Source organism: Staurois parvus, unplaced genomic scaffold (genome assembly GCF_062004578.1).
Source record: "Staurois parvus isolate SC_StPar_1 unplaced genomic scaffold, SC_StPar_1.0 ptg000710l, whole genome shotgun sequence".
Classification (NCBI taxonomy): Eukaryota; Metazoa; Chordata; class Amphibia; order Anura; family Ranidae; genus Staurois; species Staurois parvus.
This window is the reverse complement of record NW_028318506.1, coordinates 114,023-258,201: the sequence shown is the minus strand read 5'-3', so window position 1 is coordinate 258,201 and position 144,179 is coordinate 114,023. Positions and strand designations below refer to the sequence as shown.

The following is a 144,179-nucleotide window of genomic DNA, read 5'->3' as shown; positions in this document are numbered from 1 at the left end:
CATTGTATGTATTGTTATCTGTGGGTGGCTTGGTTTGGTTCGTTTGCACTGTGTTATGTTTTAGTATTGCACTGCGTTTATGTATTGTTAGTGTTAATAAATGATATTGTTTATAACATATCTGAAGCCTGCGTTTCCCTGCGTCAGTTCACATACCTCTGGTCATACCCGGAGCCCTGAAAGGTAGGTGTTCTAGGAGTTTTGTCAAAACTTACTGATTGCCTTACTGAGTCTGCTAGTCAATTAGTTGATGATTATGGGGTGGATCTTCTCCCCCCATCGTTAAAAAATTACAAAAAAAGGTGGCCTTGTGGGGCTCCACCCATACGGCTGTGTCACTCATTCACAGCCATCTGTGAATGAGAGACTACAAGTCCCGAGAGCCTTAGCGACTGTCAGCTTGTAGTCGTCAATGTACTACCATGGCGCTGTGAAGCACCGTGGTAGTTCATTCATTCCTCCTTTCAGTATATCTGCTTACATCCCATATGAGCAAGCAGATATACAGATCTGTAGGAGACCTGCATGGCACCAGCAATCTGCTGATCGCTGATGCAATGGTTTACAGTCTCCAGCAGACAAAAATAATAAATACACATTTATTTACCTAGAAAAAAATGTGCATTTTAAATTTTTTTCTAAAAGGCGAACTTATCCTTTAGGAACAAGCTGATGACGTCTCTCATATGGTTCCTGGATTCTCCAGGACCACATCCACCAGCTTCCGGAGGCCGAGTAGGAGGAGACTTAGGAGCATCCATTGCACTAGATGAAATCAGAAGCAACGATGATATCGTCACGTTTGTGTTCAGAGCTGTCCTTTCCTGACTGTTACAGCCAGGGAAGCATCTAACCGAGTGGATCTGCTAAAATGTATTAAAGAAAAACACAAAACATTGTCCTATACACGCCCACAAATGCAAAAGCTTGCACAGGGTATGTACATGTATGTAAACCACGATTACACCAGACATGTGAGGTATCGTTGCATATTTTGGAGTGAGAGTAATCATTTCTAGCATCGTAGCTTGAGGTTAAAGTATACTAAACCCACAACAGTAAAATCAGTCTGTATATGCAGTAAAGCCTTCTTGTTATACTCACTGTGGAACCTAAGTGGAACCTCTGCATTTTGTAAAAGGTCGTTTGATCCTGACTTCTCTACTCCTCCTCTTGTTCAAATGTGCACGTCTTATCTGCTGATAAGACAGACTGAACTGTAGCCATTCTGCACATGCTCAGTTTAATGTGTGTTGCTAGAGAGATTTTTTTTTTCTTGGGAGAGTGCATTTGATCAGCACAGGGCCAATCAGCACTGTCCAAACAGAGGTCAGGAGTTCTGCATCCTCCTGGAGCAGAAAGAAAACTCCTCCTACAAGCTTTAACCAGTGCTCTGCTGAACACTGATAGAAGTCACAAGACTGCTCTAACTGCTGATGAGAAAAGGTATTTAGCAGTTTATATTTACTAAAATAATTGTGTTTCCATGTTGTGTGTATTGTGGGAGACCAGACATAGTGAATGCAGGGTCCTGGGTTTAGTAACACTTTAACTATAAACTGATGAAGGCTGCAGGCTTTCTAAATTCGGTGCACTCAGTTTTAAGACTTGGTATCTCTTTACTCAACACATTCCCATCTTTTATATTTTACCAAGAAAATGGGTTATTATATTTTGTACTATGATTATTATATTTTTTCCTGAGGATAAGCATTTGGTAAATATTTGCACAAATATTGTGCAACATAAAAAATGCAACTACTATCTTTTTGTTCTACAGGGACTCTGATTTTCAGGCCCCTGACTTTATGGCCAAAAATGCAGATTTTACAACGTACAAAAAATGCTAAAATTGCTTTAGAGCATAAGGGGTTAAGTATCTCTTGTGAGCAGAGAACTCTGGGCTTTGGAGTAGTGTCACAAGACTGGTCTATCCTTCAGTGACGCACTTCCTTTGCAGAAAACAGTGACCTCACTTTCTGTTTGTGTGCGGTTTCCCCATTCATTCTCACTTCACTTACTGTGTGAACAGGAAATGAATGTCTTCTAGAAATGAAAGTGCATTAATGTATAACTAAAGGCAAAACTTTTTTTTTTTCAATTTTGAATAGAGTGGAGATGAATTACAGTTGTCAGGTTTTATTGCTGTCTGTTCCCCTGTTAGGGAGATTCACCTTCCATCTGTCCTGTTTACCATTATCATCCATAAAATGTTGGGTTGTCACCAGAATGGGAATAGAGGGGACACTAGTTCTGGTGACCCTGGTGTCATCCAAGGACTGCCTCACTTTTGAGGGATTTCCTCTCTTTTCCTGTTTTGGCTAAGGGACAGGAAGTGAAGGAAAATCTCCCCAATGGGACACAGATGGCAAAAAAAAAATGGCAGAGGTTATAACCTCATTTTAAAATAAAAAAACAAAAAACAAATGTTGCCTTTAGTTCTACTTAATTTTTTACAACTTCCTGGAGTTGAGCTTCAAACAGAAATACTTTTACAAAAATTATCTTTAACCACTTGCTCTCCTGAGGATTTACCCCCCTTTCTGACCAGGCCATTTTTTGCGATACAGCGCTGCGTTATTTTAAATGACAATTGCGCAGTCATGCAACGCTGCACCCAAATGAAATTTACATCCTTTTTTTTCCACAAATAGATCTATTTTTGGTGATATTTGATAGTGTTTTTTATTCTTTGCGCTATAAACAAAAAAAGACAGACAATATTGAGAAAAAAAACTATATTTTTTACTTTTTGCTATCAAACATGTCCAGTAAAAAAATTTTAAAAATCAAATTTCATCATAAATTTAGGCCAAAATGTATTCTGCTACATGTCTTTGCTAAAAAAAACAAATCCCAATAGGTGTAAATTAATTGGTGTCGGTGGAAGTTATAGCGCTTACAAATGGCGGTATAGATACTGGAATTTTTTTTTATTTACTAGTAATGGCAGCAATCAGCAACTTATAGTGCAGTGGTTCTCAACCTGTGGGTCGCAACCCCTTTGGGGGTCGAACGACCCTTTCACAGGGGTCCCCTAAGACCATCAGAAAACACATATTTCCGATGTGTAAAGAGCAGCTACTGTGTAGAAAGCAGCTGCTGTGTTGAAAGCAGCTACTCTGTTAAAAGCAGCTACTGTGTTGAAAGCAGCAGTATTGGAGGTAAAACGACACTTCATGAATTATAATTACTGGGTAAATAATTTTATGGTTGGGGGTCAACACAACATGAGGAACTGTATTAAAGGGTCACGGCATTAGGAAGGTTGAGAACCACTGTTATAGTGGCACTGCGGTGAGCATTCTGACACTGAGGGAAACTGACTTGGTGTCACTGACATCCCCAGTGCTAATAAAAAGCAGTGACACTGTACTAATGGCACTGGTCAGGAAGGGGTTAACATGTGGGGTGATTAAAGGGTTAACTGTGTGCTGTTTTACAGTAAGCTGTGTGTGTGCTTTCCACTGTAAGCACATTGCTTTGTATGTCTCTGCTATGCAGAGTCATGCAAAGCAGTGTGCAGGAGCTGACAGGGGAGAGAACTGTATTGTTTACATACAGTTCTCTCCCCCATTGGTAATACTCAGCGATCACCAGCTGCGGTCACGAATTTCCTACCCGGGAAAGCAAAATCACACACACACATATATATATATATATACAGTGGGGATCGAAAGTTTGGGCACCCCAGCTAAAAATTTGTATTAATGTGCATAAAGAAGCCAAGGAAAGATGGAAAAATCTCCAAAAGGCATCAAATTACAGATTAGACATTCTTATAATATGTCAACAAAAGTTAGATTTTATTTCCATCATTTCAACTTTCAAAATAACAGAAAACAAAAAAAATGGCGTCTGCAAAAGTTTTGGCACCCTGCAGAATTTATAGCATGCACTGCCCCTTTTGCCAAGCTGAGACCTGCCAGTGTCATGGATTGTTCTCAATCATCGTCTGGGAAGACCAGATGATGTCAATCTCAAAGGTTTTAAATGCCCAGACTCATCTGACCTTGCCCCAACAATCAGCACCATGGGTTCTTCTAAGCAGTTGTCTAGAAAACTGAAACTGAAAATAGTTGACGCTCACAAAGCTGGAGAAGGCTATAAGAAGATAGCAAAGCGTTTTCAGATGTCAATATCCTCTGTTCGGAATGTAATTAAGAAATGGCAGTCATCAGGAACAGTGGAAGTTAAAGCAAGATCTGGAAGACCAAGAAAAATATCAGACAGAACAGCTCGCAGGATTGTGAGAAAAACAATTCAAAACCCACGTTTGACTGCACGATCCCTCCAGAAAGATCTGGCAGACACTGGAGTTGTGGTACACTATTCCACTATAAAGAGATACTTGTCCAAATATGGTCTTCATGGAAGAGTCATCAGAAGAAAAAGCTGAAGTTAAAGAGAGGATGGCTTCTACAAATGGATAATGATCCTAAACACACCTCGAAATCCACAGGGGATTACATCAAGAGGCGTAAACTGAAGGTTTTGCCATGGCCTTCACAATCTCCTGACCTCAACATAATTGAAAATCTATGGATAGACCTTAAAAGAGCAGTGCGTGACAGACAGCCCAGAAATCTCAAAGAACTGGAATTGTAAGGAAGAATGGGCAAAGATACCCCAAATAGAATTGAAAGACTCTTGGCTGGCTACAAAAAGCGTTTACAAGCTGTGATACTTGCCAAAGGGGGCATTACAAGATATTAACTCTGCAGGGTGCCCAAACGTTTGCAGATGCCATTTTTTTGTTTTCTGTTATTTTGAAAGTGTAAATGATGGAAATAAAATCTAACTTTTGTTGACATATTATAAGAATGTCTAATCTGTAATTTGATGCCTTTTGGAGATTTTTCCATCTTTCCTTGGCTTCTTTATGCACATTAATACAAATATTTAGCTGGGGTGCCCAAACTTTCGATCCCCACTGTATGTGTGTGTGTGTGTGATTTTGCGCACCCCTCCCCCCAAAAAATTGACAGTGGAGGGGGATAGGATGCCAGCAAGGGGAACTTCCCCTTAAACGCTGTGACAGCAGGCAGCCCAGCCCACACACACATATACAGAGAACTGAGCGATCCCCACACAGTGACAGATCGGACACAATACACCACCACCAACACTGACACAGATCACCAGGTCCAGCAGGCACTGGAAGAGCAGGCTGTGGGATCGTGATGATGTCATCATTCAATGACACACTGCACAGGTCACACTCACACAGACACGAGACATCAGACATTACCTTCCTCCACAGGTGCAGCTCCGTCTCTGCTGATGAATGGGAAGAGAAGAGCTGGAACTCCACAGTGATCATCAGCCGACAGCTGGCTTGCAGTAAGGGACTGAGTCTGAGAGGAACACTGCTACACTGGCCCCAGACACTGGGCATCTTCTTCTGTCCTTTTTTGCTTCCTGTGCCACACCTCCCCTCAGCTGCACGATCATTCCTGACGGGGTGGCGTCCCGCACAGAGAGTGATGGCCTGTGTTGTGCCCAGGTGCCCCTAGGTGGCAGTGCGCCCCCTAGGCGGCCGCCAAGTTTGCCTAGCGGAAGCACTGGCCATGCAGGCTCCATATTCTTTTAAAAATAGGTGTCCTTTATAAGGACTCTCATTTTATGGGATTTTTGGAAATGAAGCAAGTTATGTTGCTCTCTGCTTTATTGTAAGAATATTCTGTTCTCTTTTATTTGTTTAACATTGATATCTTGGAATATTAATGGTAGCAAGATTCGTTTTGCAAATTTACACAGTCTCTGTTTAGTGGCCCCTATATCTATGTTCACACTTTGGTGAGTTCAGGCTTTAGTTGACATGGAAAGTATGTGTGAAAATTAGGCCTGCCACTGGCTTTTTTTACTAGCCTGATTGGTAAAATTGGGACTGTTTCACTTTCACTTTCATGCAATGTTCTATGTTGTATTTCAATGTATCAGGTTATTGTTGTTTTGTAGTATGCTGACATCAAGTGGCAGCTTTGTGCCACTACAACTTGTTTACTATAGTTAGAGTCTGGCTGAAAAAAGACAAAAGTCCATCCAGTTCAAAAAAAAAAAAAAGGAAAAAAGTTATAATCCTACACCCACAGTTGATCCAGAGGAAGGCAAAAAACCCCAGCAAAGCATGATCCAATTTGCTCCTACAGGGGAAAAAATTCCTTTCTGATCCCCCAAGAAGCAATCGGATATTCCCTGGATCAACTATATAAATACTATATAATTTTGGTTTCTCCCTCTATCCTCCCCTCATGTTTAGTGCAAGTAAGTTCACTCCCAGCTAGACCCTCTCTGTTTCTTTCATGTTCCCTCAGTTAGTGTTAGTTTTTTTTCATAGATAGGGCTAAGGGAAGTCATTTTCCTCGTATACGTCAAAAGACTGGAAAAACATCCTCTATACTGCAGCTAAGTGAAGTAGAATTGCATTGGATTCAACTTATTTGTCTTATTGAGAGTTAGGCTGCCTGTGGATGGTGTTAAGTCAGCAGGTGACCATACTGTCAGGACAGACTGGGTTTAGGGAGATACAGTTGTGTTCAAAATAATAGCAGTGTGTTGAAAAAAGTGAATAAAGCTCAAAATCCTTCTAATAGCTTTTATTTCCATACACACAAACGCATTGGGAACACTACACATTCTATTCCAAATCAAAACATGAAGAAAAATATATCAAATTTGTGTTGTTCCTCTAAAAAAATTGAAGAAAAGTGAATATTACACTGTTCAAAAAATAGCAGTGTTTGTATTCTTTACAAACTCAAACATTCACTATATAAACTGAAAAATGTTTGAAGATTTTGCTTTCCTTTGAATCACTTAATGAATATTTAGTTGTATAAGCACTGTTTCTGAGAACTGCTGTACATCTGTGTTGCATGGAGTCAACCAACTTCTGGCACCTGTGAACAGGTATTCCAGCCCAGGATGATTGGACTACATTCCACAGTTCTTCTCTATTTCTTGGTTTTGCCTCAGAAACTGCATTTTTGATGTCACCCCACAAGTTTTCTATTGGATTAAGATCCGGGGATTGGGCTGGCCACTCCATAACGTCAATCTTGTTGGTCTGGAACCAAGATGTTGCACGTTTACTGGTGTGTTTGGGGTCGTTGTCTTGTTGGAACATCCATTTCAAGGGCATTTCCTCTTCAGCATAAGGCAGCATGACCTCTTCAAGTATTCTGATGTATGATCCCTGGTATGCGATAAATAAGCCCAACACTGTAGTATGAGAAACATCCCCATATCATGATGCTTGCGCAACCATGCTTCACTGTCTTCACAGTGTACTGTGGCTTGAATTCAGTGTTTGGGGGTCGTCTGACAAACTGTCTCCGGCCACTAGACCAAAAAAGAACAATCTTACTTTCATCAGTCCACAAAATGTTGCGCCATTTCTCTTTAGGCCAGTCAATGTGCTCTTTGGCAAATTGTAACCTCTTCAGCACATGTCTTTTTTTCAACAGTGGGACTTTGCGGGGGCTTCTTGCAGATAGCTTGGCTTCACATAGGCGTCTTCTAATTGTAACAGTACTCACAGGTAACGTTAGACCTTCTTTCATCTTCCTGGAGCTGATTGTTGACTGAGTCCTTGCCATTCTGGCTATTCTTCTATCCATTCGAATGGTAGTTTTTAACTTTCTTCCACATCTTTCAGGTTTTGGTTGCCATTTTAAAGCATTTGCGATCATTTTAGCTGAGCAGCCTATCATTTTCTGCACTTCTTTATATGTTTTCCCCTCTCCAATCAACTTTTTAATCAAGGTACGCTGTTCTTCTGAACAATGTCTGGAACGACCCATTTTCCTTAGAATTTCAGAAAGAAATGCACTGTAACCAGCATGTACAACATTTGCTGCCTTCCTTCCTAAAATAAGGGCAATAATTGCCACCTATTTTTCAAAGAATGAATGACGTCACTAATAGAACTCCACATTGCTATTATTTTGAACATCCCCCTTTCAATTAGTGATTCAATTACACAGAATCAGCAGCATGCATGTCATGACTGTTGGGTCTGTTGGATTTCTATTACTCTACTACACCTGCTAGTAAATTATTTGCCATGTAGAAATATCATTTCTACCAAAAACAGTGATTGATCAGGTTAGAGATGTCTGACTGCTATTATTTTGAACACAACTGTATGTCAATGCATAAAGCAGCATTTGAAACAGAGCAGGGACATGTTGACAATGTTATTATTGGGCAAAGATCCTAAGGACTGTCATTTTTTCCAGAAAGGAAGGCAACTCTGGTAAAGAGGAACCTCAAGTTCCCATTATTCTTTTTGTAAACAAAGTGTTTATTGAGAAGTTATTCTATTAACACATTTGTTTAGCCTAAATTCTAAATGTTTAGTGTTGTACGATGGCTGGAAGGGTTTCTTTTTAGTGATTTATTTGCTCTCTGTACCACTGGGGAGCTTCGTCCTCATTTTCTCTCTTGTTGAGCGGATGTCAGCAGAACAGGAAGTGATGAGATACCACTCTGATGAGGACAGAGACAGCAACAAAACGTAGTAGAGTGGAGAGGGGCTAGAATTGTCTGTTTTGCTTCCATCTGATCCCTCTGACTTCTTGTCATGGTGTCACTGGGACAGAAAGTATGGGGAAATCTCCCCATTAAGAACATACTGTATGTCTCAATAAAAGAAACTCACAGATGTTTTGACTCTTACCCAAGCTACCAAAAATATATTTGGTCTGAAGTTGTGCTCTAAGGGGGAACTCCAGTTAGGGTACAACTGAGCAGTAACAATACAAACTGTCAGGTTATGTTCACTTTCTGTTGTCGTTTATTTTATTGAGAGCTGTAGTGGTATGTAAAAATACAAAAAAAAGACAGGAATGGACTCTAGAAAAAAAAAATGACGTTCAGAAATTTGGCTAGTTGGTAACAAATATAAATGGAGAAAACAGAAATAGACTGTACAATTTTGGCAGTATTGTTTTATTCTGTTGGTGGGAAAATGCCAGAAATTCCATAATTTCCATACTTTTATATACACTCTACAGATGAATACATGGATGTGGGATGGACTCTAGCTCTTCACCAATAGTCACCACAGCAATAGTTTTTTCCCTTTTGGTATAAAGGTTTTACATGAATAAATAAAAAACGATCATTGTAAACACCCCTGTCAGTGGTAAATGATTTGTCTCAACACTCTAACTGCTACAATTGCAGGACAGCTTGTTCTGTGGAATTATTATAAATATTACTTGCTGGTCTCGATGTAAATATGGTATATTGTGTCTCTGTTTTTGCCTACTGTTAGCTGTAGTTAGGCTTTAAATATGTTCATGTTGCTTATGTAAATATGTAAAGTGTACATACTATATTTTTCTACTGTCTATTTATTTGTACATATTCCCCCAATGAAGTTTGTTCCCTTTTCGCCTCTTTTTCTGTATGGGAGGATGCCCTGCTCCTCAGGAGCCATTTTTGTTCCCAGTCAATGAGGGCATGGCTGTTTTGTAGTGGGGGTGGATGTAAAGCCCTCCAGGTTAGCTAGATAGCTGTTTGTTTTTTTTTTTTATCTTTTAAGACAGAGGCTGAGTAGCAGCCTGGGGATGAGTCAGCCTGTGAGTGAAACAGGAGTTCACCTCAGGACAGGCTGAAAGGCTCTAACAGGTCCTCCCACCTCCCAAGAAATCTGAGAGCTTTCTGGAGGAGGGGAGGAGGCCCAGATCTGCATGTTTGAGGGACCTTGGTCAATCCCCTGGCAGGAGGCTGGGTATGGTGTCCAGTCAAATGTGGCAGAGGATTGCAGTGTCGGGTGAAAGATGAACTGAGAGGAAGGCTGGAACGATGGGCCTGTGATGGGGCCCCAGGGAGGGGAGCCCGTCTGTTGGCAGGATTCTGGAAGGGAGGATCTACTCTGTCCCATCATCTCCTTGGGAGGATGTCCTGTGAAGTGCAAAAGGAGATAGCCCAACATAAGGCCTGAAGGCAGACACCAACCCACCAAGCAAACAGGGAAAGACGGTGTGAGTACTCCTACACTCCTTGGGCCAGATAACGGGCAAGGGCAGTAAGGTGCAATACCCAGTCTTCATCCGGGACTGTTCTAAATGTACAGCTCTTAGGCCCCCTTGCCCAGGGATACCCTCAGGCAGCTGGGAGAAGAGGAGGATTCATCTGGGGTCTGAGGAGGTACACCAAAGAGCTTTTAATGCTCTTAACGGAGAGACTGTTTCTATCTACTTTTAGTACATAGTTAGCAGAAAAGTTGTGCTCAAGTTTACAGTTCCTTGGGCATCCCGTATACCCCTAGACCCCATGCGAGTTCTTAACCCCTTAATAAAATCACAAAACCAAGCTCAATGACTGTTTACTGACTCTGAATGCAATGTGTGGAAAAATGCTTGTTGCCTGGCAGTGCAGAGCTTTAGGGGGACCCAAAACTCTGTGACTCCTAAGGGGTAGTGCTACAGTAGCCATATTGTATTTTACCGACATTTTTAGAGTAAAGTTGTCTAATTGGTTGACCATACAAAAGACTGCAACAATGAAGCAAACGCTTAAAAAATGCTTTATAAAAAAAAGTCACCTTTCTCAGTAGGCAATAGAGCCACCTAGTGGTGCAAATTTATAGATGTCATTGTTGAATCACATGGCAGCAACTTCATTTAGGCATCTAGACGTGGTAAAGACGACTTGCTGATGTTCAAACCGAGCATCAGAATGGGGAAGAAAGGGGATTTAAGCGATTTCGAACGTGGCACCAACTCCAGACGAGCTGGTCTGTGTACTTTAAAAACCCTGATCTACTGGTATTTTCACGCACAACCATCTCTAGGGTTTACAGAGAATGGTCCAAGAAAGAGAAAATATCCAGTGAGATGCAGTTGTGTGGATGAAAATGCCTTGCTGATGTCGGAGCTCAGTGGAGAACGGACAGACTGGTTTGAGATGATAGAAAGGCAACAGTAACTCAAATAACCACACGTTACAACCAAGGTATGCAGAATACCATCTCTGAATGCACAACACATTGAACCTTGAAGCAGATTGGCTACAGCAGCAGAATACCACACCGAGTGCCACTCCTGTCAGCTAAGAACAGGAAACGGAGGCTACAATTCGCACAGGCTCACAAAAATTGAACAATAGAAGATTGGAAAAATGTTGCCTGTCTGATGAGTCTCAATTTCAGCTGCGACATTCAGATGGTAGGGTCAGAATTTGGCATAAACAACATGAAAACATGGAACCATCCTGCCTTGTATCAACAGTTCAGGCTAGTGGTGGTGGTGTAAAGGTGTGGGGGATATTTTCTTGGCACACTTTGGGCCCCTTAGTACCAAATGAGTATCGTTTAAATGCCATGGCCTATTGCTGACCATGTCCATCCCTTTATGACTACAGTGTACTCATCTTCTGATGGCTCCTTCCAGCAGGACAAAGCACCATGTCACAAAGCTCAAATCATCTCAAACTGGTTTCTAGAACTTGACAATGAGTTCACTGTACTCCAATGGCCTCCACAGTCACCAGATCTCAATCCAATAGAGTACCTTTGGGATGTGGTGGAACGGGAGATTCGCATCAGGGATGTGCAGCCGACAAATCTGCAGCAACTGCGTGATGCTATCATGTGAATATGGACCAAAATGTCTGAGGAATGTTTCCAACACCCTGGTGAATCTATGCCAGGAAGAATGAAGGCAAAAGAGGTACTAGCAAGGCAAAAACCCGGTACTAGCAAGGTGTACATAAGAAAGTGGCTGGTGAGTGTGTATGTGTATATATATATATATATATATATGCACTATATTGCCAAAAGTATCAGGACACTCCTCCAAATCATTGGATTCAGGTGTTCCAATCACTTCCATGGCCACAGGTGTGTAAAATCAAGCACCTAGGCATGAAGACTGCTTCTACAAACATTTGTGAAAGAATGGGTCGCTCTCAGGAGCTCAGCACCGTGATTGGTTACTATTAGTAGTATTATAACAAAGTGGAAGCCACTGGGAACAACAGCAACTCAGTCATGAAGTGGTAGGCCACATAAAATGACAGAGCAGAGACAGTGCATGCTGATGCGCACAGTGCACAGAAGTCGCCAACTGTCTGCAGAGTCAATAGCTAAAGACCTCCTTTCTTCTCCGCAACCAGATCCTAGATCTCTTATGCTTCAAGCCATACACATTTATTTACCTAGAAAAAAATGTGCATTTTAAATTTTTTTCTAAAAGGCGAACTTATCCTTTAGGAACAAGCTGATGACATCCCTCATATGGTTCCTGGATTCTCCAGGACCACATCCACCAGCTTCCGGAGGCCGAGTAGGAGGAGACTTAGGAGCATCCATTGCACTAGATCAGGGGTGGGCAAACTGCGGCTCTCCAGCTGTTGCAGGATTACAAGTTCCATCATGCCTCTGCAAGTCATAGCTGTAACTGTCAGTTTTGTAATGTTGCAATGCCTCATGGGAAATGTAGTTCCACAACAGCTGGATAGTCGCAGTTTGCCTACCCCTGCACTAGATGAATAAAGCAGCAACGATGATATCGTCACGTTTGTGTTCAGAGCTGTCCTTTCCTGACTGTTACAGCCAGGGCAGCATCTAACCGAGTGGATCTGCTAAAATGTATTAAAGAAAAACACAAAACATTCTCCGCTACACGCCCACAAATGCAAAAGCTTGCACAGGGTATGCACGTGTGTGTAAGCCATGATTACACCAGACATGTGAGGTATCGTTGCATATTTTGGAGTGAGAGCAATCATTTCTAGCATCGTAGCTTGAAGTTAAAGTATTACTAAACCCACAACAGTAAAATCAGTCTGTATATGCAGTAAAGCCTTCTTGTTATACTCACTGTGGAACCTAAGAGGAACCTCTGCATTTTGTAAAAAGGTCGTTTGATCCTGACTTCTCTACTCCTCCTCTTGTTCAAATGTCCACGTCTTATCTCCTGATAAGACAGACTGAACTGTAACACTTTAACTATAAACTGATGAAGGCTGCAGGCTTTCTAAATTCGGTGCACTCAGTTTTAAGACTTGGTATCTCTTTACTCAACACATTCCCATCTTTTATATTTTACCAAGAAAATGGGTTATTATATTTTGTACTATGATTATTATATTTTTTCCTGAGGATAAGCATTTGGTAAATATTTGCACAAATATTGTGCAACATAAAAAATGCAACTACTATCTTTTTGTTCTACAGGGACTCTGATTTTCAGGCCCCTGACTTTATGGCCAAAAATGCAGATTTTACAACGTACAAAAAATGCTAAAATTGCTTTAGAGCATAAGGGGTTAAGTATCTCTTGTGAGCAGAGAACTCTGGGCTTTGGAGTAGTGTCACAAGACTGGTCTATCCTTCAGTGACGCACTTCCTTTGCAGAAAACAGTGACCTCACTTTCTGTTTGTGTGCGGTTTCCCCATTCATTCTCACTTCACTTACTGTGTGAACAGGAAATGAATGTCTTCTAGAAATGAAAGTGCTCTTACATTAATGTATAACTAAAGGCAAAACTTTTTTTTTTTCAATTTTGAATAGAGTGGAGATGAATTACAGTTGTCAGGTTTTATTGCTGTCTGTTCCCCTGTTAGGGAGATTCACCTTCCATCTGTCCTGTTTACCATTATCATCCATAAAATGTTGGGTTGTCACCAGAATGGGAATAGAGGGGACACTAGTTCTGGTGACCCTGGTGTCATCCAAGGACTGCCTCACTTTTGAGGGATTTCCTCTCATTTCCCGTTTTGGCTAAAGGACAGGAAGTGAAGGAAAATCTCCCCAATGGGACACAGATGGCAAAAAAAATGGCAGAGGTTATAACCTCATTTTAAAATAAAAAAAAAAACAAATGTTGCCTTTAGTTCTACTTAATTTTTTACAACTTCCTGGAGTTCAGCTTCAAACAGAAATACTTTTACTAAAAATTATCTTTAACTACTTGCTCTCCTGAGGATTTACCCCCCTTCCTGACCAGGCCATTTTTTGCGATACAGCGCTGCGTTATTTTAAATGACAATTGCGCAGTCATGCAACGCTGCACCCAAATTAAATTTACATCCTTTTTTTCCACAAATAGAGCTTTCTTTTGGTGATATTTGATAGTGTTTTTTATTTTTTGCGCTATAAACAAAAAAAGACAATATTGAGAAAACAAACTATATCTTTTACTTTTTGCTATCAAAAATGTCCAGTAAAAAAATTTTAAAAATCAAATTTCATCATAAATTTAGGCCAAAATGTATTCTGCTACATGTCTTTGCTAAAAAAAACAAATGCCAATACGTGTAAATTAATTGGTGTACGTGGAAGTTATAGCGTTTACAAATGGCGGTATAGATACTGGAATTTTATTTACTAGTAATGGCAGCAATCAGCAACTTATAGTGGCACTGCGGCGGGCAATCTGACACTGAGGGAAACTGACTTGGTGTCACTGACATCCCCAGTACTAATAAAAAGCAGTGACACTGTACTAATGGCACTGGTCAGGAAGGGGTTAACATGTGGGGTGATTAAAGGGTTAACTGTGTGCTGTTTTACAGTAAGCTGTGCCTGTGCTTTCCACTGTAAGCACACTGCTTTGTATGTCTCTGCTATACAATGCCATACAAAGCAGTGTGCAGGAGCTGACGGGAGAGAACTGTATTGTTTACATACAGTTCTCTCCCCCATCGGTAATACTCAGCGATTACCATCCACGGTCACGAATTTCCTACCCGGAAATGCAAAATCACACACACACACACACACACACACACATATATACAGTCATGGCCGAAATTGTTGGCACCCTTGATATTTCTCCAGGAAATCATGTATTTCTCACGAAACGTATTGCATTAACACATGTTTTGCTATACACATGTTTATTCCCTTTGTGTGTATTGGGACAAAACAAAAAAAGGGAGGAAAGAAAGCAAATTCGACATAATGTCACACAAACCTCCAAAAATGGGCTGGACAAAAGTATTGGCACCCTTTCACAACTGCGGATAAATAAGAATGTTACAAGCATGTGATGCTCCTGTAAACTCACCTGGGGCAAGTAACAGGTGTGGGCAATATAGAAATCACACCTGAAAGCAGATAAAAAGGAGAGACGTTCACTTAACCTTTGCATTGTGTGTCTGTCTGTGCCACACTAAGCATGGACAACAGAAAGAGGAGACGAGAACTGTCTGAGGACCTGAGAACCAAAATTGTGGCAAAATATCAACAATCTCAAGGTTACAAGTCCATCTCCAGAGAACTAGATTTGCCTTTGTCCACAGTGCGCAACATTATCAAGAAGTTTGCAACCCATGGCACTGTAGCTAATCTCCCTGGTCGTGGACGGATGAGGAAAATTGATGAAAGATTGCAACGCAGAATAGTCCGGATGGTGGATAAGCAGCCCCAAACATGTTCCAAAGACATTCAAGCTGTCCTGCAGGCTCAGGGAGCATCAGTGTCAGCGCGAACTATCCGTCGACATTTAAATGAAATGAAACGCTATGGCAGGAGACCCAGGAGGACCCCACTGCTGACACAGAGACATAAAAAAGCAAGACTACAGTTTGCCAAAATGTACTTGAGTAAGCCAAAAGCCTTCTGGGAAAACGTCTTGTGGACAGATGAGACCAAGATAGAGCTTTTCGGTAAAGCACATCATTCTACTGTTTACCGAAAACGGAATGAGGCCTACAAAGAACAAAACACAGTACCTACGGTAAAATATGGTGGAGGTTCAATGATGTTTTGGGGTTGTTTTGCTGCCTCTGGCACTGGGTGCCTTGACTGTGTGCAAGGCATCATGAAATCTGAGGATTACCAAAGGATTTTGGGTCGCACTGTAGGGCCCAGTGTCAGAAAGCTGGGTTTGCGTCCAAGATCCTGGGTCTTCCAGCAGGACAATGACCCCAAACATACGTCAAAAAGCACTCAGAAATGGATGGCAAAGAAGCGCTGGAGAGTTCTGAAGTGGCCAGCAATGAGCCCAGATCTAAATCCCATTGAACACCTGTGGAGAGATCTTAAAATTGCTGTTGGGAAAAGGTGTCCTTCCAATAAGAGAGACCTGGAGCTGTTTGCAAAGGAAGAGTGGTCCAAAATTCCGGGTGAGAGGTGTCAGAAGCTTATTGATGGTTATAGGAAGCGACTGATTTCAGTTATGTTTTCCAAAGGGTGTGCAACCAAATATTAAGTTAAGGGTGCCAATACTTTTGTCCAGCCCATTTTTGGGGTTTTGTGTGACATTATGTCATATTTGCTTTTCTGCCTCTGTTTTATATTTGTTCCAATACATACAAAGGGAATAAACATGTGTATAGCAAAACATGTGTTAATGCAATACCTTTTTTGTGTGAAATACTTGATTTTCAGGAAAAATATCAAGGGTGCCAACAATTTCGGCCATGACTGTATATATATATATGTGTGTGTGTGTGTGTGTGTGTGTGTGATTTTGCGCACCCCTCCCCCCAAAAAATTGACAGTGGAGGGGGATAAGATGCCAGCAAGGGGAACTTCCCCTTTTAGAAGGAGTTCCACTTTAAGTTTAGAGGTCTAACAATGTTAGTTGCCTGGCTGCATCTGGCTATATTATGAGTCACTGACCCAGAACCAATATGGAGCCAGAAAGATTGATCAGCATTCATGATTGGCATGGTTGTGTTGAGTCTGTGACTTACATTTTCAAATGTAGGTCAACAAGGACAATCTCCCAGGGCCGGTGCTAGACTATTTTGCGCCTTAGGCAAGACCATCTACTTTTGCCCCCCCCCCCCCCCCCAATAAATAAATACATTTAAAACAGTAAAAAATATTATATCAACAAAACATGAAACTGCTAAATTTCTTTAAATTTGCAAAAATAAGTGCCATAAGATGCCACCAGCACCAACACTAAATCAGTGTTAAGGACTGTATGGAGGATGATGGATCCACACTCTGACAGATCCCAGGCTGGAATTCCCCAGGCAATGGGGGGAGATTAAACGCTGTGACAGCAGGCAGCCCAGCCCACACACACATATACAGAGAACTGAGTGATCCCACACAGTGACAGATCGGACACAACACACCACCAACACATCACCAGGTCCAGCAGGCACTGGAAGAGCAGGCTGTGGGATCGTGATGATGTTATCATTCACTGACACACTGCACAGGTCACACTCACACAGACACGAGACATCAGACATTACCTTCCTCCACAGGCGCAGCTCCGTCTCTGCTGATGAATGGGAAGAGAAGAGTTGGAACGCCACAGTGATCATCAGCTGACAGCTGGCTTGCAGTAACGGACTGAGTCTGAGAGGAACACTGGAAGGAGCGGCAGCTCAGCTGCTACACTGGCCCCAGACACTGGGCATCTTCTTCTGTCCTTTCTTGCTCCCCTGTGCCACCCCTCCCCTCAGCTGCAGAATCATACATGATGGGGCGGCGTCCCACACAGAGAGTGATGGCCTGTGTTGTGCCCAGGTGCCCCTAGGTGGCAGTGCGCCCCCTAGGCGGCAGCCTAATTTGCCTGGCGGAAGCACTGGCCATGCAGGCTCCATATTCTTTTAAAAATAGGTGTCCTTTATAAGGACTCTTCTTTTATGGGATTTTTGGAAATGAAGCAAGTTATGTTGCTCTCTGCTTTATTGTAAGAATATTCTGTTCTCTTTTATTTGTTTAACATTGATATCTTGGAATATTAATGGTAGCAAGATTCGTTTTGCAAATTTACACAGTCTCTGTTTAGTGGCCCCTATATCTATGTTCACACTTTGGTGAGTTCAGGCTTTAGTTGACCTGGAAAGTATGTGTGAAAGGTAGGCCTGCCACTGGCTTTTTTACTAGCCTGATTGGTAAAATTGGGACTGTTTCACTTTCACTTTCATGCAATGTTCTATGTTGTATTTCAATGTATCAGGTTATTGTTGTTTTGTAGTATGCTGACATCAAGTGGCAGCTTTGTGCCACTACAACTTGTTTACTATAGTTAGAGTCTGGCTGAAAAAAGCCAAAAGTCCATCCAGTTCAACCAAAAAAAAAAGGAAAAAAGTTATAATCCTACACCCACAGTTGATCCAGAGGAAGGCAAAAAACCCCAGCAAAGCATGATCCAATTTGCTCCTACAGGGGAAAAAATTCCTTTCTGATCCCCCAAGAAGCAATCCAATATTCCCTGGATCAACTATATAATTACTATACAGTGGGGCACAAAAGTATTTAGTCAGCCACCAATTGTGCAAGTTCTCCCACTTAAAAAGATGAGAGAGGCCTGTAATTGGCATCATAGGTAGACCTCAACTATGAGAGACAAAATGAGAAACAAAATCCAGACAATCACATTGGCTGATTTGGAAAGAATTTATTTGCAAATTATGGTGGAAAATAAGTATTTGGTCAATATCAAAAGTTCATCTCAATACTTTGTTATATAACCTTTGTTGGCAATGACAGAGGTCAAACGTTTCCTGTAAGTCTTCACAAGGTTGGCACACACTGTTGCTGGTATGTTGGCCCATTCCTCCATGCAGATCTCCTCTAGAGCAGTGATGTTTTGGGGCTGTTGCTGGGCAACACGGACTTTCAACTCCCTCCAAAGGTTTTCTATGGGGTTGAGATCTGGAGACTGGCTAGGTCACTCCAGGACCTTGAAATGCTTCTTACGAAGCCACTCCTTCGTTGCCCGGGTGGTATGTTTGGGATCACTGTCATGTTGGAAGACCCAGCCACGTTTCATCTTCAATGCCCTTGCTGATGGAAGGAGGTTTGCACTCAAAATCTCACGATACATGGCCCCATTCATTCTGTCCTGTACATGGATCAGTCGTCCTGGTCCCTTTGCGGAGAAACAGCCCCAAAGCATGATGTTGCCACCCCCATGCTTCACAGTAGGTATGGTGTTCTTTGGATGTAACTCAGCATTCTCTCTCCTCCAAACACAACGAGTTGTGCTTCTACCAAACAGTTCTATTTTGGTTTCATCTGATCATATGACATTCTCCCAATCCTCTTCTGGATCATCCAAATGCTCTCTAGCAAACTTCAGACGGGCCCGGACATGTACTGGCTTAAGCAGGGGGACACGTCTGGCACTGCAGGATCTGAGTCCCTAGTGGCATAGTGTGTTACTGATGATAGCCTTTGTTACGTTGGTCCCAGCTCTCTGCAGGTCATTCACTAGGTCCCCCCGTGTGGTCCTGGGATTTTTGCTCACCGTTCTTGTGATCATTTTGACCCCACGGGGTGAGATCTTGCGTGGAGCCCCAGATCGAGGGAGATTATCAGTGGTCTTGTATGTAATAATAAAATGTTACAGTGAGCGCTCTCAGGAAGCAGCTGAACATTCAAGGAAACCAAATAAAACCTTGTGAAATAGTAAAAGAAGTAAAATGCAGCGCTGCCAAATAAAAAGGTACCAATAATGCAAGTATACAAACCAATGATGCCAATATGCAAACAATGTGGTAAAATAAAGATCAATGCAAATATATATAAAAAATAGCAATAAAATTCTATGAAGGTGCTCTCTGCATTTCCAGTGCATATGGTAGGAACTAACCAGAAGCGTATTTAAAATACGCGGTGTGTAAATAATCCTGAAGATCCCCCTCTTTCTGGTCAGAAAATGGACTGGAGCTGAAGAAAATGAAGAAGGAGCGCCCTCGTGTGGTGAAGATGGGATCCGGAAAAATCAGAGATCTCCTTCCAATAATGTAATGGGAAAACCTTGATGGTGAACACACTTTCCCCTTTCTGGAGCAGCCTATCATTTTCTGCACTTCTTTATGTTTTCCCCGCTCCAATCAACTTTTTAATCAAGGTACGCTGTTCTTCTGAACAATGTCTGGAACGACCCATTTTCCTTAAAATTTCAGAGAGAAATGCACTGTAACCAGCATGTACAACATTTGCTGCCTTCCTTCCTTAAATAAGGGCAATAATTGCCACCTATTTTTCAAATAATGAATGACCTCACTAATAGAACTCCACACTGCTATTATTTTGAACATCCCCCTTTCATTTAGTAATTCAATTACACAGAATCAGCAGCATGCATGTCATGACTGTTGGGTCTGTTGGATTTCCATTACTCTACTACACCTGCTAGTAAATTATTTGCCGTGTAGAAATATCATTTCTACCAAAAACAGTGATTGATCAGGTTAGAGATGTCTGACTGCTATTATTTTGAACACAACTGTATGTCAATGAATAAAGCAGCATTTGAAACAGAGCAGGGACATGTTGACAATGTTATTATTGGGCAAAGATCCTAAGGACTGTCATTTTTTCCAGAAAGGAAGGCAACTCTGGTAAAGAGGAACCTCAAGTTCCCATTATTCTTTTTGTAAACAAAGTGTTTATTGAGAAGTTATTCTATTAACACATTTGTTTAGCCTAAATTCTAAATGTTTAGTGTTGTACGATGGCTGGAAGGGTTTCTTTTTAGTGATTTATTTGCTCTCTGTACCACTGGGGAGCTTCGCCCTAATTTTCTCTCTTGTTGAGCCAGAACAGGAAGTGATGAGATACCACTCTGATGAGGACAGAGACAGCAACAAAACGTAGTAGAGTGGAGAGGGGCTAGAATTGTCTGTTTTGCTTCCATCTGATCCTTCTGACTTCTTGTCATGGTGTCACTGGGACAGAAAGTATGGGGAAATCTCCCCATTAAGAACATACTGTACGTCTCAATAAAAGAAACTCACAGATGTTTTGACTCTTACCCAAGCTACCAAAAATATATTTGGTCTGAAGTTGTGCTCTAAGGGGGAACTCCAGTTAGGGTACAACTGAGCAGTAACAATACAAACTGTCAGGTTATGTTCACTTTCTGTTGTCGTTTATTTTATTGAGAGCTGTAGCGGTATGTAAAAATACAAAAAAAAGACAGGAATGGACGCTAGAAAAAAAAAATGACGTTCAGAAATTTGGCTAGTTGGTAACAAATATAAATGGAGAAAACAGAAATAGACTGTACAATTTTGGCAGTATTGTTTTATTCCGTTGGTGGGAAAATGCCAGAAATTCCATAATTTCCATACTTTTATATACACTCTACAGATGAATACATGGATGTGGGATGGACTCTAGCTCTTCACCAATAGTCACCACAGCAATAGTTTTTTCCCTTTTGGTATAAAGGTTTTACATGAATAAATAAAAAACGATCATTGTAAACACCCCTGTCAGTGGTAAATGATTTGTCTCAACACTCTAACTGCTACAATTGCAGGACAGCTTGTTCTGTGGAATTACTATAAATATTACTTGCTGGTCTCGATGTAAATATGGTATATTGTGTCTCTGTTTTTGCCTACTGTTAGCTGTAGTTAGGCTTTAAATATGTTCATGTTGCTTATGTAAATATGTAAAGTGTACATACTATATTTTTCTACTGTCTATTTATTTGTACATATTCCCCCAATGAAGTTTGTTCCCTTTTCGCCTCCCTTTTTCTGTATGGGAGGATGCCCTGCTCCTCAGGAGCCATTTTTGTTCCCAGCCAATGAGGACATGGCTGTTTTGTAGTGGGGGTGGATGTAAAGCCCTCCAGGTTAGCTAGATAGCTGTTTGTTTGTTTTTTTATCTTTTAAGACAGAGGCTGAGTAGCAGCCTGGGGATGAGTCAGCCTGTGAGTGAAACAGGAGTTCACCTCAGGACAGGCTGAAAGGCTCTAACAGGTCCTCCCACCTCCCAAGAAATCTGAGAGCTTTCTGGAGGAGGCCCAGATCTGCATGTTTGAGGGACCTTGGTCAATCCCCTGGCAGGAGGCTGGGTATGGTGTCCAGTCAAATGTGGCAGAGGATTGCAGTGTCGGGTGAAAGATGAACTGAGAGGAAGGCTGGAACGATGGGCCTGTGAAGGGGCCCCAGGGAGGGGAGCCCGTCTGTTGGCAGGATTCTGGAAGGGAGGATCTACTCTGTCCCATCATCTCCTTGGGAGGATGTCCTGTGAAGTGCAAAAGGAGATAGCCCAACATAAGGCCTGAAGGCAGACACCAACCCACCAAGCAAACAGGGAAAGACGGTGTGAGTACTCCTACACTCCTTGGGCCAGATAACGGGCAAGGGCAGTAAGGTGCAATACCCAGTCTTCATCCGGGACTGTTCTAAATGTACAGCTCTTAGGCCCCCTTGCCCAGGGATACCCTCAGGCAGCTGGGAGAAGAGGAGGATTCATCTGGGGTCTGAGGAGGTACACCAAAGAGCTTTTAATGCTCTTAACGGAGAGACTGTTTCTATCTACTTTTAGTACATAGTTAGCAGAAAAGTTGTGCTCAAGTTTACAGTTCCTTGGGCATCCCGTATACCCCTAGACCCCATGCGAGTTCTTAACCCCTTAATAAAATCACAAAACCAAGCTCAATGACTGTTTACTGACTCTGAATGCAATGTGTGGAAAATGCTTGTTGCCTGGCAGTGCAGAGCTTTAGGGGGACCCAAAACTCTGTGACTCCTAAGGGGTAGTGCTACAGTAACCATATTGTATTTTACCGACATTTTTAGAGTAAAGTTGTCTAATTGGTTGACCATACAAAAGACTGCAACAATGAAGCAAACGCTTAAAAAATGCTTTATAAAAAAAGTCATCTTTCTCAGTAGGCAATAGAGCCACCTAGTGGTGCAAATTTATAGGAGATGTCATTGTTGAATCACATGGCAGCAACTCAATTCATTTAGGCATCTAGACATGGTAAAGACGACTTGCTGAAGTTCAAACCGAGCATCAGAATGGGGAAGAAAGGGGATTTAAGCGATTTCGAACGTGGCACCAACTCCAGACGGGCTGGTCTGAGTACTTTAAAAAACCCTGATCTACTGGTATTTTCACACACAACCATCTCTAGGGTTTACAGAGATTGGTCCAAAAGAGAGAAAATATCCAGTGAGATGCAGTTGTGTGGATGAAAATGCCTTGCTGATGTCGGAGCTCAGTGGAGAACGGACAGACTGGTTTGAGATGATAGAAAGGCAACAGTAACTCAAATAACCACTCGTTACAACCAAGATATGCAGAATACCATCTCTGAATGCACAACACATTGAACCTTGAAGCAGATTGGCTACAGCAGCAGAAGACCACACTGAGTGCCACTCCTGTCAGCTAAGAACAGGATACGGAGGCTACAATTCACACAGGCTAACCAAAATTGGACAATAGAAGATTGGAAAAATGTTTCCTGGTCTGATGAGTCTCAATTTCAGCTGCAATATTCAGATGGTAGGGTCAGAATTTGGCATAAACAACATGAAAGCATGGCTCCATCCTGCCTTGTATCAACAGTTCAGGCTAGTGGTGGTGGTGGTGTAATGGTGTGGGGGATATTTTCTTGGCACACTTTGGGCCCCTTAGTACCAAATGAGTATCGTTTAAATGCCATGGCCTATTGCTGACCATGTCCATCCCCTTTATGACTAGAGTATACTCATCTTCTGATGGCTCCTTCCAGCAGGACAAAGCACCATGTCACAAAGCTCAAATCATCTCAAACTGGTTTCTTGAACATGACAATGAGTTCACTGTACTCCAATGGCCTCCACAGTCACCAGATCTCAATCCAATAGAGTACCTTTGGGATGTGGTGGAACGGGAGATTCGCATCATGGATGTGCAGCCGACAAATCTGCAGCAACTGCGTGATGCTATCATGTCAATATGGACCAAAATGTCTGAAGAATGTTTCCAACACCCTGGTGAATCTATGCCATGAAGAATGAAGGCAAAAGAGGTACTAGCAAGGCAAAAACCCGGTACTAGCAAGGTGTACATAAGAAAATGGCTGGTGAGTGTGTATGTATATATATATATATATATATATATATATATATATATGCGCACTATATTGCCAAAAGTATCAGGACACTCCTCCAAATCATTGGATTCAGGTGTTCCAATCACTTCCATGGCCACAGGTATATAAAATCAAGCACCTAGGCATGAAGACTGCTTCTACAAACATTTGTGAAAGAATAGGTCACTCTCAGGAGCTCAGCACCGTGATTGGTTACTATTAGTAGTATTATAACAAAGTGGAAGCCACTGGGAACAACAGCAACTCAGTCATGAAGTGGTAGGCCACATAAAATGACAGAGCAGAGACAGTGCATGCTGATGCGCACAGTGCACAGAAGTCGCCAACTGTCTGCAGTGTCAATAGCTAAAGACCTCCTTTCTTCTTCGCAACCAGATCCTAGATCTCTTATGCTTCAAGCCAGCCTTTCAAACGTGCCGTCGAGTATTCTACGAATCAGGTGACAAGTGTGGCCATATCTTAGCTCGTTAATTACAAGCATAACGTCTAGCGACCTACATCCCTCACATTATACGCTCAGATGGCAGAAACGCTACTCTTCCATCACATATTGCTAAGACTTTTGGGGAATTTTAATCCACCTTGTATAATTTGGGACCTTCTACCTGCCCGAAGGACTCCTTACAAGAGTACTTGCAGGCCTTGGGTATACTTAGGCTGTCTTCACCAATTAGAAAGGAGCTTGAAGACCCTATCTCCGACTGAGGTGCAAAACGCATTAAGCTCTGCCAAATCTGGAAAAGCCCCAGGTCCTGACAGCCTAATGGTACAATATTACAAGACTTTACTCCCACACCTTGGACAGCACTTGGACATACTGTTTAACGCATTAGTAGATTCTGCCTCCCTTCCTTGCGATTTGTTGCTAGCTCATATCACTGTGATTCCCAAGGAGGGGAAAGACACCTCATCATGTGCTGGTTATAGACCAATATCTCTCCTAATTGTAGATCTTAAACTGTTCACCAAGGTAATTGCTACACGCCTTCAACAACATTTACCTTCCATCATCCATCAGGATCAGGTTGGCTTTATCCCATCCCGAGAGGCACGGGACAACACCATAAAAATTCAAAATTTAATTCAAATCGACAATTAGTCAGACACTGCCTGCGTATTCTTAGGAATGGACGCCAAAAAGGTTTTTGACCGAGTAGATTGAAAGTTTATGTTTGAGGTCCTGCGTCACATAGGATTGGGAGCTCATATGTGTCACCCCTACTGCCTCGGTAAAGGTGAACGGAGTCCTCTCTGATCCCTTTCCCATTTCTAATGGCACCTGGCAGGGATGCCCACTATCCCCCCTTCTTTTTTGCCCTCACATTAGAACCCTTCCTTTGTACAGTTAGACGGAACCCAGATATACAGGGTTTAGAGGCAGGCAGGACGTGGCACAATGTCTCAGCCTATGCTGGTGATATGTTCACATTAACCAATCCAATGGTCTATATTCCTAACCTTCTATGGGAATTTGAGTGCCCTGTCTAACCTTAAAATCAATTTTGCTAAATCGGAGGTGATGGGCAAAATGTTACCTCAATCTCTCCGAAATTCTCTGAAAACCAGTTTTAACTTTAAATGGTCTGATACAGCTCTGAAGTATTTGGGCACCCTGATCCCTCCACATCTGACATGAACTTTCTCCCTGAACCTCCCCCCACTTTTGGAAAGAGTCTGCTCTCTTTGGTCTACCTGGCATAAGGGCCTATTTTTCTGGTTTGGCTGGTGCAACATTGTGAAGATGTGCATCCTGCTTAAGTTTCTTTATCTCTTTGAAGCCCTACCCATTCGCATACTGTTACGGTTTTTCAAACAAGCTGATGCAGTGCTTTATAACTTCATCTGGGCGAAGAAAAAACCACGGACTCAATGTAAGCTCTTAACTGTACTCTTAACAATATGGAGGACTGGCAGTTCCAGACTTACGCAAATATTACCAAGCAGCCCATCTTGGGAGACTGATAGACTAGTGCCACCATGGTGACATTAAAATATGGCCCAACATTGAGCAGGCTCAAACTTTTTTCTTTGATGTACATTGGTTTTGGGAGCACAATTACACTGCTAGCAGGAACTCCCTTTAAGCACATAATATAACATGGTTTGGTTCATTTTTCATTTGATAGAGGTGCGGGATATTTTCACTCTTATTTTTTGTTAGCACATTCTGTGAATTAATCAACTACAAGTGCCGACATCCTTTGCAGTTGTCAGCTTGTAGTTCTCAATGAACTACCATGGAGCTGTTGAGCAGTCTAGTAGCTCATTGATTCTTGCTCAGTGTGAAACTGCCTGTCCATACGAGGTACAAGCCAACAGCTTACACTGACAGTCTGACAGCTGCAGGAGCTCTGCATGCCACCAGTAATCTGCTGATCACTGGTGCAATACTTTTCAGGCTAAAAAAAAATGTAAATGCAAATTTTTTACCTGTGAAAAAAATGTGCATTTTTATTTTTTTAAACTGAACGTATCCTATAAATTATGTTATTTTTAAAAACCCAGAGTTGTTCCTAATGCAGTGCAGAGTTTGGTTAGAGATGAAAATTCTTACACGTACCAGCAGTAGGATGATTGAGAGGCACGGGGAGGTCGGTGATCTCCACAGGGAACCGCAGACAGTTTGACCAGAGAGGAACTCTGGAAAGACTCTTTCCATCCTGGTCTGTCAGTACAAACGTAGCTCATTTTGTATTTGTATGCTTTATTTATTTCCTTATTGCTCCTCCTGTGTTAATAATTACTGAGACTTTTGCATACTGTTTCCCGTTTGACTTTGACGTGGATTACCTTCGTTGGCACGCTGTGATTTGTTTTAATGTTGAACATATTTTTAATTTTTCATTCTATAGTTTTCTTTAAAGGTTACAAACAGGAAAACATATAAAATAAGTACAGTTTACAGTGAATTCTGTGGTATCACATGCATCAAAGACCAAGGCCTTGCTCAAAATTGACATACAGTGAAGGAAATAAGTATTTGATCCCCTGCTGATTTTGAATGTTTGCCCACTCACAAAGAAATGATCAGTCTAAAAATCGAATGGTAGGTGTATTGTAACACTAAGAGACAGAATAACAACAAAAAATTCAAGTATTTAACCTTTTCAGCTTTGTCTTGCTGTTGATTGTTCTCCTTGTTACTTTGTATTATCTTAGTTTTTGTAAATATTTTATTTGCACCATTATGACCTTCTCATTATTAAACCCTATTTTGAAAAGTTTTGAAACAGTCTCTAAATGCGTGAATGCAAACTAAAATAATCCCTGTCTCTTGAAGAGCACTTCTGCAGTATAATCCTCTGAATATGCCTGTTTGTGGTGACTGTGTGTAAAGATGTTTATTCTAAAATCATAATGTTATTGCTAAGATTATGCGTTTCCTCCTTAGTAAAAAGGGGGTGGTGGTAGTTTATAGAATAATGTGTATGCTTGGATATACACAAAAAAAAGTCGCTGAAAATCTGTCAAAATGACAGGAGAAAATAGATATATTTTACATGTAATGGGGTTGATTTACTATAGGCAAATAGACTGTGCACTTTGCAAGTGCAGTTGCTTCTGAGCTTTGTAAATGAGGGGACGCTCAGCTGCATTCCATCATCCAATCATGTGCAATCAAAAATTCTGCTTGTTTTTTTTTAGGAGCCAATTAACCTTCCAGCATGTCTTTGGAGCGTGGGAGGAAACAAGATTCATTTCCTTTAGCGAATTGATTTTAACGCCGTTTTATGCGTTATGTACCAAGCGTTTTTAGGTAAATACCACACAAGAATTGACATTTTCATTATCTCATGAGATATTTAGGGAAAAATGTGTCAGATCACCTAAATACCTCACGCTTTAGTGAATTGAGTTTTAGTAAATCTCTCCCAATGAGTTGTGGGCTCAAAAATTGTAACAACTAAAAGGCTACATACATGGGTCTGAACCTGCAACCTCTGCTGAGTCTGGCGCTGTCACTTCTTGCTGAGCCACCTGGGATGCTGGACAGCTCTATTTACCATTATCAAAAGTGAAAGTAAAAGAAAATCCAAAATTTTGGGTTGACAGCATAACGGGAAAATCTTACAATGGGGACACTAATTCTGGTGACACCCCAGGATTCCCTCACTTTGTTGAGATTTCTTCTCGCTTCCTGTTTTGGCTTTGGGACAGGAAGTGAAATCTCCCCACTGAGACACAGATGGCAAAAAAACCCCGAAAGTGTTATAACCCTTACATCCAAATTGGAAAAAAAAAAGTTTTGCCTTTAGTTCTACTTTAAGAGGTGGCAGTTGGAGGGCAGTAAAAACTCAGCTAGCAATAATCACGTCAAATCTGGCAGGCTGGTTGTACCCAAGTTGACAAATTGATCAACTTGGGTATATTCAGCCTGCTTATATATGGTTGGAATCTCATACATATATGGTTCAGCAGGAACCAGCTGAGATTCGAACTGCCTCTGGCTGGCTTCAATGCAGATTTCTGGGAAAAGCAGTAAGGCAATCACACAAGCAGGAAATGACATATCTGGGGGTGTTCTGTACACCATCTGTGTAGAGAACACCTCCAGGGTGCCATAATGCATTGCATTCTACAGAAAACTACAGTGCGACAGTTTGAAAAAGTAATTTTTAATACAATCCACATACAATACAAATTTTTTATTTGCTATTATTTTAAATGGAGTTACCCTTTAAATTGATAGTTTTCTTTGGTCATCCAACACACACACACAAAATGACTACTGTACAACAATCAGCAGCATTTATTTTTTCCTTATTCCAATTATCAATACAAAATGCAAGTATTACAAATGGCTTTAATGAATAAAGAGATACAGTCAGTCTGCAAAACAATGTGCATGTAGCACTACTGACAAATGCCAGAACACAATGCCCTAATATGTGTTCATCCATTGTGGAGTGTCTGGCAGTATGTGTTTATTGATAATGAATCCTTCTAAGACATCAGGCTGCTAGCTGACAGCAGGCATTGTGGGATGTGAAGAAGGGGGGCAGATCAGACAGTTTAACGGTGGTGAGAAATATGAGTTTACAGCAATGATGCAGAAACCAACTGGAACCAAATTTCACCTTGATCATTAATTTGAAGAACAAAATAGGATTGATTATTTGTCGACCTGAGAAAGTGCACATTATGCATTTATACTCTGTGTTACCAAAAATTAAAGATGTTAACATTTTAATGTAATTTGAACCACTTGAAGACCAGACCAGCATGTTCACCCCCCTGCCTTTACAGTCCAGTGTTCAACACTGTGATACTTTGGCTAACAATTACTCAGTAATGAAACACTGTACCTAAATCTTTTCTGAGAAAGATAGAGCTTTCTTTTGGTGGTATCTTTCAAGGAAGACTTCCTGAAGACGTCGCCAGGCAAAACGTACGTCGACCAAACGTGATTCCGGCACATCCGGCCATAATAGAAGAGAGGCTTGGAGCGCACGTTGGCCATCTTAATTGATCATACAGGCAATACATGCCAGAGCCGGCTTCATAGGCACTTTAATAAGTGAGTGTACAGAGTTTGTTTACAATTTTGCTGTTGCCTCATTAAATACTACACTTAGAACGGTTTTCACTTCTCTGATTCCTTTGAGTGGTATGGCATAATCAGCAAGAAGTACCTGTCATAATCCCTTCATACAACTTTTGGCGAATATATTGGCAATTTTACATCAGTCTTCCTGGCTATACAATTATGAAGTGTGGGTGAAGGAGACCAAGTTTGGAAGAACCCTATAGAATATCTTGGCTTATTAAACACAATGCGATATATGACCGCCGGTATGGGGTCATATAGGTCTGGTGAGTGAGCTATTTGTTTGTCTTTGCACCGAGATGTGGACACATGAATCTTCTTGTCACCATTATTGAGTTTTCAAACAAGGACTGTTACACTTTATGTTTATTCAGCACATGGTGGAAGCACAAGGACTTTTTATGGCAATAGGATCATATGGTTATTGATTATGTTGTTTGAAGAATAGTTTACCAACAAGTTGTCCATCCACAGATAACCAATATCCAGCAATTATATTGGGTTCACTTGGGTGAACTCTTGTTCATTTTATGCACAGTGCCTACCTATTTACTATTAGTTCACATACAAGTATCAATTGCACTTTTTAGAGGCAGCTGCAAAACCCCCTGGGGGGGGTAAATATTCATTAAACACCAATTTATTTTTCATCATAAAATGTTTTATTTCACTTCTAGTATTTGGCGCCACAATAATTTATTATTTTTCAAATTTTATTTTAGACAGGAATGACAAGTGTTTCCACCAAGTTTCATTCTCATTGAAGAATATATTGTGGCTTACAGTCTTGTGTGGGAGAGGTTAAAGCCGTGTAAAAAAGGAAAGTTTATTTTATTACACAAAACTGTCAATTAATAAGATATTCCTAACACAAAATATGGGCATACTTAGAATTACACCCCAACTCACATTCTGCTACTCCTTCTTAGAATAGGGATACCACACATGTGAGACTATTTCAATGTTTGGACTGATTATCTACTGGACATTGTACCTTGTGTATCACAAAAATCAACCAATTGCATCCAAAACAGTGTACTGTAATGCTTGTTTTGGTAGAAGTAGTCAGAGAATATATAAAAAGGTAAAAAATATGCGAGCGCACTAAAAGAAGCAGCTATGCATGAAAGGTAACCAAATAAAAACCTTAATAAAACTAATAAATCACAGGGCAGCGCAAAAAAAAAATTTTCTTTGAAAGTGACTCAGAAATTAAATAGATAATGAAGTTCATAGATGGATAAATGATGAATAAATATAAAAAATTCAGAAGTTCAAAAGTGACAATTAGTGGTCTGAAGGTGCCTGCTTCAATGATAATCCGGTGCTTGTGCAAATGGGTGTAGTAAAATAGCGCACTAACCAGATGCGCATGTAAGTATATAGCCAGATGTCCTCTGAAAGAAATCAGGGTACACCAGGTAGTGGATTCCTGTATACCCAGGCAGCAATACCCACCCAACCCTTAAGGGGACCTCTAGCTAATTTGGATCAACGTAGTGTCCTGGAGTTATCTGCTGTGCCGCTCGCTCTTCAGAGGGAGGATAATCCACCACCTGGTCTACCCTGATCTCCTTAAGAGGACATCTGGCTATATATTTACATGCACATTTATGTTGCGCATCTGGTGAGTGAGCAATTTTACTACACCCATTTGCACAAGCACCGGATTATCATAGAAGCAGGCACCTTCAGAACACTAATTGTCACTTTTGAACTTCTGAATTTTTTATATTTATTCATCAATTACACTGTTCAACAAATTTTTATTTTTTGCCAGTTTTGGAAACAAAAGGATCCATTTCTTAATGAATTTCACATTCTGAGTTCAAATATAACAATGAAATTTGTCAATCGGCTCTAGTTTTTCTGTAAACGGAAAGTTTTCTACTATAGGCGTAATGACTACATAATGCACAATAATTATATAGATGTCTTTCCACAAATATAAAGCAAGTGATATTGACTACATAACAAAGCCTAAATGGCATAATATATTGCATAGGATTACCAAGAAAAATTATAGCCATAAGCTAAGTTGAATCATTTTAATACTTAGGATTCTCACTAGTTTTGTCTTCAGTTTGTGTCGGTTTTGCTTCTCTTGGCTTTTCTCTTGTATTCGAGGAAAGGGCTATCTCTTACAACTGCACGTGACTACACGCTTCAGGTTCTTCCTCACTTGACTCAACCACGAAGGATTCTGGTGCTTTAGGAATTGGTAGCCCCTCTCCATGAGGAACTGGACGTATTGCCGATGGAATATTTGGATAGTGCACAGATAACTTTTTCTTCTTATTTAGCCCTTTTACAATTGGAGGCACCATACAAAAGTAACAATTACTAACATGATCTGTTGGCTCTCTCCAAATCATTGGCACAGCGAAAGGCATAGATGCCTTTTTTCCATTCAACCATTGCTCCGGTGCCGTCCCACAAGAATTGCAGCATATATGTGGTGCCCAGCTCTTGTCCTGGTCTCCTATCTTGCAGCCAAAATACAAGTTGTAGGCTTTCTTAATCATTCCTGTTATCCTCCTTTTTTGTGAGATAAAAGTTATTTCACCGCAGATATAGCAGAAATTATCTGCTTTATTCACACAAGTTCCAGGCATTACTGAGTAGCCTATATAAGCATAAAACGAAATGTAAAGACGCTGTCGAACTACAATCAGCTACAGATACTGCAGCTTTTATGCAGTGAAGTGATGCAATTAAAGGCTAATATTGCATCATCTCAGTATACATGCAATTTTCTATTGGTCACCAGTATCAATTGCGCAATATGCAGCTGAAGTTGCATCATAATTTTGAATGGCTTACGTCATTAGATGGGTGAATATATCATGGAAACTAGAGCCAATCAACATTTTTTAGGGTCATTTTCGTTTTCAGCACCCCAAAATTATGTAAGATTAGCTAATTTTATGCCCAAAACTTTTTACCTGTTGAACAGTGTTATCCATCTATGAACTTCATTATCTACTTAATTGCTGAGTCACTTTCAAAGAACATATTTTTTTAGCGCTGCACTGTGATTTATTGGTCAGAGAATATAGCTTAGTGTAGTATCACATATAGCAGTCATTGTTCCTATAGGCCAGACAAGCCTAACCTACTGGTATGTTACTCCCCCCATGCATACTATGTTCACTGGCCAGGAAGTACAGGAACACGAAAAAAAGGTGAACAAAAAAGTTCCTGTGGTTCCAGGAGTGTAGGTGTCTGCAGAGGATGACAGATACTGGTGTCTCACAGGAACGTAATTAGTGTTACGTGCAGATCGGTCAGGCAGCAAACAGGCAACGCATCGGTTCAGGTGGCAAGCAGAGGCAACACTGCACTTGATGGGGCGGTGATAAGGAACACGGTTGCTCACTTACACTGGTCTGCTGCCACTGAAACTCATGTGGGAGAGATCAGGAACATTGTTGATAGCTGCACTTGTTTGATGTGGCGGTGATCTGGAACAACTGTAGCTGGTTGCACTAGTATCCCAACACTGGAATGGTATGGAAGTCATTAGGGACACTGTGGGTGGCTGTACTGGTAAAGCGACACTGTACTGGTGTGCTAGTGATCAGGGATGAAAGAAAAATGTTCATAGGGTGCTCTGCGTGGTGACCAAAAATGACATTTGGAAATTTCTGGTCCTAATAACACTTCAGGGAGTGGTGGGGGAAACCACTGCAGAAGTGATATTGGACAAATAATACTTACTTCATTCTTTTGCATGGTCATGTCAGAATACAGAATTTCCCTGATCATTACATTTTTACACTTCGTTCCACCCTCCTCGTAGCCACTGGTTGGCTGAGTGACACTGACTGGAGCCTACTACTGATGAGCCTGAATTCTATGATACTCTTGTAAGTGTTTTACATTGTGTCCTAATAAACTGCCTTTACTACTGCACATAGAAGCGTCTTTCCTGCTGTTTACCTAATGATCAGGGACATACAGTGTCACCAGCACAGCCGAGTCCCTGATCACTAGCAAGCCCAGTACAGTGTCACTGTACGGTTTAGTGATTTGGGACACTGGTTGGCTGCCTGATCACCTGATAGTGTCAAATAATGTAGGAAACAGAACACTGGTTAGAACATGCAGCCTTTGTTTACATATGTGATCACTTAGTGTGGTCGAATGGCTGAGCAGCAATCATGTTAAATGGCAGATTTAATTAACAACAGTATTTTCTGGCGTATAAGACTACTTTTTATACTTAAAAATATACCCCACAAATTGGGGGTCGTCTTATACGCGGGGTATAAAATGTGAACCTCGAGTTTGTTTGGGTCAAGCTGGCTGGATGTGTGGTAATACTGTACATACAGTATACCGTGCTGAGCCAAGCTGGATGTCAGCTTGGCTCAGCACGCTGTCAGCCCGCTGGATGTGCGGTATATACAGTATACTGCGCTGAGCCAACGTCCCTACTGTAATCAGCCCACTGGATGTGTGCATGTACAGTAGCTGCAGCTACATACAGTATACACTGGGCCAATCACGGCGAGTGATGTATTCTACTAATGAATACAAAGCCTGCTTGGATTGGCTGAGTCAGAGAGGTGGGCCGATGATGTCACAACCTCAGCCAATCCGAGCAGGCTTTGTATTCATTAGTAGAATACATCGCTTGCTGTGATTGGCCCAGTGTATACTGTATGCAGCCGCAGCTACCGCACATACACGCATCCAGCCGGCTGATTACAGTAGGGACATACCGGTACGTTTTGAAACAGCTTGGCTCAGTATACTGCATATACCACAGTGGTATATACTCATACTGCATATACCACACATCCAGCGGGCTGACAGATTAATCTGTCAAAGGGACATTTGTTTTGAGCCAGCTTGGCTCAGCGCAGTATACTGTATGTACATTACTGCACATCCAGCGGGCTGTATATATACAGTATACTGTATGTAGCCGAAGCTACCGTATTACCGCACATCCAGCGGTAACCATCTGATTTGGAATTTGATCCACATGACTGTCTTACAAATGTATCACAAGATGTCATTCATGAACTTATGATGTCAGAGGATGAGCATGAGGATTTTGAAGGATTTTAAGTACCAGTAAGTCATAACTATTTCAATTAAAAAATCTGATGTTTTTAAATGGTGTTGCCTCGGAAGGGGGGTAGTCTTATACGGCAAATATAGTCCAAAACCTATGTTTTAATTGGAAAATTAGGGGGTCGTCTTATACACACAGTCGCCTTATACGCCGGAAAATACGGTACCTACTGATCCTGCTATTAAGGCATTTAAAACAAACAATATAAACTTGAGCAATTCTGCGCTGGGACATCTGCTGGGAAACAAACTTGCTCCTCCTATTGGTCTTAGGGCAGACTATTGAGAGCCACAGGTTCCGGTAAGGTTCTGACCTAAAACCTAGTTCTATTGGATTTCTGGGTTTTTCTTCTGGTGTTTTGAAACACCTCCTGCACTCTTGTGGACTGATTTAAAGGACCTGAGCACTGATTGTTATTGGACTGATGTATATGTGTATTCAAAACATTGTTTCACATTTTCTTGTACAAAAACGCTACACACTATACATTGATATTAAGGTATTTGTTCAGGCACTTCTCGTTACGCAACGACAACATTCTCTATCCATGGCTTAGTGTCCCGTGTCTCCTGCATTGTCTTCCTATCACTTGCACTTTAGCTGAACACTATTACCAGCTCAATGTACAGGCATATTTTACCTTTGGTGCTATTAGAAAACCTATCCTGAGAATTTCCCTGCAGCCATCGTTGGAGTACACGGAGACAGAAGTAAGAACAAAAAAAAAAAAAAGAAAAAAAAAAAAAAAAAAAAAAAAAAAGGTAAAAACATTTTTTGAAAAGGCAGGAAAAAAAAAGTCTTTATGATACACAGCGCTAAAGCAAAAATGGCATGCAGTTAGGGTTTACATCTACTTTAGGTAATACTGTAAATACTGTGATGTAGGATAGCCTAAAGGTTATTTTGGTGGTCAGAGAACATTACAACAGCAGAATGACAGCCTGTATATAAATAACCTTCTGAGCCATTTCTTGTATAAGAACAGTCAATTTCACTATGAGGTGTATCATCTGGGCTCGGGGGTGGTCACTAGGGATATAAATACTGTGTCCGGGATGGAGCATCTGCAAAACAAGAACAAGGCAAAAATAATATTAAGAAGATACTCTTCCTTTACATCAAGACATCTTAAAATTGCATATAACTGTCTTGAGAAGAATGATCAACAATTGCTTTCCAGTATACAGCACTCTGTGAAACATGTTTCCTCTGTTAAAGCGGAACTAAAACCATCAATTTAATGGTTTACCAAAAAAAAGGTTACAATTAGGGCACACCATGCATGAGAAGTGTCACAGTTGCTTGTGCTCTCAGCTGAACTGTGAAGCCATCAAATAGCTGGTATCATAACTGATCACGTGTCTTTTTTTCTCAGAAAATAGGTGCAGGAACTCAACCATGACCCTCCAAAACACCCCTATCCCCCCCTCACACACACCATACAAATCACATCAATTAGTGGGTATGGCAAAAGTTCACTAACAGTGGGAGGGTCTTAAAGGGGCAATAAATATGAGGAGTGCATTACATACTGAATGCAGAGTTTGAGGGGGGTTACACAGAGTGCTGAGTTGTGCTACGTGTAGAGTTCGGGGGTGCACCATGTACATAATGCAGAGTTCATGGGTGCGCTACACACAGAGTGCAGATCACATCACTTTGCCACAGCTGCTTACCTCTGCATCTCCTATCCTCATCTCATTTTCACCCCTCCTGAGCTCTGACCTTTGCATGCAAGCCCCCTCCACGTCTTACTTTTGTTGCTGCAAAAGGGTGAAGCACCCAGTTGGCTTTAGTATCTTCCTGAGCCAAAGGTGGTGGAACTGAGTTTCACTAGTTCCAGCTGAAAGAAGCCCTGCATGTGCAACACCATAGAAACTGCAGATCAAACAGAGGCTACGATGGCAGCTTCCTTGGCTGCAAAAGGAAAGAAGGGTTTAGTTCTGCTTTAAATTGTATGTAAAATAGTTTTGTACGTATTTAGTCTTAAAAAAAAAATATATAGAAAAAATCTTAAATATAAAATATTGCATATTTTGTGTATTTTTATTTCCAGCCACCAGTTGGCGCTCTAGGCTCCTTTTCATGTCTTCCTGTCTCTCCTTATACAATTTCCTGCTCAAGGTAACTCAAGTGAACATACGGTATATCTACACAAAGAGAAATGACTCCCCCACAACACTCCTTTCCCTGTCTGCTTGGTCCAGAAGGCTCTGTTCACACAGGAGAGAGAGGGGGAGAGAGAGCGCGGAAGTATTGAAGCTAGAAACAGCCAGACAACAAGCATTTTCAGCCGGGCACAATCGTTATACAGAACATCCTATTTATAGAGGTGATAAATCCAGTAGTTCAAAAATCAGCATAAACATAATGCCTAACCAACAAGGAAGAAAACTGGCTGTACTTGACATAAAAAAAATAAGGAGAATGTACAGTCCCAAGCTAGAAAGGAGAGCCAATGCGGAGTGGAGGACCCAAAAATGATAAATTGTTGACAGATGAGTCAATGCTTGGGCTTCCACTGCTTGGCTCTTGGCTGCTGTATGGTGGAGACACTTATTAGATTTTGCACGCATTAGATTTCATGAATGTGCTGAAAGTGACTAGACATTTCTTCAGGTTGTCCAGCCACATTTGGGTTAATTGTAGTAAGTTGGAGCACTGAATCATAAATGTTCCTTGCATACAGCAACCTATTCCAGCTTACCAAGACAACAGACTCACCTTGGTTTTTCTCAGGGGAAAAAGTGAAAGGAGCTCTGCGACCAGTATATGTAATAGTATCTGGAGCTCTGCGACCAGCATTTGGAGCTCTGTGACCACCATATGGAAGAGTATCTGGAGTTTTGTGACCAGTGTATGCAAGATTATCTGGAGGTCTGCAATCAACGTATTGAAGAGAATACGGAGCTCTACAATCAGTGCATGGAAGAGGTACTGGAGCTAGCTCTGTGATCACCATATGGAAGAGTCTGGAGCCCTTTGATCAGCATATGAGAGAGTGTCTGGAGCTCCAGAAACATCTACAGCTCTCCTACTAATGTCAAAAGCTGAAACTAACAAATGTATAATAATATATTTATAAATATATTTACTTTCCATTAACAACAGTCAGAAACCCCAGCTAAAAAAAAAAAGGGTTTGGACTGGATGTAATCTCCAATTCAAAAGCTGGGAGTGATGTTACCTGGTAAGGCAAGTCACTCGACAGTTAAAAAGGTAAGCAAGTAGCGGGGCCTGGAGCGGCATGGCGTAGGGTGCACTAACTGGGAGCTCCGCTCAAGATTTATCCTGTTTCACTGATTCTGGGGACTATCTGCCCATAGTTCACCCACTTTTCCTTGGCTACATATCTTCACTCACTGCCCTGCAATGTCACTCTCCCAAGTAATCTACAAGAGCCAGTGGAAAGCTGGACAGGTTCCAACAGGAAAAGAGATGCGGCGGGGGAAGATGGAGTCGCCTCATCTGCTGAATCAGACTAGGCTGGCGGGGACACAGGTAGGGTCTTGCCAGCGATTTCCGCCTGTCAGAGTACCCTGACTTCCAAGATTTAGGAAGTGAAGGTGGATATTTCACTTATCCGCCAGGAGTTTCAAAAGCTGAGAGAGAGGGTCACCGAGAATGAACACCGAATCGGCCATGTGGAAGATGACATCCCATTTTAAAGGTCTCCACTGAAAGGCTACAGCAAAAGCTTCATTACCTCCAGCAAAAACAGGACGATATGGACAACAGACTCCGGCACTGCAATCTCCGGTTTGTGGGATTCCCTGAGGGTGCAGAAGGCATCAACCCTCCATCCTTTTTTGGAGAACCTACTCACTACCACCTATGGCAAAGAGACCATCTCTACTTCCTTCGTGGTGGAACAAGCCCATCGCCTGGCTGCAAGACCACCGCCTAATGGGGCTTCCCACTTTCATTGCCAAACTTCTGAACTTTAGACATCGAGACACCATTCTCCAGGCAATATCCCCTTCAGCAATGTTAAAGTGGTGGTGTTCCCTGACTTCTCTGCAGAGGTACAGAAGCACTGGGCTCAATTCACCGAAGCCAAGCAACAACTGCGGATAAAGCACATAACACACGTCATGCACTACCTGGCCAGGCAACGTGTAGTGGGAGATGACAAAGTAAACTTTTTTGAGGATCCTGAGGTGGTCTTTGAATGGCTGGAACGTTGAGGAACAGCAGGCCCTGCACCGGCTTGAAGCTTTTCCAGGTTATTAACAACGTAGCCTCGTGAGATCTATGGCCTTGGATTTCCTGACAACTCCTCTGAATGCCCATGCAGTAGTACTCCACACGGGGACTCAAGAGTTTTCCTCCCTCTCACCCTTCCCTGTTTTACCTTTTCCCCCCCCCGGACCACCTGCCTCTAGACTCCTCTGTGCAACTTTATTTCTGCTTCTTCATATTTCATAATGACTATGGCAATAGCCCTACTCACTGATTTAATGTCCCCAGCTTAAAATACCACCCTTCTCAATAGAGACTCTAAGGATCAATCAAATGGATGTCAATGACACCTTTATTTCCCTACCCTCCCCCCCCCCCATCTTTTTCTTTTCCTTCATTTTCATCCACTCTCCTAGATCTGGAGCACCCCACGCCCCTGTGCGCTCTTCAGCAAATATTTGCTCCCCCAGCAGCTGGAGTACTGCTGGAACTGTTTTTTCTTCTAGATTTTGTTAGTAACTCAAGATATGTTTCCCAAACCAGCCTATACTTCACTATTTGTAGAAGACAGCATTAGGTGTATCTTTTCCTGCTGGTCCAGAATCTTCAATGCACTGCTTTTTTATGTGTTTCTTTTTGTTTCTACTGGTTTAAGCTCTCTATACAGAGTGACCTTCCTAATGGAATCACTTCACTATGCCTGTGGGTTAATGCCTGGAACACTACTCTCCAGGCCACCCATACTTACAGAATTTCTTATTTTACAAATAGCTTACCCATGTGAATTACTAGATCTTACATTAATAATGTCATGTATGCAATGTCTGTATAATTGTTACATCTTGTGTTCAATGTTATACCTGTCGTTGCCTATCTAATCGCACCTATATTTTCTATTAGTATTATTTTGGCCCCTAATATATGCAATCTTGAACCACCTTAAATCACAACAGGCTGATGGGTCTGTTCTGGTGGAAACCCATCTTACCAGTCAAATGCAGCTTGCTCTTAAAAAACCCTTGATAGGCTGGCTATACCAGGCCCCTTATACATCACACTCTCGTACTGTACTGCTCCTTTGTATTGTATACATGTTTATCTCTTTTAATAAAGAGCTTCGATTAAAAAAATAAATAAATAAAAAAAGTCTGATACAAAAACAGATAAAAAAAATAGAAAAGTGGTGGAATTGTGAGAGAGAAAGATTTAAAAAGTTTGAGTCAGGGGTGCTCAACCTTTTGAAGAGCGAGGGCCATTTAAGTGATTTGGTAACCAGTCACAGGCCACAATGAAAAGGCTGAGAATTTCTAATTTTTTTTATTTTGAATAGCATAATGAACATATTCCTCCTGCAGCAGCCGAATGCTGGTGGGAGGAAGAGAAGGAGAAGCCAGCTTTCAGCAGTTGCAGGAGGAAAATAGTGAGGATCGCTTCCAGTATATGCCGCTCCTTCTGTCTAAATGTAATACAGAAGCTGAAGGGAGGCCACATGGGCCCCCTGGAGCATGAAGCAGGGTCACCACTGCGACCTCTGACACTGCACCATTGGTTGTGTGGTAAAAACACGTCTTACCTATGGGGTTTTACCGCCCCTAAACTGCAAATGTAAACAAGTCCTTACTGTCCTGTCCCTATAAGGCTGCTTTAACACTGATGCCCTGCAGTTTGCCATGGGTGCAGTGCACCGCACCTGCGGGTTAGCTGTGATTTGTCATAGACATCTATTATATCTTGTGGGTGTGATGTACTTTCTGAAAACACACCAAATCTACAGGATACAACAGAAATCTATGGCTCAGTGCAGCTAACCTGCAAGAAAGCTACAGGTGGACTGTGCTGAAACCGCTGATCAGTGTGAAAGCAGCCTAATAGTTGATAACCCTTTTATAGGTGCCAATATGCCCACTGCAAAAGCGCAGTGTATGTGTTGTTTAATACACTGACCTTCTTTTCCTCTTCCAGTTTCTGCTGGAATTGCTCTCCAGGCTGCTAGAAAGGTCCCAGGCGAAGTGCACTTGGTATCACTCCACCTAAAGCAGGAGATGGCACTACAGAGGAGGCATCGGGCTAGTCAGCTCCTGCTCCCTCCACAACCACCTGCTTCCTCCACTGCTGGCACAAGCTTAATGCACTCTGATACTCTAGGATGGAAGCGGGTTGCCGACTCCGGGCATGTGCTTCCCTGGTTTGAACTTGAGGGCCACATCAGAGGGCTCTGAGGGCCACGTTGCCACCGGGCACAGGTTTAGGACCCCTAATTTATGTGAAAAAGATGCAGGATAAAAATAGAGAAGAATGGAAGCTGATCCTAGGGGAGGTCAAAGCCCTATGATGGAAAAAGAACATTCACACCATTCCCTTGCTTGGTTCCTGGCTTCTTTACATGGGAAGTGCTGAATAACATCTCGGATTTCATGAATGTGCTAAACTGTGAGCCCCTTCCTAAAAGTGAGCACACTTTTATCGATATGATCATACAACCAACCATCTTACAATCAATCATTTAATGAAACTAAAATGATTGATCGGAATGAGAAATCAGTAACCAAAAATCCTCCATATGATCGATTTAGTGAGCTTTCAATTAATTTCAACTCTGCCAAGATAACTGAATGTGGTGAAATTTTGTAACTTCTGATTGATCGAACAAAAATATCTGTATTTCAGGAGAACTCAAATGCCATTCAGAGGAATTAAGTAATACATTTAAATAGATTTTTACCTTTGTGACTGATATTTTCAGTCGATCTCAAAATGTGGAACAATCTGACGTCATTTTAAATAATAATTGATGGAGCACAAGAGGGTAGATTTACTAAAACTGGATGTGTAAAATCTGGTGCAGCTCTGCATGGTAGCCAATCAGCTTCTAACTTCAGTTTGTTCAATTTAAACCTGGAAGCTGAATGGTTTCTATGCATTTTTGTTATCAATAGGTGAATGCACTACATTATAGATGTGTCTTATATGTAACAACCTGTACTTGGCTACCATGAAAAGAGACTTACCTCTGCTTCTTTTAGGTGAGTCAGCAATAGGAACCATGGGAACATCTGGAAGATCCACTTCTAATTGACTCTTGTTAAAAGCTGAAATTAACAGAGAATTGAGCGTATGAGAAAAGCAACAAAAAAAAGTTAGGAACTCCAAACAGACTTCCAGTCCACAAAGACATTTAAGTATTTACATATGAAAAAGTAGAAGGCGGGTTATAACCCATGTCATTTTGTGGTCCATCTGAGCCAAATGGGAGATTTTCCTTTATTTCCTGTCCCAAAGTCACAACAGGAAGTAAGAGGAAATCCCTCCAAAGTGATTGAAATCCCTGTTAGTTACCAGGTTAATGGAACCAGTGTCCTTATCAGAAGATTTCCACTCTACTCCTGTTCTAGTGACCACTCAAAATGTGTGATTTTCTTTCACTTTCATTGGCAAAGTTTTGCCTTCAGTTACAGTTGCAAGAAAAAGTATGTGAACCCCTTGGGATTACGTGGAGTTTTGCATGAATTGGGCATAAAATGTGCTCTGAACATCATCCAAGTCACAACAATAGAAGAACACAGTCTGCTGAACATAATACTACACAAGCATTAGATGTTGCCATGGTTTAATTGCACATAACATGTAAACATTCACAGTGCAGGGAGGAAAAAGTATGTGAGGCCCTAGCTTAATGACTTCTCCCAGAGCTAATTGGAGACAGGAGTGAGCCAACCTTGACTCTAATCAGTGTGATTATATTGGATGTGTTGCTGACAGCTGTCCTGCCCTTAAAAAACACACACCTGTTTTGGGTTTACTGGTTTCAAGAAGCACTGTCTGATGTGAACCATGCCTCGCAGAAAAGAGCTCTCAGAAGACCCACGATCAAGAATTGTTGACTTGCATGAAGCTGGAAAGGGTTACAAAAGTATCTCCAAAAGCCTTGATGTTCATGTGTCCACGGTAAGACAGACTGTCTACAAATGGAGAAACTTTAGCACTGTTGCTACTCTCCCTAGGCATGGTCGTCCTGTAAAAATGACTGCAAGAGCACAGCGCAGAATGCTGCATGAGGTAAAGAAGAATCCCAGAGTGTCAGCTAAAGACCTACAGAAATCTCTGGCACATGCTAACATTTTTGTTGACACATCTACAATAAGGAAAACATTAAACAAGAATGGAGTACATGGGAGGACACCACGGAGGAAGCCATTGCTGTCCAAAAAGAATATTGCAGCACATTTGAAGTTTGCAAAAGAGCACCTGGATGTTCCACAGCACTACTGGCAAACTATACTGTGGACAGATGACACCAAGATTGAGTTGTTTGGGAAGAACACACAACACTATGTGTGGAGAAAAAAAGGCACAGCACACCAACATCAAAACCTCATCCCCACTGTAAAACATGGCGGAGGGAGCATCATGGTTTGGGGCTGCTTTGCTGCCTCAGGGCCTGGACAGATTGCTGTCATTGATGGGAAAATGAATTCCAGAGTTTATCGAGACATTTTCCATCTGTCCGCCAACTGAAGCTCCGCAGAGGATAGGTGATGCAACAGGACAATGACCCAAAGCATACAAGTAATTCAACAAAACAATGGCTGCAACAGCATGGAATACGCCTTCTGGAGTGGCCCAGTCAGAGTCCTGACCTCAACCCGATTGAAATGCTGTGGCATGACCTTAAGAGAGCGCTTCACACCAGACATCCCAAGAATATTGCTACACTGAAACAGTTTTGTGAAGAGGAGTGGTCCAAAATTACTCCAGATCGTTGTGCAGGTCTGATCTGCAACTACAGGAAACGTTTGGTTGAGGTTATTGCTGCCAAAGGAGGGTCAACCAGTTATTAAGTCCAAAGGTTCACATACTTTTTCCTCCCTGCACTGTGAATGTTTACATGTTATGTGCAATTAAACCATGGCAACATCTAATGTTTGTGTAGTATTATGTTCAGCAGACTGTGTTCTTCTATTGTTGTGACTTAGATGACGTTCAGAGCACATTTTATGCCCAATTCATGCAAACCTCCATGTAATCCCAAGGGGTTCACATACTTTTTCTTGCAACTGTATATTTTAACAAGCAGTAAAAGGGCTTTAAAACTAAAAACAAGACTAACTAAACTTTCAAGCAGCAGGCACCCTGAAGGAATTCATCTTTGAAGACCGCACTCAGTCTGAATCCAGATTGCAGTTGGGTTCAGTTTACTCTTTGCTTGTCTTGCTGTTTGTTTACATTAAAGGTCCGGCAGACTGCCATGTATCTGCTGCTCCATAGAAATCATAGTTCCTTTCCTCTTATTAGAACTTTTTTTTGTGAAATTAGAAGATTAACTTTTCTGCAGTGCCTGCAGCTATAGGGGTTAGGGAGGATGCGTTTCAAAGTACAAGTTCACTATTGTAATAAAACCTTTTATGGATTCCCCCAGCCCTTTTAAATCCAGGGTGCCTCCACACAGATCTCAGATACAGTGCTGACCTGTCTTGGATCTATCATTTATCTCTATAGTACCTGTGGTCACACCCGCACACTGCATCATGGGTACCTAGTATGGCAAAAGTGAACCTGTAATTTAATGTTTATTATCTGGAAACAGGTGCATCTTACCAACTTACTTTACTAAAGTGCAGATGTGTGAAGAGGAAACTAGAAAATGGGTGCAAAATTTGCCATGAGTTTTTTTAGGACTTCTTTTGAAACTCAGCTCAAGACAAAAGTAAACAAGTGTGTGTATGAATAATAATGCATAGTCACCTCCATTATTCTGCACAGCAGGGAGCCTTTCTGGGGAGATGCCCCCCACTCGGAGTGGTCCAGTAGGGACATCGGGAAGGTCTGTATCATTTTCCTGGAGAATCTCGTTCAACTCTCTCTCCAGATCATCAGCATCCACATCTGCAAAGAGACAATATGTAAAGCATGAGAAGTGACAAACTGCTTCTGTAAAGGTATCTTAAAGAAATAAAAAAAAATTAATTTTTTTTTATATACCGTATATACTCGAGTATAAGCCGACCCGAATATAAGCCGAGGTACCTAATTTTACCACAAAAAACTGGGAAAAACTATTGACTCGAGTATAAGCCGAGGGTGGGAAATGAGGCACCTACTAGTCAATGTAAAAAATAAAGTGGGAGGAATAGTGCCCCATCATTAGTATCAGTGGGAGGAATAGTGCCCCATCATTGGTGTCAGTGGGAGGCATAGTGCCCCATCATTGGTATCAGTGGGAGGAATAGTGCCCCATCATTGGTGTCAGTGGGAGGAATAGTGCCCCATCATTGGTGTCAGTGGGAGGAATAATGCCCCATCATTAGTATCAGTGGGAGGAATAGTGCCCCATCATTGGTGTCAGTGGGAGGAATAGTGCCCCATCATTGGTATCAGTGGGAGGAATAGTGCCCCATCATTGGTGTCAGTGGGTGGAATAGTGCCCCATCATTGGTATCACTGGGAGGAATAGTGCCCCATCGTTGGTGTCAGTGGGAGGAATAATGCCCCATCATTAGTATCAGTGGGAGGAATAGTGCCCCATCGTTTGTGTCAGTGGGAGGAATAGTGCCACATCGTTGGTGTCAGTGGGAGGAATAATGCCCCATCATTAGTATCAGTGACTCCAATGATGCGGCACTATTCCTCCCACTGACACCAATGACACTTGCTGACCCCTGTTGCAGTATGGTGCTGCTGCAGCCAGCATATGTGGTTGCAGCAGCACCTCTGCACTGCACACTTACCGGCTTTTCCCTCACTCGATTTTCGCGGGTCCGCTCGGCTCCGCCTCCTCGCCCGTGATTGGCCGCCTGTGTACCTTTCCTGAGCTACAGTTCTGGCGGCCAATCACCGGTGAGGAGGCGGAGCCGAGCGGCAGGAGTGAGGGAGTGGCCAGAGTGACGGAAGGAGCAGCGCTTCCTGGATGGATCATCGTGGGAGCCAGGTAAGAGACAGCAGACGTTGACTCGAGTATAAGCCGAGGGGGCCGTTTTTCAGCACAAAAAATGTGCTGAAAAACTCGGCTTATACTCGAGTATATACGGTAGTTACCAGCCGAGTATTTACTTTCATATTGATTTTTGCTTGCTACGTGGACTTGACCCATCAAATTGAAGAGTTCATTTAAGGTTTAGAGCGTATTAAAGCGTCAAGCAGTATTAAAAAAAAAAAGAAAAGATATACAGTGCATCTATGCAACACATGCATCTTTCTCAATATCTCATCCCACATGTATAGAAAAAAACTGGTTGATCTGCCAGAAATGTACTCAAGTCCTACTGTGGGCTGACAATATGCAGCATTTTGTTGGCTGCGGATTGTCAGTCCTGCTACGTGCCTTTTGGTAAATTACTGAACCACTCCTACTTTCAGACCTCTATGACATTAGCTGCGAGCATTAATTGGAACAAAAATTGTCCAGAAGGAACCTTCATTGAAGAGAACAGACAGAGGTTGATCAAACTTCAGCCAGTTCAGCAAGAACTGGCTGAATTTGGATCTAATGTATGGCCAGCTTTAGATGAGAACTAGGAGAACCCTTTGAGATAATACAGAAAGTGTGCAGAGGAGCCAGGACAGCTCTGAATTTCTGACAAGAGCAATGGGTATTAACATTTCAATGGTAAACAGACCAAAAGGTGGCAAATAAGAGATCATTAAAATAAATGACTCAGCGAGCGCTCAACATAAAAAAGCAGCTATGCACCGTAAAGGAAACCATAAAACCTTCAAAAAGACATAGTAAAATATTTGTGCAGCGCTAACATATAAATAATCCTAAAATGTATAAACCATATATCTCATGCATAAAATTACAGTCCATAATAAATAAGCTCAAGGTGACTTCAGTATTCCCAAATTCATCAATCTGTAAAATTCGGTGAGAGGCAGGATATAGATAAAATGCGCACTCACCAGATGCGCAAAGGTATTGCGCAGTGTATAAATAAATGCATCTGGAGAGTGCGCATTTTATCTATATCCTGCCTCTCACCGAATTTTACAGATTGATGAATTTGGGAATACTGAAGTCACCTTGAGCTTATTTTATATGGACTGTAATTTTTTTGCATGAGATATATGGTTTATACATTTTAGGATTATTTATATTTTAGCACTGCACAAATATTTTACTAGAGAAGATTATTGTTAAGTTCAGGCAAAACTGAAAATCCACCAATCAAAAATAAGAAATTTCATGTAATGATGGAAGATCTGGCTTCCCCGAAACTGTATTGGTCCCAAACAAAAACCTCAATGTGCTAAAGTCTCCTTGTTTTTCCTCAAAAGTTGGTGGACCAACTAGGTCTTGCAGCCTCTGATAATATGACCACATTCTCATCTTAAATGATTCAGAAACCTTTGTGGGTCTAAAAGCACTTTAATCTTCTTTCAGATGTTACAGCGAGAGCAGACTGAAACAATTGTGCTACCCTGTACCAGGGGTTCAAATTGTTCTGATGAGTGGCCATCTTAAAGATGAACCCCAGACAAAGAGCTACATACACAAATGAAATACATATAAAGAAGCTGTTTTACCTTTCAAAATATTTGTCTATCCATCCAGTTGTAAAATTTACACAGCTCTGCCACACAGCCCAACCCTGTCTGGAAGTGCTAGAGACCTGATTTTGTCTTTGCTGCAGCTCTGTAACACTTCCAGGTCTTCTCTTTCCCCTTAGTCTGTTACCAGACAGTGAAAGGAGAAGCAGCACATTGATAAGCTCATCTCATGCTCTCTTCTCATATCAGCATGCTCCATGCACTACAGCACAACTGAATAGATCCTTGAGCTGCTTCTCCCTCCCTCAGCCTAACTGTACAGTAGACTGCAAGAGACTGTTACCAAATCAGTTCAGGTACTCGCACTGCCTGTATTTAAAAATACATGTAAGGATGTATCAATAAATATAAAACTGCATTAAAAGGAGGAGAATGGCCAAATCTTTTTTGGCTATACTTCTCCTATGGATCAGAGGAGTGCACTTTGTTCTGCACTCCTGTAACCCATTTTCAGCCAAGAGCAGGCCAAAGCCAGGTTTCAGGTGACGTGACTCAGATGGTCCAGGCTCTGGAAAGATCCCAACTTTAAATTTGGGACCCACCCAGATGCCTGGACCAGTAGCTGGCTCAGCCTCTCAGTTAGCCGCTGAGAGCTTGAACCAGCCCCAGCCACTTCACAGCCCGAAGCTCCAGTGATAGTCACTGGCTCTCTGCTCACTGAAGGCTGAGAACCAAGTGACAAGCCGGCTTTGGTTGCTCAGTTCTTGGTCTAAGAAGCAGCAGGGGACAGATGAGGCATCGGATCGATGCTGCATCCACCTAGGTTATTTTTTTTTTTTTTTCTGGAAACCCATACTTCTTTTTTATTGGGGTCTCTTATGTTTGCCTGGAGGTCAGCTTTAAAGCGGAGTCATTTTTAAAACAGACTGCAAGAAGTCAAGCTATTATTGTAGAAGTGACATGCAATGTCTTCTCTGCAATATAATACTCCACCTGCCTGCCTGCATAATTCAGTATACATCGCCGGCACAGTCCCAATGTGCCAGGATGACCAACTCCTGCATCCGGCACCTGCCAATAGAGTTTCAAAAAAACCGGCACCCAGGGAGATGTTGGCGCCAGCAAGAGACCCGGACTGTTAGCAAGGAGGAAAGTATATTGTTGTTTGCTTTAAAGATCACACTTGATTACAGTTCTCAAGATGTACGAAGAGAATACTACATACCAATATTCCCAGGCACTGCTCCAACCAAGGTCTGGCTAATATCATCCTGAAGGTCACAGAACTGCAAGAAAGAGCAAAAGGCAGTAAAAGTAATCTCAGTGCCATGCTGTGTCCATAAAGAAAACAAACATGACCCTAGAGCTCAGCTCATATAGATCTGTGGACTGTGAGGGGAGATGATGAATATCTACTGTACATGATATGGTACACAAAATATATGAATCTTAACAGAAAATGCTAAAAAAAAAAAAAAAGCCTTTCCACTCTCCCCACCCATCCCCCAACACCTCTTTCTGGTTACCATTCTGCAGATTCTAAGAGCAAGACAAACAAGGTAAAAAAAAGATTAAAAATAAATAAATATGTGACCAAAACTCCCATAATGGCCTCTTACATCTTGTAAGTGTTAGGAATCATAAGGTAAAAGTGTGGTGACCTCAGCCGTGATATTTATTCAACATGGGGACTTAGGCATCCAAAAACACTGCTTGTAAAAAAATGTAATCGTATAAAATACACATGTAGCGTTTCAGATATTGTTAAAATGATATTAGCAGTGACAGTAAAGCATTATTTTTAGCTAAATAATTCCTGCAATTTTCTGCCTTGCAATCAATGTTTTTGCATCATACATAGTCCACAAAATAATTGTGGCCAATCTTTCTTAGACAAATGGATGACTTGAAATGACATGTTTCTCAAAGACTGCTATGTCAGAGTAGCCATACACCAGACACTGCAGAGTGCTTCTCGATATCTGCTGTCAATCACAATACATGGCTGCCAAATTCTAGTTATATGGCCCACTTACTGCCTGGGCTTTTGCTGGATCAATTCCTGTTTACAGGACATTAGGTTGTCCCCTCGTTTAATGGAAAGTCCAGGTCTTTGGATCATTCGCTATATTTATAATACAAACATGGGATAAGCAGCTGGGCAATTAGAGTGCAGGACAATCCAGGTTTCCCTATTGTGCCAAGCAAGATCGACCTGCTTTTTTATAAGAAACACACAGGGAAGAATGATCATCTGCATTACCTCCTGAATCTGATCCACTAAGCTCTCTGTCTTCTCCAGACTGACATCCTTCAGTGAAGTACGTAGTGCTGTCACCCCCACCTGATATGCAGATACCACCTGTCATTGGTAGAAAAGATGCTTTTTAATGTATAATGTACACAACAAATAATGACAGGAGATGAGCTGTAAATAAGTGACAAACCTGAAATGATGTCCTAAAATCTGATTACAAGTAGTGCATTGTGACCAGAAATACTTACTGCGTAGTAGGGATGCACTGATACGGAGTATTTTCACGAGTACGGGTACCGATACCAAAAACCGATACTTTGCGGTGCAATTTGTGTCAATACAAGCGTGAAGGTGCGGACCAATCAAAAGTCCTCTAGCCCAAACTGTTATCACTGCAAGGAGAGGAGAGAAAGCGGTGGGATTTCAAATCCCAGCCACTTTCTCTCCTCTCCTACTGCTGAGAAAATGGAGAACCTGCCTCCATAGTATACATCTCCATACACTCACTCTCCGCTCAGCCTGGGATCCATGCAGGGAGGTTTCCCACACTGCTCCTCTGTGAACTCAGGATATGACAGCCTGGGTTCACACAGGAAAAGTGGGAAAACCGCATGTGCTTTGGTCATTACATGCGAGGTATGAGGTCAGGTATGAGATATACAGTTATATTAGTCAAATATAAATCAAGGTATAAAATGTCCATACCTAGAATTCCTCTTTAATAAGGGCTCCCAATCCCCTGACAAGCAATATTTAAAACAGCTGAGCAGAGGAGGACTGAGGAGAGGATTGTAATCTCATTACTATGGGGTGGTATCGTGGTTCTGGGGGGGTCACATAAATGTTTACCATGCGGTCCGTTTCTGCCATCGATATTCTCTCCAGGATGCTCTGCACATTGTCCAGTTTATTCTGCAGCTCTGATAACCGTCGTTCTGACAACTTCCTGCGTCTCATACATCGCAGAGCCTAGAACATAAAGACTGAGGATAAGTGGAAGAGACATAAGGTATATAGCTAATAACATCGGTGGGTTTTCATCATGTATTGAACAGAGTCCTTACTGGCATAGGTCTCTAAGAAAAGGTAATTTAGAAGGGATAAAAATAAAATAAAAAAGGGATAATTTTATGAGTTCTGTAAACAGGATTTTTTTTTCAGCAAAGCAGTTATGGTTAGCCTGGTAAAAGGTGAAAAGGAATTCTGAGGTCCACCCATTGGCTGGCAATATGAAAAACTCATATTTAGAAAGATCCAACTCATATTTAGAAAGCAATTAGAAAGATCCAACAAGTACTTATTATATTTAATACAGTACTAAAATTATTGAAGGAGACGCTTTAAAAGTGTGAGTTACATCAAAACTTACTTTTAAAGTAAATACTATAACAATAAAGAAAAGGATGTGCTTACGGAAAATTCACTATATATTTCATGCAAGTGCTAAAAAAAAAATCAAGCATAAACCTAAAACAAACTTGACCCCAAACCATTATAGTTTACATGTAAAGATGATTTGATATAATAACTGGTCCTAAGATGTTTCAATCATCACCAACACATATAGCATGTACACACATAACATAGTATATAAGAAATTAAACGGTACTCCATCATAAGCTTCAAAAGGGCCTGCCTAAGAGCAGAAACCATGATGCCTGTTACTGCCTTACGTGTCCCACGCGGATTTCATTTCACTTTGTTACTGGGGGCCTGACTCTCTTTTTCCCCTTAGGCAACCTCACTGGAGCAAGGGAACAGCAGTTGCAGGGCTTAGCAATACACATCTAAGCTGGTTGTCATTTTAACCACTTGCCTACAGGGCACTTATACCCCCTTCTTTACCAGGCCAATTTTCAGCTTTCAGCGCTGTCGCACTTTGATTGACAATTACGCGGTCATGCAAGATTGTACCCATATGAAATTTTTATAATTTTTTTCTCACAAATAGAGCTTTCTTTTGGCGGTATTTAATCGCCGCTGGGCGCATTACTTTTTGCGCTATAAACAAAAAAATTGCAAAAAAAGTAAAAAAAAAAAAAGTTTATTTGTTTCTATTACAATATTTTTCAAACAGGTAATTATTCACCTTCACTGATGTGCGTTGATGAGGCAGCACTGATAGGCAGCACTGATAGGCGGCACTGATAGACAGCACTGATAGGTGGCACTGACTGGCATCACTGCTGGGCACTGACTGGAGGCACTGCTAGGCATTGACTGGCGCAACCGCTGGGCACTGACTGGCGCAACCGCTGGGCACTGGCTGGCAGCACTGCTGGGCTGCACTGATGGGCACTGGTGGGTGGCACTGCTGGGCACAGGAGGGTGCACTGCTGGGCACAGGAGGGTGCACTGCTGGGCACAGGTAGGTGGCACTGCTGGGCACAGGTGTGCGGAACTGGTGGGTGGTACTGATGGGCACCGATCATCAGGTCCCTGCTCTGACAACTGCTGGTTCTTGGCAGTACTTTCCTCACGCTCTGACAGCATGAGGAAAGTGCAGCCGAGAACCGGCAATTGCATTTCTCGGTGATCAGCGTGTCATTGGACACAGCTGATCACGTGGTAAAAAGCCGCTGTGATTGGCTTTTTACTACATCACGTGATCAGCTGTGTCCGTAGGATACAGCGATCACGGAGATCGTCGGGTCCGTGCCCCTGAGGGCGTGTTCTGGGAGGACATCATAGGACACCCTACCAGAACTGGCCGGCCACAGTGTAGCCGTCATTCGGCTATCTGCGGTTGGCAAGTAGTTAAACAAGCTGCTAGCAGACTTCAGTAAGCTTCAGCACTGCTTGAAACCTGTTCAAAGCCTGCTAGCAGCTTATTCACAGTGAAAGTCAGCACTTTGAGATCTGTGTATAAAATCCTTAAAGAATATTTCCACTTCTACTGCCAAATTTGGGTAACACCTACTTTATATTTCTTACATGTTCCTATTCACATAGCGTAATTAAAAAAAATATAGAAAATGCTGCTTAGATTTTTCCTTTTCTGAAAACTGAATGTTTCCACTGCTATAAGTTAATGCTTACCATTAACCTTCCCTGTACTCTGCTGGAAAATCTCATTATAGGTTGTAAACTAGATTTGAACACTATTCAAACAAAGAGTTAAATCATCTAGAAGCTGGGATTAAGTTTCCTCTCATTTCAAATAGTTCAGAGTAGCTTGCAGTCTGCCCGAGGCCTGCTTCAAACCAATACTGAATGGGAACACACAACTGTCAGTTGGGTTCTGTAACAGATCAGAGTGATTCTGATTGGCCAGCACTTTGTATTCACATTTTAATTTTTTCTGAAAAGGTGAAATTACACTTTAAATGCTTCAACAAAGCTGCTGGAAGTCTGCTGAAAACTTTGCAAATTGTTGTAAAAGTTTACTGTACACAGAAGCTAAAGTCCATGGGAATAAGTCCAAAGAGAGGAACATGAGGACTTTCTGGGATAGCTCAGGCTTCTTGTGGTGTCTGTTCTTAGGCGGAACATTTATTCTAAGGTTTAAAAAGGAGTTCAGAATCCTAATAAGACAACAAAGTGTAGAAGAAACATGATTCATACCTGCTGCTTATTTCCAGCTCTCTTAAAGCTTATTGCCTCTTCCTTTAGCCTGTGAATAATGAACAAAAAAAGCCCATCCATTACTCAATTTGGACAACAGTTCAACCCTTGCACATCAAGGGTTTTTCTCTTATTTGCTACAGGCACAATGTAGCAGTCCTCATTCATTGTTGCCAGTAAGTGGCAGAAAAAGAGCACAGATCAGAATACTCTGTCCTCTGACAAGGAATGGGAAAAAAATAGAAAATATGGATAATCAGCAAGGTAATGGGTTTTTCTAAAGTAAAGTATATATAACCAGCACACCAAATGTCCAAACGTTTATTCAGATGATCACAGCCAAATACCCTGTTATTCAGAAATCAACAAAAAAGGAAAAATTCAAACTCATTACCAGCCCAAATGAGGAAAATGTCATCAATGTAACGTATTCAGCATCTCACATGGTCAGAGAAAGTGATAGATGGCTACAAGTCATGTTCCTCAAGGCATTTTGTTTGTATCTTTTTGGTTAAAAGGGAAAAAAAAATAATCACCTTGCAATATATTAATGTGGTTTTACTAAGAAAGCATACCGCATATACAAACTACTTTCAATTGTAGGAAAACAATACAAGACATACAGAGTATTATAACTATGCATACAACACACATACACAAGCTATCTAACCATCCTAGCAAAAGGAGCATTGACAATGGTGTGTATGTTATTGAGATAAATTAAAAAGTCACTTGGCTTGGGTTACAGCAGATTCACAATCTCCGTAGACCACCAGAACTTCAGGCTACTCAAGCAATTGCATGAAAGCAGGTTCTCTTGTGTAAATTTTGTGTCATCCCCAGGTGAAGTCCCCTCTTGCTCAAGCATTTTTGGTCTTAAGAAATCTATGGAGTCCCTCCTGGCACAATCTTCTTTGTTTTAGGAATTATGGAGAACCTCCCCCCCACATAATCTTTTGGTCTTATGGAGTCCCTCTGACACTGACTCTTCTTTGTGTCATAGAGCCCCTTTCAGATTATGCAGCTTTTTTTTTGTTGTAGAAAGTTTGGATAGCCATTCCCATATGGGTGTATCCCTTTTCCTTTCTACATCAGTTTCTATGAGAAAATAATCTAATCCCAAACTCTGGATGGCACTGTAGTATCATTCATGTCATAGGTCAAATATTTTAAAAGGTCAAGATATTGTTGACTTTTATTGACGCAGCCTGAGTGCAGTGTTTGAGAGAACTCCTCTAAAACAATGGGGGCAGCAATAAATGTGTACATTTCCCATCAAATCAGTTATATTCACCCAATACACAACAGTATCGGTTTTTCCACTGTACTAGAAGACAGGATGTGCAAACATTGTTCCAATGGCATTTTTTTTTAAATGTTCACACAAGAACAGGAACTGCTTATTACCTACCTTATACATTTTCGGCAATATCTGCATCCACTACTTTTAGCTATGTGATATATTGTGAGGCTGGGCCATTTATCCAGTCAGTAACATTCTTTTTCTTGAGTTTCTATGTGGCTTCCTATACTGGTCTTCAATTGGTGGATGTCACTTTAAATGTTCTTTGTCCTGTATTATGCACTTATCACATGCCTAAAGCCAGCCATAGATGGAGCGATTTTCTGTTGTGTGCTATAATAGCCACTAATAATAATTGCATATAAAATCCGACAGGCTGAATGTACACAAGTTAAAATGATTGGTCAACTTGGGTACATTTAGCCTGCCCATACATGGTTTGAATCTTGGGCGGTCCCTGCTGAACTGGCTGATATTAAAACTGTCCATGGCTGGCTTAACGAAGGCCCTGAAATGCTGCACTTTACCACTGTTATAATCACCTGAATAAATGTTTGGACATTTTTTTCAAAGATACACGCTGTGCTGGCAAAGTATACCTTGGCTCATGGTACTGGTAAAACCGCTTTTTGCAGCCCCCTAGACCTAAACAAGCATTTAACCCTTGCCTGTGCAGACAGCCCTGCTGCAAGGAAACATTTTTCTTTTCCCCCAGAGTTCAGCATTTGATGCTAGTTCAAGCCATCACTAATAAATACAAAAAAAGGAAGAATTACTTCCACAGCTGCTGTCTGTTATTGCTCTCTCCACCTCTCTTTGAAAGTATTTAGGAAGCCATACACATCCGTACTTACCGATCAGACTCATCGCTCGCCTTCTGAACTCTCTCTGAAAGCAGTTTCTGACTTTTTTGCAACTCATAAATACCCAAATCAGATTCCCCTATTGGGGTGACCTGAGTTCTTCCACCCTGTACAAACTTCACAAGCTACAAGAGAATAAACAAATTCATAAATGGGGTGTTGAAGGGTTACAATCGCCTATACAGGATTTTACTGAATGGGGTGCACTGTTTTTACCTTCTCCCCATGTCTTTGCAAAACACAGATCTTCTTGTCTCGCTGCAGTTGTAATATAACCAGGTTAAAGGCATCCCTTTCTGGAAACTGATCCTTGCAGAGTGTGTATACTTCATCATCTAACAACAAGGAGGTAGAACTGAGTGGAGAGGACTGGTATTTCTGCAACACCAGCTCTGCCTGCTCCTGGGAAGAGAAGAGAACAATTTTCACCCCGTTTTCAATATATACACACATATACTGTACACAAATTTTATATATATATATATATATATATACACACACACACACAGTATTGTTAAAGAACAACTATGGCTCATGTATGAAAGTTTGAACAAGTCAACAACTGGCCAAAGCCAGTTACTATATGATGCATAAGCCTCAAAGCGTAAGCAAAAAAAACTTTCTTTACCTTCCCTGACTGAGCCAAGTCCTGCTTCATTTGGGTCTCACACGCTCCCCTTCCCAGACACTGCAGCCCCCCACTGGGAGGGCTTAAGCAGCACAATTAGTTCTGTCAATCCAGTGGACAGGTGCTGCCGGCTTATGATAGTCGGCAATGACAATGCTGATAGCTTTGATATCCTGCAAGATTTTCTCATCCCACTGTGGTACTCTGCTCTGAATTCAGGAGCAGTGTAGCATAGTTCCTTCACCATCATAGCAAGCTGCAGGTGGGCATCACTGGCAGCTTTCACTATTTTTTGTGTTACAGGGAGCTAAAGAGAAAACTAATTCCAAATGCATGCTGCATCACATATTTTTCAAGTAGGAGGTCACTTTTCTTCGTACTACACTGTATAATAATACACAGGTGTCAAACTGCGGCCCTCCAGCTGCTGAAAAACTACAAGTCCCATCATGCCTCTGCCTTTGGGAGTCATGCTTTTCACTATCAGCCCTGCAATGTCTTATGGGATTCGTAGTTCAGCAACAGCTGGAGGGCTGCAGTTTGACACCCCTGGTATAATATAAGAGCATTTCTTTTATCCTGTTGGTGTTATTGGAGGATTTAAATTTATCTTTACACCCTGAAGGAGCCTGTAGCACCTCCCTCTCTGCTCTCTTATTTAGCATTATGCCCTCCTTTCTTAGTATTACTTATGGCCCCTTCTTTGCCCCTCCCTTCCCATCCTTGGCATTGTAATCCCCTCCACAGTGGCTCCTTCTCCCCCGGCTTTCTTCTCCTGGTTTCTGCTCTCCTAAGCCTCTTTACCTTGCTCTGTAGCCATTCTTTTCTGGAAAATCTTTTCCTAATTGCCCGTTTAATGTACTCCCTGCTCTGCTCTTTAATCCATCCATTAGTACATCTTCTCTATCCATCTACAGCACGGGTGTCAAACTGGCGGCCCTTCAGTTATTGCCAAACTACAAGTCCCATGAGGCATTGCAAGATTGACAGTTACAAGCATGACTCCCAAAGGCAGAGGCACGATGGAACTTGTAGTTTCTCAACAGCTGGAGGGCCGCCAGTTTGACACCCTTGATCTACAGTGACTGCTTTTGAACACCATGCTTCTTCCCCTCCATCAGCATCTCTCTTCTATGCCTGTTCCCTTTCTCCCATGTTCTTTATGTCTACACCTGTAATTATTACTCCATTTTTCTTTCTGGTTTTCTCAAGTATCCCTCATCTGTTCTCTCTTTTTAGTGCCACCTTGGACATAAATGTATGCCCTGTACACAGCCTAGGGTCTAGGGTACTTTCCAAGCACACATAAACCAATTTTGATTATACCTTATGTTGACAAGTACTGACAGGTTTATGTGAAAGTACATAAATCCTACCTACTGGCATCTTTTTCTTTTGACTACCAAAATGACCAAGACGAACTGGACAAACAAGTAAATCAAAAATATTGACTTTACAACAATGAAGCAGAAAATACCAATACAGAATTTGACATGGCATGCTGGATCACACAATAGAAGTCAATGTAACTATGCACCTTTAAGGCATCGAGAATCACGAATGGATCATCTGGATTAATCTGCCCACCTAGAACTGCGCTCAGGGTCCACTGTAAAGGCTTGATGACCATTTGCTTCATGCCCCATGAGATCCAGCCACTGGAGATCCTAGACACAAAATCCGACTCTTGCTGCAGGCAACCACGTCTGCCACAACAGAACAGGGAAAAAAACAAAACAAAAAAAACTTAAAGCCCTAATAATAAACATTAGTACTTAAAATATTGACTGTGTCAACTAGATATATGTTGTCAATGTTTTAAAGCAAGTTAGAGCTTAAAGTGTTACTAAACCCAGGACCCTGCATTCACTATATCTGGTCTCCCACAGTACACAGAACATGGAAATGCAATTATTTTAGTAAATATAAACTGCTAAATACCTTTTCTCATCAGCAGTTAGAGCAGTCTTGTGATTTCTATCAGTGTTCAGCAGAGCACTGGGTAAAGCTTGTAGGAGGAGTTTTCTCTAGGAGGATGCAGAACCCCTGACCTCTTTCTGGGCAGTGCTAATTGGCCCTGTGCTGATCACATGCACTCTCCCAAGAAAAAAAAACCTCTTCAGCAGTACACACCATGTGCAGTGTCTCCACAACATATGGCTTATCAGGAGATAAGAGGGGAGCACAGGAAGAAGGGGAGGATCAGAGAAGTTAGGATCAAACAGCGTTTTTACACAATGCAGAGGATTAACCCCTTATATTCCACAGTGAGTATAACAAGCATGCTTTACTGCATATACAGACTGATTTTACTGTTGTGGGTTTAGTAACACTTTAAAAGCTACAGCTAATCTGTCTTCCTGCTCCCCAGACCAGTCTCCATGGCAGGTCATGTTTTCCATCTCTTGCAGAGTATCAGGATGGAAAGCTGGCTGTTGGGGTATAAAACAATGAAATGAACTGCTCTGCTTGCCATGCTTTAATTGGGAATAATCATCGTTGCATTGGTAACACAAATGAACAAAAACACCATCTCCTAAATAATTTTTAATGAAAAAAACCCGTCCCCAAGGAAAGAAAGCTTGGAACTTCATTATTAATTAGATAATGGGAGATATTTCTACAGTTAGCTTGAGCATGTGTTTATTCTGCCGAGAGAGGTAACCAGCCTACACTGTGGGTTTGCTGCTCTCAGCAGGAAACTGAATGATTATTGAACAGATATAAGCCAATAATGCATATCTGAAGGATCACTGCCTTTGTGTACAGTATGGTTGAATTGACAAATAATGCAGTGACAGGCATTTTACAGCTTTGTTTTCTATGTGTCTCAACACACTGCAATGCAACCTGGAGCGGCGCTGCAGTATGCTGCAAAAAAATGCAGACTTGCTGAATTTTATCACAGCACACTGTACAGAAATCGCATGGCAGTATACAGCAGCACAGTACACTGCATTGCTGTACAGCAACGTGAAGAGTACTTTTGTACTCTTCAGATAAAATTCCGCTGAAGAAAACAAAAAAGGAGTTTTGTGATGCACTGAATTATTAACGTTCATTGCGTTCAGGCAGCCTATTCAAAATTACTGGGCTGCCAATGCACTTCAACGTGCCTAAATCGCACATGATGACTCTTTTTTTATAACACAGCACACTATGGTTTGTTGCTACATCCGACAATGCAAGTGCATTGCCTTAGCAGGCTGGAACACCATTCAAAGTGAATGGCTCTGCAACACAGCTATGCATGTGTTACTGCAAAGTGCAGATTCAAATTTTTCATTGATAAATCAGCCTTTTAAAAAAGGTACTCCCTTACACATATAAAAATATATGTAAAAAACCCTGTAATTTTTAGTCCTAAATACAAACCATTATGCAATCTTCACCTGAGCATCTCTTGGATTACCGTTGCCAAACCCAATGGTGTGCTGCCCTTGCGGGTGAAGTGTGCCTGCAGCTGGCGCAGTGTGACGCTGACCATTCCTTGAGCCCTGGAATGCTGTAAAATCAGTGGGATCCAAAATTTCATTTTACTGTCCCAGTGTGCACTGTCCACATCTCGTGTTGCTTTGAAGGCAGAGAATAAAAACGACATCCGCTCATCATCATCCCAGTCTGCGGGGTAAGGCGGTGCCATCATCACTGTGGATCATGGAGTGGACCTAACAAAAACAAGAAATAGAAGATTAGGTGTGTAATTAAATAGAACCTGGTAAAAAAATTTAACTGAATTGTAATTAAACCAAACCTGAAAAATTGAAGTGGAAAAAAACCACTACTGAATCAGGAAAAGAAAAAAACAAACAATACTGAGCATTTGCTTCTGGACCCCATTTACGCATACACAATGATGATTCAATACTCAGAATTCTGGACTCAGAATTCCGGACTTGGGATTTGGAATTCCAGACTCAATCTTGGATACGAGATTCAGAATTCCAGACTTGGAATCTCTGGCATGGGACTCCAGACCCGGGGTTCACAATACCAGACTTGGAATTCAGAATTCCAGACTCAGAATTCAGAATATCAGAAGCAGGACTCCAGACTCGCAATACCAGACTTGGCATTCCGGACTTGGAATCTCGGACTCGGGATTCGCAATAGCAGACTTGGACTTGCGGACTCCAAATTCCGGACTGGAGACTCCGAATCTCAGACACGGGGCCCCGGACTCCAAATCTCAGACACGGGGCCCCGGACTCGGGATTCGCAATACCAGACTTGGAATTCCGGACTGGGGACTCTGGACTCCGAATTCCGGACTTTGAATTCAAAATTCTGGATTCGGGATCCGGGACTCCGGACCCAAGACTCGGGATCCGGGACTCCGGACCCAAGACTCGGGATCCGGGACTCCGGACCCAAGACTCGGGATCCGGGACTCCGGACCCAAGACTCGGGATCCGGGACTCCGGACCCAAGACTCGGGATCCGGGACTCCGGACCCAAGACTCGGGATCCGGGACTCAATACTCAGAATTCTAGACTCAGAACTCGGAGTTCCGGACTCGGAATCTCTGACTCAGAATTCCAGACTTGGGACTCAGAATCCTGGGATTGGGACTCCAGACTCGTGATTCGCAATACCAGACTTAGAATTCCGCACTCAGGATTTGGAATTCCGGACTCGGGATTCAATACTCAGAATTCCAGACTCAGAGTTCCGGATTCGGAATCCTGGGATTGGGACTCCAGACTCAGGATTCACAATACCAGACTTGGAATTCCAGATTCGGGATTCGCAATACCAGACTTGGAATTCTGAACTCAGGATTCGGAATTCGAGACTTGGAATCTCGGACATGGGACTCCAGACTCGGGATTCGCAATACCAGACTCCAAATTCCAGACTCCGGGATTCAACGTAGAATTCCAGACTCAGAATTCCAAACTTGGAACTCCAGACTCGGGATTCAATACCCGGGATTCGGAACTCTGGACTCAGGATTCAATACTCGGGATTCGCAACTCCAGACTCGGATTCAATACTCGGGATTCGGAACTCCAGACTCAGGATTCAATACTCGGGATCTCTTTTAGACCCTGGATGTCTCAAAAAAGAGAACCTGCCACCAAAAAATCATCACATAGGGGACTTTTTGTCCCCTTTGTGATAAAAAAAAAAGTTAAGTAAAAAAATGTTTTTATTTTTTTTTTTTTAAAAATTAAAGGTAAACCCAAGCATATAACCCCCCCCCCCCCCCCCCAATTTTTCAAATGTAAAAGCACAGGCTGCGGTGCCTACACATGAAAATGACGATTGCAATACGTTACATATCGCGGCGCACGCCAGAATGAGAGCAATAATTCTAGCTTGAGACCACCTCCGTAACGCTAAACTGATGACCTATAAGGGGCTTTAAAAGCGTCACCTATATGTTGCCGTTTCACTAGCACACGCAAATTAAATGTTTGACATGTTGGATATCTGTTTATCTAGCCTCATCTTTTAGATTTTACAAAACAATTAGATAATTTATAGCTTTTTGTGCCCTAAAATTACCTTAAGTGTATTTTTTACTGAAATTTTGTGTTTCCTAAACCTGTGTGACATAAAAAATTGGAACTACCATTATTTTATTCTCTAGGGTCTCTGATTTCAGAAAATATATCATCAAAACAATAATACCCAATTTTGCGTAAGGTGAATCCACTACCAATATATAGTCCACTATAAATCTTATGCAAAAAAATGTCCCATATTCTTCCAACGATATTCCAAAACACAGTCCACCTCAAAAAAAAGAAAACTCATATAGTGCATTATCCTTTATAAAATTATATATTTAAACTTTATTTGTGCTTCCTATAGTGAAAATACGTGAAAAAATAGTGAAAAAACGTGAACCACACGTGATCCGTGAAAAACCACTTCAGTGTACACAACACTCTTACAGTGCCATATCACAGAAAATCCAAAACTAAAAATGTGTACACTTCTAGATGCAGTAAGGGTACCCTTACCAACTTTCCCAATATAATAGGCTTTGTAACAATCCAGGAACTTTTTCAGGCTGATCAACTCAGGAACCTCTGCTGTATCCCGCAGCCACCCCACTCTCTGGATTCCTCAGACACTCTGCTCACAGTGTCACCAAAAAAACATAGAGGACATAGTGTGATACCGCCAATAAAATGAATAATAAACACTTTATTTGTAACTGCTCACATTGCCAAAGTTTAAACAACGCATTAGAGGGAGTTCAGAAGGTGTAAGGATCTCACGGACATCCAGGGAGACACGTCCCGTCGCTCCTGCTCGATCTCTCCCTTATCTAAAATGGCCGCCAGGTAACTTCCGGTTTCCGGGAAAACGTCTTAACGTCACTCCGCCTTGACGCGTTTCGTCATCGACTTAGTCATAAGGGGTCAATTATGACTAAGTCGATGACGAAACGCGTCAAGGCGGAGTGACGTTAAGACGTTTTCCCGGCATTCTCTCCGGGCGGAGCCTGAGTATGGCGGCGGAGGAGAGCTCAATGTAGGAGCTCTCGGTCGGAGCTCCATGTCCTGACCTCCCCAGGTCCCCTGTGATCCCCCCGAGATATGTAGATAGCCTGGTGGCTTGCCTCTTACCCTGGCCTGGCGGCTCCCCGGGACGGAAAGCGGAGGTGTGCGGGGGGAGAGTGGAGAGTGGCTGGTGAATAGCGGTGAGAGAGCGGTTGGATGCTGGGAAGTCGGCGCGAGCACGTGACCGACCGCAAAGCACGCCTGGGAGTTCGGGAAGCCGGCCGGCCGGCGTTCTGCGGTGAGAGAGCAGAAAGGTCCTGTCGGCTGGGGATCGGTGCATTCTCCCTCTATTCCCCCGAGACCCCCAGGGCATAAAGCAAGATAAGAAGATATTCACTGAGCCCTGGTAAACGGAAGATCAAAGAGACTCTGGAGGGTCCCCCCCCCCCCCTTCTCCTTGAATAAAGACCCTATGTGACCTGAAGGAGAGAGCAAACAGCGGGGCCACTGGAGGAAACATACGAGGAGGGTGAGTGACTTTAAGTTGAAATCTTCTATACCCTAACTGTGATGCATTACATGGCTCCCTAAAGGGTAGCAGGGGGTAAGTGAAAGGGGGGACCCCGGCGACTGCAAAAAAGGTGGAAAAGATTTGAGGACAGAACAGCCCAAAAAGACCAGCCGGGGAATAGTGCAGAGACTAGTATACAAGACCTTTGATTCTCTATCCCCCCTAAATCCAGGAATTTTAAAATAGAAGAGCAAAGAACAAAAGTTACAGAGAAAATGAAAAATAAAAGTGTAAAAGGAAGTGGGCTTAAAGGGTCCCAGACTGGTACAATTAAAAAATATACCTCCCAAGGAAACGTAACCCCAGAAAGATCCCAGAATAGGACTGAAAGAGGAGAAGCTGATTTCAGCATGGAAAATAGCCCTAGAGTATCATTAGGCCTGGACACCAGCAATCAGCAAGCATTAGGAAATACAGAGATGGAAAAAGATCTACAAATACCTAATAAAAAAGAAATGGCAGAAATGTTTAAAGAACTGGAGAAAACAATAAAACAAGAAATGGTAAATATCCGAAGTGACCTGGGACACCTGCTGGTGAGAGTGGAGGAAACGGAGGAGAAAGTTAAAAATCAGACCCAGGCTATCTCTGAGCTTGAAAAAGTAATAATTAGCATAGGGAAAGCCCAAGAAAAATTGAAATATAAAGCTGAGATACAAGAAAATAGAGACAGGAGGAGAAACATCATGATACGTGGGGCCCCAGAGAACTCTAAGGGAGAAAACCTGCAAGAAGTGGTTTGTAAAATATTAAATATTATAACAGACAGCACTGAAATGGAAAACTCTAAAATAGAAGGAATTTTCAGAAAAGGAAACATCCAGAGATACCTGGGGAAAGAAAACCCGAGAGACATTATAGTTAAATTTTATGAGTTTCGAGATAAAGAAAAAATTTGGAAGAAGATCAAAGGGAAACCAGCTATTAAGTATGAAGGTGGCGACATACAGATATATGCGGACTTGGCCCCAGAGACTCTGTGGAGAAGGAGAACTTTGAGGCCCCTATTGGAAAGGTTAAAAGAATATAATGTGCAATACAGATGGGGGTCTCCTGAATGTTTAATAGGATGGAAAAACGGGGTTACGGCGCACCTCAGGTTCCCAGAAGATCTGAAACATTTTTGTGACAGTTTAAAAATACAAAGAATGGAGATTCCAGGCTGGGAAGAAGATCAATGGGAATTTAGAATGAAGAGAAAAGAGGATTGGCAACTTGTGGGGGGGAGGGGGCGGGGGGAGAGGGGGAGGGGGAGAGAGGTGGTGGAGGGAAGATAAGGCTGGTTTTTTTTTTTTTTTTTTTTTTTTTTGGTCTTTCCTCTACACTGGTCAGCCCTCACCCTACTGCCCCTGCCTTACGGTGCTGGAGATGAACCTAGGAGGGACCAGGGGAGCTATGAGGAGGTCGGACAAGGGGAAGGTCGTCCATGCCCAGAGTTTTTAGCCCAAGGACTAGATCAAAAGTGGAAGTTTCTTCCATAAATGATCAATAGGCAAAAGATGGGCCTAAAAAGAGGGGGGGGGAAGGGGGTGGGGGGGAGGGGGAAGTTGGGGGGGGTGGGTAAGTGGGGAGGGGGGGTATTTTTCCTGCAAAAAAATACAAAAGCAAGTGAGAAGGGAGAAGAAGGGGAAGAGAAGATTTATGGAAGATGGAAGAGATTCAGTTTATAACATATAACGTAAATGGGTTGAACTCCCCTGGGAAAAGATTTAGACTGTTTAAAGAATTACATCATAGAGCAGCCTCAGTAGTATTCCTACAGGAGACACATCTTGAGATAGAATCGAACGTTAGGCTGAGATCCAGAAATCACCCAACATGGTATTATGCTGATTCCCCGGTTAAGAGAGCGAAGGGTGTTGCAATAGGTATGGCAAAGAATACTAGGTTTGAGCTGGACGATAGAATGACAGACCCAGAGGGGAGATTCTTGTTCTTAAAGGGAAAACTACAGGAGATCGAATGTACATTGGCCAATATTTATTGTCCTAATAAAAGTCCAGAGATATATCTGAAAAAAGTGCTGAGGAAGTTGACGGACTTTAAAAAAGGCTGTTTGATTCTCGCAGGGGATTTTAATTTTTGTATGGATCCACAAAAAGATGCTACCTCCCATGCACAGAGAGAAGGAAGTAGGGCTCTGAAACTCTTGAAGAAAGAACTACATATAAGCCAATTAGTAGACGCCTGGAGAATTACACACATGCAAGATAGAGATTATACCTTTTTTTCAAACATGCATAAGAGGTATTCAAGATTAGACCACATATTAATAGAACATCAATTAATCGACCACCTAGTTCAAATTGAAATAGAGACAATCTCTTTATCGGATCATGCCCCAGTCAGAATGAAATTGGAATGGGGGAAGGGGAAAACAAGAGGGCTGGGATGGAAACTTAATGAGACACTATTAGTAGATAACGAAATAGCCCAGAAAATAGGGGAAGAGATTGAACGGTATTTCCAGGAAAATGAGACAGGTGATGTGTCCATAGCTACAGTGTGGGAATCTCATAAGGCATACATAAGAGGAATATTGATAGCGATTGGGGCAAGAAAGAAAAAAGAAAGAAGAGAGAAAATGAGCAGACTCTTAGAAGAAATAAGTAAGCTAGAACAACAACACAAGAATAGAATAATAAAAGAAATAGAGTTGAAGTTAAAAAAAAAGAAAGAAGAATTGGAAGGTGTAATAGAAGAGGAGAGGAGAAAAGCATATAATAGGGTTTTGAGTGAGAGATATAGATGGGGAGAAAGACCGGGAAAATACTTGATGAGGGCCCTAAGGAAAAAGAAAAATAGAAATTATATAGAAAAAATAAAAGACGTTAAGGGGAACCTGAAACACTCAAATAGAGAAATCACCAAAGTTTTTATGGAATATTATAGAGATCTGTATAATATAAATCCCCTGCGGGAATCTGAAAATATAGAAAGTGAGAAGAACCATAAGAGAAAGAAATATATAGAGAAGGCTGGGTTACTAAAATTAAGCGAAGTCCAAATGAACTCCCTGGATGCAGATATCTCACAAGAGGAAATAAAATTAGCTCTGAAGGGTACAGTGTCTGGGAAAAGTCCAGGTCCAGATGGTTATACTGTGAGATATTATAAAAAATATAGTGAAATCTTAGTACCAAAACTTAGAAAATATATGAATGCATTAGGTGGAGAGATGGAAATAAGAAAAGAATCGCTACAGGCTCAAATGGTGCTTATCCAAAAAGAGGGAAAAGATGCTACACAGTGTTCGAACTATAGACCTATCTCATTATTAAACACTGACACTAAGCTATACGCAAAGGTCTTGGCAAATAGATTGAAAGAGCTAATGCCGGAATGGATACATCAGGACCAGGTGGGCTTCGTTCCCGGGAGGGAGGGTAGAGATAATGGGCTACGATCATTGATGCTGATCCAAAAAAGTAAAAAGGGAAAAGAACCGGTGATTCTACTCTCTATAGACGCTGAAAAAGCGTTTGATAGAGTGAATTGGAGATTCATGATGGATACGTTGGAAGTCATGGGAATTGGGCCCAAGATGAGAGAGTGGATAGGAAAGTTGTATAGATACCCCTCTGCAGTTGTTGTGGTGAACGGGGAGAGGTCAGAACCCATTGAGATGTCAAACGGTACAAGACAGGGATGTCCACTGTCCCCATTGTTGTATGTTGTATTACTGGAACCACTTCTGTCAACAATACGGCTAAATAGAGATATAAAGGGAATTCAGATAGGGGACACGGAACATAAAGTCGCCGCTTTTGCTGACGACTTGCTGTTCTACGTGAGAAACCCCAGGATGACACTGCCAAACCTAATGAAGCTATTGAAGGAGTATGGAGAATTGTCAAATTTAAAGATAAATCCAACAAAAACGGAGATTCTAAATATAAATATTTCAAAAAATGAAAAAGAAAAAATACAAAAGGAATTTCCCTTTAAATGGAAAGATAGAGATATAAAATACTTAGGAGTAAATCTCACAGCTTCATATAAACACCTTTACAAATTAAACTATATTTCACTGATTAATGAGATTAGAGAGCAGCTAAAAATATTGCAAGAGGGAACCCCGACATTGATAGGTCGTATTAACCTAGTAAAAATGATAATAGTACCAAAAATCATGTATAGATATCAAATGATACCAATTAAACTCCCAGAGACCTTTTTTAAGTTAATTAAGAAACTGATAACAAAATACATATGGAGGAATAAAAAACCAAGATTGTCATATGAGTTGTTGAGTAGGAGGAAAGAAAGAGGTGGTTTAGGGCTTCCAGATTTTAAAAGATACTATAAAGCTGTAATATTGGCTAGAACTATAGACTGGATACAGAACTATAAAAAAAGTTGGGTGAGGATAGAGAATGAACTTAGTGGAATAGATTTGGGTAAAGTGATATGGATACCAACACAGTATAGGGGCCTAAATGATAATGTAAATACATACACTTTGAATGTTTTAAAAATTTGGGATAACTTACACAAAAGTTTGAAATGGTCTTTTAATTCAACACTAATTTCACTAAAAAACACGGAGTTTTTCCCCCCTGGTAGAGAAGAAATAGGAGGTAGGTGGTTTAAAAAGGAAGAGGTTCAATTAAGAGATATTTTGGTGGGGGATAAAATAGGATCATTTGAGGAATTGAAAAAAAAAGAGGGTGAGATTTTCACTAAATTAGACAAGTGGCGGTATTTTCAGTTGAAGAGTTTTGTTGGAAGCTTGCCAAAACCTTTAAGGACAAGAGACAATTGGAACTTGTTTGAAAAGGTTTTGGGCACACAAGGTGACGGGAAACACGGGATTGCTAAGGTATATAAAATACTCACAGAACTAGATATAAATACAAAGCCAACATATATAATAAAATGGGAAACTGACATGGGAAGTGTGATAGATGAGGAGAAGCAGAGGAGAATATATAGATTAACCCACGAAAACATCTCTATGAGAGAAGTAGAGATGAACTATAAGTGTTTGACAAGATGGCACATTACACCAATTGTTGAAAATAAGATGTGTAAAGAGAGTTCACCGTGGTGCTGGAGGGGATGTGGTGAAATGGGTACAACATATCACATATGGTGGGGTTGCCCAAAAATTCAGTTATACTGGAAGACAATAACCCACTTGATAAGGAAAATAACAGAAATAGATATTGGATTAGACCCAGAAGTGTGTATTTTACATAACATGGACATATCAGTCAATAAATATAAAAAATCAGGGATATGGTGCTACATTAATGCTGCAAAAGCTCTGATACCCAGGTTTTGGAAGCAAATAGAAGTACCGAGGGTAGAAGACTGGGTAGAAGAAGTTGAGCAGATTAAAAAGATGGAAAGGTTGTGCCATGTCCAGGAAGATAGGATGGAGATTTATAATAGGAAATGGGAGAATTGGGAAAAAGCTAAGTTATATACGAAATATAGGAAAGATTAAAGAAAATAATAGGAAAACTGCACTTGCTGAGATAAAATGATGCAGAGAAAAGGAAAAGTAGGAAGATGGGATTTGGGAGAGGGTGGTGGAGGGGGGGGAGAAATTTGGAATAAAGTAAATAAAGTAGAAATGTTGGATACTATGGTGTATAGATATATTTATATGTTTGTATATCATGATGTTGAAAAGTATTTAAAATGAAAATCAATAAATATTTAAATTATAAAAAAAAAAAAAGACGTTTTCCCGGAAACCGGAAGTTACCTGGCGGCCATTTTAGATAAGGGAGAGATCGAGCAGGAGCGACGGGACGTGTCTCCCTGGATGTCCGTGAGATCCTTACACCTTCTGAACTCCCTCTAATGCGTTGTTTAAACTTTGGCAATGTGAGCAGTTACAAATAAAGTGTTTATTATTCATTTTATTGGCGGTATCACACTATGTCCTCTATGTTTTTTTGGTGACACTGTGAGCAGAGTGTCTGAGGAATCCAGAGAGTGGGGTGGCTGCGGGATACAGCAGAGGCTCCTGAGTTGATCAGCCTGAAAAAGTTCCTGGATTGTTACAAAGCCTATTATATTGGGAAAGTTGGTAAGGGTACCCTTACTGCATCTAGAAGTGTACACATTTTTAGTTTTGGATTTTCTGTGATATGGCACTGTAAGAGTGTTGTGTACACTGAAGTGGTTTTTCACGGATCACGTGTGGTTCACGTTTTTTCACTATTTTTTCACGTATTTTCACTATAGGAAGCACAAATAAAGTTTAAATATATAATTTTATAAAGGATAATGCACTATATGAGTTTTCTTTTTTTTGAGGTGGACTGTGTTTTGGAATATCGTTGGAAGAATATGGGACATTTTTTTGCATAAGATTTATAGTGGACTATATATTGGTAGTGGATTCACCTTACGCAAAATTGGGTATTATTGTTTTGGAGCATTTGTTTAATAACACTGTCACGTATATAGTTTGGTACACTTTCAGGGGAAGGTGTTGATTGTGTTATAGGGTAATCATATTAGGAAGGAGGTGGTTGATGTTTAATTAAAGAAAATATATCATGTTTTGGAGTTTTGTGTGTAATCTTCAGGACTTATATTATTTTTTTAAACGTGTGCAAAAAACGCAAAAACAGCTCTGGCAGCGAAAAGGATAAAGGATAAGCTGGACAGGATTTCCTAACAAGCAGTCAATCAGTGCTTATTACACTGCAAGGTCTCTCCCTTCCCTGCTAGTGCTCAGGTGCGGTGCTAGAGACAGGCAGGGAAGGGAGGAGGAAATAAACAGCGCAATGTTAAAAATATTAAACGTTTAGGTAGCCATAAAGCCCCCCCCCCCCCTCGTTTTTTTTTTTAAAGCACCAGACATTACTTAAAGCCGATTTAGATACAGTTTTGGTTAAAATGTATTTTTTTTTTTTATCAGGACAAGTAGATTGTCAGGAGGGACAAGTGGATTGTGAGACTGTAATAGTGATGCTGGTTGCAATAACTAAAAACAGGTCATATACACGCACACAATCAACATGCCGTCGTGCAGGTACTTTTAATCAGCATTTAAACCATTACATGTTCTATGCATTGCGAAAGACCAACTACCCAATGAATACCTGCCCTGGCACATCATAGCATTCACCCGGCACTCCAAGAAATAACAGAATCCAACTGCAATATTCTTGTACTGTCAAAACCTCCACTTTTATTATCACACGACACACAAGAGGATATATATTTTAGTCATCACAATCTGCATAATAATACACACCAATAATAATGTGAGCATTACAGCATGAAAAAGACACATCGTTTGACAGCGTCACAGCATAGAATTAATACATTACCAAAGCCATGTGGAAGCTGGGAGGAACAAATCCCATGGGAACCAAACTGCCCAGGGGGTCACGGGGAAGCCGTAGGCGCGACCAGTCGATGAACCCATATAGCCTTGGTAAAAATCCCAGCGTCAGAGCGTCCTCTGGCCACTAGGGGAGATTCCACTGGTCTTGCCTGGACCTCCGCCTTATAAACCCTTTTTCTGGAAGCGGTCCAATAGTGGACGGCACCACCCACCACAGGAGGGGCTAGCAGAAGGGTTCCGCGAGGATAAGTCATGTTCAACCACCATATTCCTTATCTGAAAAGTCACACTGTTGCTTCTTATCTACCCCAAAACCTCTTTTCATCTCCTCCAGACTTCAGAATTTCTAACTTAGATGTCCTTAACCTCTTGGCGCCAACCGAATGGAAATGTGCAGCCTCCCAGTTTCTGGGCCTAGACGCCAAGCGGCCGCACATTTGCGTTCTATTAAAAAAACATATGTGCTGAGAACGCGCACCCTACATGCTCCCAGCACACATGTCCGGTACTAACGGAAAGGTCCCGATCTCCTCTTTCGATCGGGACCTTTCACGATCATGTGACCGCCGTGACGGCATGTCACATCGGTCACATGACCCTAAACCCCGCCCCCCAGCTTCTGAAACCCTTAAAGGGCTGGGAGGTGTCGGCGCCACGGGGTTAAACAGGTTTTTATCTCCTAATGTGAAGTTATTAGATGTCATAAACACGGTTCATTCCATAAACAAGGTTTTATCTTGCTCTCAGCAGAATATTTTGTGACTCTGTTCCCTTGACCTAGAGAAATGACACATCAGTCACTTCTCATGCCCTGGCATTAGCACAACAACTTTATTGTAAACATTACCCAAGAAACAAAGGGTCCAAGGCCAACACATTTCATAGGCATTAGACACCGATGTAGTCCCTGGACAAGTAGTTTTTTCAAAAATGTCCACATCCCTGTAGATATAAGTTGTACAATGCTTTATGCCCTAAAATTCCAGCCATGACTTAAAAAAAAAAAATCCCGGGATCGGGACTCCAGACTCGTGATTCGCAATACCAGACTTAGAATTCCGGACTCGGGATTCAATACTCAGAATTCCAGACTTGGAATTTCGGACTCAGGATTCGGAATTCCAAACTCGGAATCTCGGACACGGGACTCCAGATTCGCAATACCAGACTCCGAATTCCAGACTCCAAATTCCAGACTGGGGACTCCGGACTTCAAGATAGAATTCCAGACTCAGAATTTCGGACTCAGGATTTGGAACTCTGGACTCAGAATTCCAAACTTGAAACTCCGGACTCAGCATCACCTGTCACCAAAAAAATCATCACATAGGGAAGTTTTTGTCCCCTTTGTGATAAAAAAAAAAAATATATATATATATATATATATATATATATATATATATATTTTTTTTTTAAAAATTAAAGTTACACCCAAGCATATAACTCCCCCCCCCCAATCTTTCAAATGTAAAAGCACATGCTGCGGTGCCTACACATGAAAATGACGACTGCGATACACATTACATATCGCTGCGCACGCCAGAATGACAGCAATAGATATAAGTTGTACAATGCTTTATGCCCTAAAAATTCCAGCCATGACTTACAAAAAAAAAAATTTCTTTTCAATTTCTGTCACCTTTGACTTCATTCTTTGATCTCTTGCAGACCTACATCAGCTGCAGAATCTGCTGCTGTGTGTTGTGGTTCCATCCGCTAGCTGTTATGGCTTTACAATTCTACATGACACAGTAGTGACGTAGAGCTCAGTGAAGGGAAACACAGCATACAGCAAAGGACGTAGAGGTATCTTACACTTCTAGAAGTGGGTAAGCTGGCGTAACACTGCAAGAAAAAAAGATGGCAAGCACAGGTAAGTACACTACTTTTTCTTTTACAAGGTGATTTTTTTATCCTTCTTAATAGAATGAGGAACTTTAAAACCTCTGGTCAAGCTTAAAATTACTGTCCCTTGGTTTAAAAGATGTGGCAAAACAAGACCTGCAAAACAAGAGGCTTTTATACTTACCTATTCCTCCATGGTGGCTTGAAGAAATTTCACATGGGGTTACACTTCCAGGAGTGTGGAATGACTGCATCCCCTGCCATATACTGGGGTTCCTTAGACTTATTGCTACACTATGGCTGGGTCCTGTAGTGAGGTAGGGAACAAACACATTCAAAATTCCATGATGCAAGTTATATACCAAACTAGACAAGTGTACATTGTAGCAATTACCACTGTATATAAACACCATATTACAGGAGGGGCGGTGGGATGTCAAAGGAGCAAGTGGGTATTGAGACACTGGAAAACTGGTGATGGAATGTTGGAGGGTCGGGCAGGGGACATCGGAGGAACTGGTGGTGCAATGCTGAAGGGTTGGCTGGTGGGATTTTGGAGGAGGGACGTAGGAGGAGTGGGCAGTGAGTTGTTGAAGGAGCTAGAGGTGTGACGTCAGAGGAGTGGGTGGTGGGATAATTAAGAAGCAGGCAGTGGTACGTTGGAGGAGCGGGCAGTTGGAAAAGAGGGAAGAAGGATGTTGGAAAAGCAAGGAAGCAGTGGGATGTTAATGGAGCGAATGAGCAGTGGGACATTGGAAGAACTGGAGGTGGGACATCAAAGGAGCAGACGGAGGGACATTGGAGGAACATCAGAGGAGCAAGTAGTAGGGCGCTGGAGGAGTGAGAGGTGGGACATCAAAGGAGCAGATGAAGGAACATTGGAGAAACATCAGAGAAGCAAGTAGTAGGACGATGGAGGAGTGGGAGGTGGGATGTTGGAGAGGCAAGTTTGCTGTGGGATGTTGGAGGCACATGTGAGCAGTGGGATATTGGGGGAACCGAAGGTGGGACATAAAAGGAACAGGCAGAGGGATGTTGGAGGAACAACAGAGGAGCAGGAGGTGTAATGTTGAAGGAGTGAGTGATGGAATTTCGGAGGACAAGAGAGTGGAGAGACGTTGGGTGGGTGGGTGAATGGTGGGATGCTGGGTAAAGCAAGGGGGGGGATGTCAAAGAAGCAAGTGAGCAATGGGACATCGAGGGATCTGGAGGTGGGACATCGAGGGATCTGGAGGTGGGACATCGAGGGATCTGGAGGTGGGACATCGAGGGATCTGGAGGTGGGACATCGAGGGAACTGGAGGTGGGACATCGAGGGAACTGGAGGTGGGACATCGAGGGAACTGGAGGTGGGACATCGAGGGAACTGGAGGTGGGACATCGGAGGAACTGGAGGTGGGACATCGGAGGAACTGGAGGTGGGACATCGGAGGAACTGGAGGTGGGACATCGGAGGAACTGGAGGTGGGACATCGGAGGAACTGGAGGTGGGACATCGGAGGATCTGGAGGTGGGACATCGGAGGATCTGGAGGTGGGACATCGGAGGATCTGGAGGTGGGACATCGGAGGATCTGGAGGTGGGACATCGGAGGATCTGGAGGTGGGACATCGGAGGATCTGGAGGTGGGACATCGGAGGATCTGGAGGTGGGACATCGGAGGATCTGGAGGTGGGACATCGGAGGATCTGGAGGTGGGACATCGGAGGATCTGGAGGTGGGACATCGGAGGATCTGGAGGTGGGACATCGGAGGATCTGGAGGTGGGACATCGGAGGATCTGGAGGTGGGACATCGGAGGACCTAGAGGTGGGACATCGGAGGATCTAGAGGTGGGACATCGGAGGATCTAGAGGTGGGACATCGGAGGATCTAGAGGTGGGACATCGGAGGATCTAGAGGTGGGACATCGGAGGATCTAGAGGTGGGACATCGGAGGATCTAGAGGTGGGACATCGGAGGATCTAGAGGTGGGACATCGGAGGATCTAGAGGTGGGACAATGGAGGAACAGTTCAGGGGTGGGATGTTGGAGGAACATCAAATAAGCAGGTGGAGGCACAGTGCCATAGTAGTTCATTGAGGAGTACAAGCCGACAGTCGATAAGGCTGCTGGGACTTATCTCTCATTCACATGTGAAGGCGAGGAGCAGGGGCCGGTCTGATCATAACATGTTACACCCTGAATATGGGTATACCATGTTACAAAAGGTGAACTTAGCCTTTAACTACTTCCAGTCTCACTTTTGGAGAGTGATTTCCCCTGACTTCCTCTTCTGTCTGACACCTGACAAACACACAGGAAGTGAGAGGAGATCTTCCTAATGCAACCTAGACAGCCAGAAAAAAATCCACATTTAAAAAATGTCTGGAATGGAGCATCATATAATCTTCCTATAGAAACATTTTTGGTATAATAAAGTCTCCATGACCAGGAGCTGATATCAGCCATGTCACCAATACTCAGGAGTGACCACAGGAACTGTCCTGACATATGTCAACATAGAGACAGCTACACACCACTGGAAGGAATATGATCTCTATATAGGACATGACACCCAGATCACAGTATACACAATACACAGACGACAGCACTCACCCCAGGCAGCCCTCTCCTTGTATCACTCCCTCCAGTGCTGTGGTATACTGAACCCTCTCCGCTTCCGTACACACACCGCCCACTCCACATGACACCTAGTACGTGCTGCAAGAGCGCCATCTGCCGTCCCGCCTTCGGCATTGCAGCCTTGCCCCTACGTCGGCCTCGTAGGGGGCAGGGCCATGTATGAGTGACACTTAGTGGGAGGAGCTCTGTAATCTAGCTGTTCATCCATATTCATGAGGGGGTGGTGTTCTGCAGGGAAGCCTTCCTGCGTAACGTTAGCAGAGCTGGCGGGAAAAAAGAAGAGTCCAGAGAGGATTTGAGGTGATCTTTGTGCTGTGTGGTGTACGGTGTGTGTGCTCTCAGTGTAATGGCGGCCCTACATACCAGTATGAGGTGGACACGTGTGGATGGAGCTGTGTCTGTCATTATGTGGATGTATGGAAGTTCTCTGCTGTACATCATCTACTGAGTGGCTCTTCTCGATCTGCGACACTTTCCCCATTCTCGGGGAGATTTACTAAAACTGGAGCCCTCAGAATCTGATGCAGCTGTGCATGGTAGCCAATCAGCTTCTAACTTTAGCTTGTTCAATCAAACTTTAGTAACAAAACCTGGAATCTGATTGGTCACGATGCAGAAGTGCACGAGCACCCCTCTGTGTGCATTGTACAGGTGTCACTGTCAGAACACTGGAACTTCATGTTATTGTGAAAGGGGAGTTCCATCCAAAAGTGGAAGCTGCTCTTATTTACCTCCCCGCCCCCTCCACCCTTTTGGGGGGGGAGTGGGTACCAGGCTGTGAAGCTGCAAGCTGTCACAGCCTGGTACCCACAGTTGAGATGCTGGCACTGTGGAGGAGAGAAGTGTCGGTGAGTACATTGCTGGACCCCGGGACAGGTAAGTGGTTATTAAAAGTCAATAGCTATAGTTTGTGTAGCTGCTGACTTTTAATAAACACAAAAACAGCTGGAACTCCCCTTTAAGCCCTGCTTCACACTGGATGCCACTTGGCATGCGATTTGCATGCTTTGTGACTTACAAATTGCATGCCAGGTCGCACCCTATTGTCCGCAATTGACGCGGTCATATTGGTGCTGTTCAAACTTGGTCGGACCCACACCGATTTCTAAATCAGTACATGCACTACGTTTGGTGTGATTTGCATAGACATCTGTATTAGATGTCTTGAAATTGCACCTGAAATTGGCAGGTCCCCCGACTTTGAAATCGTGCGACTTCACTGTAAGTCGCACAATTTCAGTCGGGTTTGATGTGAGCGGAGGGTAAGTACTTCCCTACTGAGCCAATTCTGGCATTCTTCTCCTATATGTAAAATTACTTAGAAATGGCAAACTGCTTCCCCACCGCCCTATAGTAGAACTACTGCTACAGGGCTGTGCAACATCATGTGTATATATACGTGATTTTGCATTTCCAGGTAGGGAGTGTGCGGCTACCAGGAGCGGACTGACAACTCATGGGGCCCCCGGGCAATAGGGGATCATGGGGCCCCTGTGTCCTTGTCCAAACTCAGAAAAAGCCTATGAAAATGGTACCAGGGGCATCTCATGGGGCCCCCTACAGACCTCGGGCCCTCGGGCAGTGCCTGAGTTTCCAAATGGTCAGTCTGCCCCTGGCGGCTACAGATGTTGATCACTGGGTCCCAGCCAAAGATTCCCCATGGGCACCCAGTGATCATAGAGGAACAGTGACGGGAGAGACCTGGAGTAACATGCTGTGCAGAGAAATACACAGCAGCATGTTTCCCTAGTAAAACACACACAGCACATTAACTTCTTTCCCTCAAGAGGATTGACCCCCCTTCCTGACCAGGCCATTTTTTGTGTTACAGCACTGCGTTACATTAGCTGACAATTGTGCGATCATGCGACGCTGTACCCAAATGAAATTTATGTCGTCCCCACCCCCCCCCCCCCCACAGATTGAGTTTTCTTTCTATGGTATTCGCCTGTGTGTGTTTTATTTTTTGTGCTATTAAAAAAAAAAAAAAAGACAATTTTGAGAAACTGTATTTTTGACTTTTTGCTATTAAACATGTCCAGTAAAAAAATTGAAAACAAATTTGTCAAATTTAGGCCAAAATATATTCTGCTACATATCTTTGCTAAAAAAAAAAAAAATCCCAATGTGTGTAAATTAATTGGTTTACATTAAATTTATAGCGTGTACAAATGGCAGTATATACTGGGATTTTTATTTTTACTAGTAATGGCGGCAATCAGTGACTTATAGCGGGACTGCAGCGGGCATTCTGACACTGGGGGGGAACTGACTTGGTGTCATTGATATCCCCAGTGACACCAATACAGTGATCAGTGCTAATATAAAGCACTGACGCTGTACTAATCGCACTGGGCAGGAAGGGGTTAACATGTGGGGCAATGAAAGGGTTAACTGTGTGCTGTTTTACACGGTGTGGCTGTGTTTGTGCTTCACTGTAAGCACACTGCTTTGCATGGCTGTGCTATGCAAAGCAGTGTGCAGGAGCTGACAGTGGAGAGAACTGTTTTGTTTATGAACAGTTCTCCCCCCATTGGTGATACTCCGCAATTACCGGCCGGGACCTCGTGATTGGCGGCGTGGGTAGGGAGCGCACGTGCCCCCTACCTAGGAATGCAGAATCACTGTGCCACCCTGTAGCAGTATTTCTGCTATAGGCGGACGGGAAGCTGTTAATGCTGTCAGAAGGAATGTAAACATCCCTTGTGATAATAAGCAGTGACATGCACTTTTTAATGAGAATCTCAATTGCACGTGAGAGCCTGGGAAGTCACAGGAGTGCAGTGGGGGAGCACCCCTCCCCTGCTTGTAAAAGAAATCCAGCAGCTAATTAGCTGCTAGGATTGTTTTTGCATTAGACCATCGCTGGCTTAAAGTGGTTGTAAAGGCTCAATGTTTTTTTACCTTCTTAGCTTAAAAAAACCAGCAGCTCCCCCAGCCCCCTAATACTCACCTAAGCTAAGGTGGGGGCAGTGGCAAAGCAATTGAGTGGCAGCACTGCTGTCCAAATGCTTTCACCTGACAGGTGAGCTCTGCTGCTTGCCCACAGGAGGGCTAAATGTTGAAAAAAGCTAGCTGCCAGACACCTGGAACTACATGTCCTGGGCGTCGGGCGATACAAATTCAACATCCCTGAATAATAAAATTTGTTTGATCTTCATCATTTAAGTGTGACAAATATTCCAAAAAATAAAAAATCAGGGGGGAAATGCTTTTTCACAGCACTGTATACCATAGTTTGTAGACTCTCACACAGACTAAATCATAAACACTGATTTGTCTTATTTTTTTTACCAAATAAATGTACAGAATACATTTGGGTTTTTTTGTTTGTCTATATACAGTGGGTATAAAAAGTCTACCCACCCCTGTTAAAATGTAAGGTTTCTGTGATGTAATAAAATGAGACCAAGATAAATAATTTCAGAACTTTTTCCACCTTTAATGTACTCAGTTGAACAACAAACTGAAATCTTTTAGGTGGAGGGAAGTAAAAATAAAAAACTAAAATAACATGGTTGCATAAGTGTGCACACCCTTAAACTAATACTTTGTTGAAGCACCTTTTGATGTGATTCCAGCACTCAGTCTTTTTGGGTATGAGTCTATCAGCATGGCACATCTTGACTTGGCAATATTTACCCACTCTTCCTTGTAAAAACACTCCAAATCTGTCAGATTGCGAGGGCATCTCCTGTGCACAGCCCTCTTCAGATCACCCAACAGATTTTCCATCGTATTCAGGTCTGGGCCATTCCAAAACTTTAATCTTCTTCTGGTGAAGCCATTCCTTTGTTGATTTGGATGTATGCTTTGGGTCGTTGTTATGCTGAAAGATGAAGTTCCTCTTCATGTTCAGCTTCTTAGCAGAAGCCTGAATGTTTTGTGCCAATATTGACTGGTATTTGGAACTGTTCATAATTCCCTCTACCCTGACTAAGGCCCCAGTTCCAGCTGAGGAAAAACAGCCCCAAAGCATGATGCTGCCACCACCATGCTTCACTGTGTGTATGGTGTTCATTTGGTGATGTATACTGTTGTTTTTGTGCCAAACATATCTTTTGGAATTATGGCCAAAAAGGTCAACCTTGGTTTCATCAGACCAAAACACATTTTCCCACATGCTTTTGGGAGACTTCAGATGTGTTTTTGCAAAATTTAGCTGGGCTTGGATGTTTTTCTTCATAAAAAAAGAAAAAAGGCTTCTGTCTTGCCACTCTACCCCATATCCCATACATGAAGAATACGGGAGATTGTTGTCACAGGTACTATACAGCCAGTACTTGCCAGATATTCCTGCAGCTCCTTTAATGTTGCTTTAGGCCTCTTGGCAGCCTCCCAGACCAGTTTTCTTCTCGTCTTTTTTCATCAATTTTGGAGGGATGTACAGTTCTTGGTTATATCATGGTTGTGCCATATTTTCTCCACTTTATGACTATCTTCACTGTGTTCTGTGGTATATCTAATGCCTTGGAAGCCATTTTGTACCCTTCTCCTGACTGATACCTTTTAACAATGAGATCCCTCTGATGCTTTGGAAGCTCTCTGGGGATCATGGCTTTTGCTTTAGGATGTGACTAAGCAAATGTCAAGAAAGACCTACTAGAACAGCTGAACTTTATTTGGGGTTAATCAGAGGCACTTAAAATAATGGCATGTGTGTACTGAACTTTTGTTTACTGTCATTTTTTTTTAATGTGATTTCATAATTCTGAACACAGCTACATCCCCAGTTATAAGAGGGTGTGCACACTTATGCAACCACATTATTTTAGTTTTTATGTTTACTCCCCCCCCCCCCCCCCCCCCCCGAAAGATTTCAGTTTGTTTTTCAATTGAGTTGTACAGTTTATAGGTCACATTAAAGGTGGAAAAAGTTCTGATATAATTTCTTTGTCTCATTTTTGTACATCACAGAAACCTTTCATTTTAACAGGGTGTGTAGACTTTATATCCACTGCAGCATAAAATAAAAATCCAGTGGTTATCAAATACCCCCAAAAGACAGCTTTATTTGTGTGAAAAAAACTGTTCTGGTCATGAAGGGGGTAAAACTTTCTGGAGGTCAAGTGGTTAAGAATTAGTGCCTGGGGTCCAGCATTGTCTTCCCACAGCTGGTTCTTCTTACCTCCCGTGGGTCCCAGGTATCGGCATCTAAGAAACAGGAGCCAGCTGTAACTTCCTGTAACCAGCCAGCTCCCCGCTATGAATGCATTAACTGGCACAGCACTTTATGAATGGTCCTGCAACCTCCTGGGAAGTGTGATGTGTCCTGGGAGGGGGCGGGGCAAAGGACATCATCCTGGCTAGGTGAAGATTGTAGAAGACTGAGCAGGTACCACAAATAAGTCTGTACTCCTAAAACCGTTACATTCTAGGAATATTGTTAATGATAACTGTCGCAGGTACTGGTGATCGTGACAGAAGTCAAGCCGTCAAATGGCTGGTGTCATAACTGATAACGTGCAGCACTATGGCACCTGCAGATGCTAAAAACTGGCCATAGGCAGATTGAAATTTGGCTGGTTCAGCAGGGATCAGCTGAATATCGATAAGAGTGTGGCTTTCCCTGCTTGTTTGATCAACTTTTGTCAAAGGGACATGCTGGAAAACATTTGTCAATCAGTAGGTGCCACTGCCAGAAAACAATGTTCCGTTGGGGATTGGGGGGGGGGGGGATTCCTCAATCCACCTCCTTTCTGTGGAGGGAGAAGTCACTTTACTTTAACTTTATTGAAATGTACAAAATTACATTTTATTCAGCTCTATTCGCAGCAGCATTTTGTGACTCCCTGTGGTACGTTGACATACAGTTACATGCATACTGAGTGGTAAAAACACTGCTCTTAGGGGCATATGGCGTTTTGGGTTGTTTTTTTGATCTTTTTCTAAATGCCCCTCAATTTCAAGCTATGTCTTCATGCAGGCTTTTAGAGGCAGAAAGAAAAACGCTGCCAGTGCATTCAGGAGCAGCAGTGTTTTGGCAGAAAACACGCATGAGGCCTTTAAATGTGGCTTGACATGTGTTAATGTATCTAAACCTCCATTAACGCTAGGCTCATCAAGCGCTTGAGAGTTAATTTATTTCAGTGGCCAGGATAAATTATTATTATTCTGGCCAATGAAATTAACTCCTAAGCGCTTGACACATGGCAAGCGGTTTTACTGCCAAAATGCTGCTGCCAGGAGGAAAGGCGTTTAGGATGCAGGCATGCTGCATTTTGCACACCACTACACATGTGAAATGTGATCAAAGAACAATTGCAGCGTACCTAGTGTAAAGGAGCCCTTTAGAAAGTATGGAACAGCCAAAGTGTACAATTGTTTTTACTGTGTGTGGCCAGCTTTTGTCTAATCCCTGTGTATTACACAATAATGTCTGTATCATCTGTGTATTTATCTACCACACTCTCACTGCAGTCTTCTCCGCTCTCTCACTGCAGTCTTCTCCGCTCTCTCACTCCTCCCTCTTCCCATTGGTTTTCCGGGATCTGACAGCTCTTATATACCCTTCTGCTTTATGGGTGGGCCTGCTTGACAAAGGAGGTGTAGCTTATGAAACGCGTTGCAGCCCACCCACCCGCCATTCATGGCAACTGTCACGGCACCTGTCACATCTCCCCTCTGCTCGGTGGGAACTTTTGTATGAACGCCGTTGAGTCCACAAATGGCTCCCTCCAAGCCTATACAGCTAACATCGGCTCTGCCATCTGAGAGAACTGTGGTCCTGCTGGTCTGCCTTATCTTCATGTCCTGCATGCTGACCGAAGGAGACTTGGATGCACAGTATCTCGCAGCAGTAAGTACACCCCTCATATTTTTGTAAATATTTTATTCTATCTTTTCATGTGACAACACTGAAGAAATGACACTTTGCTACAATGTAAAGTAGTGAGTGTACAGCTTGTATAATAGTGTAAATTGGCTGTCCCCTCAAAATAACTCATCGTACAGCCATTAATGTCTAAACCGCTGGCAACAAAAGTGAGTACACCCCTAAGTGAAAATGTCCAAATTGGGCCCAATTAGCCAATTTCCCTCCCCAGTGTCATGTGACTCGTTAGTGTTACAAGGTCTCAGGTGTGTTAAATTTGGTGTTATCGCTCTCACCCCCTTATACTGGTCACTGGAAGTTCAATATGGCACCTCATGGCAAAGAACTCTCTGAGGATCTGAAAAAAAAGAATTGTTGCTCTACATAAAGATGGCCCAGGCTATAAGAAGATTGCCAAGACCCTGAAACTGAGCTGCAGCACGGTGGCCAAGACCACACAGCAGTTTAACTGGAGAGGTTCCACTCAGAACAGGCCTCGCCATGGTCAACCAAAGAAGTTGAGTGCATGTGCTCAGCGTCATATCCAGAGGTTGTCTTTGGAGAAAAGCCGTACGAGTGTTGCCATCATTGCTGCAGAGGTTGAAGGGGTGGGGGGGTCAGCCTGTCAGTGTTCAGACTATACGCCGCACACTGCATAAAATTGGTCTGCATGGCTGTTGGCCCAGAAGGAAGCCTCTTCTAAACTGATGCCCAAGAAAGCCCGCCAACAGTTTGCTGAAGACAAGCAGACTAAGGACATGGATTACTGGAACCATGTCCTGTGGTCTGATGAGACCAAGATAAACTGATTTGGTTCAGATGGTGTCAAGCGTGTGTGGTGGCAACCAGATGAGGAGCACAAAGACAAATGTGTCTTGCCTACAGTCAAGCATGGTGGTGGAAGTGTCTTGGGCTGCATGAGTGTTGCTGGCACTGGGGAGCTACAGTTCATTGAGGGAACCATGAATGCCAACATGTACTGTGCCATACTGAAGCAGAGCATGATCCCCTCCCTTCGGAGACTGGGCCGCAGGGCAGTATTCCAACATAACGACCCCAAACACACCTCCAAGACGACCACTGCCTTGTTAAAGAAGCCGAGGGTAAAGGTGATGGACTGGCCAAGCATGTCTCCAGACCCAAACCCTATTGAGTATCTGTGGGGCATCCTCAAATGGAAGGTGGAGGAGCGCAAAGTCTCTAACATACACCAGCTCTGTGATGTCGTCATGGAGGAGTGGAAGAGGACTCCAGTGGCAACCTGTGAAGTTTTGGTGAACTCCGTACCCGAGAGGGTTAAGGCAGTGCTGGAAAATAATGGTGGACACACAAAATATTGACATTTTGGGCCCAATTTGGACATTTTCACTTAGGGGTGTACTCACTTTTGTTGCCAGCCATTTAGACATTAATGGCTGTGTGTTGTTATTTTGAGGGGACAGCCAATTTACACTGTTATACAAGCTGTACATTCACTACTTTACATTGTAGCAAAGTGCCATTTCTTCAGTGTTGTCACATGAAAAGATAGAATAAAATATTTACAAAAATGTGAGGGGTGTACTCACTTCTGTGACATACTGTAAGTCAACTGATAATAAAGTTTCTATGTTTTAACCTACACTGACCTGGTGCCCTCCTTTTCTCTTTTGCTTATCTTCAAGGGATCCCCCATATCCTTGGCGAGGAGCTGCCGGTCCCATCGCATGTGCCTTGTCCCCTTGGTCTACTTCTTCCTCATTCTGCTCATCCTATGGATGTATTGACTGTTTGAAATACAATTGTCATTACACCTATTGTACAGTTTTATTTCTTTACTTATCCATTAATGTATATGCATTCATTACTATCCAATTCTTCATTATGTGAGCGCTGAATACTTTGTTCATTTACTGGTATATAAGAACTTTTCTTGCTGTCATAGCAACCAGACAGATTCCTCGTTGCGTTAGTTTTTGAGGGGTAGAGTCAGATTGGTATACTTCTGGGACTCCTGAAAGATATGGATGTATATTATTAATGGAATTTATATTAGTTGTTATAACATGCTGATCCTATTTTCAGACAACTGTGTAGATTGTTAGATCACTTTATCAATATGTTTCTTTTACAGTCTTCACTGTCCATGATGGAAGAGGATCTGGCCCTGTCTGATGAGGCCTCTGATGCTGGAAGTGAAGAGGTCCTGACGCCTGCAGAACTCATTAACAAGCTGGAGGAGGTGAGAAGTTTATTGTAGTAATAAAATATAACATTTTACTGTGAAGCCCAGCCACCTGTCTAGGACAGGTGTACTTGTCACTCATACTGTGTACATTACTGATATGGCCGAACCCAAATTGTTTGTTTTTTCTTTTAAACCAACATAAATATTTCTCGGAAGAAGGTTAGAAATAGCACTTCCCCCATATTTCTTTCATGACAGGATATTTCCCCACCAACCAGTCATTCATGGTGGAGAAAAGGGGCTGTAGCACACAGGTATGGAACAAATTCAGGTGGTGGCGGCAGCAGCCATCATATCACCAAGTATGCATCTGTGTAGTAGGAGAGTGGGTTAGGTTAGGGCAAACTGTAAAAAAAGAATAAGTCCACTTACCCAAAGACATGCTGGTAGGTTAATTGGCTCCTGTCTAAATTGGCCCTAGTATGTGTATGGATGTAAGTTAGGGACCTTAGATTGTACACCCCCTGAGGGTTAGGGACTGATGTGAATGTACAATATGTATGTAAAGCGCTGCGTAAATTAATGGCACTATTATAAGTACCTGAAATAAATAAATAATACCCTTTAATGCCGGGCTCCAAATCTTTCCAAACAAAGGGCCAGTTTATTATCCTTCAGACTTTAGAGGGGGTGGACTGTGGCCAGTGGGAGAAGAAAATGTCCTGGCATTGGTAACTATGCCCCTTTGTTTGTTAGTGAGAGGAATAACTCCCCATAATTTGGTCTCGGTGAGAGGATTACTGCCCCATCTTTTGTGTCTGTGAGAGGAATACTGCCCCATCTTAGGGGTCAGTGGGCACAGATTTATGCCCCATTGTCATGTAATGTCAGTGGGAGGAATAGTGTCCCAAGGGCCAGATAAAGGCAAGCAACATTCAGCCCCCGGGACACAGTTTGGAGACTACTGCTTTAATGAAAATTTAGTTGGATTTCTGTATAGTAGATTTTTCCCTGGATTCTGATGGCAGTTCCTCCAATTTTATTATGTTCCTTAATGTTGATAAAGTGTATGTGAAGTCACAGCATCTTGGTTTTCAAGGAGTAGGGTGAGAATTGGTACCTCTGGCAAGTTTTTATTACGGTTTCTCTCACCAATGGGGAAATTCCCATTCTCACTCGCTAGAAGAGGAATATTTTTCAGTGAGGAGATCTGTTCTTATGACATCTGAGAATCAAATTTCCCTCACTTCCTCTTGTACCTCTGGGGCAGATTGTGAAGGGAATTCATTAGGAAACAGCAAAAACATTTTTAAAAAAATATGCTGGAGAAGGTGAGATGTTTATTGTTGTAATATAATATAACTGGAGTTCAGCCACTTGTGTGGTGAAAATATATTTGTCACTTATACTGTGTACATTCCTGATATGGCTGGTCCGCAATTATTGATCTTTTTCTTATAAATGTGACAGTAATTAGTATATGTGATAGCTGCCCTTGAAATGCTTTATTTTTTTGTGTGGTAGGGTAGAGCTAACATTTGTGCATAACTGGCTGCTTTGTGGAGAGGCTGGTGAGGTCTTTTTTTTTTTTTTGCTTTTTAACCAACATACAGGGGCTGTACCAACAATTATACCACAACTAGTAGTTTTGCCTTGTTTTAATTTTTTTGCTATTTTAGAAGGTTGTAGTGGCTGCAGGTTGGCATGAAGAACCTGTTTTCAATAACACTATATTGAAGCCCAACATTAAAGCCCAACTTCAGGTGTTCTTAGGCAGATTGCATATGCGTGCAGGCCGCCCTAAGTAACACCCACATGTGATGCTGATCCTCCATAACTGACAGAACTGGAATCCATTGAAAGGGGTGGGCCAGGAAAAATAAGGCTGGGGAGAAAAGAGCTAAATGATACTGGACTTCCTTCAGGCAGGAAATGAGGCAGGCTCTTTCAGAATTTTTGCAGTTTCTAGTGCACACTGGGAGAATCTCCCAGCGTGCAGTGAAATCGGAGTAAGTAAATCCAGTACAGGAGAGGAGCCTGAAGACCAGGCCAGAGTTCACCTATGAACCAGCAAACACAAATGCTCCTGCGCTTGGGGATGGACTCGATGCTACAACCACATTAAGAATGCTGGATCAACACCGCGCTGAGTAACAGTCCGCAATAGGGAGTTTAGACATCCAAAAGGCTGACGCGTTTCGAGGACTTGCCTCTTCCTCAGAGTCCTCGAAACGCGTCAGCCTTTTTCAGCCTTTTGGATGTCTAAACTCCCTATTGCGGACTGTTACTCAGTGCGGTGTTGATCCAGCTGTTCTTTTATGATGTGCCTTGACTATATTGTCGTTTGTGAGTACAACACCTACTTTATTTTTTATTAAACATTTTTTATGGTAATGCACTAGGCCTGTGCGCCCTCTTTTTGTTCTTTCCCCAGAGTTCACCTATACCTATATGATAATTAGAGATGTCATTCACATAGATGTTTAGGCAGATCTGGACAGTGATCAGGAATTGTATGTATGTATCTATTCCTCCTACCAGTCCATCTCCCACAGTTATTACCTTTTTGTACCACCAGACCATCCCTCTTAGATTGTAAGCTCCCAGGATCAGAGCCCTCCTAACCCTCTTGTATTGAACTGTATTGTTGCTGTATTGTCTCCCTTTATATTGTAAAGCGCTGAGCAAACTGTTGGTGCTATTTAAATCCTGTATAATAATGTGTATGTATTCTTGTACACTATACTATTCATTCAGACAGGGCTCTAGTCCTGCATCATAGGACAGCAGGAGAGCCAAAAATGGCCTACATCTAATCAGTGTTTCCATTTATTTCTGGTAAGTACACAGTATATTATTGATGTGACCTGTTATCTCCCCAGGCTTGGCTCAATGAGAAGTTTGCCCCTGAACTCCTGGAGAGTAAATCTGAGATAGTGGACTGTGTGATGGAGCAGTTGAACCATATGGTAATCCAATTTGATAATTTCTTTTTTGTTTTTGTTTTTTTGCTGATGGATGTGTGTCTGAGAACTAAGCACTTTTTTTTTTTTTTTCTTTTCTAGGAGCAAAACTTGCAACGAGCACGACAGGGAGACCTCAAGATCAGCTTCCATCACATGGAGATAGAAAGAATCCGATTCATGCTCAGCAGTTATCTACGCAGGCGATTACTCAAAGTATTGAATTTCTATTAATTTATTAGATGTTTAATATATAAAGTTAATCTACCCAAAACTAATATTCCAATTTTGCCTTGCTGTCAGCTGGTTTTATTACCTACTGGCTTTTTTTTTTTTTTTGCCTGGGTACTTCAGAAAAAATATCTTTGTGCTAGACCTGCCAGCTCTACCTGCCTGCTGCCAACAACAAGATGTGTTTGTGTTCTCAGAGTTTGGTGTGTGAGGAAATGGATATTATATCATTGGAGGTGCTTCAACTTTGCAGTGTGCACACAAAAATCAGAATTTAAATTTAAAGTGTAACTAAACCGACAACAGTAAAATCAGTCTATATGCAGTAAAGTATGCTTGTTATGCTCACTGTAGAACCAAAGGGGCCAATCCTCCGCATTTTGTAAAAAAAGGCTGTTTCATCCTGTCTTCTTTGATCCTCCCCTTTTTCCAAAGTCCCCAATCCATTTGCCGATAGTACAGAGCCCTAGGAGGCACGCTGCACATGCTCAGTTTGCTGTGTATTGCTAGAGAGTTGGTTTTTGTTTGGGAGGGTGTATGTGATCAGCATATGGCCAATCAGCACTATCCAGACAGAGAGTCAGGGGTCATGCAGCCTCATAGGACAGTCGGAGAAGCATGAAAACTCCTCCTACAAGCTTTAACATGTGCTCGGCCAGACACTAACATAATTGTATTTCCATGTTCTGTAGAAGACTGGATATAGTGAGTGCAGGGACATGGGTTTAGTAACACTTTATGTATTGCATTGGAGTTCCTTGTCTGGCACTCTGCAGTGTTACGAACAGCATGTGGAAATATTCGTACAGTATGAATAAAGATTAACACCAGACAGATCCTGCTCCTTCAGTGTCCAGGCACAGACTGGTATAAAACCAGGCTTCTTGTTTAAAGGATATGTTCACCTTTGGGGTGGCTCATGTAACATGTTCCCATAGCAGCTGCTGCTGCACCCCCTCCCTCTGACAAATAATACGGGGAAACCTCTCCCCGTACTATCTGTCCAATTTGAAAACAACGCAGCTGTGCGGGGCTCCTGTGTCCTGAGGATGAAGGTGAAGGAGCTATAAAGTTGATGTAATGAACATATGCAGCAGGGACATCTTGATTTGTAGCTCAGGATGTAGAAAAACACCACAGTCTGCGGCAACTGAGTCCAGGTAAGTATTTTGTCTGTGGAAAGGGTGGGTGGGTTAGCTTAGGCCACGGCAAAAAGGCAAAATACATAAATTGTACAGAATGCACAGAGATTGTTTTTGTGGAGATACGCAAGAGATTGCAGTCCCCGATAAGTAGCAGTGTGAAAGCGCTACAGAAAACAAACATGGTCATTTTTTTTTTTAGCATGGTGGATCTTTCTTGGATTCTGGTAGCAGTTCTCCAATATTACTTTAATTTGTGTTGATCAGGTGTATGTGTAGTTCATCCATTTTTCAGTAGAGTAGTTAGGGGGGTTAGAACCTCTGTCAAGTTTTATCGCAGTCTGTGTCACTGCTGAGGAAATACACATTCAATATGTCTCCTGTTGACCATTGTCACTGGGGTTGAAAGAGATGGGAAATGTTGTCGCTAGAATACAAATCATTGGGATATCTTTCCGTAAGGACAACTGTCCTTGGTGACATCTCAGAAGGAATTTTTCTTCACTTCCTGCTTTGTCTCTGGGGTAGTAAGTGAAGAAAATGGTGATCCCTGACTTCACTTGCTGCATGGTCCCCAAGTAAGAACCAAAATCACTGAAGTCAGAAATTCTTTTTTATATTGTAAAGCGATGTGAAAACTGATGGTGCTAAAAATAATTCTTCTCAATAAGAAAGGGTGAAAAAAAAAAAAAAAAAACGAACAGGCTGAAATTTTTCTGTGCTCTCTAAAGCCCTGTACACACGATGAGAATATCGGATGAATTATCGTCGTCCTTTTTTTTTTTTTTTTTCTTGCTAGTCTCATATTGAAAGTGAAGAGGTTACTAAAGTTACAAAACAGAATAAAAATTCGGAAGTGATGTAATGTATTGTATTTTCACTCAAAAATTGTACTAATTAACTAAAAATCGTACGATCTAGTATCGTTTGAGAAAACTTTTCATGCTTGTCCCTTTTAATAATTTTGGACGAAAACTGTGTACTAACAGTCAGATTATCGTACAATCAATTCGAAATCTGTATTTTTTTTTGTACGATTTTCTGATTGTGTGTAAGGCTGGCCATAGACAGAGCAAATTTCTTTCCTGCAACCACAGACCCCCCCATCAACACGGACTGTATTGACGGGAATCCCTCCTGTGGAACCATTGTGTTCTCCCGGTGGGGTGGGGAAAGCTGTCCCCGCTTGGAGAACCAAGTGATTATTACTAGTGGCTATAACAGCCGCTAGCAATAATCGCATTTAAAATTCGGCAGGCTGATTGTACCCAAGTTCATCAACTTGGGTGTATTTAGCCTTGCCCATACATGGTTTGAATCTCGGCAGGTCCCTGCTGAACCGGCCAAGATTTGAATAGCCTATGGCCAGCTTAAGACCAAAAAAAAAAAAGTTGCTGCACTATTAAAATAGTTGTTTTAAATCCTATTTGATGTACTGTCTGTTCTCAGATAGAGAAATTTTTCCCGCATGTTCTGGAGAAGGAGAAGTCTCGTGGGGAAGGAGAGCCTCCACATCTGTCCCCAGAGGAGTTTGCTTTTGCAAAAGAGTGAGTAATCTTTCTATAATTGGTTACCTGGCAGTCATATACTGTATCTGATAGGAGAAAGACTGTCAAATACCATAAGACTGAATATAGAAAGGCCATATTTGTCAATTAAAATTATGTTCTATTAAAACAGCTTTAATGACCGTGAGCTCCAAAGTCCACCAAATCAGATGAATAGATGCTTTTGTATTCTGTCTGCCTTTCCAATGGGTCTGCGAAGAGCCTACAGAAGGTGTCTGTTTCACTGTAAAATCCATATTTATGCTCAACCTGGAAGCATGCTGATAGATTATATTGTAACATACACTATATTGCCAAAAGTATTGGGACACACCTCCAAATCATTGGATTCAGGTGTTCAATCACCTCCATGGCTACAGGTGTATAAAATCAATCACCTAGGCATGCAGGCTGCTTCTACAAACATTTGTGAAAGAATGGGTCACTTTCAGGAGCTTGGTACCATGATAGGTTGCCACCTGTGCAATAAATCCATCTGTGAAATTTCCTTGCTACTCAACTGTTAGTGGAAGCCACTGGGAACAATAGCAACTCAGCCATGAAGTGGTAGGCCACATAAAATGACAGGGCGGGGTCAGTGCACAGTGTGCAGAAGTCACCAACTGTCTGCAGAGTCAATAGCTAAAGACATCCAAACTTCATGTGGCCTTCAGATTAGCATAACCGTGCGTTGAGAGCTTTATGGAATGGATTTCCATGGCTGAGCAGCTGCATCCATGGCTAACCAAATGCAATGCAAAGTGTTGGATGCAGTGGTGTAAAGCACGCCACCACTGGACTCTAGAGCAGTGGAGACGTGTTCTCTGGAGTAACCAATCACGCTTCTCTGTCTGGAAATCCAACGGACGTGTCTGGGTTTGGCTGTTGTCAGGAGAACGGTACTTGCCTGACTGCATTGGGCCCCTTCCTGTTCCAACATGACTGCACACCAGTGCACAAAGCAAGGTCCATAAAGACATGGATGAGCAAGTTTGGGGTGGAGGAACTTGACTGGCCTGCACAGAGTCCTGACCTTTATTGAACCCTACTGACTAAGACTGTGATGCCATTAAAGTTCATGTGCGTGTAAAGGCAAGTTTCCTCATACTTTTGGCAATGTGGTGTATGTAGCAACATTTGTCATGTTATAAATTCTGTATTTTGTAATAAAGTCATAGTCCATCGTTTTAATACTAACATTGATAACATAAAAAAAGCTTACTAAATTATTGCATGGGGGCCTGCAGTGTATTGCAACCACACTTGTGCATCACGCGTGCAATGCACAGACTCTATCAAAGTTTACCTACAGCCTCAGGTCTGTACAGAGGTACAGACCTGGCTAGAGGAAATGCCCCTAAACCACAGAGTGACAATGGGGGTGGAATTGCTGGTGTGCTCTTTACAAATCCTGTTTCCCAAGGTGGTAAATGGGACTTGTAGTCATTGTTGGTAAATCTCCAGCCTGGATGATGTGGAAACATGACATAAAACCTGGATTATGCCTTTTTAAAGTCTCACTCCATCCAAAACTTTGTGTCATTTTGAGTAAATCTGGTAAGAGTTTTTTCGTTTTTGAGTAGCCTTTGTTTAGTTTAAAGTGGAGCTTCACCCAAAAGGGAAAGTTCTGCTTTTCCACCTCCTCTCCCCCTCCTCTATTACTTTTGGACACCTAATTTTGTGGGGGAGCAGGTACTTGGTTTTGATAGGTACATGCTCCCACAACTGCTCAGATCACCTAGGCAACATGTCAAAAGTCCCAGAAGGCAGCGGGACCATTCACGAAACACAGTACTTTTCATGCATGGTGCTGGATACCTGCACAGGTAAGTGTCCTTTTTTTTTAAAAGTCAGCAGCTACAGTATTTGTAGCTGCTGACCTTTTTTTGCTGGATTGTCAACACAAGGCTGTAGACTGCGATTGGACACAACCGATCAGCAGGTCTCAGCAGTGAATCATTGGCTGATATCTGCTAAGAATATCCCACTGTGTCCAATTACAGCAGGAGTCTGGGATGGGGGGGGTCTTTTGCCCACAATACGGAAGAAAGTGCCAACATACAGGTACGTATTGGTGCCTGTACATGCTGCCCTCCCGTAGAAAAATTGCTGTGGGCGGGTTGGCAAATGGTTAAGTGCAGAAGAGATGCAGCGTCATACCTAAGTATAAAGAGATACAAAACTCAGGCAGGTCACTTAGTTACAGGGAAGACCATAAAGAAGGGAAAGTGCATCTTACAACAATATCAACATATGTCAATATTGAAAAAGAAATGGTCAGGCCCAGGATTCAGTGGTTCATAATGGAGAAAGAATAGGAAACCAAATATATTGTCCATGAAAAATATATAATTTCACTGGATGCCCATGTGATATGTGTAGAGGGAAAGTTGGAAAAAAGAGAGAGAGAGCATAGGGCCAGAGGAAAGAAAGCAAATAATGGTAGGGTGTCACACTGGGCATGTGACTGGTGCAAGGTGATCAAGATGGGATTTACTGGCGACCATTGTTATAAGGGCCACATTATTAATAGGATTAAAAATTATGGAAACTTGTATACAAAAGCAAGGGGCTCCAGATCTGAAAATGGGTCTTGTATCTATCCTGTAAGCGTACAGTCATATTTTCCATAGCCCACTCAGCAGTTGATGGGCATACCAAAAATTTCCAGTGATACAGAATCAAGGCTCAAGCTGATGGTAATTCTGCACTAATTTTATTACAACCTCAAAAATGTTGAAAGCCATGGAACTAATCTGTGTCTTGTTCCTGCAGGTATATGGCGAACACTGAGGCTTTACTGAAGAACGTAGCTCTGCGTCACATGCCCCCAAACTTACAGACACTGGACTTGGTGAAATGTGGTAAGCAACTGGCTCCTGGAAATATGGGAAGGCGATCAAAAGAGTTAGGGACCTTACATTGTACACTCCTTGAGGGTTAGGGATGGAGGTGGATGTACTCTCTTCAAGCACTGCATAAATTGACGGCGCTATGTAAGTACCTGTAATAAATAAAAATAAAGCATCTTGATTTGTGTACAATGTGTCCTCCGGCTATCTTTTTGTAGTGCCCAAACCGAACCTGGACTCGTTTGTGTTTCTGCGGGTGAAAGAGGAACAACAGAACATCCTGGTGGAGCCAGAGACAGATGAGCAAAGGTGGGGACTGAACTGTGTAAACTGGCATACACCTGTGTACGTGTCTGTGGTCAGTGCTGCAGTTACACTGCTAGAAAATTAAATACCAGCCCCTTTGAGTCTATAACCCCTCACACACATTCACCTACAGTTCAAGTGTCACACAGCCAACCCTCTGTATACCATTTGTTACACCTCTACTCAGCTGGTCATGAAGATTCCTGGGGGAGTGAGTAGCACCTTTCTTCAAAGGAGCAGTAGTCTTTTATATTAGTAGCTTGTCTAGAACTAAATGGAGTGGCAGTCATCTGCAGAAGTCCCGTGCACTTGGGACCCAATTTGCATTATGTGCAATACTGATCTTGGAACACAGTTCACTATGAGAGAGAGAGAGAGAGTGTAACACAGTCCAAGCAGCCCTTCAAAGCATGAAGCACACCTGTATATTATAATTAACAAATATGGATGATCGTGTGTACAGGTGGAATTCATAAATTGCCTAGAAAACAAGCTTTTTAAAAATCTATAATATTTACACTAAATTGCTCAGATTCAGTCCCCGGTCATACCGGGGCGAATTTGTCTTGGGAACTGATTGGTTTCAAATCAGATGATAAGTTTCACCCTATTATCTGCAATGGAAGCAGTCATACCAGTGCGATTCTGACTCCGTCGGATGCACGCCAATTTTGAAAGTACTTCATGCACTACTTTTGCAAGTTCAGGCACAACATGTATAGACATCATGAAGTTGCACAGATGTCTTCCAAGTCGCACCTGAAATCAGACTGACATGCGATTTTGAAATCATGTGAATTCAAGCCAGTTTCATTGTGTTCTAAACTTACACACATAACAATTTTGACAAAACAATAGAGCAGCTGTTCAGAGTATATTTTGAGCTACTGACCTGGAAAAAAAGTTTTGCCTCTTGCTCTATGCAAGTAGATGAAAAACAAATGTCTTTTCCTTCATTTGCTGCCAAAATGGTAACATCTTTGTCTCTTTCTGATGCACACTATTGAGTTTAGAGTTCTGTCCCTCTCTGCTGCACTTTACTTGAAGTTCTGGTTGGGGACAGCTCACTGTGCAAATTTATATGATCACATGCATTGAGAATACACGCCCCTTGATTCCTTGCATACTGACCACAAAGCACATGCATGTCCTAAGACTACCCAAGCAGCCACAATGCTCGTGCGCACCCTAAGCACCGCACTCAAAAGGGCACAATGATCAGATTTCCATCCACAGTGCCCAGGCTCGCCCTAAGTATGACACCCAAGTAGGCACAGAAGGAACCCGCCAACAATGTGTATGCGTGCCATAAGCATGTCACCCAAGCACACATATAAGAAGAACCACTGCCAGGGAAAGCTAGTCAGGGTAGTTATGATTGGTCTCCAGGAAGCCCCTGCAAGGCAACATAGTCGCTATTATAGTAAAAAATTAATTACACTGAACCAGCAAAAGAAAATTTTGCTGAAAACTGGTTACGCACAAAAAAGGACTGAAAACGAGCATCAATATAGTATATGCTTTTCCATTTTAATTTGTGTATGGAAGATTTTATAACACTTTTTAATGCAGATCTCCTGGTCTGCATTTTCATTCTTTTAGTTAGCCAGAAAGCATTTAAAAAAGAGGATCAGCACAGCATGCAACTAGCAACACCAGCATAGTTATATAAGAAAAACATTACCAATAAAGGGTAGTTGTTGAAGTAAAATTGTTGGTGATATGACTTTTTTTTTTTTTTTTTTTTAACTTAAAATTGTCTGTTCCCACAGGGAATACGCTATAGACATGGAGGTCGGATCTCAGCATCTTATTCGATATCGTACAATAGCACCTCTTGTGGCCTCAGGAGCTGTGAAACTCATCTAAAGTCACTGAAAGGACACCTGAGATGGACTTAGAGCTGCACGGTACAATGCCTATTCTGACCAGAGGATGGCAGCAGAGGTGTAGTGAAATGACTGAGCTTGGAAGCTAAGAATCTGAACTTTCTTCTCAAAAGTTCAGTGTACTGTGTGACTTAGAGTAATGACTATTATTGGATTACAGCTTAGCAGTGGGCATTTTTCCAGGACTGGTGAGCTCTTTTAATCCATTGAATTTATGTGTATGTTGGAAATGGCTGTGGATAATACAGGAAAATAATATTGGTTTATGAGCATTCTAAGATTTGATGTGCAAGTCTACAATCATAGGTATCAGTGTTTTATACAGATTGTGGAGCCATGTGACCGTGCATACGCTTCAGTTTATCCATGGAATACGTCTTCCATCATGCTCTGCTAGGAGGATGTTCTGTACTGCAAGTACATAGAGGCACTGGGCATAAAAATACAGACATAGCATATACATATTTTTGTTTGCTCAGTACCCTCTGCAAATGTTTACTTAGATAATTGGGAGGTTTGATCGTCTTTAATGCAAGTTTTGAAGTTTCAACATAGAATAAAGATTTTATTACACTTCATCGGCTTGTTTTAGTTTTAAAGTAAAGCTATAAAAAACAGGTTTTATTATATATATATATTTATTTATTTATTTTTATTTTTTTTCATTAAAAAATCCTTAAATTTGTTTTGTGAATAGTACCTTTACCTCTGTTTGTATCAGCCTCCCGTAATCCCCTGTATAGCTGGACTGGGAGAAAAGGGGAAAGCCCCATAAGCCAAGCCAATGTAGCAGCCTGCTGATAAGAGGAGACCTGATCATAATACTGCTGTACCTTCACTAACCAGTCACAGGCTGGGGCAGTGAGACCTAGACCAAGCTGTGTTGCTTTAAAGTGGTTGTAAAGACTCAAGGTTTTTTACCTTCATGCATTATATGCATGAAGGTAAAAAACTGTGTGCAGCAGAACCCCCCCCCCCCCCCCAATGATCCCTATCCTGATCCAGCAATGTTCATGAGAGCAGTGGCTCTTTGGGGTCTCTCCCTCCAAATTAGCTACAACAGCGGGAGCAATTGGCTTCCGCTATTGTCAATTACAGCCAGTGAGCCAATGTGGAGAGGGGGTGGGGCCGAGCCACGCTCTGTATCTGAATGGACAGACAGAGCAGCGGCTCAGGAGCAAGCCTGCTCGAGTGCCCCCATAGCAAGCTGCTTGCTAAGGGGCACTAGGCAGGAGGGAAAGACCAGGAGCACCTGCGAGGGACCCGAGAAGAGGAGGATTGGGGCTGCTTTGTGCAAAACCATTATACAGAGCAGGTAAGAAAAAAATATGCCTTTAATATCACTTAACACAAATATACAACAGGTAAGTCAGAGACCTGGCTGCTGTTTGGCAGGGGTGAATAAATCCTGTAACTGGCAAAAAGCAGAATTCAAGGCACCTCCAAACTTTATAAAAATGCTCCCTCCCCATTCCTAACATCTGTCCCAACTAACCTATAGATCTGTATACTTATTTTCAGGCCACTTTAGAGAAGAGGAGGGAGAGCCAGCAACAGATGGGCCATTGAAGCCTATGGGTGATGTCACCACTCCAAGCTTTACTAGCCGTTGTTGACGTGCTCTCTCATGTGACAAGACCAGATCAGCCTGAAAACGGGTAAGTATACAGATCTTTCTTATATAGGTTACTCAGATTAGGTGTTAGGATTGGTGAGGGAGCATTTTTTTTTTTTTTTTTTTTTTTTTTTTTTTTTATTACGGTTAGGTGGTGCCTGGAATTTCACTATAATGTATGTTACCACTTTTGCAGTCACATTGGGAAACCGCCTACTTTATATGTGTGTTGCCCCTTTACATAGCATACCTTTTTGAACAATATTTAAGAATTTCTGCTTTTTATTTGCTCTCTTCAGAAACCCCAAAAATTAATAAAAAAAAAAAAATCCCACTTCGTTATGTTAACCACTTGAGCCCCAGAGGATTTACCCCCCTTAATGACCAGGCCTTTTTTTGCTGTTTGGCGCTGCACTAATTCAAATGATAATTGCGCGGTCATGCAATGCTGTACACAAACAAAATTTACGTCCTTTTCTTCACACAAATGGAGCTTTCTTTTTGTGGTATTTGATCACCTGTGCGCTTTTTATTTTCTGCGCTATAAACAAAAAAAACACGAAAATTTTGAAAAAAAACAATTTTTTCTACTTTCAGCTATAAAAAATATATCGTAAACTCAAAGTTAGTCATAAATTTCAGCCAAAATGTATTCTGCTACATGTTTTTGGTAAAAAAAATCCCAATAAGTGTATATTGATTGCTTTGTGTGAACGTTATAGCGTCTACAAACTATGGTATAGATACTGTAATTTATGCCTTTTTTTGCTATACAGCGCTGCACTAATTCAAATGATAATTGCGCGGTCATGCAATGCTGTACCCAATCGAAATTTACGTCCTTTTTTTCACACAAATAGAGCTTTCTTTTGGTGGTATTTGATCACCTGTGCGCTTTTTATTTTTGGCGCTATAAACAAAAAAACACGAAAATCTTGAAAAAAAAACAATTTTTTCTACTTTCAGCTATAAAAAATATATCGTAAACTCAAAGTTAGTCATAAATTTAAGCCAAAATGTATTCTGCTACATGTTTTTGGTAAAAAAAAATCCCAATAAGTGTATATTGATTGCTTTGTGTGAACGTTATAGCGTCTACAAACTATGGTATAGATAATTTGAAATTTACACAGCTTTTACTTTCTGACCGCCCATCACATCTCTTGAGGTGCTAAAATACCAGGATAGAACAAACACCCCCAAATGACCCCTTTTTGGAAAGCAGACACCCTAAGCTATCTGCTGAGAGACATATTGTGTCCATGGAAGATTTATTTTTTTTCCACAAGTTTCTGGAAAATGACAAAAACTTTTTTTTTGTTTTTTTTTTTTACACAAAATTGTCATTTAAATGATTTATTTCTTGCACAAGCCATGGGTATATGTGGAATTATACCCCAAAATACATTCTGCTACTTCTACCGAGTATGAGGATACCACACATGTGACACTTTTTGGGAGCCTAGCCACATACAGGAGCCTGAAATCCAATGAGCACTTTGAAAGCCTGAAAGTGCGTAACTTCTTCATTTCACTTCCCCACTACCTATCACAGTTTTGGAGGCCCTGACATGCCAGGATAGCACCAAACCCCCCCAAATGACCCCTTTTTGGAAAGTAGACACTCCAAGGAATTTAAAAAGAGGCATGGTAAGTATTTTGCAGATCTAATTTTTTCTCACAAGGTTTTGAAATATAAAAAAGAAAAGAAAAAATATATTTTTATTTTCTTTCTTCATTTTCCAAAAACTTGTGGTAAAAAAATAAATTCTTCTATTGATTCAACATGCCTCTCAGCAAATAGTTTGGGGTGTCTACTTTCCAAAAAGGGGTCATTTTGAGGGGTGGGGGCATTTTATGCCCAGCATTAGAGGTTTATGCCACACATCACTCACTCTTCTAACCACCTGAAGACCAAGCCTTTTCTGACACTTTTTGTTCACATTAAAAAAATCTGTATTTTTGCTAGGAAATTAAAGTGAACCCCCAAACATTATATATTTTCTTAGAGCAGACACCCTAGTAAATAAAATGGTGGGTGGTGCAATTTTTTTATCTCACATATTACTTACACAGCGATTTTTCAAACGCAATTTTTTTGAAAAATATACACTTTTTTAATTTTAATGCACAAAATTACAATATATTGGCCAATTATTTGGTATGATATAAAAGATGATGCTATGCTGAGTAAATAGATACCAAACATGACATGCTTTAAAATTACGCATGCCCTGTGCAATGGCGACAAACTGCATACATTTTTAATTTCTATAGGCAACGCTTTAAAAGCCTTTACAAGCTACCATTTTAGATTTACAGAGGAGGTCTAGAGCTATAATTACTGCCCTTGTTCTGACGTTCGTGGCGATACCTCACATGCATGGTGCAATCGCTGTTTCCATACTGGGAAAGGGTCAACGCTCACGACCGCAGGTGTGCGCGTGCGCGGATGGGCGAGGGTTCTTTTTTTCTGATTTATTTAATTATTTTTACACTGTCCCTTTAATTTATTTATTTTTTAATCACTTTTAATGCTATCTCAGGGAGGGGGAGGGGGGGCCATTTTCTCCCGCTGCTTGTAAAGGCAATTCTGCAGCTAATTAACCACTAGGAATGCTTTTACATGAAAGCCCATTGCCGGCTGAAAAAAATAAAACCAGGATGATGCCTGCAGCTGCAGGCATCACCCTCGTATAACCATTCAAAGTCCAGTGATGTACCAATACGTCACTGGTCCTTGTTGGGTGTATATGCTATGTTCTTTTTTTCTTTATGCAGCCTGTGGGCTGAATGAAAAAAAAGAGAAGAAATCTCTGCCAGAAAAAGTGCGTGGTATGCCCACCATTAGAAACCTCCCTCAATCCACCCACTTCTAATGGTGGGCACATATGAAATGTGCCAACAAATATAAAATATATATGCCGAAGCATGGGGGCCATCCACCCACTGGCCACCCCAGGCCCCCATGCTTTGGCATACATTCTCTTTTTTTTAACTGCGGATGAAAAATCTCATCCGACAGCACTGCACACACCTACTTATGTCTATTCTGAAAGCAAGACCCTGTTGCTGTCATAATAAACAGGTCAGTGCTGCAGTTTGACGTTCCTGCAAAGAAATCAACAATGGTTAACAATAAAACATAAACTCAATAAAACAACTTTATAAGGAAAAGTGTGTGGTGGTATGCCCACCATTAGAAACCTCCCTCAATCCACCCACTTCTAATGGTGGGCACACATGAAATGTGCCAACAAATATAAAATATATATGCCGAAGCATAGGGGCCATCCACCCACTGGCCACCCCAGGCCCCCATGCTTTGGCATATATTCTCTTTTTTTTTAACTGCGGATGAAAAATCTCATCCAACAGCGCTGCCCACTCTGACTTATGTCTATTCTGAGAGCAAGTTCCTGTTGCTGTCAGAATAAACAGGTCAACGCTGCAGCTGAAAGCATTCCTGCAAACAGAAATGGTTAACAATAAAACAACAATAAACCAGTGAAAGTCGAACAATCACAAAAATGACAACAACAAAAAAAACTATAACTATTTTTGGTTTTTATATTTTTTTATTTTTTTGGGGGGTATTTGTACTTTTATTTATTTTTTTTATTTTTTTAACTTTTTTTTTCCAAACTTCAAACATTTAAACAGCTGGTAGGGTCTCTCCAAATGCGATAGCCAGTTTCCTGACTACCTAACATCTTTTGAGACCCTGTGTAAATGTGCCCTGATCTGTGCCGTGCTGTACCCTATACTAATAGTTCACTAGTGTATGGTAGAGGCGGAAGCAGGGCTTGATGCAGAGGCCAGGTTGGCCAGGACAGGAGGGACAACAATAGCGGCTGTCACGCCTAATTCCACGTTTGCTGCAGACACGACATCTTTTTTGGGGTCTTCTTTGGGTTGGGGTACCAGGAATGGTATCGAGAAAATGTCTCTCATGCAGACGGCTAACTGCATCTGGGAGAGGGATTTGGGGCGCAGCACCTTCTGGATACAAAAGGGCCCTGATGTTCTCTAACTGGAAATTTAGGTATGATCCACTATGTCCAGTTGCTTTATAGAGAACAAAAGCATTATATAGAGCCAATTGAAATAAATAAACTGACACTTTTATGTACCAGCGTTTGGATTTTCGGGAAACTAAATACGGCTGCATCATCTGGTCATTGAAGTCCACCCCTCCCATGTTAAGGTTATAATCGTGGACACAGAGGGGCTTCTCAACAACACCAGCTGCCGTGGTAATTTGGACGGTCGTATCTGCGTGAATGGAAGACAGGAGGTAAACATCCCGTTTGTCCTTCCACTTCACTGCGAGCAATTCTTCATTTCTCAAGCAGGCTTTTTCCCCCTTTTTAAGACGGGTATTTACAAGCCGTTGGGGGAAGCCTCGGCGATTAGATCGCACAGTGCCACATGTGCAAATTCCCAAATTGAACAAATGTCTAAATAGTGGCACGCTTGAATAAAAATTGTCCACGTATAAGTGGTACCCCATATGGAAATAGGATGACGCCAAGTCCCAAACTATCTTGCCACTGCTCCCCATGTAGTCTGGGCATCCGGGGGGCTCCAAGTAACTATCTTTTCCCTCGTAAATCCGAAACTTACATGTATAGCCTGTTGCCCTCTCACAGGTCTTATACATCTTGATCCCATATCTGGCACGCTTGCTGGGGAGATATTGTTTGATTACAAGGCGGCCAGAATATTGAATGAGGGACTCATCGATGCAGATGTTTTTCTGGGGAGTATACACATCTGCAAATTTTTGGTTAAAGTGATTTACGAGGGGCCGAATTTTGTGGAGCCGGTCAAATTCAGGGTCACCCTGAGGACGACTGAGTGAGTTGTCGTAGAAGTGCATAAAACGCCTTATCGTCTCATATCTATGCCTGGCCATGGCAGCAGAGAACACAGACATGTGAACAAGAGGGTCGGTGGACCAATACAACCGCAATTGATTTTTATCATTAATGCCCATGTTGAGGGTTAGGCCCAAAAAAACTTTAAATTCGGAAACCGTAATGGGTTTCCATGCGAATGGTCTGGCAAGGTTTGAATTTGGGTTGGCGGCGATAAATTGGCGTGCATATAAATTGCTTTGGTCCACAATCAATGCATAAAGATCTTCTGTGAAAAACAGCTCAAAAAAATTAAGGGGAGTATTTAAATTTGCTGTTTCCACCTGAATTCCAGGTTGGGCAGTGAATGGGGGAAGTACGGGTGCTGCAGAATTTGTGGGCTGCCAATCGGGATTTGCAAGCACATCCGGAAGGACACTAGGGGCTCTACGGGCCTGTCTGCGAATTCTTGGTGGCCGCGGGACACTACTTGTGCTCGCCACCGCACCAGCTTGTACTGCACTTATGGGACTCGCCATGTCACCAAGTGATACTGCAGTGCTGGTATGCCTACGACCAGGACGTACTAGGCCGCTGGTGCTCGCCAGTTCACCAAAAGATACTGCGGCACTAGTACTGGCACTCTGCTGCATATGAGAGTCATCATGCATTTGTACCACCTCAGCAACCTGTGAATGGGATCGGGTACGCCTGACCTTAGCAGGGACCACTTCCTCGTCGTCTGAGCTAGCTGTCAGGGTGCCGCTGCTGTCTATAGGTTCGTATTCTGAGCCTGGTTCTGCCAGTGAGTTTTCCCCTTCGCTCTCACTTGACATGCTCAGAATCCTATAGGCCTCTTCACTAGTGTACCTTTGCTTAGACATTTTGGCCACTAAATTTACAGGTACCTAGTGCGACTCACGGGAAAAAGAGCACCTGGCTGTCAGGGACTGCTTGAACCGCTACAAAAAATTTACCGACAAGTGCTAACAGATATCAGGCCTGATTCTGTGAACACTGCGGTTTTGTGTGTAATATGTATCAAGTGACAGTTATCTACTGACACTGCACTTGCCGGGGGAGAAGGGGGGGCGTAGGGGCTAAACGCAGGTGCTGGCAGGTGTTGGGGCTGATCCCGCTAACACTGCGTTTTTGGGGATACTAAAGTAATGTGAATGCTGGTATAGCGCTGATCTGATCAAAGATATTGATCCAATCAGACACTATACTAGCAATGAAGGTTTAGCGTGCAAGTAAGCGTGTTCCTGGCAATCAAGGGGTCAAATGTGATTATTTGTGTACTAGCGGGCAAACTGGTGCTATCTGGGAGGGGCGCTAAAACTATCGGAAGTCACCAGTACCAAGTCACCAGTACCAATACAGTGATCAGTAAAAATCTGTTCACTGTAATCAATGACACTGGTGACAGGGCAGTGAAGGGGTTAACTGGGGGGGGGCGATCAAGGGGTTAAATGGGATTACTGATGTACTGGCGGGTAAACTGGCGCTATCTGGGAGGGGCGCTAACACTATTGGAAGTCGCCAGCGACACTGATACAGTGATCAGTAAAAATTGGTTCACTGATCAGTGACACTGGTGACAGGGCAGTGAAAGGGTCAACTCAGGGGGGGGGGGGGGGGGGCGCGATCAAGGGGTTAGACGGGACTACTGGTGTATTAGCGGGCAATCTGGCGCTATCTGGGAGGGGCGCTAACACTAACGGAAGTCGCCTGCGACACTGATACAGTGATCAGTAAAAATTGGTTCACTGATCAGTGACACTGGTGACAGGGCAGTGAAGGGGTCAACTCAGGGAGGGGGGGGGCGATCAAGGGGTTAGACGGGACTACTGGTGTATTAGCGGGCAATCTGGCGCTATCTGGGAGGGGCGCTAACACTAACGGAAGTCGCCAGCGACACTGATACAGTGATCAGTAAAAATTGGTTCACTGATCAGTGACACTGGTGACAGGGCAGTGAAGGGGTCAACTCGGGGGGGGGGGGCGATCAAGGGGTTAGACGGGACTACTGGTGTATTAGTGGGCAATCTGGCGCTATATGGGAGGAGCGCTAACACTATCGGAAGTCGCCAGCGACACTGATACAGTGATCAGTAAAAATCGCTTCACTGATCAGTGACACTGGTGACAGGGCAGTTAAGGGGTTAACTGGGGGGGTGGGGGGGGGAATTAAGGGGTTAAATGGCTTTATTGGTGTACTGGGGGGCAAACTGGCGCTATCTGGGAGGGGCGCTAGCACTATTGGAAGTCGCCAGCGACACTGATACAGTGATCAATAAAAATCGCTTCACTGATCAGTGACACTGGTGACAGGGCAGTGAAGGGTTAACTGGGGGGGGGGCAATCAGGGGGTTAAATGTGTCCTAGACTGTGTTCTAACTGTCAGTGTGCTGTTTTACTCACGTTTAAATGTCTCTTCTTCTCTGTCTGGAACGGAATGTGTCCAGGCAGAGAAGAATGACATCATATCCTGCCCTGTGTAAATATCAACACAGGACAGGATAGGACAGGGACCGATCATCCGATTTCAGCCAGAAATCACTGGCTGAAATCTAATGATTGATCCCTCCTGGATCGAATCGGATCACCCGCGGGTCGGCGGGAGCGCGCGCGCGCGCCCCCTGCCGGCGAAAGTGTCGGGAGCGCGGAACCCGTTTTTAAACGTGGTTTTGCGCTCCACTGCCGCCCTGCACACGTATATACACAGTGGCAGGGCGGCAAGCGGTTAAAGAGGGAACTGGGTAATGTTTACCATAAATAACCCTGTCTGAACTGTGCCAGCAGATCTCATCATTTGTAAACCAGATTGGTCTGTTCTCACAAAGGGGTTAAAGGCTTGGGTGGTACACTGTGTTTGTGGGTGTTTTTTTTGGGGGGGGGGGGTTCTAGATTGTGTTGTTTACTACAGTGATCACTGCTAGCTTCCAGGTCCTATGTCAAGCAGCTGCCCTGCTACTTGATGAACACAAGCAATTGATCGCTTGACATTGGCACCATTCAAAGACCACTTTTCATTTTCACAATGAATGCAAAGATATCTCTGGTTAGATACCCTGCACTACACTTCATTTAGTGAGAGAACAGTGCATTTATTGAGAGAATGCAAAGAGTTCTCTGAATGGTACCAGTGCTGAGTGCTTGACCTCCTTTATTCACAATGCAGCAAGGCAGCCACCTGGTATGGTACTCAAAAGCTAGCAGTGATCACTGTGGTAGCAGTGTCTAATACAGTGAATTCCAGCTTCCATGGGGATATTCCAGGTACACACGTGCATTCTACAAGTTGGACCAATGTAACTATGTGAAAATTTGAATACCTAAATTTCATCTTTAGAGTGGAACTTTACCCATAGCAAATTGATTAAAAAAAATGTTCCACATTAATAATTATGCTACGGAAATTAGTGTATTCTGTAAATGGACTGCAGCATTGCTCCTGTTTCGTCTTGTTGGAGGCTTCCATTTTGCTGAAGCCCAGAGCTCCTGAACAGAAGTAAATCTTTAGGCTGCTAGTAGATTGGCCTCTACAAATTCAACACAGTGCCTAAAAATAGAGATCAACTGAGCATGTGTATAGCAGGATGAGACAGTGTATTACTGGATTTTAAACCATATAGGCACTTATTTTTGATGTTTTACATAGCTGTACCTGCAAAAGGGGCCAGCCTGAAGTAATTTAGCAGGAGTTAATTTTTATGACTAAAGTTCCACTTTTTAAAGGATGTTCACCATTTTGTAACATTTTACACCCGTATTCAGGGTGTAACATATAAGATGTTACTGTTGCAGCAGCCTCTGCGCCCCCTGATCCCCCATTCTGACAGCAAGCCAGGAATCCTCTCCCCGCATGCACTGTCACAATTTACAAAAAAAGAAAAAAAAATCAGTTATGTGAATGGGAGAACTACAAGTATCGACAGCTTTTGTGGCTGTCAGCTTGAAATTCTCAATGAACTACCAGGATGCTGATGAGTGCTGTAGGTAGTTCATTGATGTTTCTTGTCATTCAGTAATTGCCTTCTTCCCTTACAAGGTATGAGCAGACAGATACACTGACAGTCTGCAGGAACCTGTCATCGCACCCGCAATCTGCTGTTCGTGGGAGCAATGCTTTGTGGACTCCTTGTAAATAATAAATGCACATTTTTACCTGCAAAAAGATGTACATTTATTTATTTTACAAAGGTGATCTTATCCTTTCTAAGTGTTTGAAAACAAACATGTTATACTCACCTGCTCTGTGCAATGGTATTGCACAGAGCGGCCCTGATCCTCCTCTTCTCGGGTCCCCTGCCAGTGATCTTGGATTCTCCTCTTCTTCGTATGTCCCCATAGCAAACTGTTTGCTATGAAGGTAGTACTAGAATGCACAATCCCAAAGCACACGTTCTGGCATTTAGAGATGGCTGTGTGTGTAGGCAGGTGCTGCAGCGACCGTTGGCTGGAACTGAGAACAGTCAGAGGAGAAGAATGTCAACAGGACACCAATGTGGGTACAAAGCTTTATTAAGCGATCACATAGTTACAGCAAGAGCAATGTTTTGGAGCCTCGCAAGACCCCTGCATCAGGCGTGTGCTATGGGTGTCCTCTGGCTCCCGAGCTGTGTGTTTATGGAGCCACACTCCATAGACACACACAGCAGAACCTAGCCCCTCTCACCACTTCCTCCTCACTGAATTTGATTGACAGCAGCGGGAGTCAATGGCTTCTGCTGCTGTTCGAGTCCTTGAGTGAAGAGGAAGGGAGGGGAAAAGAGATGCAGCTGTGCACAGCACTGATCTCTGCTCCCCTTTCTTCCTCTTTACATAGGAAAGGAGGAGGACAGAGAAATAGAAAACATTTTTTCCTTTAATCCAGGAAATGCATTAAAGTATAAAGTGTTTTTAGCTTTAGTATCATTTTAAGAAGGAATTATATTTTCAAAAGTTGTGTTGAGGTTAAAGTGTTTGTAAAGCCTAAATATTTTCTAAATTAAAGCAATTCTAAAGGTTAATTTTTTTTTTTGTAAAATAACATGTCTATGCTTATCTACTGTGTGCAGTGGTTTAGCACAGAGCAGCCTGGATCCTCCTCTTCTTGGGTCCCCCACAGGCTCTCCTGGCTCCTCCTGTCTGTCTAGTGCTTGCTATGGGGGCACTCGCTGCTCCATGTGTCCATTCACACACAGAGCCACTGCTCTGTCCAACCCCCTCTCTCTCCTGATTGGCTGTGATTGACAGCAGTGGGAGCCAATGGTTCCCATTTGCTGTTTCTGCCAATGAGGAGGCAAAGACCAGGGACAGCCGAAGCTGTCATTCACATCGCTGGAACGCGATGAGGCTCTGATCAGTATTGAGGGGGCTAGGGGAGCTGCTGTACACAGGTTTTTTACCTTCATGCACAGAATGCATGAAAGTAAAAAACCTTCAGCCTTTACAACCACTTTAAGGTAATGTTTAGGTAGCAGTATGCCCCCTCACCCCCCCCCCCCCCCCCAGATACTTGCCTCACTTGATACAGTACCGTGCCCGTCTGTAGTAGTACGTCTCACTCTCACAGGCTTGCCTGACAGCAGTGGGGGCGGGGCCAAGCCGAGCTTTGTCTGTGCCTATGAACACAGGCAGCACGGCTGGGGGATCAAGCCCACAGGTGTACCACGATAGAAAGTGGCTTCCCTTGGTGGCACACCGAGAACAGGAAGAGCCAGGAATGCCAGTGGGGGACCCAAGAAGAGGAAAATGGGAGCATCTCTATGCAATTGCATTGCAAGCAGGAGGTAAGTAGCAAGCCATTTGCTATTTTTTTTTTTTTGTTTTTTTTAAGAAGTCTAGTCCCATTTAAAATCACATAGTTACATATCATAATGGCCCTCATTTGTCAAAGTGCCTGAAGGAGGATTTTGTAGCAACCAATCCAAATTTTACTTTTAGACTAGCACTGGTAAATGGCAGACGCTAATATGGGCAACACACAGCCCACACAGTTTGATAAACGAGACCCTTTCTATATGTTGGAGGCATGCATTCCACAAACCTAGTGCATCATATAAGGAACTCAACTGGCTTGGCAAGTCAGTCACTTACCTGAAATCAGCAGACCAGGTAAAAAAAAAAAAATTGAATAGTCAGCAAATTGTTTGACTTTTTTAAAACCCAGCCAAGAAATTAATCAATGTGTCACTGAACCATGCTGGTCAAGGTTAGGAAGAATTAAGCTTTATGACGGTGCTTTTTTTTGAAGCACAAGCTCCTATGGGGATCTAAATATGACAGGTGGTTTGACGGGAAGCCTGTCATAACAGAAATAGTATGGCCCCTAATGTCTTTGTGAAAATGCAAGTTCCCCGTTTCTGGTTCCAGTACTTTTGGTTGACTGGAGAGACATGTCCAACATACAGTGGGTATAGAAAAGAATCACCCCCTTTAAAATAATCACATTTTGTTGCTTTGCAGCCTGAAATGGAGTTTTTTTTTTTTTTTCTTTTTTCAGCTGTATTTACTGAATGCAACTTATAACATCCAAGTGAAAAATATAACACTAACATGCCAAAAAAATGAAAAAAAAAAAAAACAGGATCGCCCACTCCTAAAAATGACTTTTTAAAACTCAATCGTGTGTAGCTAATCTAACCTTCTCAATGGCATACCAAGTAATTTGACTTTCAACTCTGCTCAGCTGTGGTCATTTTGATTAGCTCAGTATGAAAAGAGCATTCCTGGAGCATTTCAGTCCCTGATAGGGCAACTGAAGCAAACAATCAACAATGGGTGGCAAGGCACTGTCAAAAGATCTGGATAAAGTTGTGGACAGGCACAAGTGAGGAGATGGACCCAACAAAAATGCAAAGGCTTTATCCATACCTTGAAGCACAGTGAAGTCTATTATCAAGAAGTGGAAGGCATTTGGTACAACAGGCCCTCCCTGGATCAGGACATCGCTCCAAACTGGATAAAAGCACCAGGAGGAAACTGGTCAGAGAGGCTCCCAAGAGGCCTACAGTAACTCTGAAGCAGTTGCAGGAATTTTTGACATTGTTATTATGTGCATGTGACAACAGTATCACAAATTCTCCACAAACGTGGCTTGTATGGGAGGGTTACAAGAAAAAAGCCACTCCTCAGGAAAGGCCACATGCAGTCACAACTGAGCTTTGCCAAAACGCACCTTGAAGATTCTGAGGCCACATGGAAAAAAGTTGTGGTCAGATGAGACTAAAACTTAATTATTAGGCCTGAACATTAAACATGTCTGGCGTAAATCCAATACAGCTCACCATCCAGATACACCATTCCTACAGTAAAGCATGGAGGTAGGTCCTGTTATGGGGTGTTTCTCTTCAGCAGGGACTGGAGCACTTGTCAAAATAGAAGGAAAAATGGATGGGGCAAAATACCGCCAAATTCTTGAGGAAAATCTGCTGTCCTCTGCCAGAAAGTTGTCAATGGGAAGAAGGTGACAATGACCCAAAACGCACAGCAAAATGACCACACAGTGGTTGAAAGAGAAAAGGGTGAATGTCCTTGCATGGCCTAGTCAGAGCTCAGACCTAAACCCCATTAAAAATCTGTGGAATGACTTGAAGACTGCAGTCCACAATCACCATCAAATTTAACTGAACTTGAGCAGTTCTTCAAAGAGTGGGGAAGTATTGCAAAGTCTAGATGTGCAAAGTTAGAAGAGACATATCCCAACAGACTAAAGGCTGTAATTACAGCAAAAGGTGGTTCAACAAAACACTGATACAAAGGGGTGATCCTTTTTCCAACTCCGTGAATTTGCTATTGAATTTTTTTTAAAAAATTCTGACAAGTTGGTGTTATATCTTTCACTTGGATGTTTTACGTTGCAGCTAAATAAAACAAAACCATGTCTTCATTTCAGGCTGCAAGGCAACAAAATGTGACTATTTTAAAGGGGGATGATTCCTTTCTATACCCACTGTATGAAACTATGACCTGAAACAAGCATGCAGGAAGGGAAAGAAGAGATCTTGATCTGCTTAATTCCTCAGGGTCTGAAAGTATTCAAGTCACTGAATCAGGCATTTCCCCTTTGACAGCAGCACATGACCTGACACCAGGGCTGGGTTTGGGTGGTGACAGAGGGAGCCTGAGATTGCTAACGTGTAGGTATTATCCAGCTTATCAGGTCTGATTATAGGACGGCATGCTGGGTAAACTGACAGACCAATGTTCGAGCCGCGGGAAACCCTGCAAGCATCACCCGGCTTAACAAAAGTTGATTTAAAAATCAACTGAGCCAGGTAGAAAATGATCAGCTGAACTGTGACTGTAACCCATTTTATTCCGCCTGAACACAGTGGCACTGACAAACAGTGACAGCATCTGATTGAATGCAGCTGCTGTTCAGCCCATACATTTTTTTTCAATGCAGCTCAGCTGATTTTTAACTTAACTTTTTGTTGAGCCAGGTGGTGCTCAAGGGGAGACACAATGGCTCGAGTTTTGATCGATTCAGCTGGAATTGTCAAAAATTTGAGTCGTCAATGGCCATCTTTAGAATATGATCTAGATCTGCTTAAAGGAAGTATACCGAGACACATCCAGGGGTTTTACCACTTATGTCATTTTGAGAATGCTTGTTGCTTAGCTGTCTCTGGCTTCTCTACTTAGTTACTCACCCCAATTTAACATGCAGATTGTCCTGATGTGCAAATTGAAAAAGCTTGGAACTGGAAATTGTTCAAGCTATTAGGTCAGTGTGACAGTAAGGCAATTAGCATTTTCTAAAGTAAAGCTCAGCAATGGCAGACCCCATTTCTACATTAAGATAATACTATAGTCATTGAAACCAGTATGTTGTGCTGAGAGAGTTCATGTGATTGCTGTGTTATCTGAACAGGTTTATGTGGAACGTTTCCTGCAAGCTCAGCAATCGGGTCAGTGAGTGCACTGTCATGCAATCTATCCAGAAGCCTTACATCAGTCAGAACCCTGCCCTGCAGAACAACTGCAAGTGTCTGTCACCTCTTACATTCCTTCCATTAATGGCTTAATACAAACATCGAGTGTTACCTGCACTCATTGCCCTCCATGCTGCTCTGGACTTAAAGCTGAACTCAAGGCAGATAGTAACACCTGTTAAAGCATTTATCTGTTCATTTAAAAAAATGAAATGTATTTTCAATGCAACTAAAAAGGTATTTGCAGTGGCACTTGCAGTACGTTTGCAGTGGCACTGCCAAAGCGTGACAGCATCTGATGGATGTTAAAAGTTGGATGTTTTTAATGCTGTTCCTAGGGGCGTCTGGCATTTTTTTTTTTTTTTCTTTCTGCTTCTAAATGCCCCTGCATGTTAGCCCATGGAGGGGATTTACTAAAACTGGAGCACTCAGAATTTGGTGCAGCTGTGCATGGTTGGCTTCTAACTTCAGCTTGTTCAATTAAGGTTGGACAATAAAACCTGGAAAATGACTGGTTTCTCTGCAGAGATGCACCAGATTTTGCACCATACAGTTTTAGTAAATAACCCCGTGTCCATGCACACCTAGGCATTTAGAGGAGTTTAGAGGCAAAAAAAAAACAAAACAAAACACTGACAGCGTATCCCGGAGTAGCAACATTTTGGCATAAAAGAAACCGCCTGAGGCCTGTATACATTTATTAACGCTGGGTGTTTTTTTTTAGCAGCGTTAACACATATCAAAGACCAGAATCAAATATTATTCTGGCTTATTAAATTCATTAATGCCCAAGCACTTGACGCAATTAAACTCATTACAAGCTATTACAAACGAGGGTTTTTTTCTGCAAAAAAACTGCTGCCAGAAGGAAAGGCAACTAGGAAAGATATCAGAACATCCTGTTTGCTTGAGTTATTAGTTTCAGCCTCTTATAATCTCCTGTACAGCAGCACTCAGACTGGGAGAAAAGCAGCTATTCGGCCAATCAGGCTGTGCAGTATGCACATGTGGGAACAAGGAACATGCTGAAAGTACAATGTGACGCCCTCATACCTCATCAGGCTAATGCTGCTTCTTCAATGTTCAATCTCAGGCTGGCTACAGAGAGATGGCTGAGCTGCATTGCTTTACAGCAGTTAAGGCTAGGTGACTAGCTGTGCTATCTAGTAGGGCTGTATAAATCTGAGGATGGATGGACAGAATTCTATGACAAGTACAACTCTTTCCATATATTAATTCCAGTTGTGTATTTTGTTTTCAGGCCTTATGCTTTCTGTACTTTGTACCTGACAAATGCTGCTATTGATGGTACTCAGCATTTCTTCCCAGAAAGGCCCTTTAAAGTCACCCTGATAGCAATTTGTAAATGCATATATAACGCAAAATATGAACTTGAATCTCCTGCTGCCCATGCCCTACTCTGATAAAGAGGAATAGCCGGATAAAGCTTCTTCAACTGACACTCCTGAGTGTCAATCCCTTGTCCCAAACAGAAGTCCTCCCTGTGACCCCAATAGGACTCAGTAGTGACATGTAGGCCAGCAGGAGTGCTGCAGGGGACACAGGACATTGACACTTGAAGTAGAAGTTTACAAATTACTGACAAGGTCACTTTTCAACCAAATGTACACAGTCACTTAAGCTGAAACGTCTGATTTTTTTTTTTTTTGGATTTTTTTTTTCTTCAGGATAACTGCTCCTGTTTTATTGGTGTCTGTGTCCCTGATGGGGACACTCCTCTCTTATTTCCTGGCCAGTGACAGGCAGAGCAAAGAGAAATCCCACTTTTGATACTTGTCACTGAAAGTGGAGGGGATAGGACACTTCTTCCAGCAATAACTGTTTAAACATGGGATTATCCCCTCAATTTAAAGAGGTTCTTCACTTACCTGTCCATGGATCAAGCGCTGTCATCACGTGGGCTGGTTCTTCAGGTGTCCAGCGCCAGCATCTTTAGTTTGAAAAGCTGGCTGCAACAGCGATGACAGCTTGCGATGAGCAAGATGCACTGTGCTTTGTGAATGGTCTTGCAGCTTTCTGGGACCTGGGTTGTGTTCCAGAAGGCTGTGGGCAAAGAGAGGGGGGAACTTTCCGCTGGGATTGATTGGGAGTGGGTACCTTTCAAAACTAGGAGGCACGTCAGGAAAATGGGATGGATTCTAACATTTCTCAAATCTGACTGGAAAAATAAAAAAAAGTTTTTTGGCTGGAGAATATTCAGAAACAGCTTATTAAATACAGCTGACTTCCTTCTTCAATCCTATGTGAACAACCTTTAAAGTGGTAGTAAAGCCTGTTTGTGTACTTGTACCTACAGGTGAGCCTATAATAGGGCTTACGTGTAGGTACTGTAAATATCTCCCTAAACATTCACCATTTAGGAGATCTTTACTTGTGTAGTAGCACCGGCGCATGTGCTCTGAAGGAATGGCATACCTGTGCCATTCCTTCAGAGCTGTGTGCCGTAAACGTCATCATGGCTAAGCCATTCAAGCTGCAGGAGGCTGCAAATCCAGAAGAAGGATTGGGTGAAGATGGAAGCCCTGTTAGCGGTGACAGCACTGGAGGGCTTTGTTTTAAGGCAAGTTTCACATAATGTGCTAGTATACAATGCATACTAGCACATTATGACATTTGCCTTTCAGGGGAAATTTTTTTTTTTTTTAATCAAGTTTACTACTGCTTTAAGGCTTCATTCACACTTGTACGACTCCAAAGTTGTACAATTACCACTGCGACTTTGATCCAACGTTATTCTCTCTGGCACTGAGTCACATCAAAAGTCACATTAAAATCGTGCAGGCACCTTTTCTAATTCACTGTGACTTTAATTTGCACCACTCTGAATGGGTGCCATTGAAAAGAATAGGCTGTGAACTGTTATGTCCAAAGTTGAATGACAAGTCCCACGAGTGTGAATGGAGCCTTAGTTAAAGGATAAGTTCACCTTTTGGACAAAATAATAAATGCACATTTGTTTGCAGGTAAAAAAAAAATGTGCATTTATCATTTTTGTTCAAAGGAGCCTGTAAAGCATTGCACCAGCGATCAGTAGATCACTGATGCCATGCGCGTCTCCTGCAGACCTGTCAGAATATCTGCTTGCCGACAGGAAGCTTCAATGAACTACCATGGTGCTCCACAGTACTGTGGTAGTTCATTGAAAACTACAAGCCCACAGCCACTAAGGCTGTCGGGACTTGCAGTTCATTTATTCACGGACTTTCGTGGGCTTCTGCAGCTATGGGAACATGTTGCATGTTCTCTCCTACTATGGGGTGGAACATGTAACATGTTCCCAAAGGTGAACTTATCCTTTTAACTAATCTCCAACTCTTACCTTTCAGTGTAACGAACAATGGACATTTGTGGCGTGTTACCCAATACTGAGGCTGAATTGGACAATGATGGGGGTGTCTATATGTGGTCCTCTAACATCCAATGGCTACAGCCTAAAACTGGTGATACACAAAGGCCTTCGTTGTCAGATAGTAAACCCCTGCCATTCTCCTGACTTGCATATCTTCTGTTTTGCATACAGCAAACAAACTTTAACTGTGAACCTTACTGCACTAACAACAAAGAACGGAGGGGAATTTGACAAAATATGTAGTTCTATCTCTTCCTTGATGATATCTTACTGGAGCAGACAGATGAGTTTGAGGCTGGTGAAGGGCAAGGTACAGTATGTACAAGGGTGCAGTCATACTTTAAAGCTGAACTCTGGGGGGGAAATAAATTTTTTTGGACATTTTGCTAATGATAGTTTTACCTAAAGCAGCACCATCCACACATAGGACACCTATCAGTTGTATGCACCCTATAAGCACCTAATGTACAGTTCTGGTTCTTACAGTGAAAGATACCATGGTGCTCATTATCCACCTTCCACTCCCCTTGTCCATTTGCAAAATGTCTTGCATTCATTTCAGGAGGAGTGGATAAATGTCACCATCTTCCCGTGTCTGTTCACAGAAAGCCTTGTATTCCATGAAATGATTATAAGACATTTTGTGAATGAACGAGAGGAGATAAAATTAGGACGTCAGCAACCCACTGTCCCTCACCATCAGGGCCTCCTTTAGATATCATATGGGTCCCCTACAGCCTGCCTGATGACCCTCCACCCCACCCAAGGAAGGGACTTTAAATACCTGGCTGTGCATGCACAGTAATCTCATCAGCTGTGGCTGCTAGAAAGTAAATAAAAGTCCCCTGGGCCTCATCAGATCAGCATCAGGGGTGGGGGACAGAGAGTGGACTATTTACTCAATTTTGGGATCAGGTGGAGTAATCCTCTGTTCTGCAGCTCCCAACAATTATATTAAAGTCCTGACCTGTCCTGGCAGATTGATAAAGAAGAAGAGGCTGGAACTTTAATTCTTGGGAGCCGTGTGAAGGGGAACAACTTTGCCTGATGCCAAAAATTAGTAAATAGTGCCCTCTCTGTCCCTAGCCCCTACTACTGAACTGATTGGGTCCAGAGAACTTTTATTTAATCGTTGGGAGTCATGGCTTGTGGGATTACTGTACATGTGCCCAAAGGTATTTAAAGCATCCCCTCTCTGCCCCCTGCTGAAGTGATGGGCTCTGGGTCCAGTACATGAAGGCCAGCTCTCCACCCCCCCCCTCCCTGTGCTAGAGCTGAAACAGTCAGTTTTAGCATCGAAAGTTCGGCACTTACTGTAGTGTCTGGGATGAATGAAACTAATAGTTTTAACTGACACATAACTCAAGGGATCCATTAGAGGTCATTTATAAGAGATAATTGATTTTTACACAGCAAATGTCCAAAAATATTTTTTCCCTGGAGTTTAGCTTTAAGGTAACTTTTGACGTACTGACACTTGCTGGTGTCCTATTAAGCCTACATAAAACTAAATAAAGCTCCATACACATACAAAAATGTGTATGTCTGTCTTTCCCCATCTCCAGTGACCCTAAGAATTCACCCAGAGACCGGCTGTATCCACATAGAGCAGCTGCAGCTCTGCTACTACATTCCTTCATTTATCCACCCAGCTTCAGAATGAGATGTTGCATCAGATGGATCTATACTACCTCATGCTTCTCATTCGCCTCCTGGCTGTTACCTGCCGTCCTCATTACCCTCCACACACCTGCAGCTGTCTGTCTGACGTCTCCTTTCTTTCATCAGTCCCCTGCCGTTAGTACAGAGGCCATGTATCCGCAAGACCGAATGCAATTTATATACATACAGCTGTAGTTGTCTATCTCCAGGACACTGATTTCATCAGCCACCTTAGATTATACAGTGCTCTTGTATTACCTGCTATATACAGAGCAGCTGCCTAATTCCTTCCATTACCCTTCAGAATTTACAGACATGCCTTGTCTGACATGTTCCAAGTGCCCCTGTACACACCAACCAATTTGAAGTATCTTACTGGGCTTAATCTGGAGTCAGTCTTCTCTGATGAATTAGATAGATAGGAGCTATATATAGCTGTGTGTTTTAATATATATATATATTTGTATACAGGGTGGAAAAATCACTGGTCATATATATCACATCTGTCAATAATTATTGTTTTGGTACAGGTATAAAAGATGCTCATTAAAGGCTAAGTTCACTTTTTTTTTAATAAACATTTTTTTTTCAGGTGAAAAGTGTGCATTTCTTACTTTGTTTCTTAGCAGCCAGAAATCATTGCACCCACGATCAGCAGATCACAGGTTCAATGCCAGGCTCCTGCAGACTGTCAGAATAACTGTCTTCCTGTACCTCCAAAATGGGCAGGTATTTACTGAAGTCCAGGAAGATCAATAAACTTTGAGAGTGCTCACCAGCACCCTCACAGTTCAATGAGAACTACAATCTCTCAACCGACGTGGCTGAGGGTAGTTGTAGTTGATTTATTCACAGAACTCATTAGCAGAATAAATGATGCAGCCACATGGGCAGAGCTCCGCGTGGCTGAGCTGTTTTTGAATTGTTATAGCAGGTTTGGGGAGAAGGTCCCCCACCCACTGTCACAATAGGGGATGGAGGTGGCAGCAGGTGGTTTAGTAACATGTTACTAAAAGTGAACTTATCCTTTAATGCAGCTCTGTAACCTTGAATACATCATTAAAGCTGAACTGTGATGGAACTCACAAATACTCTTGCATTGGGGTTCCCCCCCACAATGCAAGCGTTAAATGCTCCTTATTTCTAGGGGGGTAGAGGAAGAGGCTGTATAATGTTTCCCTATTCCCTGTACCAGCAGGCTCCAGTGATGCCTTCTGCTGCAGACAGGCACAGTGGTGGGGGGGGGGGCAACCTTCCACTTGAATCGCCTAGGCAATCCAAGCGCAAGTGGGAGCAGGTCCCCAAATGTGCTGGGGGGGGGGGGGGGGGGGGGAATGACATGAAGTGGAACTTCCCCTGTGGGAGAGAGGGGGAGCAGAACAAGTAACCAATAAGGTGTGTTGCAGTGCATAAAGCAAGCTAATTGGAGGAGAGAGCGTGGTGGTGAATTAATCAATGTGGTGCTTTTATAGTTACTATCCAGACTCAGGCTAGAGGGTGTGTGGAGACCTGTAAGTGACATTGCATCAGAGAAAGGTCAGGTTCCTCTCCCAAGCAGGACCGAGATAGGTGGCAGAGCTGTATAAATCTCAGAAATGGATTGACAGAAATAAAAGTTAAAGTAGATCTCATCTATGTGTTTAGCTGTTTTCCTGGATCTCGTCTTTAATAATTAAAATGCTCATAGATATTAGATTGTTACTGCCTGATTATTTGGTGGGTTCAGGCAACAATACTGTATGTGGTCATGTTAACGTCTGTTGTGTTAGGGAAGCCCATTCATTTCTTTATGGGTTGCACAACACACCATAATGAACCAGAAATCATGTATGCTGCAATGCATCTTCATGGCAAGGTCTGTGGGATGCCATTCAGAATGCATGTTCCACAATGCCATAGTGCGAATTGAATGGGCTCTTAGTCCTCAAAAGCAGTTTGGTTGTTTTTGGGTTTTTTTTGGAGGGGAGACGTATGAGTTATGGTCCCAGTGGATTTAACTGTCAAATTGCTATTGTTCCCCAAGATAGGGCAGGAATCCTAGACATTCATGATTATCATGGGCCACCTATCTAGTGTCTACAGCCCATCTCACAGTCTATCCTTTCTGTATTGTGTTTCTGCCTTGTAGCACAGTGGAAGCTGACCTCAGAACAAGCATGCACAATATAACAGCTGGCCTGGGCTGGAAGGTGGGTTATTGACCAAATGTCAGCCTGTGTTGACCTTTTCCTAAAATGGATTCCTTTATGAGGCACTGCAGGAAAAATAGAAGCCAAAAGAGGAGACAGCACAGAGAAGAGCGATGAAAATAGAGTATAGATGTATTTCTTACAGAATACTGCAAACAAAAATGAAATGCACTACATCCATGGGCTGCACATCAAATGCAAGAATTATGTTCACCATGTCTTAACATTATACTTCATTTAGTAAATTTCCCTAGTAGTGACCCATTTGGTATAGCCAAGGTGGTGTTCTAGTAGTCCATTGTTATAAAGAACTTCTGTTAATGTATGTGTTCCTAAGGACCAATGAGCCCTGTATGTAGGCAGAGCTAAGAACTACCCCTATAGGGGGACATTTACTAAAACTGGTATACACAAAATCTGGTGCAACTGTGCATAATAACCAATCAGCTTCTAACTTCAGCTTGTTCAATAAGGCTTTGACAATAAAACCTAGAAGCTGATTGGTTATATGCACAGCTTCTGTTTACCAGTTTTAGTAAATCTCCTCCATAGTGTTCTGTAAGGTCTACCACCACTGTCACTTCAGCTCTGCCTGTCCTGCATAAAAGGGCTCTGATTATGGAAAACTGGCCATAAACTTGTAGACTTTTGTTTGAAAAGGGTCATTTTAAGAAAATCCTTTCAATTTTCTAATTGTTACTGGGGTCAACTCGACATCCATTTTTGACCTCCATGATGAGAAAATTCAAAGGAGTGGGATGGAAAATATTTCTTGAACACTTGAATTTCTAATTGGGAATGTGTGTTTTGGTCAGTAAAGTCCATGTGTGCCAAAATCGAGTACTTCTGAATGACATACATGAATTGATTCATTTTTGTACACGTTTGTGAAAACGTTCATTTGAAAAGCCAGTTTAGGAATTCAAGTGCATAAACGTCTTTCGCTCTCTGCATCGTCCGTTGTCATCTGTGAATAAAAGAAAATTTTTAAATAAAAGATCTGTATGACACAACATGCAAATCAGAGCTTGGATTGGGTTCATTAAAATCAAACCACCTTAAAAAGATGCATTGATTCCACTGAGACCTACTTTAAATGCCATTTTTGTCTTCTGCTCCTCTCTCTTCCCTTCTTCTGGCCAAATTCTCCTCTCTCTTCCCTTCTTCTGGCCACATTCACAGATTCCTGAAAACGTTACAATGGAAGGCAATTACTGACATTTCCCAGGGCGCACTGAGAGGCAGGTATAGTTGTTGGGAATCCTTCCCGTCTCCCCAGTCACTCCCTGCCCTTAAGGAAAATACTTTTTTTTTTTTTTTCCCCCTCACTCCGGTCATTATTTAGTGCTCTCTCTTCCCTGGGTGAAAATGGCTGGAATGTGTTGACACAGCTGTGCTGAGAGCAGGGGGTGCACATGAGTTACCAGGCCTATAACACTGCGTCTCCTCCTGGGCCCAAACTGTATCTAAAACTTGGAGCTGTAGTGTGTCCCACATAGACTTATTTCACATCGATTTTCTCCAGCCATGGAAGGACATGGTCGTTTTCAGGCAAATATTAAAAGTTGGTATTTTAAACAATAAGATTTTTTTTTTTCACTTTACAGATAACAGTACAAATGGTGGACAGCTGGGAACAATTTGACAATGTTGGGGATTTTTTTTTTCTTGTTCAAGTAGGTAAATTGTAAACAATATTTTCACTGTAATTTATATAGGGGCATTTTATATCACAACAAATGATTGTCCTGAAAATTGCGCTTCTGCCTTGCAGCACTGGGGCCCTTGCTCCAAATCCCATTCAGGACACTAGCTGCATGGAATGTGCCTGTTATCTTTGTGCTGTGTGAGTTTCCTCCAGGTACCTTAGTTCCTTTCACGCTCCAAAGACATGATGGTAGGTTAATTGGCTCCTGTCTAAACTGGCCCTAGTATGTGCATGTATTAATATGAGTTAGGGACCTCTCACATTGACCAGTTTTTCTTCTGTTTTTGCCTTACGAAAAGCGGAAAAAAAATGCATGACCATTAAATCCTACAAAGCTCTTCACAGCAGTCGGTTGCGTTTTTAAAAAATCCTGCATTCTGCATTTTTGGTGAGGTTAAAAAAACCCTCCCCATTGAAATGAATAGAAAACTCATCATAAACTCACCCGCTGTTGCGTTTTTGGAGTCACATGTCCTTATTTTCACAGCTGCAAACTGCACAGGAAAAGGTGGCAAAAATGTATATGAGTTAGCAGTATTAAAGCAGGCTTAGGTACCTTAGATTGTAAATTTCCTGAGAGCAGGGCCTGCAGCAAATGTACAGTATGTAAAGTGCTGCAGGCATTGTTGGTGTATAAATGCATATTTACTTATCTATTACAGACATATACAGCAGGTAAAAAAAAAAGTATTGAACACGTCACCATTTTTCTAGTAATGCACTCAAACACCATGGCCTGTATGCATACTAACCATGCAAGACTCCATTGCTGAAGAAAAAGCATGCTGAAGCTGTACAACCTTTAGACAAGCCTGTGAAATACTAGGAGAATATAGTCTGGTCAGATGAGACCAAAACTGAACTCCTTGGATGCCATAATACATACATGTTTGGAGGTCAAATGGCACTGCACATCACCCCAAAAACACCATCCCAACAGTGAAGCATGGAGGTGGGAACATCATGGTGTGCGGCTCTTTCTCAGGATCCGGTACTGGCAAACTTCATATCAATGAAGGAAGAATGAATGGAAAAATGGAACAAGACATTCTTGGTAAATATCTGCTGTCATCTACCAGGATGATGAAGATGAAATGAGGGTGGAAATTTCAGCAAGGCAATGATCCCAAACACAAAGCCAAGGAAACTCTCAATTGGTTTCAAAGAAAGAAAATAAAGCTGCTAGAATGGCCCAGCCAATCACCTAACATGAATCCGCTAGAAAATCTATGGAAAAAACTAAAGATCAGAGTTGATAGAAGAGGCCCACGGAACCTTCAAGATTTGCAGACTGTTTGTGTGGAAGAATGGGCCAAAATCACACCTGAGCAATGCATGCGACTAGTTTCTCCATACAGGAGGCGTCTTGAAGCTGTCATTACCAACAAAGGATTTTGTACACAGTATTAAATTAATTTCAGTTAGCGTGTTCAATTCTTTTTCCTTGTGCCATTTTATTACACATCTTATTTGTTTTGGTTTCTTTGTATGTGTGGATGGCATGGGTTGTTACCGACTTGTGGTGATAATGTCATGTCAATAGCACCTTTAGAAGTATATTTACTTGTAGATTGTACACCCCTTGAGGGTTAGGGACTGATGTGAATGTACAATATATATGTAAAGCGCTGAGTAAATTGACACCGCTATATAAGCACCTGAAATAAATAAATATATCTTAGGGGTTGTTAAGCAGTGAATTAATTACATGTTGCAATCTACAAATGGCCACTAGAGGAAGTATTTACAAATTTGTATATAAAATATAATGATCGAAATAAAAAACCACAAGAAAAAAAAAATCTCGCCAAAAGTAACTTTTCAGGTCCACGTTATAATAATAATGGTAATCAAAATGTACTTTGTAAAAACACACAGTAGATTGCATTTGCTACATGAAATACGTTTACCTCAAGAAATGGCAGCAGGCTCTGAAGAGCGTTGTACTCTGTGTGATTTTATTGCCCTATGACAAGGAGCAGTCTGACCTGGACCACAGAATAATCACTGATAAGAAACTGGAGGAAATCCCAAAGTGTGTGCGCGCGCACACACACACGGGTCAACAAAGCAGAGCTCCACCCAAAAGGAGAAGTTCCGCTTTAAAGACTGGTCCCCCACTCCCCATTAAGAGTTGGCACCTTGGGGGAGCGGGTACCCGAAATTGACACTTCCGCTGCAATCACCTAGGTGATCGGAAGCGGAAGTTGGCCTTCTTCCCTCCCCATAGTCTTCTGGGACATGTGACAGGTCCCAGAATACTACGGGGCCATTCAGGAAGCACAGTACTACTCGCGCATGTGCAGTGGTCACCCGGCTGTGAAGCCGCAAGCTGTCACAGCCGGGAGCCCACACTGAAGATGCCAACGCCTGATGGCTGGTAAAACGGGCTGCGGGGAGGACACCACGGGATTGTGGGACAGGTGAGCGGCTGTTTTTTTTTTAAAGTCAGCAGCTAGTTTTTGTTTTTTTTTTACAGTGTGAGTGGACCTCCACTTTAAATCTTAAGTCACCGGTCACACCGCTGCGATTTAAAATTGTGCTAATTGTGTGCAATTTCAGGTGCGATTTTTGAAGACTTTATTGCTACTTGTGAAGATTTTCAACGACTTCTTGCAATTTGCAGTACGGTTTCCATTGTATTCTATGTATGTGAAATTGCATCAAAACTGCAGAAAAAGTAATGCAAGAACTACTTTAGAAATCGTGCTGCGTCAAATCGCACGTATTAAGACGCAGACATACACTAGATGCAATTTCAGGCGCAATTTCAATTCCCAAATCGCACCAATGTGATTGGGCACTAAACCTCTCACAGTGACTGAGGGGCCTTTTTTTATAATGATCCACAAAACATTCAGCCACGCTAAGCTTTATTAGTGTGGTCAGTAAGCCTCCCTCTTAGATTGTAAGCTCCCAGGATCAGGCCCTCCTAACCCTCTTGTATTGTTGCTGTATTGTCTCCCGTTATATTGTAAAGCACTGAGCAAACTGTTGGTGCTATGTAAATCCTGTATAATAATAATAATAATAATAATACCTCCATTCAGAATGGCTGAAGAGAGAGTCTCCATTTTACATTGTTTTTAATAGGACCCTTCAGCCAGAGGTGAAAGCATGTCACCCTAGACCATTAGCCCCCATTGTTTGTGTGCTGTGTAAACGTTCTCTTAAAGCAACAGTGTTTTGGGGATTGTTTTGTGGAGGGACAGTTGGAGCCAGGCCATTTAATTGCTCACATGGCAATTTGCACTTGAATGATAGCTGCAGATTCTTCTAATTGCAATCAGACCACTCTCCTTAAATTTCATGAGCAAAACAGACACAATTTAGCATAGGCACAAAAAAAGTCATTAGATGGCCTGAAGTATGGTTGCTGCTCTTGGACCTATTGTATCACTTAATTATTCTATGCATGAAGTGAAGGCAAGTCTGATTTAGTAAAACCTGGAAAAGTAAACCTTCCCTAAGGCCTGGTTCACACTTTTACATTTTTCAGTGCATTCTCAGTTTTGCATAAAAGCACCACGTTCACTACTATGCGGTTTCGACCAGTGCATTTTTTGGAAAGCGATAGGGACTTTTGTTTCCTGCAGCAGGTGGTGTTTTTGGTTCCATAGACGTCAATGGAAACGCATAAAAAAACATGCGTTTTTGCAGTTTTATTCTGCCCAGCAGAAAAAAAAAATTCCACTTTAACAAGAAAAAGAAAAAAAAAAAAGCTGAACAACAACACAAAACTCATCAAAAATGCATCACAAACGCATGTAGAAGAATGGACAAAAAGCAAATTGCATAGGTGTGAACAGAGCCTTATGCAGGCCAGAGATGGGTCAAAAACTGGCCATTTTTTAATAAGAAAAAAAAAATGAAAAATTGGTCATTCAATAGGCCGACGTTACCACCAACGGTGAAAAAAAAATAAATCTGTCGATTTTTGTCCCATCTATGGCCGGCATTTAATTACATCTGTCCCTGCAGAGAGCTCCGCTATTATATTTGACATGAAAAAGTACAGCGGTTGCAACAATGTATCTATTTATATCCATTTCGGATACAGATGTTTTTATTTGGATACAAATAGATACATTGTTGCAACTGCAATACTTTTTCATGTCAAATATAGTAGCGGACTGGAATTCTTTTTCTTCCAGGTCACGGCTCATGCACAGATTTTTTATCGGTAAAAAGACTGGCTGATTTGCCCATCATTGCTGTGAAAATCAGCCAATCGGCAAAATCGGATGATTTTTTTCCAACTTTAACGATAGAAAAAAAATGTGGCAAAATCCCAAAAAACGGCCGACCAATTAACCCACTAACGGTCCGAAAATCGGACGATTTTTTTTTCGGCCGAAAAATCGGACGATTTTTGACCTGTCTATGGCCTGCATTAAGCTCCTAGAAGCTATTAGCATTTTTTCTGCTCCTAGAAGCTAAATAGTGTTATCCTATGTGTCTATGCACACTGTTTTAGGCTATTAGCATTTTTTGAGCAGAAAAAAAAAATTGTTTTTGTAGAGTTTTTGGAGATTTTTTCCAGCAGAAAAAAAAAAAAAGTTAACGCTCCTAAATGCTACTAAAACACTCCTAACAGCTTTATTCTAGCTTTTTTCCCCCTCCTCTACATGTACTGTAAAAACCAATAAAAAGCTAATGATTCTAAACCCTACTAAAAATGCTATTACCGGTGCTTTTTTTTAGTTTTAAAAACTGCTAGTGTGCACGAAGCCTTAGCAGCGTTCAGCATTTTTTTCTGCTGGCAAATCGCTCACAAAAAAACGCTTCTTTTTCTTCTCCTAGAAGCTGAAGCTTGAAAACACTTCTATCCTACAATAGTGAGCATATTCCTAGATTGTAAGCTCGAAAGAGCAGGGCCCTCAATCCCCTCATGTTTTGCATTGTATTGGTATTGTTCTGTCACATGTTCTGTCCCCCTTTGTAATGTACAGCACTGAGCGAACTGTTGGCGCTTTATAAATACTGTATAATAATATGCACATAGGTTAACAGTTTTTACTTCTAGGGACAGAAAGAAAAACACCATAACTAGCTGCTAGGAGCTAAAAAAAAAAAACCTAGTGTGCATGGAGTATAACAGAAGACTGCAAAATCTCATCTTACCTGCTGACAAACATTGCTGCAATCCTGAGAAACGATCCCCCGAAACCCCCTAGGAAACCAAAACTTCTGTGTTAAGTCTCCAGGGTCCCCAGCACCTCCCACTGTGGTTCCATCTGCTGACCTGTATGTCATTACAGAATACATTAGCAAAGTTCAACAGGGCTGAAATTTTCGGGGGTTGAGGTGAATTACAGACAGTCATTTTTAATAGCTTTCCTAATGTGACACAACACACCTCAATGTACCAAAATGTGTTATTATGTAGCTCCCTGGACATGTCAGGGGCCATACTCAAGGTCCTCTATAACTACAAAGTTGAACATCACTTCTATAAATGATAAAGCCAGACAATCTCGTTCCAGCAGCAAGAACGGTACTATATCTAGTGAGTAATTTTAAATGTATATTGTGTTACCCATATTTGATTATAAAGTCCATGCTTTCTGTTTTTATATTACTAATTATTTCACTGCATCATCTGTCTGGGTAAAGTAAATGAACTGCAGTCTCCAATCATGTTAAACACCCACAATGCTCCATGTAGCCAGAAATAATTTGATGTGGTGTGATCATGCTTACTTAAATGAGCCATTTGGTATTCTTAGTAAGAAAGTAGTTTCTTAATAAAAAAAATATTGTGATTTGGATTTGATAGTAGATGCCCTGGGAATTCATGCAGAGTGTAAATGTGTAAATTTAAATCACAGGAACTCTTTACATGGGGCAGACAGCAGGTGTTACAACTGCCTGAGTATTTTTTCCCAACATCTCTATATGGAGTTTTGGGTGTATTAGCATTCCAATGCAGCAGGAGATTAGGACTGAAAACAGCCAAACCTGATGGTTCACTTTTGTGAGGATAATGGGAGTTTAGTTCTCTGGTTTCTCATCTTTTTTTGTGATTTCAGCTACGCATAGACATGAGATGTTAGTCAAAACATCCAACCATCAAATGACCATTTTGAATAAAATGTGGGACATACAAAATTCAGGCACACCCCAGCACTGTGCATACCAATCTGGCACCTGGGAAACAAAAGTAATCAACTGAGAAGATCCATTCCAATTTGGAATCATCTAAAGCTTGCCATACACTGGTAGACTTTCATACAGTCAGTCGTAGTAAAATTCTTATCAGAACTTTCAACGTTCCTTCTTGTAATCAATAAGTCAATTAATTTTGCTTAAAAGCTCTTTAACCACTTGCCCTCTAGAGGGTTTTACCCCTTTCCTGACCAGACCATTTTTTTTCTATATGGCACAGCCAGAAGTGCTGATCGCATACCAAGTACATGATCCAGCGCAGAGCGACTGCTTTGCTGCTGTATATCTAAGTGATGCGGTCGGAAAGTGGTTATATTTCATTCAGACCTGCTCCTTGAATGGAATCCTAGACGTACAAAACATATTTCAAGACAATATAAACTATTTTCCTTGAACGAAAAACACATAGTTCAAGAAACATTTTATATCCTACTCGAATTTTTGTCACTACAGTTGAAAAGGACTACCGATTTGACCCCACCAGCCATTAGAAAATACAATGATGTCCCAAAAAAACAAAAACTGGAAGAGCTCACAGCATTAGCGAGGCAGTTCCAGTTTTACGAATGTTTGGCAAACTAAAAAAAAAAAACAAAAAAAACTTTCAGCTTGAGTTTGAAGTGTTTTACCCACGTTTAAATGTATTACCACACAATTTAGCATTGTTAGCATACAAAAATATTTCTATAAAGCAGGGCAAATTTTAAAATTTAGCAGTTTCCTTGTCCTGTCAAACATTTTAGGCAGCTGCACATGTTGAAAATCATGGGAAGAAATGCTCACAGCTGCCTCCTTTTTGCACCAATGAGAAAAGCAGATTTTTATGAACAAGATAGGATATATAACTGAAAATGTGGGAAAAAGATATGGAGCTGCCTCCTTTTTGCTAAAAACTCTTCAATTATTTTACAAAATTCTACTAGTGCATTGCCTCCTTAAGATTAAATGGACTATCAGGAGTTTACCCAAAGAAATATGATCACTTCTCTAGCCATCTGACCATTATAGACCATCAACTCCGACCATGTTTTTAAACAATAAAGACCTTCTGCCCCGATCATCTACCTGACCATTATAGACCATCAACTCCAACCATATATCCGACCAATATAGACTATCTACCCTGATTATCTACCTAACGATTATAGACCATCAACGCCGACCATGTTTTTAACCAATAAAGACCTTCTACCCCGATCATCTACCTGACCATTATAGACCATCAACTCCAACCATATATCCAACCAATATAGACCATCTACCCTGATTATCTACCTAACCATTATAGACCATCCACTTTGACCATCTATCTGACCATTATACACCCTCTTCTGTACCTTTTAGACCATTTATTCTTATCATGTACTTGACCATTATAGACCATCTATCTGACCAATATAGACTATCTGCTTTGACCATTAGGCTAGGTTCACACCTATGCAATAGGAAGAAGAGTCACACCAGAGGATAGATGAATATAGTGTGTATTTATTAATACATAGGACACACAAAACACCAGGAAATGAATACAGGACCTGTTAATGTGTTTGACACGATCTCGTGCTTAATCTTGACTAAGCACGCGATCGTGTGAAACGCGTTAACAGGTCCTGTATTCATGTCCTGGTGTTTTGTGTGTCCTATGGATTAATAAATACACACTATATTCATCTATCCTCCGGTGTGTGGCTGACCCTTCTTCCTATTGCATCGTGTGAGGTGGCAAGCCAGAGCCGTCACTTGTGGATGGATCTGGATTTATTTGCCTGAGTGGTATACCTTTGTTCTTTAGGTTCACACCTATGCAGTTTGCATGTGATCCGTTTCTGCAATGCTTTTTTTTTACACACGCTTTTTTTATGTTTTGTGTTTCTTTGTTTTTTTTGGGCCAAATTGTTGCTGGGCAGATTAAAAATGCAAAATGCGTCAAAAACTCACTACATACTTTTCTCGGGCATCTCCATTGAAGTCTGTTGATCCAAAATGTACTGTTTTTCATTTTAAAAAAAGTTCCTGACCCTTTCCAAAAAAAATTGCACTGGTTGAAAAAGCGGAAATGTAAACTTCACCCATAGGAAATCATGTTAAATGGGCTGTAGTGCATTTATGCATAACGCTTAGGTGTGAATAGACCATCTACTCTAGATTGTAAGCTCCAAGGAGCAGGGCCCTCCTATCCCTCTTGAATTGAACTGTATTGTTGCTGTATTGTCTCCCATTATATTGTAAAGTGCTGAGCAAACTGTTGGCGCTATATAAATCCTGTAAAATAATAATAATACTCTATCTACTGATCTAAACTAGATCAGGTGATGAGCATGTCTCATGTCTATGGTTTCCCTTGCATTCTACAACTGTGCCCCATACTGAAGTCATTGTAAAGCCAAGTAAGGTTCTTCCTTTAAGCTTGGATAGCAGAAAACATGGAGAATCGAACAATTAGGGGCCATACTGATGCTTTGCTTTCTGCAGTCTCCATAACTCTGCTGTACTACAGGGGATAATGGAAGCCCAGTAAGCTAGACTGCAAAAGAGGCAAAGGGCTGGAGGTGCCAGTGTTGGAATCTTGCTATTCATTCACTGACCCCCTGGAGAGGGAGGAAGTCACACCATCCATATCTACTGAGGGAATGCAACCCAGTCCTATTTCTTTTACCTAGACACAGCTTTCTTAAAACTAGTGGTATCTGCATGACTTCCATTTCCATCACAAATCCAACTAATAAGAGGTTTGTGCCTCATTTTAAGATAATGGCAATGATTCCTTTCTTGCCCTTGGGCAAAACATAGATCCTGAAATGCTGGTTTACCATATAGCCTTTAATTATAGAGCCTTTTATCACAAACTCCATACAGCTGTTTCCAGCTGATTGATCATCATCAGTGCAGTGCATGGAAACCATGGCTTTTCTGGAATAGGTCTTCTGAACTGATACGACAGTAGAGTGGATACGGCCAAGGGCTTATGGTTCCATATAGCCCACCTTGCTACAACCTGTGTGGTTGTGCCATTGTTTCATTTAGCTTCAAATTAGAAAACGGGAGGAAGCTGAATGTTTAGCTTTAATATGGCATGTGAAAGGGGTAGGTACTTGGGAAGGTGGCCATGGAAAAATGTAGAGGCACATATGAGTGTTATTGTTAGGGCTCCTTTACATGGGCAGCAATGAAATCAAGCAATTGAGCTGCCGTGATTGGGACTGTACCCATGCCACATCTGTGATGCTTTGCTGCCAAATTGGGGGAAAAAAAATGAAACAGCATGGTGCATTTGGTTGACTATAACCCAACGAATGCGGCCCTTTCGAGTTAATGGGCCTGTGCTGCAACCACACTGCGGCATGGTGGGTCAGCATTTTGAAGGTTAAAGGAGGTGTTGAGGAGCCCTAAAATACTATATGTGGAAGTATGTAGGTGTACACCCCCCAGACAGAGATATACAACATCACAGCATGGTATAGGGGGAACTTGATACCCGCACATAGCAAACCATGACAGGGTTAAATGACTTTCCCAGCTCAGTGCAGATAATCCGGGAAGAGTTATGTCACCTTCAGTGATCAGATTGCAAAATCCAAACAAACAGAAATGGCCTTAGAGCTGGCCTTCTTGCTGAGATAGTCCCTCTGGTGAAATTGTCCAACTCTGAATGACTCAGACACATGACATAACTTGCATATTTGCTCTAGGTCAGTGTCTCCGAAAGTCCTGAACCCTCAGGATTACCAGCCACAGAACTAGCATATTCAGAAGAAAGGGACAGTAATGGCAGACTATATATATCCTCCCTTCACATTTCCTTTTATTTGATGAAAGCCTAGAATCAGCTAAATGTTTTCCCAGTTTGGGATCACGTGCGGAAAATCTTTTCATTTCTGTGTGGGGAGATTTTCCCTCATTTTCTGTCCCTGTGACACCCATACAAGAAAAGAGGCATGTGGCAGTCATTGGACACAAAGGCACAGATAGGGATAATGGAGATTCTTACAGAAAGAGAATATTTACCTGTCCTGGCAGTTTAAAGTGGACTGTTTGGTAACAAGTCTGCATGAATAAATGTCTGACATGTCACAGTGTACAGCAACAGTATAACATGTTAAAAAAGCTCCACATTTTCTCATTAAAAACCATGCTTATGCAACAGTCAGTGACTTTGGCTAGGCTGAGACAATGTCATTGGTCTATAGCAAGCCAGAGAAAGTGTTTCCCCAACGTTTCCTCTCCACCAGTAATCAGGATACAACATTGTAACTTTGTAGCAAGGGGAGAGGCTGCAGCAGAGGCTGGTCTGTGTCAGTCACTTGCGAACACAGCCAAGAACTGCACAGGCACCAGGGTTTGCATGATCATTTTATCTCTGAGCTGGCAGTAGATGGAAGGATGGTACCCTGGATGATCTTTTCCTTCTGGAGAGGAAAGCAGATCAGGGCATTGTGAGGGAGAGTACTGTGGTCTGGGAGGTAATAGATATCTGGAAGTGTTACACTGTCACATTACTTTGCATGCTGCACTCAACTTGAAAGCATAATTAATGACAAGTCAAGGGGGCATTAGGTTTGTAGGCCCCTCTGCAAGCCTATTCATCATAACCTGGGCCAGCCTTGCTTGAGGAAAGTCATGTCTCTGGAATGAAAACATGTCTGGTGTATACGGTTCTTCCACAGCACACAATGAATGCTCCTAGTCAGGGGGTACAGCACACTATGTAAGAAGGAATGGTCCTGTATATACCATAGCTCTGTATACTGTAACTCCATATACCATAGCTCTGTATACCGTAACTCCAGATACCATAGCTCCGTATACCGTAACTCCAGATACCATAGCTCCGTATACCGTAGCTCCATATACCATAGCTCCGTATACCGTAACTCCATATACCATGGCTCTGTATACTGTAACTCCATATACCATAGCTCTGTATACCGTAACTCCATATACCATAGCTCTGTATACCGTAACTCCATATACCATAGCTCCGTATACCGTAGCTCTGTATACCGTAACTCCATATACCGTAGCTCCGTATACCGTAACTCCATATACCGTAGCTCCGTATACCGTAACTCCATATACCATAGCTCCGTATACCGTAACTCCATATACCATAGCTCCGTATACCGTAGCTCTGTATACCGTAACTCCATATACCGTAGCTCCGTATACCGTAACTCCATATACCGTAGCTCCGTATACCGTAACTCCATATACCATGGCTCCGTATACCGTAACTCCATATACCGTAGCTCTGTATACCGTAACTCCATATACCGTAGCTCTGTATACCGTAACTCCATATACCGTAGCTCCGTATACCGTAACTCCATATACCGTGGCTCCGTATACCGTAACTCCATATACCGTGGCTCCGTATACCGTAGCTCCATATACCGTGGCTCCGTATACCGTAGCTCCATATACCATGGCTCCGTATACCGTAACTCCAGATACCATGGCTCCGTATACCGTAACTCCAGATACCATGGCTCCGTATACCGTAACTCCAGATACCATGGCTCCGTATACCGTAACTCCAGATACCATGGCTCCGTATACCGTAGCTCCATATACCATGGCTCCGTATACCGTAACTCCATATACCATGGCTCCGTATACCGTAGCTTCATATACCATGGCTCTGTATACCGTAACTCCATATACCATAGCTCTGTATACCCTTAATTCCAGATACCATAGCTCTGTATACCGTAACTCCAGATACCATAGCTCTGTATACCGTAGCTCCATATACCATGGTTCTGTATACCGTAACTACATATACCATGGCTCTGTATACCGTAACTCTAGATACCATAGCTCTGTATACCGTAGCTCTATATATCATAACTCTGTATACCGTAACTCCAGATACCATAGCTCTGTATACCGTAGCTCCATATACCATAGATCTGTATACTGTAGCTTCTTATTCCATAGCTCTGTATACTGTAACTCTCTACACCATAGCTCTGTATATTGTAGCTCTATGTACCAGATTTATATATACTGTAGCTTTATATACCAGAGCTCTGTGTACTGTAGCCTAATACACTATGACCCTATAGCTCAGCATTTCTCAACCTTTTTTCAGTCCCAGCACCCTTTAAAATTATTCAAAATCTAGAGGCACCCCGGTCTAAAATTAAAAATTGTAAATGTTACTTATGAATAGGAAAGTTAACTTTACATCAGGTGTCCACCTCTACGTGTCCCCCATCACATCAGAGGTCCCCCATATACATAAGCGTCCCCATCACATCAGAGGTCCCCCTATACATAAGTGTCCCCCATCACATCAGAGGTCCCCCCATACATAAGCGTCCCCACCACATCAGAGGTCCCCCTATACATAAGTGTCCCCCATCACATCAGAGGTCCCTCTATACATAATTGTCCCCATCACATCAGAGGTCCCCTTACACATGTGTCCCCCATCACATCAGAGGTCCCCTTACACATGTGTCCCCCATCACATCAGAGGTCCCCCTATAAGTAAGTGTCCCCCATCACATCAGAGGTCTCCCTATAAGTAAGTGTCCCCCATCACATCAGAGGTCCCCTTATACGTAAGTGTCCCCCATCACATCAGAGGTCCCCCTATAAGTAAGTGTCCCCCATCACATCAGAGGTCCCCTTATACGTAAGTGTCCCCATCACATCAGAGGTCCCCCTATACGTAAGTGTCCCCCATCACATCAGAGGTCCCCCTCTACGTAAGTGTCCCCCATCACATCAGAGGCCCCCCTATACGTAAGTGTCCCCCATCACATCAGAGGTCACCCTCTACGTAAGTGTCCCCCATCACATCAGAGGTCCCCCTCTACGTAAGTGTCCCCCATCACATCAGAGGTCCCCCTATAAGTGTCCCCCATCACATCATGTGTCCCCCATCACATCAGAGGTCCCCTTATCCGTAAGTGTCCCCCATCACATCAGAGGTCCCCCTCTACGTAAGTGTCCCCATCACATCAGAGGTCCCCCTCTACGCAAGTGTCCCCCATCACATCAGAGGTCTCCCTATAAGTAAGTGTCCCCCATCACATCAGAGGTCCCCTTATACGTAAGTGTCCCCCATCACATCAGAGGTCCCCCTATAAGTAAGTGTCCCCCATCACATCAGAGGTCCCCTTATACGTAAGTGTCCCCATCACATCAGAGGTCCCCCTATACGTAAGTGTCCCCCATCACATCAGAGGTCCCCCTCTACGTAAGTGTCCCCCATCACATCAGAGGCCCCCCTATACGTAAGTGTCCCCCATCACATCAGAGGTCCCCCTATACATAAGTGTCCCCCATCACATCAGAGGTCCCCCTCTACGTAAGTGTCCCCCATCACATCAGAGGTCCCCCTATAAGTGTCCCCCATCACATCATAAGTGTCCCCCATCACATCAGAGGTCCCCTTATACGTAAGTGTCCCCCATCACATCAGAGGTCCCCCTCTACGTGTGTCCCCATCACATCAGAGGTCCCCCTCTACGCAAGTGTCCCCCATCACATCAGAGGTCCCCCTATAAGTGTCCCCCATCACATCAGAGGTCCCCTTATATGTAAGTGTCCCCCATCACATCAGAGGTCCCCCTCTACGTAAGTGTCCCCATTACATCAGAGGTCCCCCTATACGTAAGTGTCCCCCATCACATCAGAGGTCCCCCTCTACGTAAGTGTCCCCATCACATCAGAGGTCCCCCTCTACGCAAGTGTCCCCCATCACATCAGAGGTCCCCCTATAAGTAAGTGTCCCCCATCACATCAGAGGTCCCCTTATATGTAAGTGTCCCCCATCACATCAGAGGTCCCCCTCTACGTAAGTGTCCCCATTACATCAGAGGTCCCCCTATACGTAAGTGTCCCCCATCACATCAGAGGTCCCCCTCTATGTAAGTGTCCCCCATCACATCAGAGGTCCCCCTCTACGTAAGTGTCCCCCATCACATCAGAGGCCTCCCTAAACATCATAGTATCCTCATCAGAGTCCACCTATCATGTGAACATGTGAAAGTAACAAGGTAACCTCTAATGTGATGGGAGGGACTCTGTGAACGGGGTACTGATTAGAAGGGGAGCCTCTGATTTGATGAGGCGTTTCCCATTGATTTCAATGGGAAGAGGCGTTTTGGGGGCATTTTGTTTAACTCCCCAAACATGCCCCAAAGATGCTGCAAGCAGGAGATTTTACACCACACCGCAAGTGCAACACCTCAGTGTGAAAACATACATAGATATACATTCACATACACAGGGAAGCAGATTTCTGGAGCTTTTCAGGCACTTTTTTAAACGAAAAAAGCTTGAAACACTCCTCAGTGTGAACGTAGCATAACTTCGTGTAGCATAGCTCTGTAAGCTCCATCACCGTGGCTCTATCGCTGTAACTCTGCGTACCCGATGGCTCTATCGCTGTAACACTGGGTACCCGATGGCTCTATCGCTGTAGCTCTGGGTACCCGATGGCTCTATCGCTGTAACTCTGCGTACCCAATGGCTCTATCACTGTAACTCTGGGTACCCGATGGCTCTATCACTGTAGCTCTGGGTACTGTAGCTCTGTGTGTATTCCATGGCTCTCTCGCTTCCCCCCGACACGTGACTCCCCTGTGATGACGTCCTCTGGCCGGCTGATCTCTGATCGCTCTCAGGTGGACCGCTGCATGGTTTTTGGGAAATCCTGCCTGACCCCGCCCCTCAGGATCTTATTGGTTTCCCTTTAATTAGAGCTTTGTGATTGGCTCTTCCCGTTCTGATCACGTGGTAGTAGGGGAGTCTATAGCGGTGCTCCGGTCAGTAGGAGTTCAGTGGGCGCAGGGCGCCGGTGGGAGAAGAGGGAGGGCTTACGTTGTTCAGATCTCTGGCTGTATCGTCAGGACTCCCCGATAGTCATCTGTGTCTCCCCCGGTGTTCCTTTCACTCCACTCATCACACCTCATCCTCCGACCGCTGAGAACCGACAACTCCGAACTTCTTCATTTAGGTGAGCGATGTCCCGTGTATGGGCTGTACCCGATCAGTGGGGTGGGGGTCAGATTTAATGGGTGCATGCTATAGACGGGGGGAGGGTCATGCATCCGATCTATTGCCTGAGACTATTCATTGGACAATCCTTGTATAGATCTATAGAACTTGTATCCTCCTGTACTGGGTGACATGATCTGTGTTGGTATGGAGGGTATAATAGTGCGTCTACAGAGGACCTTCACCCAATAGAAATACTTTTTTACTTTTCTTTATATTGTGTGGCTTTTGTTTTGTTTGTTGTTTTTTTTTTCTAATAAAGTTTTATTAACTGGATCTCTTGTATTTAAAAAAAATTATTGTTTCATTTTATTGGCCCCACACTTCCTATTGAGAATGAGGTCTTAATGCCCCCTCCACTTTCCCATATCCACCCCACCCCATCCCAGGAAGCTTCTGGGTGATGTCAATGCATCCAGCGCTCTGCATGTGCAGTGGTGTATCATGGGGGGGGGGGGGGGGGTTGTGTGCAAGAACCCAAAAAATCCCTTGCTAGTATAGGAGAGGGGGGGCTGAGACCCAGTGTAGAGCACCAGCTTTCACCTAGTAATGGTTATTGGACCTGCACTGGACAGCACACTGTTATTGCTGTGATTGCATGAAAGCTGAACCCCAGGAAGCTTTAAAGTCTTTCCTTATAGTTGGGCTGTGTATGTATAGGGGACCAGACAAAACTGTTCAGCTCACTTGATCTGTTCCTGCAGGCGTCTGTGTTAGAGCGGGCCATGTAGCCTCTTCCCTCCTGTGCTCTTGTGGTTTAAGGTTCTGACCTCATTAAGACCGATGAAGGGTCCATAGCCCTGCATTGGACATGAGGATGCCAAGGGTCAATGCACCACCAGGGAAGCAGAGGATCAGGTGTAACACTGCTTTTAGGTCCTGTTCATACTACGTGCTTTTCAGTGTGCTTTTTTTTTTTTTTTTTTTTTTTTTTGCGCGTCAAATGCACAGAAAGTAGGTTTATGGTCGTTAATGTTCTAGTTCACATCAGAGCTTGCAGTTCCAGTGCGTTCTGGATGCAGAACTGTACTAGAACACTGTAAAGCTCACAGGAATGCACCAAAAATGCACTGGGACAGACATGTCCCTATTTAAATTGATGAAAAAAGGGGGGGGGGAATTAACTGGAATGCATAAACTCACTGGAACATGTAAAAAATGCACCTGGACTGTTTCTATAGTGTGAAGCAACCCTTAGGACCAGTTCACACTACATGCTTTTCAGTGTGCTTTTTGTACATCCAAAATGCACAGAGTAAGTTATGATTGTAAATGTCAGTTCGCATGAGTGATTGCAGTTCCAGTGCATTCTGGATGCAGGAAAAAACAGGCTGCAGTGTTCCTGCACAGAACTGCACTGGAACGCTAATGTCCCTATTTAAATTGAGGAAAAAATACACATGCAGGAACACCTTTGGACTGTTTCTATAGTGTGTACCAACACTCAGGTATAGCTCACATTAGATGCAGTCCAGTGCAGATTTATTTTTTTTTTCTGCATCAAAAATGTATGCAGTGTCTTCAATGTATTCCAATGTCCCTAGTTCACACCAGTGCAGCCAGTTTCCAGAGCAGAAAAAAGTAGAACATGCTGCACTTTCTGCACAGAACTATACTGGAACATAGCAGACTGCATCAGAACAGAGTGGTGTGAACTGTAAGTAAACCTTATCCAGAATGCCAGAATCCAGTCTGTGGTGTGAACTGGCCCTTGGGCTATATTTCGACATGTTGATGTCTCTACCATGCAGCTGAAAATTGCTTTTTAGAAGTTTGCCAGGGGGTGAGAAGGCGATATATCTCTTCCTCAAAACTGGCTTAGCCTCATAAATTCAGTGCTGCAGTGTCTGTGTCCATAGCGCATGGTCGTGGCATAGTCCCTTCCATGGTCAGCGGGTAGTACTGACCATGACGGGTAACTTTGTTTTTTGCCACAAAGCATTAGGGCTGCTGCATGTGTACAACTGTCATTGCCCTTGCAATTTAAAGGGGGTGAAGGTTAAAACAGCATATTTGACACCACAGCGGAAACTTTTTTTTTTTTTTTTAAACCCCTCAAGTGTTGTAGGACATTCTTGGTAAACTTGAAACTGAATTACCTTGAAGTGTAGGCTAATAAATTGTGGCTCCCCTAACAGTCGGTAGCGCAGGTAGATCGGTAGCGCAGGTAGATCGGTAGCGCAGGGAAGACTGAGCACCCTATGGAGGAACTCTGAGAGGCAGAGCTAAAGGCTCCACTGAAGCCTTCTGTCAGAGTTGGTAGGGTTTGCCAGGGGTTGGTGGGAGTCCTGTGGTGCAAGCCATGGAATATCCATCTTTCTGGTTTCTGATCCTTTATTCTGTACTTCCTTGGCTATGAATAAGAGCATCTTAAAGAGGTACTTCACCAGGGTTGACAAAGGAAGTCTGTAGCTGCAGACTTTAAAAGTACCCGTTTACAGCTCAAGAAGTCTGGTACTGTCTTCTACAACAGTCTTCAGCTGTCTTGTCGCATACTGCCATCTTGGATTTATTTGCTGGCTGCAACTTCCTGATCAGTCAATTGGCCTCCCACTGTGAATGCATGAGATGTGCCAACTGGAGGAGACTGTCCTGAAGCCTGCTGAGATGTGACCTGATCCCAGGAGGCTGCATATTGGCCTAGGGGAAGGCTACCCAAAAACAAATTTCCAAATTTGTGAAGGGGGAGGACCAGGATTATGCAGTCACTAATGAATGCAGCACTGTATCAAATGTTTAAGGTGACCCTGTCAGGAATATAAAAATGGCTGTCTTTCTGGAAGAGAAGCTTGTTTATTATCCCTTTTACTTATGCCACTGAACTATGCTCTGAAGAATTTTCTCAAATCTAAAACTGAAACTTCAGATGCAGATCTCTAGGTTCTCCACTGAACCTAGGTGGGTCCTTCAGATGATTCCTGTATTGATCTAGGGTCAGCAGAGGGTTTCACAGAGTGCAAAATAAAACATGAGATCAATACTCCTGGTTTTCTCTGTTTCTGTATACATCTGGAGATTTCTCCAGAGCAGAGTTTGGTGATATGGGGTAGCAAGCAAGGCAAGAATTTAGTTCTCTTTAGGGGAAACTGTTACATCAGTTGCCCTAAAATAATAGAAGATGTGGTGTTTAGATGTAGCTATGAGTTTTCTGGTGAATGCATTTGACCATTTGCACTGTTTCATACTTTGGTTTTTCCTCTTAGGTAATTCAACTTCTGTATGCACCATGCCTGGCGATTTCTCCATGTGTCTGTGTCTCGGTCCTCTTCCTCCACCACAGTTGCGTCGTCCATCTACAGGAACACTTCGACCATGCTTGGTTCCATTTCCTCGTCCTCCTGACCCTCGTAAAAAGGGTGTAGTCTTTGCTGATGCCCTTGGACTAGCTCTTACCACTGTTTGCCATTTCTCACGCCCATTCTTTGATGAAGATCCCCTGGTACTTGCATTGGCTTCCTTGCGAGCCTTGCGTCCCTTCTCCACATCAACATACACACTGGACTTCCAGCCTCCTGCTCATGACTACACTAGCTTCCGAGCTAAGCTTAACAAGCGGCAGGTATGCCTGGAGCAATGTGCAGTTCAGGGGGCAGCGGTGGCAGGAACTATAAAAGTTCGTAACCTTGGTTATGAGAAAAGGGTGACGCTTAGAGTGAGCTACGACGACTGGCAAAGCTATTATGACCTTCCATGCACTTATCTCCGTGATCCGTATGGTGGAGGCGAGATTGATATGTTTTCTTTCAGGCTTCCACTGGCACCAGATACCCAGCAAGCGGAGTTCTGTATCTGTTTTTGGTGCCAGGGCAAGGAATACTGGGACAACAATGAAGGCAAAAACTATGCACTGCACAAGGAGACCGAACACGGCAAATACCTTCAAAGAGTGTATTGGTGAAATGGGCCAGATTGGTGTTGAACTATGAAAGTGCTGGTCCACTGAACAAGAGTACTGCATTGTACACTTTCCCTTTTGTGGATCAAGAGGGGAAACTCCATTCTTTCAGCTGTAAGGGTAGACTAGATGGAATACGTATTTACTGATATGGTTGTCGGGCAATATTGTGGTTGTCATAGGCTTCTGCTTGTACTCTTAAAACTCAGTCACTTGACAAGCAAGTTAACTGAATGGGAGCCTACTCCCCAAACAGAATACTGAGGGGGTTTATTTAAATGTGTTCAAGATTCTCACAACCTTCACCAAGGATTCACAAATGTTTCCAGTTTGGAAATACATGAATCTTGTGACGCTTTTTTTTTTTTTTTTTTTATAAACCTCTTAAATTGTATTGTATAAGCTGTTCATAAGCCTATGTATTGTGTGGACCTGTTGCTGGTTTGCAGTGACTGTAGATATTTGTGGCTTGGTCAGTATTAAAGCCACACAATGCCTCATTTCTCTACAAGTAATGGGTTTGTATTAATTCAGTCAGACTTTTTTTCAAATCAAATTGGGTGTAAGAAAACACATGGTTGTCTAACTTGGTCAGTAACACAATACTCACACTTGTGCTAAAGCTCACTGGCTTCACCATTCCCTAGTGATGTATATCTGGAATCTTCACTTGATAAATTGTAAGTGATAATCTTTGCTTCTGTATTAATCTACCTTTTTGGGTTGGGATTGCATATTAGCACAGTCTGTTTTTTTTTATATCTGGTTTTATGGCATTCAATAAATATTCTCAAACTTTGCACTTTTTTGGTCTTTGTGGTTTGTTTTTGTTTTGTGTTTTTTAAGATGTAACATGTTCTAGCATCTCCATACTTTATTCTTTCTGTGGCTCCTGCCCACACAGCTGCATCATTCATACAGTTTCCTGTGAATAACTATAAGTTAACCTCAGCTGACAACTTGTAGTTCTCAATGAACTACAAGGGTGATTCTTCCTGCTCTCAGGTAACTGCCTGTCGGTATGTGGTTTGGGCTATCCTGAGAGTCTGCATGAGATTGCAACTGCCATCTGCTGATTGCATGTGCAGTGCTCTTTGCACTCTAACCAAGAAATGCACTTTTTTTTTTTTTTCTTTTCTTTTAAAGGTAAACTTGTTCTAGATCCAATCTACCCGCTTTGGCTGCCGTGAAAAGAGCATGGACATGAGCAACCTTGTTGGTGTTCTTGGTAGGTGTGGTAAGCCATACAAATTAATCCCTGGTGAAAGTCTGCAGGATAAAACATTAGGAGGGACTGCAGGAATGTAATGTTCCCTGATCTTGAAGAAAGATGTGACTAGACTGAAACCTTTAAATCCATGAAGGGAGCAAGATTCAGAAGGGTAGCATTTCATTATGAAGCCAAGAACATGGGACGTGGCATAAAACTAATCTTAAGTCTTTTATTGAATGAGTACCGGTAGTTGATGCTTAAAATAGATTTCTAGCAGAGGTAGTCAGATTCAAGCATGCTTGGGACAAATGGATAAGTACTCAGACATGTTTTAAAAGGGGGGAAAAAAATTATTGGGGGGTAGACTCAATAGGCCACTTTGTGGGTCCCCCCCCCGCCCTATCTTCTGTTTCCCATGAGAAAAATGAGGCTTACATACTTGTCTACAATAATGGATAAACACCTGATCTTTAAAGTGTCCTAATACCTGATGGCTGAAGACAAAAGGGCTTCTTATTACATGATGGTAAGGACAACTTCAATCCATGCAATCACAAACATCTGTGACCTCAGTTATGATTGAGGGGAGCTATTTGTCTTCTGTATCTAGGAATCATCATAAATGCCAAAGGAAAGGGAAAAATCCTCCCCTTTTCAGTACTGGATGTCAAGTCCCGGGTGTTTGTCAGCAGGTCCTAAAATGTGCTAGTCTATGTCTGGACTTGGATAATTGTCTTGGAAAGGGCATGGATTTGAAGGGAAATTGCTAGTTTATGCTCACTAGAGTCTGGCTAAAGGCAGGCCATAGATAGGCTGTTTATTGGCTAATAAATGAAAAATTGGTTGGCCCCGTTGCTGATGCTGCCACCCATGTCCACGAAAAACGTCCCTTTTTAGTGGCTTTTCCAGCATGACCGATAAAAATAAATGAGGAGATCCGTGAAAAATGGCCAACGGGCTGGCCCCATTAACAGCATGATTATCGGATGATTTTTTTTATGTGGATGTAAATTCAGTAAATAAATGACCCGGCTATGGCCTGGAAAAGTGATAGTGTGTTAATGGTCTATCTGCCTGTTAAGACCATCATCTGACCTAGCTTACTAACCAAACAAAATGAGATCTCGGTAAACCACTTGAGTTTCTATAAGTTTAGACATGATGTAATGGTTGGAAAGTCATACACTATCACCATCTCTGGTACTAGCCTTATCTTAAAGTGAATGCAAACAACCTAATCTGTGGCAATTTTTTTAGGACCCCCCAGGATGTTCTCTGCTGGCTGATATCCTCCTTCCATCACCATATCATCATAGCAGGTAGAAGGCACGGCATGTCAAGCCAGAGGGTGGGAGCTACCCAGTTCTGGTTCAAGCTATGTGATGACTCAAGCCCAGGGGAGGTATCCATGACCGCATGGCCTCAGAGGAAGTATTTTAACCACTTACTGCTACAGGGTGGCAGGGGTGTGTGTATATATACTTGATATTGCATTTCCGGGTAGGGGGTGTGCGCCATTCATGGCCTCCACTATCAGTCACCAGGTTGCAACTGGTGACTACTTGCTGGCACCTGGTGAGCGCCGAGTATTACCGATGGGGAGAGAACTGTATAAACAATACAATACAGTTTTCTCCCCTGTCAGCTCCTGCACACTGCATTGTATGGCTCAGGGGCAGCAGAGTAGGATGAGGAAGTTAGCAACTGTGTAGGTAAAAAAATCTAAATGAGTTTGTACAATCAGATTGTGTAGTCAGCGTTAAATTTTGAATGGCCAATTTTTCAAAATTGTGCCGTGTTGACAAATTGTAATCCACTGAGTTAAATACAGTAGGACGGACCACATCTCACATGGTTGTTATTAACATGAATTGAATTGCTCAGTAAAGAGACATGAGATAGGAGTATCCTAATTTGGCCAACAATGATAAGCCTGTCTGTAGATGGCGTCAATTCTAAAGATCGACTGTCAAGTGGGAATGGCCGCACATGGATGGAAACTGGGCTGGCCCCTGCTGAACTGGATGAATTTGGATCCATTTACAGTGTCTTGAAAAAGTATTCATACACCTTGAAATTTTCACATTTTTGTCATGTTACAATGTAAATGTATTTTATTGAGATTTTATCTGATAGACCAACACAAGGTGGCACAGAATTGTGAAGTGGAAGGAAAATGATAAATGGTTTTCAAACTTTTTTACAAGTTATCTGAAAAGTGTGGCATTCATTTGTATTCAGTCCCCTTTACTCTAATACCCCTAACTAAAATCTAGTGGAACCAATTACCTTCAGAAATCACCTAATTAGTAAATAGAATCCACTTGTGAGTAATTTAATCTCTGTATAAATACAGCTGTTCTGTGAAGCCCTCAGAGGTTTGTTAGGCTGGCCATACACTATGCAATTTTCTGCCCAATTTCCTTTAGATTTTCCTTCAACTATGTAGTGCAAGGGCCTGCCTAATTGGATACAATTGAAAGCGTTGTTAGGTTTGACCTGCTATTATATGGTTTTTGGTAACTAAACCAAAAATCTCAAGAAAATTATATAATGTATGGCCAGCCTCAGAGAACATTAGTGAACAAACAGCATCATGAAGGCCAAGAAACACACCAGACAGGTCAGGGATAAAGTTGTGGAGAAGTTTAAAGCTTAAAGTGTTAGGTTATGAAAAAATATGTCAAGCTTTCAACTCATGGAGCACTGTTCAGTCCATTATCTGAAAATGGAAAGAGTATGGCACAACTGCAAACCTACCAAGACATGGCTGTCCACCTAAACTGCAGGCCAGGCAAGGAAAGCATTAATCAGAGAAGCAGCCAAGAGGCCCATGGTAACTCTGGGGGAGCTGCAGAGATCCACAGCTCAGTTGGGAGAATCTGTCCACAGGATAACTATTAGTCGTGCACTCCACAAATCTGGCCTTTATGGAAGAGTGGCAAGAAGAAAGCCATTGTTGAAAGAAAGCCATAAGTCCTGTTTGCAGTTTGCGAGAAGCCATGTGGGGGGATAAGAAAACATGAGGAAGAAGGTTCTCTGGTCAGATGAGACCAAAATTGAACTTTTTGACCTAAAAGTAAAACGCTATGTATGGCAGAAAACTAACACGTCTCTCCGTGAGCTTTACCCGACGATTGCCAACCAAGAATCGCCAGCAGGGACCCAGTGATTGACATCCCTAGCAGCCAACAGTAGGGCAGTGCACACACGTGCCCCCTACCTGGAAAGGCAAATCACGTACATATACGTGATTTTGTGCAGCTCTGCCGCCCTGTAGCAGTACTTCTGTTATAGGGTAGACGGAAAGTGGTTAAGGCACACAAATGCTACAAATTACCCATTTTGTGGTAAAATACAAAAGTCTAGGTCAGTGATGGCGAACCTTTTTGAGCCCGAGTGCCCAAACTGCAACCCAAAACCAACTTATTTCTTTCAAAGTGCCAACACTGCAATGAAACCTGAATATCGAGCTTTTGGTTTAGAAAAAACAACTCGTACAGTAGTGCAAACTAATTAACAGTACAGGGATGACCAGAGACTGCGGACACAGTACAGGGATGACCAGAGACTGCGGACACAGTACAGGGATGACCAGAGACTGCGGACACAGTACAGGGATGACCAGAGACTGCGGACACAGTACAGGGATGACCAGAGACTGCGGACACAGTACAGGGATGACCAGAGACTGCGGACACAGTACAGGAGATGACCAGAGACTGCGGACACAGTACAGGAGATGACCAAAGACTGCGGACACAGTACAGGGATGACCAGAGACTGCGGACACAGTACAGGAGATGACCAGAGACTGCGGACAGTACAGGAGATGGCCAGAGACTGCGGACACAGTACAGGAGATGACCAGAGACTGCGAACAGTACAGAAGATGACCAGAGACTGCGGACACAGTACAGGAGATGACCAGAGACTGCGGACACAGTACAGGAGATGACCAGAGACTGCGAACAGTACAGAAGATGACCAGAGACTGCGGACACAGTACAGGGATGACCAGAGACTGCAGACACAGTACAGGGATGACCAAAGACTGCGGACACAGTACAGGAGATGACCAGAGACTGCAGACAGTACAGGGATGACCAGAGACTGCAGACACAGTACAGGGATGACCAAAGACTGCGGACACAGTACAGGAGATGACCAGAGACTGCGGACAGTACAGGAGATGACCAGAGACTGCGGACACAGTACAGGAGATGACCAGAGACTGCGGACACAGTACAGGAGATGACCAGGGACTGCGAACAGTACAGAAGATGACCAGAGACTGCGGACAGTACAGGGGATGACCAGAGACTGCGGACAGTACAGGGGATGACCAGAGACTGCGGACAGTACAGGGATGACCAGAGACTGCGGACACAGTACAGGGATGACCAGAGACTGCGGACAGTACAGGGATGACCAGAGACTGCGGACACAGTACAGGAGATGACCAGAGACTGCGGACACAGTACAGGGATGACCAGAGACTGCGGACACAGTACAGGGATGACCAGAGACTGCGGACACAGTACAGGGATGACCAGAGACTGCAGACACAGTACAGGGATGACCAGAGACTGCAGACACAGTACAGGGATGACCAGAGACTGCAGACACAGTACAGGGATGACCAGAGACTGCAGACACAGTACAGGGATGACCAGAGACTGCAGACACAGTACAGGGATGACCAGAGACTGCAGACACAGTACAGGGATGACCAGAGACTGCAGACACAGTACAGGGATGACCAGAGACTGCGGAAAGTACAGGAGATGACCAGAGACTGCGGACAGTACAGGGATGACCAGAGACTGCGGACACAGTACAGGAGATGATGAGAGACTGCGGACACAGTACAGGGATGACCAGTGACTGCGGACAGTACAGGGATGACCAGAGACTGCGGAAAGTACAGGAGATGACCAGAGACTGCGGACAGTACAGGGATGACCAGAGACTGCGGACACAGTACAGGAGATGATGAGAGACTGCGGACACAGTACAGGGATGACCAGTGACTGCGGACAGTACAGGGATGACCAGAGACTGCGGAAAGTACAGGAGATGACCAGAGACTGCGGACAGTACAGGAGATGACCAGAGACTGCGGACACAGTACAGGAG

The 144,179-nt window shown here is 42.5% G+C and overlaps 4 protein-coding genes across 4 annotated transcripts; 2 read left to right on the top strand and 2 right to left on the bottom strand.

The window, feature by feature from the left end:
* Nucleotides 1-34,828: 34,828 nt before the first annotated feature.
* Nucleotides 34,829-74,585, bottom strand: CHMP7 (charged multivesicular body protein 7). The gene is made up of 12 exons (XM_089653397.1): nucleotides 74,488-74,585; nucleotides 59,092-59,367; nucleotides 57,237-57,405; nucleotides 55,288-55,473; nucleotides 55,063-55,196; nucleotides 52,906-52,954; nucleotides 50,191-50,310; nucleotides 49,348-49,446; nucleotides 48,310-48,370; nucleotides 44,343-44,483; nucleotides 41,609-41,689; nucleotides 34,829-35,482 (listed from the first exon to the last, which is right to left on the bottom strand). Exons 2-12 carry the CDS (start codon nucleotides 59,343-59,345, stop codon nucleotides 35,448-35,450), a joined length of 1,329 nt encoding a protein of 442 aa, XP_089509523.1. The 5' UTR covers nucleotides 59,346-59,367; nucleotides 74,488-74,585; the 3' UTR covers nucleotides 34,829-35,447.
* Nucleotides 74,586-74,685: 100 nt separating this feature from the next.
* Nucleotides 74,686-95,003, top strand: GINS4 (GINS complex subunit 4). Its single transcript, XM_089653394.1, has 8 exons — nucleotides 74,686-74,814; nucleotides 83,442-83,549; nucleotides 86,378-86,464; nucleotides 86,561-86,674; nucleotides 89,281-89,378; nucleotides 92,154-92,242; nucleotides 92,449-92,539; nucleotides 94,309-95,003. The coding sequence occupies exons 2-8, from the start codon at nucleotides 83,454-83,456 to the stop codon at nucleotides 94,403-94,405; spliced, it is 672 nt and encodes a 223-aa protein (XP_089509520.1). The 5' UTR covers nucleotides 74,686-74,814; nucleotides 83,442-83,453; the 3' UTR covers nucleotides 94,406-95,003.
* Nucleotides 95,004-117,153: 22,150 nt separating this feature from the next.
* On the bottom strand, nucleotides 117,154-133,581 carry LOC149445776 (uncharacterized). Its single transcript, XM_089653396.1, has 5 exons — nucleotides 133,430-133,581; nucleotides 123,877-123,997; nucleotides 119,198-119,246; nucleotides 118,136-118,230; nucleotides 117,154-118,011 (listed from the first exon to the last, which is right to left on the bottom strand). The coding sequence occupies exons 1-5, from the start codon at nucleotides 133,480-133,482 to the stop codon at nucleotides 117,967-117,969; spliced, it is 363 nt and encodes a 120-aa protein (XP_089509522.1). The 5' UTR covers nucleotides 133,483-133,581; the 3' UTR covers nucleotides 117,154-117,966.
* Nucleotides 133,582-133,701: 120 nt separating this feature from the next.
* Nucleotides 133,702-138,629, top strand: LOC149445775 (protein phosphatase 1 regulatory subunit 3C-like). Its single transcript, XM_089653395.1, has 2 exons — nucleotides 133,702-133,891; nucleotides 137,136-138,629. Exon 2 carries the CDS (start codon nucleotides 137,159-137,161, stop codon nucleotides 137,828-137,830), a length of 672 nt encoding a protein of 223 aa, XP_089509521.1. The 5' UTR covers nucleotides 133,702-133,891; nucleotides 137,136-137,158; the 3' UTR covers nucleotides 137,831-138,629.
* The last annotated feature ends 5,550 nt before the right edge of the window (nucleotides 138,630-144,179 follow it).

Excerpts from the sequence above, each read along its gene's own strand:
- GINS4 (XM_089653394.1), top strand. The coding sequence starts at position 83,454 with ATGATGGAAGAGGATCTGGCCCTGTCTGATGAGGCCTCTGATGCTGGA. Across the intron at positions 92,243-92,448 it reads ACTGGACTTGGTGAAATGTG|TGCCCAAACCGAACCTGGAC; the intron begins GTAAGCAACTGG and ends ATCTTTTTGTAG. Across the intron at positions 92,540-94,308 it reads CCAGAGACAGATGAGCAAAG|GGAATACGCTATAGACATGG; the intron begins GTGGGGACTGAA and ends CTGTTCCCACAG.
- LOC149445776 (XM_089653396.1), bottom strand. The coding sequence starts at position 133,482 with ATGGAATACACACAGAGCTACAGTACCCAGAGCTACAGTGATAGAGCC. Across the intron at positions 119,247-123,876 it reads GCAGCAATGTTTGTCAGCAG|TTTGCAGCTGTGAAAATAAG; the intron begins GTAAGATGAGAT and ends TTTCCTGTGCAG. Across the intron at positions 118,231-119,197 it reads CTCCAAAAACGCAACAGCGG|GAATCTGTGAATGTGGCCAG; the intron begins GTGAGTTTATGA and ends TAACGTTTTCAG.
- LOC149445775 (XM_089653395.1), top strand. The coding sequence starts at position 137,159 with ATGCCTGGCGATTTCTCCATGTGTCTGTGTCTCGGTCCTCTTCCTCCA.
- CHMP7 (XM_089653397.1), bottom strand. The coding sequence starts at position 59,345 with ATGATGGCACCGCCTTACCCCGCAGACTGGGATGATGATGAGCGGATG. Across the intron at positions 57,406-59,091 it reads GTAATCCAAGAGATGCTCAG|ACGTGGTTGCCTGCAGCAAG; the intron begins GTGAAGATTGCA and ends CTGTTGTGGCAG. Across the intron at positions 48,371-49,347 it reads TAGTGGATCAGATTCAGGAG|TTCTGTGACCTTCAGGATGA; the intron begins GTAATGCAGATG and ends TCTTTCTTGCAG.